Source organism: Lissotriton vulgaris, unplaced genomic scaffold (genome assembly GCF_964263255.1).
Source record: "Lissotriton vulgaris unplaced genomic scaffold, aLisVul1.2 SCAFFOLD_1525, whole genome shotgun sequence".
NCBI classification, from domain to species: domain Eukaryota; kingdom Metazoa; phylum Chordata; class Amphibia; order Caudata; family Salamandridae; genus Lissotriton; species Lissotriton vulgaris.
In genome coordinates this window covers 339,528-483,706 of record NW_028255009.1, presented here as the reverse complement: position 1 = coordinate 483,706, position 144,179 = coordinate 339,528, and the positions used below count along the sequence as shown (strand labels likewise).

The following is a 144,179-nucleotide window of genomic DNA, read 5'->3' as shown; positions in this document are numbered from 1 at the left end:
TATAGATAAGCCATCCCTACAGCAGACCTTACCAGCCCTAATGCAGGGTTCACTATACCTCAGGTGTAGACATAGATGCAGGAGCAGCTTTGCCCCTACAATATCGAAGTCCATTCTTGGAAACTGTAAGTGCACTGGAAAGCCATTTCTAGTACATGGGCAAGACACTCGTCATTACAAGTTTCCTAGCTCCATGATGGCTGCACTGTACCTGCAGATGTTTGGTACAGAACATCAGGTGCGCCCTGAAACCCTACAGACTACTTGTGTGGTTACTGACCATTCCCAGCCAGCCGCCACCACTAGATGTTTACTTGACCTCATGAGGTGAGAGCCTGCGCTCTCAGAGGCTGGGAACAAAGTCTCCTCCGGGCAGAGGTGTTTCACACCTCCCCCAGGGCAGGAACAGCCTTCCAGGGTGGGACGCTTCAAAGGCCATGCCATCTTTGAAATGTAACCCAGGCAGCTCCAACTAGTGTTGGATGCCAACCGTCCTGTCATGACCTCACTGTTGGTGGGAGGACAGGTGGGAAAACTGGAAAGAATAGGAGGTGTGCCCACCTTCTGCTAGCACCTCCCCTAAGAAGTAGCAGGTGAGGTGAAACACATTTTCAGTCCAGCTGTCTTGATTTGGAGGGAAATCGTCATGTAAGGAGCATGCCCATACCCCAGTGGGAGGGGTCATATAGAGGGTGTAGTCAACCTAAGGTAGATGGCCCAATGGCCATTACCTGGCACTACATTTAATGCCCCTAAATTTAGTATTCAAGCAGCATCCCAAAGTCTTGAACTTTGATGGACGAAGGAAGAGTAAGGCAAAAAAGAGCTGTTGACCCCAAGAACAGCGAACCTGCTGTGGACATTTCAGCGCGAAACCTTACCCGCCACTGCAATTTTAACAATGGGTAAAGACTGCCTTATCCTGCCTCCAAAAGACCTCTACAAACCCTAAAGGTTCTCTAGCCATTCTGACTCAACCTCACTCAGACACAATCATTCTTGCTCACTCTGACTCATTCAGTATCACTCTCTCTCTCACACTGACTCACTGTCCCACTCATTCAGACTCACTCAGACTTGACTCACTCAGTCTCACAAAAAGTAACCTTCAGTTACACTCCCTGTCTGTCTCCGTCACTCATTCATTCTCAGTCTTCTTATTACTCACAGTCCTCACTTTGACTCACTCGTTCATTGACAATCTCTTTTACTCACACAAGCTCACATATATACATTCTCGCGGACATACACTCACATATACTACACCTTATTTCAAAGCAGTTTTTACTCACCTTGCTGTCTATGCAGGTCCTGTTTGCTGCTGAACCTTTCAGCTTTGAAAATTGAAACTGAAACCTCAAACCTGCGCAGGCGCAGATTCGAGTTTTCAGTCTCTACTCATTCATCCCACCCTTTCCCAACTCTATGACAAGCTCAGAAAGGTTGAGGTGACTTGCAGATTGATGTGTGGCCTCGGGCACTGCAGGGCTTCAGCCTGCAATGCCCATGTCTAACTTTATCTGTGAAGCTTTACCACATCACAGATTGGGAAACACTGAGGAATGCCAGGGGCCGGAGGCCAGAGCTGGGGGTTTCAACAGCAGCAGATAATCTCTGATGGCTGGTGCAGGCTCTTTATGCATCTGCATGAGACATCAGACATTGTCTCTGTTAGAAGGTGGTTCTGCCCATCTGAGCCGCCCAGATTTTTTGCTTTTTGAACACTTAATTTTTAAGCTTTTACTGAGGGAGACCCTCATAAGCTGGGACTCACCCACAGTTAACTCATGATGACAGAGACTGCATGTGGATTTTACCGGTGTCCCCCTTTTGAGAGAAGGCCACTACGCTACAGCCAGAGTAAGGGGCACCAGACTGGTTACATATAGACACGTGTGTACATGCGTGTGCACATGTGTTGGGGCTTCGCGGGGGAGACTCCTGTCGTGCGCAGCCCAGGAGCAGGTGCAAATAGAATGGTATGGCAGGAATGGTGCAGAGTTGGGTGGTGACATGGAATAGGCTTTATAATGTGGGAAGACACATGGAAGGGAAAGTCAGTGTGTTTTACTGTTTTCACTGCAGGAACACTCCATTACTCTCTATGTAAATGGGGACCACATAGGGTAGTTTCATTTTCCTAAGGCCTACACATTCCAGACATGCCCCAAAGTACACTGTATGATGTGTAAAAAGAGGTATTCTGCTAAGTCCAAAGCCATATCTGTACTGTTTATGGGTCATCCAGAAACGTCATATTCCTCTGACTCAGCTCATAATCAGAGCCTGGCTGGATGTGGCCCTGCCAGGCTGGATTAATGACCTTCCTCCCCAAGCTGTGGCATCAGAGGCCTAGCCCTTCTCTCGAAACATTCCTAAGGGCAAAGGCCTCCTCTCCAGTAGGAAGAGAAGGGGGTGGACATGCAGGTTATCTATCAGCAGCTGTCCCCCGGTGACAGGCACCAGGGCTGCTCTGGGCCCGGGCCCTGAAGGCAGCAAGGGGGAAGGGGCCTTTTCAGAGACCATGTGTCATGAGACCCCTGGACGACGTCATTTTTAAGTATCCCAGAGGCCTGTGCAGGAAGGAGGGAGCAGGGGCCGAGAGGTGATGTGTCGCTGCAGAATCGGACAGAAGGCCTTCCTGCCAGCCACTAAGACAGAGCTCATGATTCTTGGTAATTCTTCATTATTCAGACCAATTGAGATATGGCCGACCATAATGGGATCAGCACCCATTCCCAAACCAAACATAAAGAGTTTGGGTTTCTGGCTGGACTCAGATCTTACTCTTAAATTCCAAGCCAGGAAGGTAGTTGCGGCCTGTTTTGGCATGCTTAAAATGCTACGTAAAGTACTTCCCCTACTTCCTTTTCAAGCTAGGAAAACTGTAGTGCAAGGGCTTACTCTATCTCGCTTGGACTTCAATAATGCACTCTATTTGGGTGCTCCAGAGGCAGTACTTTCCAAGCTTAAAATGATTCAGAACTGTGCAGCAAGAACCCTTATGGGCATGCCATATCGACAGTCAGCCAAGCCAGCCATGAAAGCTTTACATTGGTTGCCCATCCAGGAGTGAGTCCACTTCAAAGCTCTCTGTATTACCCACAGACTGCTTGGGGGGGGAAGGGACCTAAGATCATCTCCCCTTTAGTCAAATTATACCGTCCCAATAGGCCTTTACGTTCAGGTGAACTGCACTTGGCATTTGTCCCAAGGATCAAAAGAGCCAGAAGTGGAGGTCGGCTTTTCTCTTATAATGCCGCCAAACTTTGGAATTCTCTTCCTCTTCAACTGCGGAAAGAAACTTCATATGACCTTTCGTAAGTTGTTGAAAACCTGGCTCTTTCCTAGATAGATCTCAAAAAGCTTCTGTCATTTTTAGCGCTGGGATGCCCATGGGTAGCCATGCGCTCTATAAATGCCACTTCTTCAAAATTCTTCTAAAAGGTCTTCCACAGAAGAGGAGCTCTCTCTGGGGTGCGGTCTTGCTGAGGAAGACTGGTGCTAGAGCCTGGCGCCATGGGCAATTGGAAGGAGGAACTTCCTGACTCTCCCAAGACCCTGGACTGTGCCTTTCAGGGAGTCCAGGGCCAGTGAAGAGAATTCTGGGCCTCTACGCAAGGAGATGAGAGGCCCAGAAAGAGAGCCAGGTGAATGGCTGGCACAGGGAGCTACTGAAGGCAGCTCCCTGCCAAGCCCACTCTCCTGGGGGGCCAGGAGGGTGGTGAAGAGAGCTCAAAGTGGCTAGGGCTGGCCAAGAGGAGCACGAAGAGGTCAGAATGGTGGAAATTGGTTCCCTGGAGATATGCCCCCCAGAAAGTAGATGACCTTTGGCCTCTGAGCTGACTGACGACAGAGCACGTGGGTCTCCGCCACTGGCCTTAGATGTGCCCATGTAGTGGGTCAGGTCCTGGGGCTGCCCCCAGAAGACGAGAAAGTGGTGAAGGTACCCAGGAGTCTACCCTGCCCCCGACAAAGTCCGGGAGCGCCGTCGCACTCCCCGCGAAGACCTCGTAGGGGCTCGTCAGGACCCCCAACTTTGGGCCTCAGTGATGCCAGAAGGAGGGGAGTGCTGCTGCACTCCCCCGTGGTAGGAGGAGGGCGGGGGATTGATGTGTGCCCTCGGGCAGCAGCCTCCATGTATGCTCGCAGGAGCAGGCAGACCAGATTGACGCACTGGCTCCCGCGGCTGCACACAAGGGTGCAGGCCAGAGGGGAGCCGGCAGGAGCAACTGGGGGGGGGAGTCTCCGAGCTGCAATCCATCACCTATGAAGAAAGGGGCGGGACGGGGCCCGCAACGGGGTGCAGAAGTGCCGTGAGGCCTCCAACAATGGCAGCACGGCTCTCCCAGAGCAGCGGGGGAACCACTGCTCTGTTATTCACTGTGCATGAGGAACATGCCCCAAAATTCTCTGCAGGGCCCAGGAAGGCCTGCAGAGAAACCCAGCTTGTTGGTCATGTGGGGTCTTCACAAAATGCATGCAAAGGTGTAGGGGGAGGTGCAGGAGCAATGCAGATTCCCCCAGCACAAAAATGGAACATCCCCACCCTCAGTCTCTGGGGGAGTCAAAGGAGACTACCTCTCAAGGGTTCATCTCTGTTTTAAAACCTACCTCATGCTGAAACTTTTGTTCCAACTATCAGGAGCTGCCGCTTAGGGTTGCAATGAAGTGTGCAGTGTCTAACATGGATTGTCACAGATGTGAAGCCCTAGATGTGGGAAGGTGTACTTGCACAGGTGGTGCATTCACGAATAGCATTTCTTTTCGGGACTGGATGTCACAAGTATAATGTGAAGACATAAACCAAGTGGGTTATGTTGCTAAGCATTCCTGATAGGGTGTCTGGTTGTACATGCGTAATCCTATTATTATAACTGTGATGCCTTTCAGGGGCTTTAATTTTCTTCCATTATCAATGTGACCAGATATGATAACTACTGTCATTCTAAGTGATGCCTACACATGTATTCTTGCTACTGCATTAAGTGATGAACATCCCAGATTGTTAGGCACCATGATTCAGGGTGCATACTGTATGGTCAGTATGAGATGCTCAGTCAGGGTTATGTGTCACTATGGCAGGTGTTCCCATTAAATATGCTTGTTTAGATAATGGAGTAGGTCGCCACTGGTATGGTTCAAGTGGGCAGGGTCCTCACTCTAGGTTATGGTCAACCTACGGCATCTGGGGGCAAGATGATGTGCATACATTGGAGTGGTGGTACTAGACCCCATGTTATGCAATGCCACAAAGTAATTCCAACAGCTCGTGTATATTTGTAAATTATTGCATGGTATTGAGTAGTGCGAGTGTTTAATAAATGTTCTCTTCCTTTTATAAAGCATAGTACAGACTGAACAATCAATTATTGAGTGTTAGTTCTGAGTACTGGTAAATGGTGATTACTAGCCCATGCCACCTCCCTTGAGTAAGCCTTACACTGCTCTGCAAGACTACTCTCTGAGAGTCAAGCACTACAATGGGGTGTTTGGTTCCCCGTGAAGGACAAATGTAGAAATGTTATTTGTGCAGACCTCACAGATACTGCCTCATTTTCCAACAGTCTCTAACAGAGATGCCTTAAGCTGCTGCTAGACAGCATTTTCTTTTTATACCAAAGTGAATAAAAGATTATTATTCACTCCTGGTATAACAAAGGGGGGGGGCATAGCCCTGGAGCCCTAAAGGCACCCCTGCTGGGTGCATATACATAATAGAGAACACTCTGGAAAGTAGAGCACACTCATCAAGGGTCCTCCAGTGTTATCTTTCTTCAGGAGCAACTTAGTAGAAACAAAGCGTCCACTGGCATGGTAAGAGGATGGAAGTTCTGTGACACCACAGTAGTGCCTGGCAGCAGTCTGAGAGGTACTCATACACCCAGTGTGCCTCCTAAGAATAAACACCAGATGCTCCGGAGGCCAGGAAATTATGGAAAGGTTAGAGAGGGCTAGTAAACAGCTTTGCAGGGAGAGTGTAGGCAACAGGTATGTCTCAGCCCTTCGGTCCGCAGTGAAAAGCAATTAACCCCTATCCTGAGGTAGGAGTCATGGTGGCCACACAGACAGAATGCTGCGCTGACAGTCCGAAGAGGAGTGCATACTATCAAAGCACTCACATTCATGCCGATATTTTAGAAGAGGAAAGTGGGAGGTTTTTCCAAAAATAATCAGGTGAATGTTTTTCTCCCATTGACTTCTAATGAGGCCTGAATCAGCACTATTGTCATGTGTGAGATTTGCACATGTGCTGCAGCAGGATCAGATATCAGAAATGTAAATATACTTTTTTTTCTGTACCTGTCAGGAGCACAGAGAAAGCGCTGTGAAAGGCAGAGAGAACGTGTCCGACTCACACAAGAGTAGTCCCTGTTGGCAGAATTCCCAAGTCCTGGCTTTTTGGGCTACCGAGGTAGGGCTGGCTGAAGGAGTCGCACATGACATGACACTGCTTGTCTGCTTTTTCCAAAGGCAGGCAGAGGGGACATTATAGTACTTTATTAATAGCTTGCTCGAGTACAGTTGACATTTTTTCTGTGCCCAAGACCAAAATGGTTATAGATAGGGACAAACGGAAGCCCAAATGTCCATGTTTGTTCAAGCTCCTAATCCGTACTGACACATACATGCCAACAGACTTGGAGACTCCCGATTCTGAAGACACAAATGGCATTAATTTAGGGGTCTCTATTTTGAAATTGACCGTGCTTCATTAGAAGTCATGGGGAAATAAACCTTTGCTCGATTTTTGTTTTCAAAATCTCCCTCTTTGCTGTTCTAAGATGTTTGCGTGTGTGTAGCATGCCCATATTTTTACTCTCCCCATTTGTCAGAAGTACTGCGTGGTTGGCAAACACTCACCAAGTATTCGAGGACCACTCTACAGTAGTAAACCCTCATCTCTTCTATTATTTGCAGGGTATTTCTTTTGTGCATCTTATCAGTCTCTGGAGCCAGCACAGACAGGTCCTTCTTCTGATGTGAGCAGCACTCACCCGTTGCAGGAACTGCAACAGGTATAGTATATTCATTTCTCATGACATGGGAGTGCCTCTGGGCTCCTGCCCACTTGCTCTTGATGGACTATAGATTGTTAACTTGTTTAATACAGTAGACACCCGCAGAGCATCTAGGTCAGAGGTGCGGCCAATAGGAGCAAAACATTCCAATTTCTAGTATTTGTTTGGCATTTCACATTGTGCATGAAGCAGAGAGACCATGAAGTTTGTGAATGTAGGGGCATATTTACAATAAAGTGGTGAAGCATATTGTTAAGCCAAAAGGCTAACGACACGTCTCATCACTTTTAAATGCAGAGATGTGCCATATTTAGTCGAATATGGGGCAGCCCTGCGTTTCCACATGCACTGGCACCAACTTTCGCTACCTAGCGCAAACGCAGGCACCCTTACACCATAGTGCAAGGGTGCCCGTGTTGAGGGGGAGATTGTTTATGTGCAGGATGGGGGACCTGCACATAAACAATATTTGAATGCCATTATGTAACTTGTATGCAGTGGCGGCTCCCTCATTAGGGTGTTGGGGCGTTGCCCCCAACCCGTGAATTTAATGTAAATAATTGTAGTCAAATGTTTTTGTTTTGTCCGCAGGGCATTCATTTTTTAAAATCAGCTGTGGGCTGGGTTGCTTGCATCGTGATGAGAGGGTGCGGCTTGAAGGTAATTGACATGCAATCAGGAATACAGGCTCACTTCATCAACACACGTACACTTTGAGGAGCGCAAACCAGGTTGGCCGACTGCTTATCCGTGGCCAACCCGACATGCTCATTAGACTGGCCTGTCATTATTTTTACATAGTAAGTGGGGGTGGATCCCAGCCGCAGGCCCCTGCACTCGGAATGAGCGCTGGGTTCACCTGCTCGATTCTATCCTGGTCTGCTCTCAGCAAAAGGGCAGTGTCTGGATTGGCCAGGACTCGCAGTTAGGCCCGGTCCTCCTGAACATGAAGAAGGGTGGGGTGGGGAGATTAGGTCCATGGAGTATAGGGCCAATCACTGCACAGCTCAAATATGGAGCCATGCAGTGATCGGCCATTCTGTCACCTGCTGTTCCCTCCCTTTCTCTCTGCATGCAGCATCACTAACGGCTCTGCAGGAGAAGGAGAGGTGGAGAAGTCGTAGTGGTTCCAGGCAAGTGTCTTCCTGGCAAGAAGACAGCTCTCCGAGATGGCGTGAGACTCCCACCATGGTGTAGAAAATGTAGGAGGACATTTATAAGATATACTTTTCTGAAGCTGTTTGTGAATTTTTTTAACTAAAGATGAAAATTTGTTTTGCATTTATAAGTATTATGTTACTATTGTAGAGATGAAGAAGCCCGATTTTCTAAAAGCTTGCGCAGGTGTTATTTAGAGTTCTTGGACTCCAATCTTGGTCTAACATGCTGTCATTGATAATATCTTCAGGCTTTGCTGCCTGCAACTAACACACATGGGTCATTTTGATTAGACAAACTGTGCGTGGCATAATGTTTTTTTTTTTGGGGGGGCAGTGCAGTCCTTTTTGTGGGGATGCAATGTGTTTATTGTGTGACATCACATCCCTGAAGTTTAATTGTTCGTGTTTTTTTTTTTTTTTAAAAAGGGCATTGAAAGATCTCCCCTGCTGTTTTATGAATTATAATTACTTACTGCGTCACATTTATAATTACTTACTGCGTCTGCTCTTAGGTCTCGTCTTTCAGACCTTTCCTGACATCACGCGCATCACTTTGGATTCTTGCTGTTTTTAAACCTGCACTGTTCGATATTTTTAATTTGCGTCATCGTAATTGCGCAGCTGTATTCCGCCGCTGTTTAAACCTAAGCGCTGCTACTGCTGTCACCTGGGGATTAGACAGGCTTACCTGCATCTAAATTGTGCCCCCACAAGCCGCGTTTGCGAGACTGAGTTAGGGGTCCCTGGTCCTGGTGATTCGTCCGCCATCTTGGGTAGGTAGTGACGCTCTGAGACATTCTCAGGCGCCATATTGGTTGGGTTAGAGGCTCGAGCAGCCGGAAGTTCGCTCGGCGTAATACTATAACTAAGATGTGTAAGCAGACGCGCAGCGGATGCGTGCAGCGGAGGTGCCGTAGATGCGCCGGAGGTGCGCCAGAGGTAAGCCCGTTTGCGCCCGTTCGCGTCCCGGGCGCCTCTGGCGCTCCTGCCCCCACATACCCCCGCCCTGCTTCCACTGAGGACTCAGAGCCCGAGTCCATCCTCACCCCGCGTAAGACATTGACTTGCGGCTTGTTGAATGCTCGCTCTTTGGTAAAGCACCACGCTGAGACCGCCTTATTAATTGAATCGTCACAGCTAGACATACTATTCGTGACTGAAACGTGGGCCACGAAGGACTGTGACATGGAATTAGGCTGGGCGTGCCCGCCAGGCTATCTGATAAGACACACCCCCCGCATTTCAGGCAGGGGTGGTGGGGTAGGTTACATTTTCAGAGACTCTATATCCTTGACCGAATTGGTGACTACGAAGGTAACAGGGTTTGAGCTTATGGGTTTCTCCATCGCTGCTCAGGGAGGTACATTAGTAGCAGGTCTTTTATGCTACCGACCGCCCTCTCTGCCTACGACAGCCCTTCAATCTCTGATTGATTTGATTTACGACCTCTCGAACTCGCATACCAATTTTCTAGTACTGGGTGATTTCAACCTCTGGCCATCTGGCCCGCATGATTTGGCCTTCCGAGAACTGTGTCAAGCATGTAGCAACGTCCAGCTTGCTCAACTGGTTCAGGTACCCACCCATGATAAGGGACATATACTAGACTTGGTATTTGCAGATAAGAACTTGGTTGTGGTAGAGAAGGTTGAGGCCCAGGGTTGGACCGATCATTCTATGATCGTCCTGTCCCTCCTTATGCCTGCCCCATGGAGACCTAATAAATCGACCAGCAGGAAGCTGAATCGGCAATGGAGTCGCCTCCTTAGGGAACCGACTCGACCCACACTCCTACCGGGCATCTTTCAGATGGAGGAGAATGTGGATAAGAGCTACGCCTCTCTTTGCCAGCATATTGTATCATCTCTCGATGACCTGGCCCCTTTACGCAAGGTAAGAGACAGGCCCAGGGGCCTAAACGCCTGGTTCAGCGAAGAATTAGGACACTCCAAACTCCGCTGTAAACAGGCGGAGCGCACTTGGAGGAGAGGATATAGGGAGCAGGATAAGGCAGTTTATAAAGCAGCCTTGCACGAATACAAGGCCCAGTTAAGAGCCGCAAAAGCCAAGTTCTTGGAAGATACTCTGGCGAAGGCCTCTAACAAATCTCAGACCCTGTTCAGACTGGTCAAGACTTTGTCCGACCCACCTTGCATGGCGTCTACTATCCCGGCCTCACAGGCACTATGTGACTCGCTGGCCCTTGCATTTGAGGAGAAAATCAGGACTATCCTGACTGGACTGAAAAATTCCGAACAATCTGTAATAACCGCAGTCTCTCCTTTAAACCCGTCTGGCAACATGGACTCCAATTGGGCACCTAACAAGGAAGGGATGCCTCAGCTGTCCAGCTTCCCCGTCCCCTCGTTAGAGGAATTTGTTATTCTGGCAAGCAGTGTATCGTCAGGATCACCGCTGGATCCCATGCCTCACAAGATCTGGAAGGCCTTTCAAGATGAGCTTTTCCCTCCGCTGCATTCCATCTGCTGTCAATCGTTGACCACAGCGTCAGTTCCAGATAGCTGGAAGTTGGCCATTGTAACACCTTTGTTGAAAAAGGCTTCTCTGGACCCTCTCTGTGCGGCCAATTACAGGCCAATCTCGCTATTACCATTTGCGATTAAAGTCCTTGAAAGATGGGTCACAAGAGCCTTATCCAACTTCCTAGAAACAAATCTGTGTCTGGATGCTGTACAATATGGCTTTAGGCCAGCGCACGGCACCGAGACAGCCTTGGTCACCGTGCTGGACGATCTGCGAACGCGAGTCGACAGGGGCAAGTCTGCATTTTTGGTGCTACTTGACATGTCGGCCGCGTTCGACACGGTGGACCATGAAGTTTTACTTGGCCGTCTTCGGAGCGCGGGAGTATGTGACCTGGCCCTAGACTGGCTTACGTCCTACTTGGACAACCGACAACAAGCCGTGGCACTACCACCTTTCCGATCAGCCACTAGGCGGGTGAAACAGGGAGTCCCTCAAGGATCGGCAATTAGCCCGATCCTATTTAATATATACCTCCGTCCCTTGATAGCACTGATAAAGTCATTCGGCATATCTGTTGTCAACTATGCCGATGACACTCAGTTGATTTTTTCATTTGAGGGCTCAGAGACTATCTCAAGGGATGTCTTTCACCGTTGTATGGCAGCCACAGCGGCATGGCTGCGAGCCAATGCGTTGCAATTCAACGGATCAAAAACGGAGGTACTCCATTGCTCCTTGGACCGAACTCCCCGTACACTACCGGCTGATTTCTGGCCAGTGTCCATCCCGGGGTCGGTGGAGGCGGCAGAGTCAGCTCGCAACCTGGGAGTTCTATTCGAACCCAACTTGCAGCTTGATGCCTCCGTAAACAAAACGGTAGCAACATGCATGGGTCTGCTCCGTGCTTTACGGAAAATCCTGCCATTTCTTCCACGGGGCTCCAGAGCTGAGGTAGTGCGTAGTTCCATTCTCAGTAGGATCGACTACTGTAACGCACTACTTTTGGGTGCCCCGAAGATTCTGATCCTAAAGCTCCAAAGGATACAGAATATGGCCGCCAAACTGGCCTTGTCTCGACCACGGTCCGCCTCTTCATCGGTAGCTCTGGCCGATCTACATTGGCTTCCAGTCCAGCAGAGAATTGCGTTTAAGGCTCTCTGCCTTGTTTTTAGGGCCCTGCATGGACTGGGACCAATACCTCTTCAGACCCTCTTCCTCTGGTATCAGGCAGCCAGACCTCTAAGATCATCTTCGGCGTTCTTGGTAAAAGTCCCTAAAATTAACAGAACGAGAATGGGTGGTCGCGCTTTTAGTTTTGCGGCTGCCACGATGTGGAACACCCTCCCCCTGGCATTAAGGAGCTGCCCTGATCTGCTCACTTTCAAAAAGAGCCTCAAAACTTATCTGTTCCCCAGAGTAATGTAGCTGTCTTAATAGATGCACGGTTCGGTCTCAGCGCCAGGATACCCTTGGGGGTGACAGTTGCGCTTAATAAGCAATAAATACATACATACATACAGTCCACGACGAGTTACAAACTGGCGGTTAAGCTGGGCGGGCCTTGCTGCACACTGCCATCTCACAAAGTAATCAGACGGTAAACTCAAGCTCAGAGCGGGCCTCAGCTACTTGCCTTTGCAAAGTTAAGCAGCATCATAGTAAAAACACAATTGTGGTATTTCAAATACCAAGAATAAGGATGTTTTAATTTTCCTCTACTGCACTCACTTCACTGTGTGTTTTGTCTGTGTTTGTCCCAAAAAGTAAGTAAGGATCGGGAGTCGGATGGATCTGTAACAATAAGCGCAGTGAAATAGCGTTTCACAACTAGTATGTCACTATGTGTTGTGTGTAAGTCTTGCATCATGTGACCCTGTGATCAGGCCTGTCACAATAAATCACAGGTGAACTTAAACTCAGAGCGGGCCTCCGAGACCTCGCCTTTGTAAAGTCCATCCTTGTACACAATCAAATATCACAGGTCACAAAATTTGTGTTTTCTTCGCATAGTTATACTATTACTACTGGACTGCAGTGCCCCGAGTGTTCTTTCCGTGTGTTGGTCCTGGCCGAACGGCAGAGGTTTAAAATTATTATGTATCGGTATTCTGATTGGGTGTCTCATAGCAACCCGTTTGTGATGTGCTGCCTGTGTACGTGGTGTTGAATTATCTGACCCAGAGGTCAGACCTGCCCCTAAATGAGAAGCCACAGTCACAGGGGAGGCAAGCAATGCAATCATAAGAGCAGTGCATGTAGAGCTACTGCAGCATGGCACTTGTTTAAAAAAATCTGCAATGTTGTGCACACTACCACCTCACAAAGGATATCCATCTTTTTGTTTAACCTTGTACACTACCACTAAACTGCCTTGCAGTGCGCAATGTGTTGTTTCTGTTTTATTACGGTCGAAAGGCAGCAGAGTGAGATGTTTAAGGATCGGGATTCAGATTGGTGTGCTTAACTACAATAAATAGTATTTAGTAACTAGCGTGTGGTGTTCTACCTGCGTGTAGTGTTGTTGAATTATGCGACTCTCAGCTCAGGCCTGCCCCTGAAAGAAAAGCCATAAGCACAGCAGGCAAGGCAAGCAATAAAGGCAATACTAAGCAGCTCATGGAGCGCTGCCTGTGCACGTATTAAAAAATCAGCAATGTTGTTGATATTGTGGCAATGTATGTAGATTGTCTATGTGATGTGGCATTAAAGGAAAGGTGCCTGGGCTAATTCCTTCACCAAAGTAGTTTAAAGGTCTGTGTTTCAGTCTTAACAAATAAATTAAGTCTGAATAAAACTACCTAAAGCAGACACTTAGGTCCAAATTCAAGCAATAAATACAAACCATTTGTTAGCACATAAATACCTGGCCTGGTAACTGATCAAAGGACATATGGATGGGCTGTAGTCTGCACTGTGTAAACACTGAGAAAGGAAATCCATTATATGAAATGACTCTCTTTATTGGTGTCATCATAACTAAAGTTTGTTATAAAGAGAAGGAAGGCTTCTACCATTCAGTTTAATACATACATAATTACATGATAACATTTTGCTCGAACCATAATGAACATTTTAATTTTGCAATGCCCATGTGTTTGCTTGTTATTACATAATCATTATTGTAGGAACATTTTCAGCTTTAAGTGCCAACCAGATGCAGTGCAGAGAGTGACAACCCTGTGTCCAGGTAGGATAATGCCAGACGTTGCTTTCTGCATTGTACAATTTGAATTTATAAACTACACTAACCGTTGAACAATTTTAATTCACTAATATATGGAGTATCTTTATGTATTTTAATATTTTAAGTTTCATTTTCACAAGTGCTTTGTAAAAGTTCTTGGTTTCTCAAATTTGCTTGGAAATGCATCCATTTGTCCTCTTTAAAAATTCCTACAGGACGAACCCCCCAAACCCATTTTATGACAGTCTGTCAAGCTCACTCACTTGCCAGTGGCATTGAAGCCAAAGTTCCACGCTTCACCACTTTCAAATGTCACCAGCCGCCACTGCTTGTATGTGTGCTACTTAATGCGGCACACACAAGTTATAAAAATTCATTTTTTTTCAAAATGATTGTTTATGTGCAGGAAGGGCTACCTTCCTGCACATAAAGAATCATAGGCAATTTGCTGTTCCTATGTGTGCTGCACAAGGCAGCAAACATGGAAAATGCAAAAATGGGAAGAAATAAAGCATTTCATCTTGTTTCGCCTGTTTAAGACCAGGTTTTATCTGGTCTTAATTTTGGAGCTGCCTTCGATTTATGCCACCCTTGTAAATAGGGTGCAGCATCAAAATCAATGGGTGTTACAGTGGGCATTCCACCGAAACACCCATTGCCCTCCCCCTCCCCTTTCACGCTAAATACAGCGTGAAAAGGTACCTTCTTTACAAGGCAGCATTAAGCTACATTAAGTGGCTTAACGCTGCCTTGTAAATAAGGCGAGGCCACTATCGCCATCACAACATCACTGAAAGTGATGCTGTAGTGGCGATAGGTGCCTGTAAATATGCCCCGTAGTTTGGTGTGCATGCAAATCCTGCATTGCCAATCCCTGGTGAGTTGCACTAATACTGATAAAACAAGGACAATGGAGGTACCAATGTGTGAGGGGGACTGGCCTCAAGGGTTCTGTGACCTCAGTGACAGAGTCACTGTTGCTCTAAGGCATGGGTACTCACAAACCTTCTCTCGGGGGCCAAATTTACATTGTGGTTTGTGTCCGAGGGCCGCACCGGTGGGGGCGGGGTCAGTGGGGGAGGGGGCGGGGCTAGAGCAACAACAAAAAAACTGTGGCCATGAGGTTGAACACAGGTCCCTTCAGCGGACGCCTTCGTCCACTGAGCCACCAGACCCGGCATACACACATCTCTCTCTCTGTGTCTTCCTCCCTCCATCCCTCTCTCTATCTCTGTCACACTCCCTCTATCTCTCTCTCTCTGTCTCCCTCCCTCCATCTCTCTCCCTGTCTCCATCTGTCTCACCCACTCTGACTCTCTCTCCCTCACTCTGACTGTCTCACTCCCTCTCTCTCTGTCTCCCTCTCTTCTTCCCTCTCTCCTCCCCTCTCCCCAACTACCCTTCCTCCTCTCCCTCCCTCACTCCCCTTCCTCCTCTCACTCCCCTTTCCACTCTCCCTCTCTCCCCTTCCCACTCTCCCTCCCTCACTCCCCTTCCCTCACTCCCTCCGTCACTCCCCTTCCCACTCTCCCTCTCTCCCCTTCCCTCCCTCCCCTTCCCTCTCTCCCTCACTCCCCTTCCCTCTCTTCCTCCCTCACTCCCCTTCCCTCATTTCCGCCTCCCTCCCTCTGCCTCCCTCCCTCACTCCCCTTTCCTTACTCCCTCACTCACTCCCCTTCCCTCACTCCCCTTCCCCCACTCCCCTTCCTCCACTCCCTTACTCCCTCACTTCTGCTTCCCTCCCCCGCCTCCCTCCCTCGGTCGAACTCCGCCCTCTGTCTTTCTCCCTTTCTCTGTCTCCATTTCTCTGTCTCCCTCCCTCTCCCTCTCCCTCTGTCTCTGTCTCCCTCCCTCTACCTCCCTTGACGTAAAGAGTTTCACTAACTTTAGAATGCTCTTGCCCCATGAACTCCTATTCAATAGGACTAATTCTCAGCAGTGGCTAATCTTGATTCATTTCACTATTTGGAAGTAGCATCTCTTACGTGCCCTCACTCCAGACAGAGTGCCACCAGCCTTGTGAACCCTGAGGTGTTCCGAGACCCTTGCCACACTATGATGCATTATATTCTAATGCTAAAATCATTGCAGGTCTCTCCAAAAGCAACAAAGACAAATGCTCTTCTTGGGCATTTCCAAGCAGGATGAAGAAGCGCATGACCCCCACCACCATATCGGAAAGTGCCCTTGACTCGATACTGAAGGAATTAGATGCATTACATTTAAAAAAGTGAAACTGTGGTAAAATGTCACCTTTTGTAGACTGCTAACATGACTGTCTGCCAGGGCTGAGACAGCTTCCCGCTTCCAGCCGCACCCGAACACTTCACACGTCTTTAGAAAGACCATTTGCATGTTAGTGGAGCTTTGTTGATTTCACCTCTTCTAAGGCCCCTGCAGCTCCGCTCTGTGGGCACTGGGTGATTAATTCCAGTGCTAGGCAGAGCGGAGCTTCAGGGGCCTTAGAAAAGGTGAAATTCACAAAGCTCCACTAACATGCAAATGGTCTTTCTAAAGACGTGTGAAGTGCTCGGGTGCGGCTGTGTGTGTGTGAGAGACTCTGCTGCTCTGACTATCGCTGGAATGTATCACCCGGCCCCCACAGAGCAGCAGAGTCTCTCTGAGTGTCGCTGCTGCACCCGGCAGTGTTTGCAGACATTCTCTATAAATGTGGTCTTTAAATACGGGTACGATTTCTGCGAGGTCCGCGGGCCGCCAGGGCAGGCTTGCCGGGCCGCCACCGGCCCGCGGGCCGTACTATGAGTACCCCTGCTCTAAGGTATGCTGCTTCGGCCTGTCCGCAAGACTGGAGGTGAACTTCAGTATGGGTTTTGGTGGACAGGCCTTCAAGGTTAACCCACACTTGCAACCACTAGGTTAACCCTGCTGGTGCTAAGACACCAGGGCTTCTATGGTCTAGCAGGGCCTTCTAAAGTCTAGCACGGGAATCTGCTCCCTCAGGAGTGTGTTCTGGTGGACTGGTTATGAAGGTCGAGCCTGGTTCCTAAATTCTAAAGTTGGCAGCTCTGGCCATGGTGCCATATCCTCTCCCCACTGAAAACCATACTTCCCCACAGAAAAACTCACACTGCCTTCAGCTACAATCCAATTGTGCCCCGCTATAACCACCTGGATGCGGCTCAATTCAAATTACGCACTAGACAAGAGCAATATGCTGCCGGAAAAAGAACGTACCACCATCCTGGAAAAAGCAAATAGATAGCGAATGCAAGAATAAGTAAAGAATGTGAAAAGTAAAGAATATGGTTACCTTTACCCTTTTACACTCATTATTCAGAAATCAATTATTGTTTTGGCCTGGAAGGGACACGTTTCAATGTCCTTTGTTTAGATCATTAAAAAACGTAAGCAGTATGGTTTCAAAAGACCACTTCTCTGAACACAGAGCCACGGTACACATTTTACTAACTAAAATAAGGACAACAGCTGATTAGGATCACATTTTACGTTTTTTACTCCACAGGCCATTAAAAAAGTGTCTGCCAGGATACCACTACCAGACCGCAAATATAGTTCTCGGGCATCCTGTCAATACATGTTTTATTAGCTTTGGTGCCAAAGCATCTACTTTTATTTTCTTTAGAGGGTCTTAAAACGGCTTCCAAATTGCTGATTCATTTGAATAGGTGCACACTAAAGGACTTTGCTAGCCTCTAAACACTAGCGTGCTTTTTGAGATCATTTGTGGTCTACATTTGTCCAGCTAGTCGCAAAGGCCTGGTTAGCTGGACTAGTGAGCATTTTTTGGAAGAACTGCTTGCCCTCGTTGCACTTGAGCACCAGAGCGCTAACCGCTAATCACTTTTTTTTGCAACTTTCACCCTTATCAGTGTTTTTTCTTGAAGACTCTCCGCTCCCTGACTGATTACACTACTTACCTCCCTTTTGCAGAATCCACTCACTAGTACACATTAGGCAAGGCCTATCTGCTTAGGCCATTGTACGGAGAAAGTGCCATGGCCAGCAGAGAGCGTGACAAAAATGTGCACTGGCCTCCAGGAAGAGAAGGCCACTGGCACTGGTAGGGGATACTTTGAGTCACACAAACTGTGCCTGACCAGGGAAGCCCACAGAGGATTCTGGGTTTTCTCTGCAGCAATCAGGAGGCGGGAGACTAGCCTTGACATCGGTGGTCTCCCGCATATATAGGGAAGGATGGAAGGATCCGGATTCAGCGGGCAGACTGTGTTTAGCCAGGAGCAAATTGCGCATCACCATGTAATGGAGCGCTGATCTGATGACGAGGCGTCTATCTCTGTCACTTCCAGCATTTAAAGGCACGCCACTTTGAGGGCCTTATAAGAGGTGTGATAACAGCCTGCAGGGCTAGGAGCTGAATGTTGCAATGCAGCCTCGCACAGTCAGCACTTTCCAGGGCGGCAGTAAAGATCCTTAGGTAGCGTGAACCTTCCCCGTACATGGGCCGGCTGACCAACAGGGGCTCATAAGGGGAGAGCGGAGCCCTCTGGGCACGCAGAGTAGAATCTCAGTGCTCTCACAGCTGGTGCACCCGGGCTCTTGGCCCCAGACACCGTCATCACCGCAGCCTCACTCCTCCAAAAATATGCATCTCTGGGGGTGGCAACAGTGGCTCTCGCTATGAAGCAGCAGCGACACTTGACTAGATCTGGGGGGGGGGGGGGGGGTCTGGGTGGGGGCTGATGGACACCTGAGAGCGCTGCAACCCCTGCTGCAATACAGCGCTGCCGTGAGAAGTGCAGTGTTCATGACAGTTTATAGGACATGCGTCCTTTCAAAGGGAAAGCGAAAGGCACACCACCAGGATGACGGGCCCAAAGAGGCTTCTAACACGGAGCAAGCCCGCCAAGGCCCGTCTCACTCCTCCGGCCGCTGATGGCAACAGTCATCAAGGCTCCGCACCGAGTGGCGATAATGGGCACGGATGCTTCCAGGCTTTCCCTGCTGTTCATAAATGGGAGCGGAGCTCGTGGTATGGTGTGGGAACAGGGGCCACAGCGACCGGGGCCTTCAAACAGGAACCGCCTCACCCCACGCCGGAACAGTACCTTCCCTGAGCCAAAAAGCTTCCTCAGAGGATACGGCTGTGATTGGCTGTCTGTGTCACGTGCTTTTCAGTATGTGTTATACACACAATTCACCGTATCCAATTCATTCACATCCTTATCCAGTTCATTCAGCATTCTATGCAACACAATGTGATTCATATTCGATTTCAGTGATGCACATATTAATTTCAAGAACAGTGTTATTTGTTTCACTGTTATTTATATCAATTTCAAGAGTTCTTATATGTAAACCATTCTGTAATGTTAATTGTTTTATTTAGTTTCAAATTAGCTTTTGTGTTATTTCAACTCTATTCAAAACAGTACACTTGCCTACAACAAATGACAGCACCATAACACATGGGACAGCATATATTTTAATAGATTAACATTCCAGCAATATCCTCTTTTCGCAGATCTTTTTCACACATCAGGATGGCACCTCTAAAGCCTAGTGGCATTCATCAAAGCTGAAATAGAACCGAGATAGCATATTCAGATACTATTACATTAGGAGCTTTTGTCCTGGAATCAGTGTGTATACACATTCCCATAATGCCTCCATCCCTCCCCCATTTTACTCCTTGGGGACTCCACATCCTAGCTGCCATCGCTCCAGGAGGCACGCACCTGTATCTGCGGCTAGGGGTAGGAACCTATTTAGCGCTTAAAGCAATCCCCAAACTCCCGCTGCACGGGCAGTGGACGGGTATGTTCTACACCCATCAGAGCCCGGAGGAGGCTTGGACCACACTCTGACATTGTGATCCTGGGGTGAGTGCTCTCTGATATTGTACTGGAGAGCTGAATAGTGTGAATCTGTTAAGATGTTTGGGTATAGCTCTAACCTGGTTGCTATTCTTTGGATACTGCCTCTGGTGATCTTGAGGTTTTGATAACGCCAAATTACAATGGGAAAACGCACACCTCAGGAGGTTGACACAAAAGCACCTTCTCCCTCTAAGAATACCAGCATCGATAAAATGTTGCAGAGGACTATGGGGATAATTTCCACAGAAATATCCCTGACTAAGAGGACATTGTCTCTGGGAATCCAAAATGATGCAAGCTTGGACGGCTCCTTATCATACAGCCCAACTGGTACAAATAGTACAGTGGACCATTTGGGGTTGGTTAACAACCAAGGAGGCACATCCGGCCCCTAATCCAACTGGGGCATGCCTGAAAGTTACATCTCGACCTTCTTGAGCCACCAAACGACCTAAACAGCAGCACACTTCTCAGTTCCCTCTAAACCTTGCTAGCTCATATGCTAACTCGAACATTATTGACCCTTATAATTCCAGCCTAGAGGGGACCATGCTTACCCCTTCTTTCGCTGTGGACCCCATGGAGTCCTGTTTTGGAAAAATTAAAAAATATCTGCATAAAGAACTTTCCTCATTGACAGTGCACATCAAAATGGGTCTCAATTGCGTTTGATCCCAACAAAAGCAAGTTGTATGTTCAATACCAGTAGCAGAGAATGGTGCCCAGATTATGATCTCCAACTGCCAACTCAAACTGTTTAAGGACTCTAGCACTAGCCACACAGCCACACAGCCACACAGCCACTTTACCTAGAGATGCTGTAATTAGCCATGGTAAAGGGACTGAAGTTGTGGGTATTTTAGACATATCAAAAGTGTTAGGAGTTATTAAGGCCTCATTGACCTTTAGGGGAGAGGGAGTGGTCTCATGGCTAGACTGCCAACCTTGGAGCTGGGAAACCAAGGTTGGAGCCTCGGGGTTAACTCCACATCCTGTGATTCTGGGCAAATCACTTAATTTCACCATGCCTACCAAAAACATAAAAGTGTCCTGTGTATGTAACTGGTGCTTATGTAAAGCGCTCCAAAACCTTTGGGTCGAGTTTGCGCCCCGGAAGTGCTGCTCCGGAAAGAACGCCAACTAAGCAGGAGGAGGGGTCTGTGTATGACTGTACGAAGCTTTACAGTCATCAATATGAGAAAAATCAAAAAATACAACTCACGCTGCCTGGATACTGAGCTTCACTCGCCGCAAACTGGATACACACCCAAAGTTAGTGCTTCAGAGATGTTTTATTTCCCGTATGCCAAGACGCGTTATGCAGCACACAGCCGCTTGCTCACTCGACAATTTTGTGATGCCCAGAGATTGTTTTTAAAGTGACAGTGCATACTAAAACAGGTTACCACGTGTTCGGCTCAATAATAGAGCTAAAATACATACTTGTCGAACTATGAAGTACTGTAAACGTATAACTGTATAATACATTTCCGCAGTTTGAAACATCTTGTTAAATTATGAGTAATAATCACACTGTAAGTGTAATAGTAAAGTTTACATTTTCATCATATTTTATATACAGTCCCCTGATAAGATGCCTTGCCATTAGATAAATACTCCGATGTAACTCACGTGGACAAAAGATCCATTGTGCAAATAAAGTGCAATACTGTGCAAGTGCAAAATTAATTAAAAAACATTTTTTTGAAAGAAGATTCCTCTGCTTCTACATAACATCATATATATATATATATATATATATATATATATATATATATATATATATATATATATATATATATATATATATATGTATATGTATATATATATATATATATATATGTATATATATATATATATATATATATATATATATATATATATATATATATATATATATATATATATATATATATATATATATATATATATATATATATATATATATATATATATATATATATAGCTAGCTCCTGGGCCTTTGCTGTACAACACATATATATTTAAGATCTATACATATGTGTGTGCCGCCGGGCATCGCCAAATGACACCTTGGGCCCTTTTTCCTGCTGAAACTGCAGCTGTACCTTCACCTACCACCGCCCAACAGCCCTACCCACCGCACAACCGACAAATACCGGACCCCATGCCTCAGCTGTATTCTGCTCAGCACACGCTCCCAACACAAAAACGCAGTGGAGATCTGGGACATACTCTACTCTATCGACCACAACATCACCTTCCTCATGGAAACCTGGATGAACTCCACCTCTGCCCCTGATATCACCATCACCATCCCGGATGGCTACAAGATCGTTCACAAGGACAGCATCAACAAACTGAGTGGAGGCATCCCCATTGTACACAAAAGTACCCTCCGCCTCAATACCCACTCGGACGACTACTTAACCAACATGGAGCACCTCCACTTGCAGGTCCAGACCAACCCGAATACCACCCTCTGGAGCACCCTCATCTACAGACCCCCCCCGGGCCCGTCCACGGTTCGGCGACTCCATCATCAACTTCATCGCGCCACACGCTCTGGCCTCCACAGAATACATCCTCCTCAGTGACTTCAACTTTCACCTGGGCAACCTCAATGACAAGAACCCATCATCCCTGCTGGAGAACCTCTCCACTGTCGGACTCAAACAATGGGTCTCTTCCCCCAACCCACTGAGCAGGACACATGCTCAACCCCATCTTCTCCACAAGGAACAACAGCACCTTCAGCCACACCTCTGAGCTCCTTTGGATCGACCACCCCTGCGTCCAAACCCATCATACACCACTGCAGCCAACGCTACCCTTGCAGAAGTTGGAACAAGGTCACTGAAGAACAGCTCACCAATTCCCTCAGCAAAACCCCACCTCCAACATCTGCAGACATTAATACCTCAGCATGCAACCACCATTGATGGATCTCTAACTGCGACAACACACTGGCTTCCTTAATAAAAAAAAACAGGCAAGCGACATTCCAAAAAAGCCAACTGGTTTTCTCCCGTCCTTCATGAGTCCAGACGCCACAGTAGATGACTCGAGAAGAGATGGAGGAGCAACAAGACCCCAGAGGACCACTCAACCATCAAAAACCGCTGTCATCGCACACCACCACCTTATTAGAACAAAGAAAGCGGCCCTACAAGAAAGGATCAACACCAACGTACTCAATAGCAAATAACTTTTCGCCAAACCCAGCACAGAGACAGGAGACAACCCACCCTCCCAAGACCTCTGCAACAACCGCAGCACCTTCTTCCACTACAAGATGAAGGAGATATATGACAGCTTCAATACCCAAGACCCTCTCCCCCCCCCCCAGCAACCACCGCACATAATGACACCAGACCCCAGCAGACCCTGCTCAGTTGGACTCTCCTCATTGCTGAAAATACCCTTAAGACCATGAAGAGCGTTCTTTCTGGTGCCTCCCCAGCCCGAACCACATCTTCAACAGAGCCACCACCTCCATTGCTCCAAACTCTGCTGCACCATCAACTGCTCCATCAACTCCACCACGTTCCTGAAAGACTGGAACCACTCAGAGATCAACCCCTTGCTGAGGAAACCCTCTGCCGACCCGTAGGACCTCAAGAACTTCAGACCCATCTCTCTGCTCCATTTCTCAGCCAATGTCATCAAGAAGGCAATCAACGTCCAACTTTCTGAGTTCATTGAAGCGAACCACATCCTGGACCTTTCCCAATACTGCTCCTGAAGCAACCACAGCACGAGGCCGCCCTACTTGCAGCCACAGATGACGTCTTCACCCTCCTTGACCGAGGTGAAACTGCAGCCCTCATCCTCCTGCACTTCTCTGCTTCCTTCAACACCAGCTCCCACCACACCCTATGCACAAGACTCCACAAAGCTGACATCCGCGACAAAGCCCTAGAATGGATCCGTTCCTTCCTCATTGGCCAAACACAGAAAATCAGACTACCACAGTTGCACTCTGAACCCACAGAGACCACAGAGCTCCTCCCAGAGCCCCACTCTCCCTGAGCCCCACTCTCTTCAACATCTACATGGACCCACTCACAGCCTCCATCAGGAAACACATTCAACATCTCCGCCTATGCCAATGACACCCAGCTGATCCTCTCCCTCACCAACAAAAACACTCTACCTGGGACAACTCCTGGTGGCCCACAGACCTTGGATCCCCCCCATGTCTACAGACCTTGGATCCCCCCACGCCCACAAACCTTGGATTCCCCCCCCCACACCCACAGACGACGCATGAAACCTCTGCATCATTCTGGACTCTAGATCAACGTAGTCTCATCATCCTGCTTCCACATGCTACATTTGCTCCGAAAGATCTTCAAGTGGATCCCCACCGAGTCCAGAAAGATGGTCACTCACACACTCATCAGCAGCAGACTCAACTATGGCAACACACTCTACGCCGGCATCAATTAGAAACTCCTCTGCAGAACATTCAGAATGCCTCTGCCAGACTTACCCTCAATATCCCCCGCCACGGCCACATCACTGGCCACCTGAGACCTCCACTGGCTCCCAGTCAAAGAAAGAATCTGCTTCAAGGTCCTCCTACAAAGTCCTACAAGACTTGGGACCTGCGTACCTCAACCATCGCCTTGCATCACACTCACCCACCAGATTCCTCCGCTCTGCCCAACTGGCCCTGGCCACATTTCCGCAAGATCATGGCCGGAGGACGATCCTTCTACTACCTCACAGCAAAGACCTGGAACACCCTGCATTTCCACCTCAGATAATCATTATCACTGCCTCAATTCAGAAAGGACCTCAAGACTTCGGTCTTCGACTGAACCACAGTGCCTTCTACGGATCAGCAGTCCCCCCTACCAGCGCCTTGAGACCCTTACGGGTGAGTAGTCGCGCTGTACAAGTCACATGATTGATTGAGTGACTCATGTGTCAAGGGTTGCTTTTATTCAATTCAAAGCTGTGATACAGTGCCTGGAATGGTACAACACTTTGGTTATTTTATTTCTTGGCATGGATGGCACTAGCTAATCCTGTGTTTAAAGATTTTGCTGTAAAAATGACAAAAGACTTAGGGCCTGATTACAAATTTGGCAGTCCAATGGACTGCCAAACCCATGTGGCAGTGCGGCTACAGGCAGTCTTACCGACATATTATGAGTTTGATGGTCGGACCGCCGTAGGACCGCTGTTACCACAAGGTTACAAGATCCCTGTCAGTCTTGCAGCGTCTGAGGCCCGCAATATGCTGGTGGTGCCGCTGTGGCACCACCAAGCATATTACGAGATTCCTGACATTTACAGTTTTCATGGCAGTAAGCCCACTATGAAAAGTGTGGTGGTGAGGAAACTAAGGGGGCCCTACGTGGCCCTCTGTTGCCTCTGGGCCAAGAGACACATGCAGGGGGGCACATGGTTTGCTCCCCTGTCTGTATGCACCCCGTGTTCCAGCACGGCATGGACTTCACGGTCCATGCCATGCAGGAAAATGCTGTGGCGGTTGCATGCTGCCTCCTTTCTAAGGCTCACCGCCATGGGCCGGCTAACCTCCGCAGGACTGCCTGACATGTATTTCAATCAGAATATGGCGGGCAGCTAGACTACGGGTTTGGTGGTCTTGGAGTATGGCGCTGGAGTGGCAGCCCACTCCAAGACCGCCAAACTTGCAATGAGGCTCTTAGTCACTTTATAGCTTGGAGTGGATGGAACTGTACAAATCCTATACTTAAAAACTTTGCTATAAAAATTGACATTTGAGGTGAGCAGATTTGAGGGTGTTGTAGAGTGCACCATAGAAAGGAACTGCACTCCATGTAAACTTGGGAACTACCCAGAGTTCCCTACTTCCTCTTTTGCATAATTTAGACATCCTGAAACGATAAAGATATATACATATGTGTGCACGCCCAAGTATACGGATTTATATATGTGTGTGTTTTCTTTTTATTTTGTACATGAAAAACCATTTTTTATTCCTTCCCTCCCTTTACATCTAACCCATTCCTAAACCCTGAAATCACCATTACCTCCCTTTATCTCTACCCACCTCTAAAACCAAAATGTATTCTTACCTCCCTTTACCTCAAACCACCTTTAAACCCTAAAATCATCCTTACCTCCCTTTATCTCTACGCACACATAAAAAATTATGTAATTTACAAAAATACTTACCTGTGTGATAAGTACGGTGTGACAAATGTAGAAATACTTACCTGCATTGCAAATAGATGCATGTAATGGATGCATGATAAAGAATGGTTCCTTGTTTTATATTCTGTTAAATGTATGTTATTAATTGTAGTTGATTCAGTGTAGTCCTCATCATATCATTTCAGGCTATGTAATATTCATTTCAATATGTAAAATTAATTTTAAAGCAAATCAACATAAGTTCATTGCAAGCCATGTTCATTTGGACAGGGGTCATATTCATTTAAACATGGCTTGTGTTAATTTCAATATGTGGTTATTCATTTCAAAGCATGTTACATTCATCTCAAATAGTTTCATATTCATTTTAATAAATGTCATATTCCTTTTGATGTGGACATATTCATTTTAACACGTGCTAAATTCATTTCAAAGTGGTTCATATTAATCTTAACATGTGTCATAGTCCTTTCAATGAATGTCTTATTTATTTCAATGGATGTCAGATTCACCTTAACACTTGTCATAATCATTTTAACATGGCCCACATCCATTTTAACATAGGTCATATTCATTTCAATACATGAAATATCCATTTTGATGTATACCATATTCATTTCAAAGCATAACATATTCATTTTGAGAAGTTTAATTTTATTTTCGCTGTTGGTCATATTCATTTTAAGACATTTTAAATCAATTTCAATGGGGCTCATAGTCATTTTAATGCATGTCCTATTCATCTTCGCATATATCATATTGCTTTCAATGGATGTCTCATTCAAAATAACACATCTTATATTAATTTTAACATGAATTATGTCCATTTCAAAACGTATCATAATCATGTCCATGTGTATCAAATCACTTTCAAAGCAAGCTGTATTCATTTTTATTTTACTCGTATTCATTTTAAAACATGGCAAATTCATTTCCATAGACCTCATATTCATTTCAACTCATTTCATATTCATTTTAACATGTGTTATATTTTTTTCAATCAATGTTATATTATTTCAATAGATGTTATATTGATATTACCACTTGTCATATAAATGTCAAGATGCAACTTATCCATTTTAACATATATCATATTCATTTGAATATGTAGCATAATAATTTCAATGCATGTCATATTAATTTTGACAAAGGTCATGAGAATTTCAGCTTTGTTCATACTCATTTTAAGGCATGTTAAATTCAGTTCAATGGGGCTTATATTCATTTCAATACAAGCCATATTCATTTGAAATCATCTCCTATTCATTTCTGTATATCTCATATTCATTGCAATGTAGGTAATATCCATTTCAACTTAATTTATATTTCTTGCAACATGTGTTACATTCATTTCAGTGTATATTATAATTTCAATATGCCTTATATTCTTTTCAGAATATAATATATTCATTTCAGTAACTTATATTCATTTCAATCTGTCATTTTCATTTTATTGTTTGTCATATTCCTCTTGGCATATGTTAGTCATTTCAAGGAATGTCCCATTCTTTTTGATGCATATTGTATTTGTTTCACTGATTGCTATATTGTTTATAGTGAGGGCCATATTCATTAAAGTATCATTGTTGTATATTTCAGTATGTCTCATATTCAATTCAGAGTGTGTGTTATCCATATTAATCACTAAGTAGTATATTCACTCTGCCAGGTTTCATATTTACCTTGACATATATTATATTTGTTCTGGTGTGTGTCATAATCATTTTGCATCACGGTATGCATTTCAGAAGGTGTCGTTTATGGGGATCTGTAATTTTGACGTGAACGGCTTCCCATATTCACCAGCACCTGGGAATCGAAGGCCAGAAAAAGAAAACAAAATGTGCAAAGGCAGAGTTTGCCTTTGCAGGCAGGTTTGCCGTGATACATTTACCATAAACTAAAATCCTAAGCCTTAGTGTCATTAATACAATGTCACCAAACCCTTGCACTTGAAACGATGAGGGTTTTATAAGCTGTTCTGTGCAGCACCAATTATGACTTTAAAGCAGCACTGGGGCGCTAGACTGAGGGTGATATCTTTAAGTCAGGACAAAGGCCATCCATTGACATCTGCTACGTGATGCGACCTCAGGCTCTCACAGAGACTATTGCCAGGGCCACTGGAATTATGTGACTGAGCCACTACGGGGCGATTTTCACATGATTATAGATTTGCCTCACAGTGGAAACCTTTTTGTAAAACTGGACTAATCAACCCTCAGTTGCTTACTGCTGTGTTTGGATGCTAAACTAGTAGTGAGTTGCAAGTAATGCCCACAGAGTGTTAGCACGTTTAAAAATGATGAACCAATAAACTAATTCTATTAAAAAATGCGCTGCATTGTGTCACATAATTTGCCTTTTACTTGCCACGTAATTTACTCAACCCTGCCACATAATTTGGCTCTCTCCTGCCGCATAATCCCAGTGGCCCGAACTATAGCTCTGGTCTCACAACAGGCATGCCCACAGGTGTTCCAATATCCCACATTTAGCAACTTGAAGGTCAGAGGATAACTTCATATTAGTTTAGCATCATTTATTGTCTACTTGTCCTTTGGAAAAAACAGTCATTAAAACCTGCCCCTGCGAGAAATCTTGCTGTCTGGGCGTTGGAAGATTTGAATCACCCACCCCTGATTTACCTCGAGTCACCAACAACATTCCCCAAGGCAGCCCCCTAGAAACGCTACCCCTTCCACTTCACACAGCCCTGATTGCAATGCTCATTGTAACCTTGTGTGGTGAGATTAAACAGAATAGTGTTTTTAACTTAGTAGAAAATGTAACAGTTCAAATCCAGACAGACACTTTACCACCCTTTTTTCTTTTACTTTACACAAATCTTAATAGTTGGAATAGCCACGAATACAAAATGCTGTATTTTACTTTAGTAACAGCACTTAAGGTGCTGCAGCATCCCTCCCTCGCTCCCAAATACATGTAAGCTGAATTGGCCATAAATCATTTTTAAAACTCTGCTTTGACACTGCACTGTTTCATTCTATTTTGAAGAACAACACAGCCAGAATGCACTTTGGCCACATGTGCTGTGAGTTCATTAATTTTCTTAAGTGTAAGACACATTTGTGTGTTTTTTAATTCAATTCGTTTTTTTTAAAGACAAATGCCAATATACGGGTTTAGTGAGATTTTTCTTTCATTTTTCATTTGAAAGGTTACAGGTTGATTGTTACAAAATGTATTGATTCATTAAACGTTTTAAGTGGTAAAATGACAGAATGAAAAACTAGTACTGAAATCTAGCAGAGTGTATTTGGCTGTTTCAAGAGTTTTGTGCATGTGTAATGTGTGTAGTGCATTTTGTACAGTTAAGTTTATTAACCTTCAAATGTCGCGTATACATGAAAACAAAACAGGATGGTATCAACATTCAAATGATTTTGGTCCATTGTCTCTTCATCTATGCACCCTGTCAAACATAGACCTCTTTATAGTCTGTTGTCAATTGTATTCTGTGCTGGTTGGGGTTTGACAGCTACATCATTGTGTATTACCTTCATGTTAGGGAGAAAAAGGCCCTGTTGTATGTTGGGAACATTATTTTAAGTGCTAAGGGGTGCCAATTGGGGTAAAATTTGTTCGGATTATTCCCATTTACAATGCACTTGTGAGGGTAAATCCCTTTCTAGAGACTTGTCCCTCCTCCATCTCTCCTTTTACTCCACCCAAGCCTCATCTTACTACTTTGATCTCCCTAATAACCCTTTCTAGATTCTTCCCTCCTCTATCCCTCCCTCCACCCATCCCAAACCTTGTTTTACTACTATGATCTCCTAAATAACACTTTCTAGGTGCTTCCCTTTTCTATTCCTCCATTATACCATTCAATGAAACTAACAGACTCATATGTCCATCGCTCAAATTAGCATACATTATTATAGGACTGAATGATGTGCCAACATCATTACAAGTTATGCATATACCAGGCAGGGGCATATTGTGCCTCTAGCAGAGTAAATATATTCTTTGTGATAGATGCCTTCATAGTGGGCTTGTACCTCTGAGCTCTGTAATGTCATGTATGCTTTGGCTAAAAAATGAACATATATCAGTGGCAAATTCCCCAAATTCTCAAAGCAAAAGAATTGAGAAGTGTCTAAGGAGTGGTACTGTCTTTTAGTAAAAGATTGGTCCGGGGCAGTTTAGTGTCAACCCTGGGGAGGCACAAAATACATCAGAAGATGATAGTCATATCCGCATTACTTTAGAGTCAGGTCTCTAAAGGTCAGAAAAAATTCATTATCTTTGGTTCCAAAAGTCATGACATCCATTTTCTTTTGATGTTTTGCCTTGATTTTATTAAGATATCCTTTCCAAGGAGCTCGAGACCAGCACGTTTAAAGTCAACCATCAAGTTACTAAGGTAGGAATTCAAATCGAGTATTACATGTGTCTTTCAGCCGAGCCAGTTGAGGATGTGGGTGGAGCCAGTGAAGAAAGTGGGTGGAGCCAAGAGAAGTGGGTGTGGCTTCCCACAAAAATGTGAGCACCTGCACTTCATATTTTACAAATTAAGCACTGGTCCCTGCTGACACTAAAGTAGGCATGGGCGGAAAATCCGTTCCGCTCGCGGATTTTGCGGATTTTCGGGAAATCCGCAATCCGCGAGATTTGCGAATTTCCTGCAAAATCCGCAAATCCGCGAGCAGCGGATTTTGCTCGCACTGCTCGCACTGTTCGCGTGAGTTCGCGCCCCGCGAATAAGTGCGAAATTGCAGAAATACGTTCTAAGCAAAACTGAAAGTAACTACTTACCAGGTTCAAAAGTTCAGGCACATCATTAGTAGCCATTTCCTGTAGTGCTTCCTGAGGGGCCCCTCCAGAGTTCAGTTGCCAGTTGAAACTATTATGTGACCCTGCTCTGAACCTCAGAATAGTTACACATATGCCACAAAGGTCATGAATTACAGCTAAGGGAGACAAGCAGGAGCCAGGCTGGAAGTTAAAATCCATTAATCAGCCCCTAATTCATTATTGTCAGTTGGGGCAGGGCAGGTGTTGTAACTAATTTTGCAACAATGAAAGCACTTAGCAAGTGCAAAAGATCACTAATCAGGGCGCACTAAGGAAGCAGGTGCCAGCTAAAAAAATATTCTGTGACACATTAATCAGCCCCAAATTAATTCAGGTCACTTGAGGCAGGGAAGGTGTGCTTTGCTTTGCCGAAAATAATGTACACTGGACAACCAGAGGGTGTGGTGATGAAACAGAGGGTGGCATGGGTGGGCCAGAGGGTGGCATGAGTAGTCAGAGAGTGGCAGTGGTGACAGAGAGTGGCAGTGATGAAGAAGAGTGTCCCAAACAGGTTGGACACGTAGAAACAACAAGTTCGCAAAACTTGCGACCCAACAGGTAAGTTCGCAAATTGCGAAATTGTAAAAACCCTCGCGAACTGGCAGAAACACGGGCGAACACAAAAAAAAAAAAAAATCCGCAAATTCGCGGGAATTCGCGGATTTTGCGGATTGCGAGTTCGCAAATCCGCAAATTCGCGGATTGCCAATCCGCAAAATCCGCTCATGCTTAGTCTCGAACACCTCCACTCCCAACCGCACCCTTGCAGGGGGTAGTCTATAAAGCAACTGGACTCAAGACAGGAACCCAGTCCCCAGTCTCATACGATGCAGAACTTCCCATTAATATGTCCAGGATAGGGTTTGATAGCCTCCTCTATGTCCATTGCCACCAGTGCTGCCCCAAAGGCGGACGCCTGGGTCTCATGCATTACATGTGACAGTTGCCACAGATTTTCATGAGAACCTCTCCCCGGTGCAAAACCCCACTGATCTTCCCACACTAAGTGTCCTATAATCTGCCCCAGCTGGAGAGCTAAGACCTAAGACCTTTGCAAGCAATTTTACGTCTACATTTAGCATAGAGAGTGATCTGTATGATCCTGGGTCTATAGGATCTCTGCCCGGCTGAGTATAACCGCTGAGTATAACTGCTTCTCTCATGTGTGGAGGTAGTTCGCCAAGCTTGTGTGCTTCTAAGGTGTCCAGCAGTTCTGAGCACAAGGTGTCAGAGTGGGCCTGATCATACTCAACCGGGAGTCTGTCGGGCCCAGGCATCTCCCCCTCACCACAGCACGGCGCGCCTCCTTTAGTTCCTCCAAAGTTATGGCCTCTCTTAGTCCCACCGACTGCGCCAACGTCAGTCGGGGGAAAGTCACCCGGTCTAGGAACGCTTCCTCTCCCAGACACCGTGCCGGCGCCAGTGCAGTATAGATCCCAGTGATGTGGTCAGATATGGGTTGTGTAATAGCTATCTGACATATAACCAGTGTACCATCTGGAGTTCGTAGCGCAAATATATTTGGTAGAGGGAGTTCTCTCTTACGTAACCACACCAGCATGCATCCCGACTTATCTCCCTCTCTGTGGAGACGTAGCCAGTAATCTTTTCAGATGTGGCAGTCAAGCCTATCTCTGATATTTGCCTCCACTCTGGTTGCCTCCGTCAATGTTGTCTCATCTTTCTCCTGTCCCTACATCTGTCGCAGCATATTAGTAAGCTGTGCTTTCTTTTCTCCCAGTTCCCGTTCCGGCTTCCTCTTGATACCGTATGCCTTATCAACACTTGCCCTTCTGATAACTACTTTCAATGTCTCTCATTCTACTCTGCGGGATCCTGCAGTGTGCCAGTTCGTATTGAAAAAACCCTGGAGTGTGTCCTGCATGTCAATGCATATTTCGGGTCTCTTATAGACTCAGGCCTGAACCTTCACAAAGGGATACTGGGTCGTCAACCTCTCACCCTGCAGTCCAGGATTAAAGGGGCACAGTCTGAGAAAAAACGCACCTGATAGGATGCTTTCACAACGTTGAGGACCCCCTAATGAGCAAGAAGAAAACGGTCCAATCTGCTGTGGGTACTAGGGGTAGGAGCATAACCAAATAACTCCTGCTCTGCAGGGTGAAGCTCCTGCCACACATCTACAAACTGAAGCCGACCCATAAGCTCCAGCGGTGTAGCCACCATGCGAGGAGAGTCCACAGAGGTGTAACAGGGGCTAAATTAGGTAAGTACCAACAGCTCTCTTTGTGGTAGCGTGGGCGAGCAGTTAGACTTATTCAGAGGGTGTGTTAAGCATTTATGGTATTCACTCAATCAAGACTAATGGCACATACTCAGAAACAGAATCCAGACTAATTAGGTAAGTATAAAAAAAATGGTATACTTATGTTTTATTTTTAGAACCAAGCAGGACTTGGTATAGGTAAGTAAAATATACTCTCAAACGCAAGACTTTTTCAAGGGACCGCAGTTGTGGTTGGATTTGTAATCGTTACAGGTTTGTATATGCTTTAGAAACAGTTTAAAATTCCTAGAAATTACTTTTGATTACTCTTGGATTCCTGTTTAGTTACTTTTTTTGTTTTAATTCTCTTTATCAAAATTTCCAGTTACACAAAGTACTACATTTAACAGCACTTATAATGTCAGCAGGCAACCTTCTCTCATTGCCCTGTACTACAATCTTATGATTATTCACCACACATGTGCTGCTTTTGTGTCGCAGCTGAGCCAGTCCTTTTGATGTTCCACTGCAGATAGTAGTATTCAATCGCCGGATACATTCTGTGATCAGGAGATTAAAACCGAGAGAACACAAAGGAACGTGCCATTACATTCAACCGAGAGGGAGAGAAAGTCAGCGGGGAAGAGTGCAGGAGGGGTAAGTCATTCAAGTTCGACAAGTCAGGGGATCAAGAGTCAGTCTCAATGGCATACATTTTGGGTGTGTCCTGTGATATTCCTAATCTTCTGGGATCTGGGGGTGTAACACCTCGCCTGCTGCGTGTAATCTCATGTACAGCAGCAGCGGGCCTCATACATCTTTAGGTCAGGATTGTGGGGGCATTAGATCCCAGTATGCGGACAACTGTTCCTGGCAAAACGCCGCATACCCAAGCCATGCCTCTTTTTGTGGTGCCCGTGCCCTACCCCATATCATTGCGACTCGTCGCTTAGCGAGGAGCAGCGCAGTAAGTTTCTGCCATCTGCCAAGAGGTCCTTCACGTAACCAAGCAACGCCATCAATGGGGACCTTTCTATGGGGGCGCCCGTAATTTCTTCTATTGCATCTAAGACAGTCGCTCAATAGTGATGAACTTTGGGGCATTCCCATGCCAGATGTTGGAACGTCACGTCAGGCGAGCTACATTGCTGGCAGCGTGATTCATTGATATGGCCTACTTTTGGAGCCAGACTGGCGTCCTGTAGAATCTATGAAAAAATTTGAAGTGGGTGAGGCGCAATCTGTAGTTTGGGGAGAGGGCGTGCGCTTGCGTGCAGCAAAATGTCCATTGGTCTTGCGTGATTGGGATGCCTCTCATTCTTGATGGACCTGTGGTGTTCGCACTGGTGCTGTGTGTTGCATATCTGTGTTTAAGCGCGTGATTAGCTTGCGCAGGGAGGGTTTTTCAGGAACCGCTCCAAAGTTTGGAATTTGTGGGGTGCAGCTGGAAAGGAGTGGAGGTAGGTGCAGCTGGTAGTATGTCATCTGCTTGAGCGGTGTTAGTCCCTGATTTGATGCAATGCTATGAAGGTGCCCTCCAGGAATACCTCTCGCATTTTAGTGAGCTTCATGGATCGCAGTCTAGCGCAGGGACCAGCCTACACCAGAAATTACATCGGTGGATGCTTCATCAGAGGAACCATGGGCCCGATTCACAGAATGAACTTACTACTTTTGGCATTCACAGAATGCACTTACTACTTTTGGTATTCACAGAATGAACTTACTCATTTCGGTATTCACAGAAGTTAGGACTACTAACTTTAGGACTCCTAAATGCCTTCTGTGAATACCGAAAGTCTTAAAATTAGGATTTTTCTCAATTTAGTAGTAGTAAAGTTAGGACTCCTAACTTTAGGACTCCTAAATGCCTTCTGTGAATACCGAAAGTCTTAAAATTAGGATTTTTCTCAATTTAGTAGTAGTAAAGTTAGGACTCCTAGGACTTCATTGGGTCACACGTCCACTGCAGGGGAAACTCCGAGTGGACCTGTGGGGTGACCTCCGTTAGTGAGAAGATTATTGATTTAGCCCAATTAACTATACCTGAGAGTCCGCCAAATTGGAGGAACTCTCTGATTAGGGGTCAAGATTAGTGGCGGGGTACTTGACATACAGCGTGACGTCATCCGCGTACAGCGAGAACAGTAATACCCGGGGGGTAAACCCCAGTCCTCTGTGAGCATGGTACTGTCGCAGCTGGGCCACCAGTAGCTCCATCGCCACCGCGAATTGCAGAGGCGATAGGGGACACCCCTGACGGGTGCCATGGGAGACCGGGAGTGGGGGCGTTATCACTCCATTGACCCTTATTCGCGCCATGGGGGTTGAGTAGAGAAGGGCAATTAATCTAATGAACTTGGGGCTGAGACCTATGTGTCGGAGTAGGGCAAATAAATATGCCCATTCAAGTGAATCAAATGCCTTAATGGCATCAAGAAAAATTGCAGCTGCTTGCAGTTGTGGGTCCACCTCATGCATCATGGCACAGAGCGTTCTGAGTTTATGAGCCGTGGTCATGCCAGGGACAAAGCCACATTGATCCAGGCGCAACACCATAGGCAGCAGTGGAAAGAGACGCGCCGCGATCAACTTGGCTAGGATCTTATTACCACGTTGATCATTGAAAGTGGCCTATGAGCCGCATCAGGGAGGGTCCTTGTTGGGTTTTAGAATTGTGATAAGAGCTTCTTGGAATGACGAGGGGAGCACTTCCTGTTCTACCGATTCCTCATACATGTTTATTAAATGTGGGGCGAGGAGGCTTGCATATTTTTTATAGAATGCTGCTGATAAGCCATCTAGGCCAGGAATTTTTTCACCAGGGAGGGCCCGGATATTTCTGATAACTTCCTCCTCTGTGAAGGGTTCCTCCAGGTAGGCCATATGGGCCGCCTCCAGCCACACATGCTCCAGTGTATACAAAAATTCTTCCAATTCAGGTGGAGTTGTTTCTAGTTGGGCCCGGTAGAGGGATGCATAGAAGGAGAACATTTCAGCCTGAACAGTTGATTGGCCTACTGCCAACTCATCGTCTGTGGTGCCTAGCTCTGGTATGTAATCGCTGGCCCAGGGCTTGCGAAGTAACCCCGCCAGTGTCCTCCTGGCACGTACTCCCTCCCCATGTTGATGGGCTCTAGTTTCTTTTCCAAGGAAGTGAGTTTCCCTGATGTCTGCTTCCTGAAATTCATATAGTTTGCCGCGGATTGTACCCAACGATTTGCTACTTTTGCTGATAAAGAACTCCTGCTCTAATGCCTGTATTTTCTAATCTTTTTAGGTCCCCCCGCACTGACCAAAGGTCGCCCACCTGTTAGGCGATACATTTGACCCGTATGACGGTTTTAAAAACTTCCCCTAGGGTTGAGGGGGAGTCTACGGGAGTTGAGCGGAAGTATTCGGATATAGCCTGTCTAATGGCTTCACAAAATACTTGGTCTTGGAGCACTCCCGTTGGTAGCCTCTAGGCGAAAGCTCTGGTGGAGTAGTATGGGAGGTCCAGTGTCAACATTACTGGGGAGTGGTCGGAGAGGGTCCGGGGCAGGTGCTGCACCTCCGTGACCCACGTCACTGTATCCCGGGAGAACAACCAATAGTCTATTTGTGACCAAGAAAGTCTGGCAGACCTCACAGATGTACCCCACAACTCTTCGGGGTGTCTTTGACTCCACACGTCTATCAGGTCACCCTCTGAGATTATGGCTTGCAGCTGAGTTGCCGCATGGGGGTGGGGACGGCGGGAGTCACCTGCCCGGTCTTTTTGGGCATCGAGTATTACATTGTAGTCCCCACCCCGCAGATTATAGCACCGGGGCCAAGAGTGTTTGCCACTCTCCAGACCTCCGTAAAGAAATCAGGATCATCAGTATTGGGGCTGTATATTGAGATTCTGATCGGGTATCCTCCTGGCTCGCCTGCTATCATGGCATATTTACCCAACTTATCGGTAATTGTTACGCGCTTGCACCAGTGCAGACCTTTCTAATGAGGATGGCTACGCCACAAGCGTAGTTGGAGTAGCATGCTGTGTGTTTTTCCCCCACCCATCCAATTCGCAGCCGCCCACATGTGCACTCAGGGAGGTGCAATTCCTGCAGGAGGCAGATGTCTGTCTTATGGCGGTCCCGTTGTGTGGCTACTATTCTGGTCTTCTGTGCATCGTTTAGACCGCATCATACACTCCATGTGATACACTTTACCCTGGTCAGGTTACCTTATTTGCCAGAACACCTATATGCGCGCATTGAGGCGACAGTAGAGGGATAAAGTAGGAAGAGAAGGGAAGGGAATGGCACATCAAACAATTGCATTCGAAGAACATCCCCAAAAGGGACCACCCCCCACCCACTCCAGCCCCCCAATCAGGCTGAGCAAGATACCCAATTAATCCCTGTCCCCGACATAAGTGCGTCTTCATGTTTTGCAAGGGGAACATCCCCGGAGAGAGGGACGACTAGGACCCCAACGTGTCCGCCCATAGGGCAGCGCAGCCAGGCACATTTTCGGAGGTAAGTTCCCAGGCTAGTTGTATAACAAATGAGTGAGAACATCAGCTGCCAAAATCACTTATTACTGGGAAAGGATACATGTTAGGAGAAATGCAGTCTCTTGGAGCCCGATCTGCCCATTTTGCAGAATCTTTTCCGGTAATCGCTACTAGTAAGTAAAATATCTTTATTCGATTGTTTACATATAACAATCATAAAAGTACATTTCATAGACATTTAACACACAATAAAATTATAAGAAGAGTGTTACCACATGGATACGAACACAAGCGGGATTACAAAGTTATAGTTAAAAGAGATAAAAATACAATTTGAGTTAAAAAGATATTCCTATCAGTAGCAAAATTAATTAACCTTCCATACTTTTTCTATATTTAAGTGCTAGTTTTAAAAAGCTGCATACAAACATGGTACATTCACTGTTTAGCATTTGAAGGTAGTAAAGTGCTGGTCTGATTTGTGCAAAATACAGCTGTTTTAGTAGAGGTTTTAAAAACAGATTACGAGGAACTATGTAATACGAGCAGAAAAATAAAAAGTGTGCCAGATCTTACGGAGACTTATTGTCGCAGCCGCAAGCTGGCAACACTTGTCCTCTATGTGCCCCACTTGGTACAGCTAACAATAGATGAATCATATCGAATCGAAACCTTGTCAACAAAAAGCGTTCATATCCCGACAAAGGCCAAGCTAGGTAGGGTTCCATATGTAGACACGTTTTTGTGAGAGCGTGCAATCTCACACTGTTTTTCTTATACTCGCTCTCCTCCCTCGCCAAGTACCTGGATGACATAAAGGTGTTCTTCACATAAATTACATCAGTTTTAGTTATTTTCTCAGGGGCTAGAAAAAGGTCCAGCCGACCTAGTTCAAGGAGACATCTTCTAATTTATTTTATCCACGGGATCTTATACCTCCCTTCCCACTCTAGTGCCTCTTGCAAGATATTTCTGGTGAGGGGTATATCTGTGTTTAGCCAGCTATTTAGCCAGCACAACAGGGGATTTACAGCTATCCTATCACTTAGATAGGGCATACCAAGTTCCTCGTGGACAGAGAAGTTTGCCGTACCCCTAGGGAGCCTTAAAACTTGCTTTAAAAAGTTATTTTCAGTGACCTCAAGGGCATCTAAGGGTTCAGATCCCCATATTTCACTCCCATAGCACGCAACAGCAGTGCTTTTGGCTTGGTATAGCTTCAAAACAGCAGCCACCGGGCTGTTACCCATTTTCTTTGCAAAGTCCATTATTGCTGCGTTAGCGCGCACTACCTCACCCTTTTTCTTTTGTATTGCAGGTGCCCATGTTAATTTATGGTCGAAAAGGACACCAAGATACGAAAAAGTCTTGGTTGTCGGTATTTTTTCGCCATTTACAAAGTGGGGGTATATTTTTTTGGGACGTAAACCTGTCATCATTGCAAAGGATTTCGAATTATTGATGCTCAGGCCTCGGGAATTCATAAATGCAAAAAATGAGTCTAACAAGGTTTGAAGACCAATCGCCGTTCTGGAGATTAGGACGGCGTTGTCCGCATATAGCAGGACGGGCACGCCCTTCCTTCCTATATATGGATAGTCTGTACCAGTTTTTAATAAATGCTCCTCCAGTTCATTGATGTAAAGGTTAAAAAGAAACGGGGCTAAAATGCACCCCTGTCTAACACCCCGATTTATCCTAAAATCCCTGGTTACTTTCATATCTTGGGTATAACGGACGTTTGCTCTTGTGTCCGAGTGGAGATCGGCTAGAAAGTTAATAAGGTTTTGCTCCACTCCCATTTTTTGCAGGACCTCCCAAAGCCTGCCTCTACTACGGTCACCCTTCTTGAATACAGGCACTATGGTCGAGGACCCCCAGGACTTTGGGCAGCCAATTGAGATTCCGGCATTTATTACTGCAGTAAGGACTGGGGCCCATAGATGGATATTTGATTTAAATAAATCGGGAGGAAGGCCGTCAGGACCAGGTGCTTTGTTGCTGGTTAAACCCTCAATCCCCTTTTCTACCTCCCCCGCTGTAAAGCACAACAATTCATCATCAGAAGTTTTAAAAACAAAATCCGCTTGTGGATCGTCACTTTTAAAAATTGTATAATAATGTGATATCCACTCTTCCTCGGGTATGTTGGTCCCAAGCGTAGGATTGCTAGGGTCATCAAACAGAGGCTTGTTTATGATGTTCCAAAACTTAGAACTGTTACCCAGGATTGCGGGGTCACACAAAGATTCCCAAATGCCTGCTTTCACTTCTTTTTTCCGAGCTGCCAGGGCTGTCTTATATTTGGTTCTCAGTGTCTTTATAAGGACAGGATCTCTTGGGATAGCCTTTAGTGCTTTTTTTAGATTTCGTCCGGCCTTAGAGCATGCTTGGTCGAACCATCTTGGTTGGTGTTCATAATGACCCCTCGCAGGTATAGTTAGCAATTGACCAACTCTATCGACCACAACGGAAAAGGCGATTAAGGTCGCTTCAGGCAAGGTGGTGGGAGAGACACAAAGGCCTAGTTCTTAACCACAGCTGATATTAATTGAGCTGTACAAAGTGTCACTGTTAACCTTTGACCATTTCAGACGTCGATTTCCGTTTATTGGTTTTAGAGAGCCGCAATCATTCCGGGGCTTCCGGTGTTCAAAGATGCCTCCTCCAATTTGAATAGAGATAGGGTTATGGTCACTGAAGATACTTGTTTGGATTTCAAAATCAGTGACTAAATCGACAAGATCTCTAGAAAGAAGAATGTGATCTATGTAAGAACCGTTTCCAGAGCCTTTGTACGTGGGGACATCAAAGATGTGAGAATCCTCCGACATGGACATTGCAACAGTTAAGTTCCTGTCATCAGTTAGGTTGTTGACGTGGGTGCCACGCATCGAATGGTCAAAATGGAAACCAGACCTGTTGTTACATCCTAAGAGGCCAATAGGTGTCATTACAGGATTGCCACATGGATGCGCATTGAAGTCTCCAGCAATGAGGGTGCTTCGAGGCAGACTTGCTGCTTTAACTTTTAGGAAGTTGTGTAGATGGAGGATGTTACACTCCCTGTTTGGAAGTACAGCATTATAAAAATGAATGAGGGTGAGTGCCCTTTTACCACTCCTAAGCACCAGGGCTTGGATATGTCTGTTATTGGATTCTCTGTTTGAAATCTGGCAGATAAGTGCGAGGTTGATGTAAATTGCCAAACCCCCCTTTGATCTTCCACTGTTCGACGGGGCTGCTGGTTGGAAAAAACTTTGGAAGCCCTCAATATGTACATTTACGTCTTCCAGCCATGTTTCTTGAAAACACAGAATGGTGTAGTTTTTTATATATGCCACCCATGTTGGGTCCTTTACCTTGGCGGCCAGACCAGCTACATTCCAGGATAAAAGTTTTATAATGCGTGGTAATGTATGGCCTAGACCTGCTACCTGGGCCTTGTTTGTGGGTGGAGATATCACTTGATCCCCTCGAACAGTCATTGTATCAGCTTGCGTTTCATTGATGGTGAGTAAAGGGTTTGCGTCACTGGGGACTGTGCAATAGACTTGAATGGAAGAATGTGAGGGACTGAGCCCATTTAGAGTCAGCATGCTCTCTAATTGGTTTACTGGTGGAACTACCTTAGATGTTTCACCTGACTCTTGGATAGAGATGTGTGTACACTCTAATGTGGTGCTCACTATTTTATGGGAAAATACTTCCCTATTTGGGGACTCAGGAGGGGTAGAAGGGGGGGACAGGAGTACGATTTGTCAATCAATCTCATCCAGATAGTCTGGAGCATAGAGAGCGTCAAATCTGTTTGAAATAGGAACCCCGTATTGCATATTTAGATGATGTGGGTATGAGTAGTACTGCTGTTGTGGGCGAGATAAGAACTCCCTTCTCTCTTGTTGTCTTATGGGATAGTTATTTAGCCTGCTCGGCCGTAGGGGTTCCTGCCTATAGTTTGTGAAGTCCATTAAGGTGGACGGGCCATAAGGCCATGAGGTTTCCCTGGGTTGGTAATGAGCCGTTGGCTCAAGCATCCCCCCCTGACCATAGGTTGACTGTAATTGTGTTATATTTTGGCTAGGGTTATTAGAAGGGTAAAAATAACTCAAGTCCATAGTGCGAATCAGGCTATTTGTCACACCGCTTTTCCAACTGCTAATAAAACTAGCTGCACGACTGTCACCAAAGGTTACCACGATACAATCACCCTCAGTCGATTAAAATCTGGTTCCCACCCAGTCTACCCTTCTCACATGGGAGATGTGACCATTTATATGCTGGGGAATCGGTCTATGGGTTCTCAGCCAATGGCTCATCTTATTTTTTAATTCCACTTGAGATTCTGTCCTCTCACCCGCTAATTTGGGTACACCAATCATAACGATGGTATATAGACTGGATTCAGGTGGAAGATTTATGTGAAGTGGTCTTTTAGCTACCATCGGTTTTAACATTTTATCTCCTGTTTGGTTTGTAGGTATACTCAGGTTTGATGTTTTAATTTGACTCGATGGTTCTATGTGGGTTGGTGCTAGTTTGACCGGGGAGCTCTCGGCGGCCCATTCACATTCCTCAATTTCAATGTCGGGTAAAATTTGGGCATTACTAAAGGTTGCAGCCGCTATGTGAGGTGGATTGACTTTTACGTCTAAGTTTATTACAGGTTTGGTGGGAGAGTTTTTTTCCTGGCGAGTTGGCAAATTTTGTTTGTTGGCAGTATTATGTGTGGCTTTCTTTGCCCATGCATTTTTGTTGCTAGTTGAAACAAGGGAACTACTAGCTGATACAAAAGTGGAAGTTGATTTAGGTGCGTTCAATATTTTGAGCAAGGTGGAAGATGCATCATTTTGGGCCCTTTCAAATTTCCCTAATGCCTTCTCGATGTTAATAACTCTCTCACTAATAGGCAACAAGAGAGACTTGACTAGGGTTTCTAGTTCACCCAGAAGTAATTTATTATTTATCAATGTGTGATCTGTCTGATCTGTGTGGTGTATAGACGTGTTTGTAAGGGCTGTCTGCTTTTTACTCAAAAGCGGACCTGGATCTTGACTGGTTGTAGATGGACATGAGTTTACTATTTTGGGGGCAGGATTAGCCAGTCTAAAAGTAGACCAAATGTCCTTAGCTGAGTAATGTTGTTTGGCCTTAAGGCGAGACATTTTTTTGACTAAAGATGTTTTTTTACTTCGTGTTCCACAACACCTAGTTGTATTTTTTTATCACTTAACTTATTCCAGGGGCAGATTTTGTTGTTATAGATGTTAAACCTCCCGCAGGTGAGGCCCCTGGTTCTAGATGGGCTATGGGCGACAGACATGTGTTGGTACCGTTTTCACTAAGCAGCATAAGACTGTTGTCCCTGCTGTTGCCTATGGAGGGTATAGACAGGGCTATTGGTGTGTTATCTCTGGTTTGGGGACTAGGAAGCCCCGTAAACGACAACATTAAAATGGACTCTTGAGAATTCATTGTATTGTCCTTAGTGTTGACGTTTTCAGTAGTATGTAAAGAGAGGTCCGGGAAACACAGGTCTGGAGTTAATGAAAGGCGTCTTTCTGTGTCCTGGATGGCATCTGCCACTACACTGATCGTTTTCTGTAGCATTAGATCAATAGCAGTTATTGTGGGAAGAGGGGTATTGGAGACACTTTTTATTCTTGTTTCAGATCTCGTGGCCACAGGGGTCTTTCTAGTTTTAGACATCTTAACTTGATTTTCTTAAGTCTGACAATAATAAGTTACCCCTTGAGTAAATACTAGGTTGGTAAAAGTACAAAAGATCACCTTAGTTTGTTTACACGGCACAAAGTATCAAGGGGGTGGCCCGTCCCGTCCTCCTTGGTCCCCTGAGGGCCACAGAGGGCCCGCCCTTTGCCCAGGCTTAGCCCAGCGCAGCCCCGCGCGCTCCCGCGACGCGGGAGGTGAGTGCCGTTTTATAGCGCCTCCTGGCGCGCTCCGCCTCAACGCTACTTCCGGTCGCGGAGGCCGCTGGGATTTGTGGTTTTTCTCTGTGTCTCCCCCACACTGCGGCAGCACTGTTGGAGTGAGGCTGCGGCGGGGGGATGACAGGCAGCAGTGGAGCAGCGTCGTAGGCAGCAGTCCCGGTGTCACAGGAATCCCTCAGGCAAATAAGGCATCCGTTAACAGTGTGCAGGCAGAAAATAGTTATACAAGCACCCGCTCCTCAGCAGGTGAGTGCCGTTTTATAGCGCCTCCTGGCGCTCTCCGCCTCAACGCGACTTCCGGTCGCGGAGGCCGCTGGGAGTTGTGGTTTTTTTCTGTGTCTCCCCCACACTGCGGCAGCGCTGTTGGAGTGAGGCTGCGGCGGGGGGATGACAGGCAGCAGTGGAGCAGCGTCGTAGGCAGCAGTGCCGGTGTCACAGGAATCCCTCAGGCAAATAAGGCAGCCATTAACAGTGTGCAGGCAGAAAATAGTTATACAAGCACCCGCTCCTCAGCAGGTGAGTGCCGTTTTATAGCGCCTCCTGGCGCTCTCCGCCTCAACGCGACTTCCAGTTGCGGAGGCCGCTGGGAGTTGTGGTTTTTCTCTGTGTCTCCCCCACACTGCGGCAGCGCTGTTGGAGTGAGGCTGCGGCGGGGGGATGACAGGCAGCAGTGGAGCAGCGTCGTAGGCAGCAGTCCCGGTGTCACAGGAATCCCTCAGGCAAATAAGGCATCCGTTAACAGTGTGCAGGCAGAAAATAGTTATAATCGCTACTAGTTCAGCCATACTGTGTATGTGTAATCATTATTGCTGGTGCGATTGTCATCTTCTGTATCTTTCCTGGGCCAGTCAGTCTTCTTGTTAAGACGCAGGTCCTTAACGAAGTGCGCTGCAATCTTCGGGTCCATGAAGTAGGTGGTCCTGCTAGCGTGAAATACTCAAAGTTTTGCCGGGTATGGAATATTTGACTTCTAACTGTTGCAGGGAGCATTTGATAGATAGAAAGTCTCTTCTGGTTGCTTGTACTGCCAAGGTGAAGTCCGGGTAGAAGGAGGTCTCTATCCCGATTGTTCAGGAGGCGTGCAATTATAGGCCTTGACGGTGCACAGAGGAAGGGGGAGAGCCAAGGGAGCGATGGGCGTGCACTACAATGCACACAGGTGAGAGCGACTCGCTGAAGAGGGTTTGCAACATTTCTTCGACATAGTCTTCTACTCGTGACATGGCAGTAGACTCTGGCACCCCTACAATGCGAAGGTTATTTTGGCTCGACCTGGCTTCCAAGTTTTTGTTTTTGTTTCGAATCACCTCAAGGACTTTCTCCATTCTGAGGAGTTTTTTACGAGTGTTCACGCTTTCGTCTTCTAGCACGGAAGTGCGCTGTTCCACATGTTCCAGGCGCTCCACATATTCCGTCACCTTTTCCTTTAGGCGATCCAACCTATCTGATGGAGAGTCAATTTTGTTATCGATGGCTGTGAGGGACTGTTTCAAGTCTCTGAACATCTCCCGTATATCCGGTTCAGGAGAGGTGTCGCCAGTTGAGTCTGCTTTCAAATGGCAGTCCTCCACAGTTGGAGGACCCCCGAGTGGGTCTCCTCTGCTCGAAGACCAGCTTTTGTAGCTTAGTGACCGTTTTCTCCATTTCCTTCCAGGGGTGATGTGCGCATTCCCTAGGTCGTGCGTGTTTCGCAGTGGCGGCGGTGTCCGCAGTTGCGCGTTTCTTGGTGCGCAAGTGGCAACACCCCCGTGCCTGATTACCTTTTGTGCGGCTGATCAACTGTCTATTGGGTGAAATGCGTCTGTTGTAGGTACTTGCTAGGCCTTTCTCGCTTCAGGACATGCGGTCACCGAGCAGCCCCCACTCTGCAGCACCCCAGGTGTGTGATCCTCAACTGTCCCACACATCATGGTGTTGTTACACACATGAGGTGCGTGGGTGACTCCGATTTTCAGGGTTCATCTCTAAGGTACCCTCTGACTGCATTTTGTATTAAATCCAACACTTGCATCCTTGTGGGTTTAATGTGCTGAGAAGTTTGCTACCAAACTTCCCAGGTTTTAGTAAAGCCATTATGGAGCTGTGGAGTTTGCAATAATAAACTCCCAGACTATATAGTCTTTATGGCTTTACGACACTTACAATGTAGAGATACAGGGCTCATGCCACTGTACCCTCACTTTGGGGCTAGTGCACCCTGCTAGAGAGGTGACTTACCTATGTTGTTTCTTCACTTTTCTCTGCACCAAGCCTGCAATGGCAGCTTGTGGGTGTTAAGGCACAGGGCCTCTGAGAGGTGCACAAGAGGTGGTGCAGCCCTTAGAGGACTTCCTTGATCACAGTGCCCTTGGTACCCTTAGTACCTTTTACAAGGGGCTTACCTGTGGCCAGAGATGTGCCAATTTTAGGTACAAAGGTACAGTTTTGTGAAAGAACATGGGCCCTGGAAACTTGATTGGCAGGGACCCATTGCACATCAGGTCAGGTTGCATCAGATGCCAGGCAAAAAGTGGGGCGTGACCATGCAAAAAGGAGCACTTTCCTTAAGGGCTAGACAGGATGTACCAGAGTCAGGCTGTTTCCACCTACCACAGTAGATAGGGTTCTAATAACGACGAGGGCGACAACAGTGTACCGATCTCCAACCGGGGGCTTAATCGTGGAAGGGGCATCCCTTGTAATATACAATGTCCCTCACCCTACTAAGCACCATTCCAGCTTACAGTGGATTGCAAGGTCGCCTTGCACTCCTACCCTCTTTCCTCATCTTCTTTTACCATTCTCCTTTAATGTGAGGGGAGGCAGTTGGTGAACTCCATGGCACTGTGGCTCATGTAATCAATCTCATCAACTGCTGCAGATCAGTCGGGCCCCATCTTGACTCCAAACCTCCACCAGATTGCAAGTGGGTGAAGGTGGACCCCAACACACCGTCCGCATCCAGTTCTTGAATGTCAAGGGGCAGGGGGAAAGTAGGCTGATCCCACTCTTCAGGGAGCAATGTCGGTCACTCTGTCCCCATGCAGGAGGTGCCAATCCAAGACAGCTTGTCTCACAAACTCCAGCAATGTCTCCCCGGTGTGCAGGCCTCATCTCTATTCGTGGGCCCCAGAAGCCGCACCTCACTGCCACACCATCCAGCTGTCTCTTTCACCACGCAGGCACCCAGTGGAAGCCCATGGATCTGCAGGGGGTCCGCGGGACACTCAGTAGCTGCACCCTGCATCACCAGGTAGAGGTCTGCCTGCCTCAGCGTCGCCGGGCCAGGTGGGAGGCATAAGGCGTAGAGACCGCAAAACCTTTATTCGCAGCCATTCCCCGGAGCGGCCACAAGCTCCAGAAGCTCAGCACTGGCTACTGAGGAACATCTCCTCCAGCGCCGCACAGTGGACCGGCATCTGCGGCTCCAGGATCAGTTGCTCCAGCAGTAGTGCCCAATGCAGGCCCCCTCAGGCCCACCACGGCACCTGGGCACCAACCCATAGCAACAAGCGGTTGTGGGGGGGATCTCTTCCTCACCAAACCCGCCTTCTCCTCCATGGTCCAGTGTGCCCGAAAGCACTCGGGACAGCACTCTGCCCCTCCATGAGGCCGACAGTGATTGGAGGCGGCTCGCCCATACTCTTCAGCTTCCGCAAGGCATACAGCACTTTGCCACCGCCAGGGGTGACAGCATATACTTGTACCTGTATTTTTGGGGGCATGGGGGTGGTAGGGTAATGTCTGATTAGGTTTTTGGGGCCAGAGAGAGCATTTAGTGCTGCCGCTCTGCCATCTTGTAGGCCAACCCCACCCCATTCACACATATTTAAATGGTAATTAGTGACTGGGAGAAGTTAGCCTGCAGGAACTTCAAGTATAAAAGGTAGCTATCTAAAAGCTACTCTTCCTTAATATTTATTACAAATCCAACTTCACCATAGTATTGGATTTATAATACGTATTAAAATAGATGTTTAATTACTTTTCTAGCCATTCCTGAGATTCAGTATTAATAAAGATTTTAATCTTTACTTTGATTTTCTGTGGGTTAGCCAGACTTCCTAAAGTGAAGTGAAAATAGCTTTTAGGTGCTAGTCACTTTAAGGACATGTTAAAATTACATTCCTACATGTTCTACTTTTAAATACCATGCACCCTTGCTTGTGGACTACAAGACCTTTATAGGGTTCATATTTGATATATCACTTTTTACACAGCTACAGTCAGGCTACAGATGGTAGGCATGAAGCCATGTTTGCCATGCCACAGAAGTGAATGGCACAATAGGTGCTGCAGTCCACAATTGGAATTTAACTTCCAGGGCTGGGTCCACCTTGTACCATATACCAAGGACTTCTAGGTAAATTAAATATACCAATTAGGAATAGTTGGACCTTGTCCTCTCTGCAGTGTCACCCCAAAAAATGTTGTCTACTTACTGCAATTTTTTTCTGAAATTCGGGTTTCTTGGTCTTAGGATTCTGTGGACTTTACCACTGCTAACCAGTACTAAAGTGCTTGTGCTCACTTCGCTATACATGGTTTGATTTATAAATACCTAATTGTCATATTTAATTTACTTTTACGTCCCTTGTAGATTGGTATACCATATGCCCATGGCCTGAAAATTAAATGCAACTAGTGGGCCAGCAGCACTCATTTTGCCACCCACTTCAGTAGCACTTTAAAACATGTCCCAGGCCATGTCGGCTTGGCATTTAAATCACCTTGCCAAGCCTTAAACTCCCCTTTTATTACATACTAGCAGCCCGCCCCGACGTTGTCCGGGGCAGAAGGGGCTAGGGGCCGCACCGCTGCAGGAGACGTGCAGCAGAGCGGCCATCAGCGGGAGCAGCAGAGCGTACATACCAGCTCCCACGCCGCCGCTCCTCCCCGCATGTCAGGTGTGTGTCCCTTGCTCCTTCCTGCACTCCCACCAGCATCGCCGCTCCTCCCCGCGCTGGGCACTCCAATGTTGTGTGTCGGTCCCGCGCCACCGCTCCTCCCCGCATGTCGTGTTTTGTTCCCTTGCTCCTTCCTGCACACCGGTCCGGACAGCGAACGTCGCGTTGACGTGACGTCACACCCACACGCCATTGCGCCTCTCGCAAGCGTTGTGACGACGCCGAACGCCGCGCGCAATCACTGTATCCATACGCCCATACGGACTACTTTTCCCTTAACGTCCCCCCCCCCAATGTATATGGTGTGGTTTTCTATAGCCTATGTCCATCTCCTGGACCTCCCCTTTCCAACGCTGTATTGGGTGTTGCGATTGGTGGTGTTCTTTTCGAGTTTACCTGGCTCAAAGGACACAGTTCTCTCTTTATAATAGCAGTATAGATAAGTCCCCCCACCTAAGGTAGACCCTAGGTAACCTATAGTGCAGGGTGCTATGTAATTAAAAGGGTGGACATGTACTTTTAAGTTTGCATATCCTGGTAGTGAAAAACTCCTAAATTTGTTTTTCAATACTGTGAGGCCTACCCCTCCCATAGGTTAACATTGGAATTTCCTTATTACATTTAATACGCTGTAATTTCTACTTGGAAGCAGGTGGACATGTCATGTTTTGTACATATGATACAATATTGTGATGATAAAAACTCTTCAATGAAAAAGATCAGATTTTTCATTGTAATCTTAAAAACGCCACTTTTAGAAAGTTGACAATTTCCTGCCCTTAGCCCTTTGTGCTTGCAGTCTGTTTTGGGACCACAGCCCCTTGACAAAAAAGTTATTACAGTCATTCTGGATAAAAAAATCAGTTCCATAAACGGATTCAATGATCAAAGTTTTCAATTTTATTGCTACAATTCGAACAAAAATTTGAATGACCCCAGCCGGAATAATTGAAAAAAATAATGATCACTTACACCTGATAAGCCTGTGCTTTGCCTTCACACAAAGAGCCTAACAACCCTGTCTTGTCACAGCTGCAATCTTGGAGACAGGGCAAGGGAGTCAGGAAATTCCATGCACTTCATAGAACCTTTCAAAAGGCTTCTCCCACCTTCCAAAAGAAAGGCACCAGTGTAAAAAAATAGGACCTTCAATCCCACTTTTCAGTTTGCTTCTGGACCTGTGGATACTCTTCCGGTCAGAATGACTGCTGTGCTGCTACATGGACAGCCATTCTGCTGGACTGCTGCTCCAAAGGAATTGCATCCCTGATGTGCTGACCTGCTGCCTGCGTTAGAAGGATTGGACCTGCATCTCTTGAACCCAGAGTGACTCCAAGGGCTATTTGGCTGGCCTCCTGATCGGAAGCCAAAGTGACAACAGGATTCCAACAACCTTGCATCTTCACCTGGACTCTGCCATGCCAACTGGTGCCACCCCAGTCCTGGACGCATGGAAATTGGCTTTAGGTGCTCTGCTAGCCTCTGTGGATCCAGTGGAACCAACACACCTACTCAGCTGTGCGTCGCAAACCAGAGTGAAACCGATACATCGCAGCTGCTGCGTGGATTGGATCCTTCACCACTCACATCTCAGCTCTTTGAAACTGACACGTCGCCCCGCCTGCATGCCGCATCCTCGACGCTGGACTTGGCATCACAAGCCCTATTGAGGAGATCCCCTATGAGGACGCAGGCCCTCGCATCACAGCCTCGCTGTACCTCGGAACTGACTCATCGCTTCTTTGATGCAGATCCTCGCAATGCTCTGCGGTCCAGGGTTTAAGATACTTTGTTCAGCGGGTCTAACTGGGCCCCTCTAGCTAGCCCAGGGTTCATTGCGGTCGGCCACAACCAGATATCCACAACTGATGTTGTATGCCTTTTGGTGCTCTTTTCTCTAAAAAATCCAAAATTCGACATCACTAGTTCTACTAATTGGATTTTGTCGTTTTGGTGTCAAATCATTTATTAGAACTAACTTTATTTTTCTAAGTTGATTTGGGATTTTTCTTGTTTTGTGTTTTCACTGTATTATATATGGTGTTTGGAAAGACAGGTGTTGAAGCCAATGATTTTACCCCTCTCACTTTTCAAATGTGGCAGGGGGCCTTCTTCCCTAAGGCAAGCAAGAAGGGCATGATATGTATTCTCCCCTGCCTGGCACGGCTGGTAATGGAATATATTTGAGATAAACAAGAAGAACTAGCTACTACTACAATGCACGTGTAGTGTCTGCAAAGAAAAAACAATTGTTTTTTTATGAAGGCCCTCCCCCACCATCCTATTTGGTGGCATGCTTCATCATCGGCCCCACCCGAGGTACTGAGTGTACCTCAGGTGTGCTGCGACGCCTGACTACAGCGGAGCGGGTTTTGGTACGTGAGTGTGGGTGCTGGTGCGTGGAGCTCCTGACCGGACCATAGGTTTAAGGCGGTACCGAAGACATTGCCAATGCGCACAGGTCTCGGACCCCTGGCAGAGACCCTTGGAACTTTGTCTCCCGCAGTTAGGAGTACAAACAGAGAGGAATCGCCTCTCACAATTACAGCACCTTAGCGTGTGCTACACATACAGGGTACTGACAGCACATTAGACCCCAGTACCACCCATCATATAGTGGTATTTCCAATAAAAGAAGAACCAACCTTAACTAAAGAGGCGTGTCGTCACTTCTGTAGTTATTCTGAAAGTTAACTTATGGGTTACTGACCATTTCCATATGTCTTTAGAGAATCATGAACGGGGGAATACTGAAGTTCTTTTCTGAAAAAGGCGGTGACTAGTGAAAACAGGAATCTGCTGTTAGCGTATTTTAAGACAAACTGTCCTTGAAGTGTGGGTTAGTATTGTGAACTTAATGTACGAAACATTATGCTAACTTTGAAAAGCCAAGCAACCTGTATTAAGTACAAAACCGTCCTTCCTAAATTTAATGTGAGTTAGCTGTTGACAAAACCATGCAAATAGCATATGCCTTCGCTTACTTAAGTTCAGGATCTTTGATTATTTACTTTGAAAACACGCATTGGCAATGCCAATAGGTTTCGGTTTTAAATGGCAGAGCTATTGGCTTCAGCAGTGCTTGTTGCCATCAGCATAAAATATAGAAAAATTACTTTCTATACTTTGAAGATGGCTGCCACATTGCATCATGCAACTCGGTGTTGCGTCATCACGTTGGGGACCATCTTGAAAGTATAGAAAACAGTGTTTTCTATACTTTTTAGAAGGCTGCAGCGTTCATCATCACGTTGTGTGATGCAACATATGCCCATCTTGACAATATAAAAACAATGTTTTCTACACTTTTCCGATGACCTCCATATTGCGTCTCAGCTTTCTAATATGCAACATGGTGGGTAACTTGAAAGTATAGAAAAACTTTTCTATACTTTCAGAATGGCGGGTCACTGATACTGCCTTTACCAGCGCTTGGTGACCGCACATATCATTGGTAAAGCAAATAGCTGTGGCCAATATAGTACATGAGAGGGACGGAAGTGGATGGTGACAAGACTGGGGTGCTAAGGGCAGAGTTGAGGGGGGAGTAACAAAGGCTCTGGGGAAGAATATTTAAACGAAAAACGATCCCAAACCGATTTGGAAGGCGGCGGGGAAGCAACATACAAGGGAAAGTGCGGATGGGGAGGAAAGCAACACAAGAGCGAGAGGGGAGTAAAGGCGAAAGTGCCACATGTGGGGCTGAGCAAGAATGCTGGCACGCCCATGGAATATAAAAAGGAAATAATGTTCAAGATTGCAGGCAACATCAGCAGTGGAAGGATGTAACCAATCAGAACAATGTCAGCCAGAAATGTTCCTTGGTGGAACAAACACATATTAATTAGGGAGGAAATCCATCGAAGAGGAAACAACCGGGACTGACAACGATGCTATCCAATCGTGAGCCAGGGCCTTACTGAAAGGGCACTCAATATATATCTATTAGAAAAAAAGGCCTGGCCAATAAACAGGTGAAGCTTTTTGTCGCTGAGACCTAAAAAGTAGTATGTCTCCAAAATGGAAACTTCCCTAGTGTAGTGTAGTTCCTATTTTCCCAATAGGCTCTGCGCATTGGAATAACATAAACAGCAGTGTAGACGTAGGACTGAGGTCATCTAGGTCTCTACTGACTATGTTAAACTTAATTTAGGTTTGCGCCAGCTAGCTCAGAGGTCACTGGAAACTTTCTTGAATGAATAGGGAGGGATTAGCTTCCCTGGCTCAGACCAGAAGGGATTCAGTTTCCGACAACCGCATAAACATGACAACTTTGCTCCCTCAGAATAAGAGGGTATCTCTAGAGTCGTGTGAAAACAATAGACAGCTATTTCACTCAGTCAGTAGTGCATACTTAGTTTCACCAGAGTGCAGAGGAATAGAGAGACGTGCGTTTTCAATAAAAAGGTGTTATTTATTGAGCAGTCTTCTTCCTCATGCAAGAGAAATGAATTGCCACAATTGCAATACTTAAAGTAAAGTAAAGTGCGTACAGTAAAAGTAGTATTATGAAATAATACTGTAAAAGCATTAATATGGTTTCTAAGCCATATGATACTTTAAAATGGATAAAATATATACATACATAAATACATTGACTAACGTACTCAACTGGTGCTTCTAACTAAGCCTACCCCGGTGTACCTGACCTAAGCCTAACACGTGGGAGGGGATGAGTAAGTAGCAGTTTAAGTTAAGTTGGTTAAGATAGATTTGCCAAGAATCTGCATCAAGAATTCTCTCAAGAGTTTAATCAGCTCCGTACCTTGGTAATAGAATGTGGGAGGTCTGGTATCTCTTTCCTCAGGACTCGATATTCCAGCAACCCGCGAGGGTAGGCTGGAAACACCGGAGCTGGATTTTCTCGGCTGGAGAAAAAGACAGCGTCTCTCAGTGCGTCAAACGGGAGGGGCGGCTTACGTGGGCTTCTCGCTTCAGCTGGGCTCTCGGGGAAGTAGATGGCCTCTCTGCTCCAAACTACCGTGTGTTTGCTTAAGGCAACTGTTGGTATTTTATACCTGGAAGGTGCCGGGTTTGACGTAAGGTTGGACATAAGACGTCACTAAGAACTAACAGCTCTTTCTGGACTTCAGGAGTTCTTGTTCAAATCAAAACAAAAGCAGGGGGGATTTCCCGGGCTGCTGGAGGCTTGGTTTGTTTAAAGAACGCGTTGTGCTTTCTAGGAGTCAATGGGTTTAACCGTGCTGTGCTTTGGACTGCATGGGCTATTACTGAATATGGATCTGATTCTTATGCCTTTATCAGGATATTATTGATTATAACCTCACAAGGGCATAAATCAGGAATATTGAATTAGAGTCCTAGATATAAACACGACACTAGAACCCATTGAAAATATGGAGGTGTCTAGAGGATTTTCTTAGCCTGAATGCGCATCTAGTCCAACCTTTATTTGTGGCAGCTGCACTTTGAGTGGGAATGGGATTATGAATTTCCCACTATTTCATTTCTAATTTAGCAGGTTTTGCCAGCATAACCCATGACCATCCATTTGAATCTCCATTGGCGACACCCATAGTCCCCTAACTTCTTCAACATCATAATTTTGTAAAATACAGTTATAAAGTGGATTTCTGCATCTGAAATTTCAATCTGCATCTATAAATGTCTACAGTTCATGTGTCCCTGAATCAGGATCTAGGCATTTACGCACAGAGGTGACACCATTTGATGACCTATTAGACACACAATGGCACAAAAAAGTGTGAATCAGGCGTAAACTTTTCTTAAATATTTTGAATGAAACCCTCTATAGACCTATGGATCCACTCTTCTACTGTTGTGTTTTTCCAGCATTGGAGCCCGCATGTGGCGTTGGGAGGACGGCCAGCTGCTGTTCAATGTGGACAATATGGCCACTACTATGCTCAGCTAAACAACATCCAGAAGAGGCCATTTGAGCAGCCACAGATTCCTCAGGGGATTCAAAGAGCCGGCGAGTATTATGGGCAGAGAGAACAAGTGCAACCACAGTGGTAAGTGTAATTTGTCATCCATTTATCTTGGGCAGTCAGTGTTCCAGAAAGATCTCTGGGTGCTTAATAGTAGCAAGTTATACCATATCCCTAATCATTTGATAAAACAGTTAGAAGCATAAGTAAAAAGCCCAAGTTAAAAGGTGTTGGCTATCATAAAATGTTGTTTTCATTTGAAAGCGTACCTTTAAATAGTAGAGGTTGAGTTACCCATTACTGCAATGGTGGTAAACTGAGTTAATGCCGAGCCCCCATTCCATAAAATAATTTGGTCAGACCATCAAATGATGTATTTGAGAGGCCTGACATACAATGAAATAGCAGAAAGTAAAATAGATTGTTGGGAATTTTCTGCAGAAATGTAGGTACTTCAGAATTCTTTTTAAATGTAGGCTTCATGTAAAATACTGCAAGCGAGTCAAACTTTTCAAGTGACATTGGAGGCAAGGGCATCTTAAAAGTCCAGTAACGTTGTTCTGTGTTGCTTTTTTCCCTTCACCACATGTGTGAAATACAAAATAAGTTGTGAGCGAGCCATGGAATCAAGCTACTTGAGTGTGAGGAGCATTTATTGTCCAAGAAAGGTTCACAAAAATCCATGTTAAATGGCTTCCATTTATTTTCTCACATTCATATATTTAATATTCCGACATTACAACAAAATCTAGGGATTCCTTTAAAGGTTCTTCTTAACAGATATACTGGCCAAATTCTATTGATTTTTAAATACTCTTGTGACATGGCTGAGGTGATCCTTTCTGTCACAGCTACACAGCCTTCAGGACATTCCTTTACCAAACCCTGGTGACAATTGGTGGGGATGTAAATTGGTAATGGCAGCATGAAAACTGCACCCAGTAATTTTTGGGTGGTCCAAAATATCAAGATATAGGCTCAAAGAGGACTTACTTTTGTCTATAGAACTTATACGAAAGAAAAGATTTTCAACATAAAAATAAACTATATAACTCAAACATCTTGTTTGGTAAACACAAAAACGAGTTTCCAAATCAAATGTAACACAGTAATAGTTGCACATTGAGATTATTAGTGGATCATAAATAGTCTTCATTTTTCTTTTGCTTTTTTTTATTGCATTCAATTGAAAATTATTGCATCAACCCCATATGTTTTGTGTGTATTCAGGCAAGCTCTTGATTGAAGAAAGGTTGTTCTATGTTTCAGCACCAATCTATTCCCCATAACCATGATGCAATTGAGGAAGCTGCTTCTGATCTCCAACATCTAATGATGTCTCATTTCGCGATCATTAGTGTGAGGAAAATCCCAGGACGTCTAGTGTACACTGTGAACAATCGGGATGGATCAGTAATCAAGCAGGAAAAATCAAGAATTTAACAATATCTATATAAAATATATACCTTTAATGAGTATTTGTTTAAAAACAACATATAGTGTGTGACCACGAGGTCAAACCATAAAATAAGAGTAAAAAATGAATCAATTACATACAGTTCTAATAATCAAACAACATAAAATTCATAATCAGTACATGAAAATTATACACAAAGATGCATGTAGTACATCAAATATTAAAAAGAGAGCATAAGAACTCGACGCGCGTTTCGGCAGTGAGACATAGAATAAATCCTGAAAATACATATATAAAAGAAAAATGTCTATTAAAATACAGTCCATATATCAACACATCAAAACAAGACCTTCCTTACTATCACACTAACCCTCCATTTCAATTTGTTCAATCAGTGGCAATGATTGGCAGAAAGATCTCTGTCGATTGTACAGTACCTGACTAACTATAACTGTTCATAGATTGATCCTTCATACCTGGTCTCAACCTATTATCCTAGAGAGACATAGCTGGTAACCTCTTTTTTGACCGCTATACATTAGCTATATTTCAAACGTTTACACTGTATCACCCCATTGGTGGAGGTTATAAATCTGAAGTAGATTGATTCATCATATATTATTATTATTTACATAATGCAGACACATTGTGTCCACGATAGGAACTAATACGGAACCTCTGTCCAAATTTATTGACTCATACCTACGCCCTCATGTGCCTAAAAATCACCTCTTATATTAGAGATACAGGCTCAATGATATCAAAAATAGAAAATCTACCATTCGATCCCAACAAAAATCTGTTGGTGACGATGGACATAGAGGCGCTGTACAGCAATATTCCGCAGCAGGAAGCAATATCAGCAACCAGTTGGTTCATCGACACCTATAACATCTTATGTCCTAAAGACTTCCTACTCGACTTGTTACAGATTGTCCTCTCAGAGAATATTGTTGAGTTTGGAAACTCCTTATTTCGCCAAGTCAAAGGAGTCAGTATGGGGGCATCTGTGGCTCCCTCCATTGCCAATATCTATATGGCAGCTTTTGAAACTAGATTCATCTACAATGAGGTTGCCCCTTTTTATGAATCTATTTCCCATTTGGTCCAGATATATAGACGACATCTTCTTTATCTGGACCAATGGGAAAGATTTGCTTCTTGAATTTCTTGAGTGGATCAATCTGACAGATGTGAATCTCAAATTCACTGCTCAATATAGTGAAACCCAGGTCGAATTTTTAGATATTATCATTAAGAATCAAAACAATAAACTTATTGTTGATTTGTTCATAAAATCGACAGCGAGAAACACCTTATTGCATTTCAAAAGTTTTCATCCGCGGTGCCAAAGGGAGAGTATTCCCTTCTCCCAATTTCTCCGAGTTAGGAGGAACTGTTCCAATCTATCAGACTTCGATATCCAAGCCCAAACAATGAGACAGAAATTTCTCAACAGGGGGTACCCACACAGATTGATACGAGACTCATATAAACGTGCGAGATTCTACGATCGTGACCACCTCCTAAAAACTAAGACACCCGCAGCCAATGACCAACTGGTATGTATAACAAAACATTCCACTCTTGACAAGACAGTCAGACATATTGTCAATTCAAATTGGCATATCCTCAACTCCAATCCCACCAGTATTAAACTAGAGAAGCCTATCTTTGCCCATAGGAGAAACAAAAACCTTAAGGATCTCATAGTACATTCTCGTTTTACAACTACGAATACCCAATCAGAATTTCTACAGAGATCAATCAATAACAATTTCCCGGTTAGAGGCACTGTCAAATGCTCATCTTGTAAATCCTGCAGTAACATCATTGAAGGTGAGTTTTTTGAACATAATGGCTGTCAGACATCTGCCCAAGACATGTGGAATTGTAAGACTATGAACTGTATTTATTTCATTTTGTGCCCATGCCAACTTGGCTATGTAGGTGAAACCTCAAGGTCGGTCCAAACCAGGCTCACAGAACATAGGTCGGCTATCCGTACAAACAAACAACTAGCCCCCCTAGTGAAACATTTCAATGAAAATCACCATGCTCCAGATGACTTTAAATGGCGCATTTTAGAGAAAATCAGACTCCCAAACAATAAAGGTGGTGATCTAGTAAGAAAGAAAAGGGAGGTGTTCTGGATTTTCTCCCTGGGAACGTTCAAGAAGGGCCTCAATGCCGAGATTCTCTGGGAGAACGCCATTCTTTAGTATCCGTAAGTAACCGAGTTTGAGTCATCCCTAGATCTTTCAGTTTCGATAGGGTTCGGTGGCAATATTGCCAAGTGAACACGAGCTAACCAAACCTATTGGGAAGGCTATGTCTCTCCGACAATGGATTTCATTAATACCTATATGTTCTGTACATATCGATCACATGTAATGATTCTTAGAACCTTGAACACTTTGAATATTGGTAATTCGGGGGGGTTTTTCAGAATTATTATAAATATGTATAAGATTTAGAACATTATACTTCATACACCATTCATAGGTGAAGCAGACATGTTCCTTCAACTAATATATAGGCATATGAAAATACCTCCCTTAAATGAGCCCCATTCTTGAATTCTCCATCATCATTTAAGGATAACACATATACTCTACATGATATCTCTCGTGTAGGACACCCCCTATCTTTATTATATAGATACATGTTTGAAATACATGTATATGCATCTATAATACCGCTATTTTTCTTAAAGATGAATAGATCTAAAATATATAAAGAACATTCCAAATAACGTTGTATAGGGCTTTAGAATACCAGGTTCTATATTAATTATATATCCATTTAAAATGGATACGCTATCATCGTGAAAACGATTTTAAAATCTTAAGTAATCAAACAAACCCGAGAGTGTTCAGGCGCCATTTTGGATTGGGACGTGTTAAGTACGACTATTTCCATAGTAGTCCCTCGTTTAGATCTATGAAGATCAGTAACAACGTTGGGATTTTCGCGCCAAGAATTACGTTTAAATTGGACCCTAATTATCCTGCAGCTATCTTCAATTTCCGTGGAGGTCGGGTCACCACAACACGAGCGTCGGAGCAGCACCACCCTGCTGTCCGCCCCCTGTCTATTTTCCTAAGGTAAGAAATCCGTCGCGCTGGGTACTCTAAAATCTCTTCCATTTAGCTAGAATACGGATCCAAATGTAAACGTTACTGACTCCCAACCGTTACTCTTTTTACAGAGACGGCTGATCTATTTTCTGTGTGGAGGTCGGTTCCCCATAAAACGAGCGTCGGAACAGCACCACCCTGCTGCCCGCGTATTGTGTATATATTTAAGGTAAGAACCCAGGGCACTCCGAGATCACTATCACCCTAGTTTCATCACGAACTGAGATGCAAACTTTACTGATCCTCAACCGTGACTCTTTTTACAGAGACGGCTGATCTACTTTGCACGTGGAAATCGGAACCACACAACACGAGTGTCGGAACAGCACCACCCTGCTGTCCGTCTATTGTTTATTTATTAAAGGTAAGAATCTAGGCGTCCCAGGCACTTTAAATATTCTCCTGAAATTATGCCCTAACATGGATTGTGGTTGAAACTGAGATTGACCGGCATTTATGATTCTATCCACAGAAACTACTTTTATCTTTCCTCGAATCTACTAATACCGAGCAAGACTCACCGGATCACAACTCTGGTGCATTGTATAAATATCCAAGGTAAAATAGACGCTTAGTAGTTTTCGATGTTACACAAGTTCCACTAATAGAGAAAGTACTTAATATTTATGCCGACTACAGTAACTATCAAGTTCCTGTAGTAATGTTAATAATAGAGGTTTTTTACACACACTTCTATTTCTTTGCCCTACCAGCATTATTGTGACCATCGCCTGTATAAGTGATCACATCTGCGCTACGTACATAACCTACTCCATCGAAAATATCAAGGTATATATATATAACGCACTCGTACATAACTGTGGAACTGTATTAGGGTCCCATTAATACGCACTATTTACTGTGGATTTAGAAGTAATTATAACTCTGAATGGTTATCGTCTGAGATTCCCCTCTTCCTCATTTTTTTTTAATATTGCTCGCCTCTAATTCTCTACCAGTTATATGACTGTACTTGGAAACTGTATTAAGCCATATCTGGTCTAGACTCCATCTACCCAAGTATCGGTTGCCATTTACTAATGTGGAGATCATGTAATTATATATCCTCAAAAGTCTATATGAATAGTTAGCAACCTATTATGCCATCAACTAAAGGCTGTCGCATTTCAAATATTCCCTTTTTCCTATCCCCTCCTTGTCCCCGATATATCCCATTCTTTGTTATTATAGGACTATCCACATGTCTTGCGCAGTATGTTTGACCCATTCAGTCGCATTCTTTAATAACCTCATCTTAGGTCTGTTCCTGTTTAAGTTATGTCCTCTCTTATATTATCAGGTGTTTTCCTTTGAAATTAATCTTATCCCATCCTAACTACAGAGGTTGTCACCTTCCATCATTGTTACTGCATGGATAGAGCGTCCAATGTTTGTAAGTAATCTCTCATGTACTGTAAACATATTTTCGTGTCTGCATTATGTAAATAATAATAATATATGATGAATCAATCTACTTCAGATTTATAACCTCCACCAATGGGGTGATACAGTGTAAACGTTTGAAATATAGCTAATGTATAGCGGTCAAAAAAGAGGTTACCAGCTATGTCTCTCTAGGATAATAGGTTGAGACCAGGTATGAAGGATCAATCTATGAACAGTTATAGTTAGTCAGGTACTGTACAATCGACAGAGATCTTTCTGCCAATCATTGCCACTGATTGAACAAATTGAAATGGAGGGTTAGTGTGATAGTAAGGAAGGTCTTGTTTTGATGTGTTGATATATGGACTGTATTTTAATAGACATTTTTCTTTTATATATGTATTTTCAGGATTTATTCTATGTCTCCTGAAGAAGGCGGTTCACTGCCGAAACGCGCGTCGAGTTCTTATGCTCTCTTTTTAATATTTGATGTACTACATGCATCTTTGTGTATAATTTTCATGTACTGATTATGAATTTTATGTTGTTTGATTATTAGAACTGTATGTAATTGATTCATTTTTTACACTTATTTTATGGTTTGACCTCGTGGTCACACACTATATGTTGTTTTTAAACAAATACTCATTAAAGGTATATATTTTATATAGATTTGTTAAATTCTTGATTTTTCCTGCTTGATTACTGATCCATCCCGATTGTTCACAGTGTACACTAGACGTCCTGGGATTTTCCTCACACTAGTTGTTACCCTGCCCTAGGAGTCTATATACTACCCAGGGGGTCCTTGCTGTCTTCACTCATTTCGCGATCATTACACCCACACCTAGTAGGGTCAGCCCTCCCCTTGGGACTCCAACCTCATCCATAATTCCCAACTGAATTATTTTGGGAGAGAAGGCGAATGGGCGCCCCAACACCAGTGATATTGTGATGTGTGCTAGTAATGCGTAATTTCAGGGTATTGCCCTATGCTATGAAGGAAATCACCTTCAACTATAGGGCATCTTGTAAAAGTTTGGGGACTGAGACAAGACCCTCTTAATAACTACTTTGTTAGTAAGGTATGTCTTTTTTTTGTTTTTTTTTGGTCCTCATCTCACCTTTCAAGCCTCTGCGGGTCTTATGAAGCCGCCTTCTCAGTCTGACGCCCCCACGGCTTACCGCACTCGCTTGGGTCATCCGACCTGCCTCTTCTTTTTGTAAGAGGCCCTGGTGTAATCATAAGACCAAGGATGTTTACAGTAATCTTAGAGTCTTACCCCAGCCCATGAGAGGGTGCCATATATTCGTTGCCTTGTCCTTCACTCCATCATACTCTAACCGTGACATGGTGAATGCAGCTTTGAGCCAGTATTCCCTTTGGGGGGGTAGGGGGTCCTTCCACCTCTTGCACACCTCCCTTCTAGCCAGCAATATCAAATACAGTAATAAACCCCTATCTTTCTGAGAGAGGGTCTGGCTAAGGCGTCCATTATCTCCGAAAAACACCAAAGACATGTTGATTTCTATAAGGATTTTGAAAATGTCTCGTATGATATCTCCCTCCTCAGCCCAAAATTTTACAAGTGCTGGACATTCATAGAAAATGTGTATGTCATCTGCAAGAGGTGTCGCACACCTAGGGCATTTAGGGGCGGGGTGTGGGGCGAACTTTGCAATTTTTCCGGGGGTATAGTAAAGTCTATTAATAACGAAGAAATGTGTTTTTTTTAAACAAGCAGGCTTGACATATCTGTACATAATCTTTAGAGATGGTTCATATAGGGAGTCTGTTTGCGGCCCAAGTGGGGTATCTATCCAAACTCCAGAGAAGGGGGGTACCGCTTGGTCTTCAACATCCAGCAAGCTGTTATACCTTATAGATATTTCTTTATTGAGTGGACGGTTAGCGCTCAACAGGTCTTCAATATCTCTGTTCCTGCCGGTCTCCCCCTTTTCTGCTTCATACCATGATGTTAACTGCATGTATTTAAATCTTGAGAGTCCTTGCCCGATCTTTACCTTTAGGTACTCCCATGGATGAATCCCCCCGGAATCCAGCAGTTCAGACCAGTTTGTAATACCTGCCCTTCTTATCGGCAACGCCAAACTGTCCTTCAGACAGTCCTGTGTACCTGGTGCATCCCATACTGGGGCATTCTCAGAATGGTACCCAATGCCCCAGCTGCGCCTGAGCCTATACCATAGCTCCAGGGCTGCCCTCAAAACCTTCAACCGCACCCTTTCGAAAAACCTTGGTGACCCAAACTTGTACAAAAAGGCTTTTTTTATTGCATTCAATTGAAAATTATTGCATCAAGCCCATATTTTTTGAGTGTATTCAGGCAAGCTCTTGATTGAAAAAAAGTTGTTCTATGTTTCAGCACCAATCTATTCCCCATAACCATGATGCAATTGAGGAAGCTGCTTCTGATCTCCAACATCTAACGATGTCTCATTTCGCGATCATTACACCCACACCTAGTAGGGTCAGCCCTCCCCTTGGGACTCCAACCTCATCCATAATTCCCAACTGAATTATTTTGGGAGAGAAGGCGAATGGCCGCCCCAACACCAGTGATATTGTGATGTGTGCTAGTAATGCGTAATTTCAGGGTATTGCCCTATGCTATGAAGGAAATCACCTTCAACTATAGGGCATCTTGTACAAGTTTGGGGACTGAGACAAGACCCTCTTAATAAGTACTTTGTTAGTAAGGTATGTCCTGTGTAAATATTTGCTTGTACCAGGCTCAGTCTGGCTGATATTACAAACTCTTGGGGTGCATCACAGCATCTCTACAATCAGCCTCATCCACACGCCCAGGTCTTTCTCACATCATGTTCTGTAATCAGGCAGGACAGATGGGGAATTAGAAATGAGAGAGCAATATGCTTTCAAAATGCCACTCCTGTATATAAATGTATCTCAAAAGGGCTGCCTTCTTGTTGCATTAGCATCTGTGATCAATGGGCTTCCAAAGCGTGTCTCAATTGCAAATATGTGAACAATTGTGATGCATGAAGTTCATATTCACCCTCTCATGTGTCGAAGTATTTAGTGTGATCTCCCTCTAATATATCTCTCAAGATATTTCCCAGTCCGGTCCCATGACTTAAACCCTTGCAGTCGTACTGCATGTGTCAAGTATGTTCCATTCCAGAGTCGTGTTTGTTTGGTAAATCTACCCTCATAGCTCATCCATTGGAGACCTTTAAGCTCCATTGAACAGGAATCTTGGTTCTTAGAGGAAGTGACCCTGGAATTTGGCACCCGTGTAAGAGTTTCATCATGTCTGTTTCTTCTAGTAGATCTCGTTCTGCCTGAAGTGCAGGCTCACGTTCGTCACTAAACAACCACTCGTAATTGGTGAGCCCAGTATTGAAGGCGCATTTCTGCCATGCCCAAATCCCTTTCAAACATTGAGTGAGTACATTCATTTAATACAATCCAAGAAGGGTTTATTTGCCCAAAGAAAACCAATTGTGTTTGTACAAAATCTCTTCTGTATCTATTAAGGGTAATTTTGAAAAATATAAGGACCCTGAGATTAGAACCATTTTCTATAGGGCGCCCCTGCTTAGTACAGTAATGGGAAGTGTATTTCAATTCAATGTGTCTGGTTGTGTCTCTTCCCACAGGGGTGATATTTAATGCCCAGCATTGCAGGGGGCCGCATGCAAAGACTCACCACACCATCGGGCAGCCGTGAGGGAAACAGCAGTGATTTTGGCAGATAGGGAGCGCCGGGAGACTCCCTGAACTCTGACCCTGTTGCTTCCACGTCATCGGGCAGCCGTGAGGGGAACGGCACTACATCCCCCAGAAGCCTCGGGGGCGGCGGCGCACCTGTGACGGGTGCAGAGCGCCAGGAGGCGCTACTTAACATCTCGCGCCCTCTCGCCCCGCGAGTCGCGCCCGTGGGAACGCCCGGGGCTAAGCCCGGGCAAAGGGCGGGCCGTCTGTGGCCGTCAGGGGCAGGAAGAGGCAGGGCCAGAGACCCTGTGCAAATTATCCGGTGACCCTCATCTCCCCGGTAAAGTGACTGGAAGTGCTTAAGGACTAATTGTAACTGCTGCGCCATTAACATTGGGTGTTGAGTCCATTGGCTTAGTTTGCGAATAGGTTAGCTCTCATTAAAGTATACTTGTATTCATGCCGGGGTCAAAGAAGGACAAGGCTATTGTGGGGGCTGGCTCCATTGACAACTTTTTAGTAAAAATGGTAAATAAGATCAATAATGATAGAAGGGCTTCCCTGGGTAGAAGTAATCTTTCAGATCAGGAGGGTCCTTCCCCACCCCCGGAGGTTCTTTCAGTGACTGACATTGTCACCGATATCGGACCCGAGGTAGTCAACGCAGTGGAAGCACTGATTCACTGGGCTCCAGATATAGAAGTCCTTGACAAGTCTCTCTCGGATTCGGAGGAGGAGGTGGTACCTGCCCACACACACACTAGACCCGTTAGAACTTGCAGGAAGCAGCAAAGCAAAAGGGGGGGAAGGCACACTTATAAAAGAAGGGTAGATACCCATCTGCCAGACAACCACACCTCCCCTGAGTCAACTGCGACCTTGGAGGGTAAGAACGAGGCAAATATAATCCTGAGCCCAGATCAGTTTGGCTTGTTAATTCGTACCTTAGAAGCCAAATTCGAATCAAAACTAGCGGAATCTCTCCAACCTCTAGTGTGCAAGCTGGATAATGTTACCGCAGAGGTAAAAAGACTAGGAGGATTGTTAGCGAAACAGTTAGCCAACATAGATAAGGTTAACACCCCACCCCCCTCTACTAGAATAGACCCCCCTGAGAGTGGTGGGAAGAAGGTAGCCAAGGTGGATTAAAAAACGCATGCCTCACAACAGTCTACCAGAGTTGACCTAGAATCCCCCGGTCCTTCTGTTCCACCCCCACTCCCACCAGTTAGGTCAGTAGTACACCCAAAGCCAGGGCCTGTTACCAATCCGATTGCCGCCCCAAGTAGGAGAAGCAATTTTATGAATCTCCCCCCGGATTGTGCCCCCTATGTAATTGTATTGGCAAACGTCCCGCCTCAAAACTCGCTTTCGGTTGAGTCACCTGAGTAGTCACATGATTCCCTCAAAAATAAAGTTGTATCTTGGTTGAGCTCAAATTGTGGTTTTCCCACAAAATATGCAAAAGAAATTATCACAACGAGGAGGGCAAATTGGATTGGTCCCACACGCAAAACCAGTAGCGGTGATTGCGTGATAGTAAATTTTAAATATCCTCAACATGTGGCCACAGTCCTGCTAAGGGCAGCCTCGATGACTAACGATGACAACAGCATCTGTGTGCGTCCTTTGGGATATTTTTATAATCATCTTACAGGAGCCCCCACCCCTAGCCTAGGATTGAGTCCCTTTACACCGTTTGGGTCTCGCTCCAATTGTCTAAGTCAGGGACTAGGTAGGGAGAACTTCTTTAGATTTGGACCTCACATCGCAACACATAACAGGTTTGACGCACTCTCAGGACTTGAGATGTGCGATTGACGGGGGGCCGGAGAGGGTATGGTTGATGAAGCTATAGTGGACCCTGCCCCTATGGCTCCTGTACCTTCTTCTGCTAACTATGGATATAAACCGGTAATGGGTACCCCTGACAAGGGGGATAAGGTCAGGCTGTTAAGTTGGAATATTGCCGGTCTACGGTCCAAGAGAGGAGACCCCAACTGGATAAACTTTGTAAAGCTATATGACATTGTCACCATGCAGGAGACTTGGGATATGGAATGCGATTTTTGGTTAGATGGCTTTACTTCATTTTTTGTACCTGCTTTGCCCTCTCCAGCTGGAAGGAATAGAGGGGGGCTTTTGATGTTGGTCTCGGTGAATGTAAAGGGTAAAATTATAAAGGTTGATTGCGCCACACATAATTTCCTTGTTATAGAGGTATCCTTGGTTGATGGCAGCAAAATACTCTTCGTAAACTGTTATAACTCACCACATGGCTACCCTGCTAATGAGCATTTAGTGTGGCTAACAGATTTTTTAAGTGCCTATAAGGAAAAGCAAACCACTTATTGTCATTTTATTTTGTTGGGTGATTTTAATGTACGTTTGTGTTCAAATTGTGACCTAATCGATCCAGATGGCCCTGACAGTATTCCCCCCCCGCATTTTGAACATAGCCAGAAGGGGGAGGTTCTTGAAAACCTACTAGCTAGTAATGATCTGTATGAGGCAGAGTTTTATGATAAAAGTTCACGTGTAGCTACATATACTGGAAGGGACTGTGAATCGATAATTGATTACATTTTTCTATCGTTAGGTCTTCTTAAATATGTGATTTTATATAATGCTTTACCCATGCCATCGAGTGATCACAACCCCGTGGGGATGGAGTTAGCTAATGGTTTCTCTCTACTAAATTCTTCTGTTACTCCACAGGCTGTATTACCAGTTAAAGCTAAAGATCAGGGGAGGAGGATAAAATAGGGACAGGTAGTTCCAGATGATTTTTTCCTTAACATAACGTCAATGGCTGCAGAAGATTTAAATATTTGTGTCAATCCTCTCTCTAAGGGTGAGGAGGTTTTAACTTCCTTTGAAGGTATCTGTCGGTTAGTGGCCATGAATTTAACAGCTAAAGGCCAGGGAGATAAAAATAGACCGGTAATGGGCTGGTTTGATAATAACTGCAGTAAAGCCCATAACCTCCTTAAAAAAGCACTTAACGCTCGTCCGAGGGATAAAGTCTTAGTGGTGCAGCTCAGAAAGGATTATTCCAGGGCAATCCAAGCACGTAAAAATTAATTAAAGTGTGAAGCTTGGGCCGAGCTCATGGACAAGGCTACCTTAAAAAATAGTGCCAAGTTTTGGTCAATTATTAATACCCCATTGTTCTCTTGTGACCAAAATGCGGTGTTGGAACTTAACATCCCTGAGGAAGACTGGCTTAGCCATTTTGAAAAAATCTACGGTAGTAACATGGAGCAGGAATCTTTTGAGGTCCCTGCGTCCGAACTCCCCTTGGCGCCAGTTAGATTTGATACAGTTGAAGTCATTAAAGCAATCGAGAGTACCGCGGGTCGAAAGGCCCCGGGCCCTGATGGGGTTCCCTCTGATATGTTTAAGGCAAACTCTTTGTACTGGGCTGATATTTTAACTAAAGTTTTTAATGCCTCAGCCATTGTGGGATTTCTTAAATCTTGGTCCAGAGCTATTATAATCCCCGTGTTTAAAAAAGGCCAGCGGGGAGACCCAAGATGCTATCATTGTTGGACTCCTCTATTAAAATCTTAGGGAAGGTTGTCCTGGCTAGAATAACATCTTGGGCAAATGGGAATAATATTCTGACAGATGTTCAATACGGCTTTAGAGCGGGGAGGAGCACGGAGGACCAATGCCTCAATCTTCACCTCATAATATCCAAGTACACAAGGGCAAAAAGGGGATCCATATTCCAAGGCTTCATGGACCTATCCACAGCCTTTGATCTAGTTAATAGATCAAGGCTGTGGACTATGCTTTTGAAAATGGGCCTTGACTGCTCATTGGTGCCTTTCCTGGCGGAGTTGCATAAAGATCTGTATGCCGCCATAAGGATGACAACAGAGGGGAAATGCACAGCGAGTTTTAGGTCCTACAGAGGGGTGCGCCAAGGCTGTATTTTGGCCCCCATGTTATTCACGTTATACGTGAATTTATTGGAGGCTAACATAACAGCTGTCACTCAGGATATTCCGTGCATGGGGGGTACGCCAATTCCGGTGCTCCTCTATGCCGATGACGTGGTGCTGATAGCCAGGACCCCGATTGCCCTGCAAAAGCTGCTTGATTCCTTTGGAACTTTTATGTCCAGTCTAGATTTGGTGATTAACAGTGGCAAATCCCATACAATGTCAGTGGGTTGCTCTAAAAGTAAAGATAAAACCTTTTTCTGTGGCAGTGAGGTTATCTCTAGCGTAAAGGTCTTCACCTACTTGGGTGTAGTATTTGATCAAAGGGGTACTTGGATACCACAGCTAACATCCAAAGCGAATGCGGTGAGAAGTTCTTCCTCCGCAGTTTTGGGGTTCGCTAAAAGACTAGGGGGGAAACCCACAGAGGCGATCCTGGCTATTTACAAAGCCAAGACAGTCTCCATTGCAAGATATGGGGCTGCAATTTGGGGGTTTGTAAAACCTGACCGCATCCAAACGGAGGAAAACAAATTCTTGCGGTCATTGCTTGGCCTACCTCAGTCAACAGCGACATACTCCCTACACCTTGAGCTAGGACTGGGATACATCACAGACATGTTAAAACTAGCACCCATCCTGTTATGGATTAAGCTCTGGCTAAATCCGAACCTTAGTCTTAATCATAAGATCATAAAAGATTGTCTCAAACTAGATCACATGAGGGATATTCAGTGGTTGTCCTATGTAGAGACCTTGGCTGTGAAACTAGGACGCCCTGAGATTTTTGCTAGACCAGAATCCCTGTGTAAAGCAGATCTAGTGTGGGTGAAGATTAACTTCACTAGGCTCTGTGTTGCCGAGCGTGAAGCGGATGAGCTAGGTAAACCCTCAGTGAGGGCACATGTAATGGTAACCACATCTCCTGAGTTGGCTCCTTATTTGTCAGTGGTGACAAACTTTTTCCATAGATGGTTACTGACAAAAATTCAGTTTCAATCAAATCCATATGGTTCTTTGGGATGTGAAAGGTTGGTGTAGGCTTGAGGATTCTACTCCATGTAAATGTGATGACCAGTCCGCCCAGGACACTGCGCACTTTTTGTTTTTTTGCCCCTGGTATTCCGAACCCCGGAATCGGTTTGTAAAACCAATGCTGAAAGAGATGAGATTTTCTCAGTATAAGCCCGCATTGCTATTTCTGCAAATGATGGAAACCCCCGTAATTATGTACTGTATCGCCAGTTTTCTGGCTGCATCTGTAAGAATCAGGAGATCAAGATTGGACTCTTAACGCTGAAAGCTAACTATTCTGTATCATGTATTTAAATAATGGATTGTTGGGCTCGAATGGAAATGGAATTGTGTAATTGTCTTTTTATAACGGGTTTTAATTGCCATTATGACTGAAATTGTCTTAATTGACTTTTAAACATGTTTTAAATAGTTTTATAAATATCTAGTATACTTTTATGATTTTAATTAATCGAATAAAGTGGTTTTGACTTGACTTGACTTGACTTGCAGGGGTCCGAAACGAAGTGTATTCCAAGGTATTTGAAGTTAGATGTTCGGACAGCAAATTAAGTACACCACTCATAAGTTGTGTGGTACCTGGGTGGATTTTAAGAAACGCACGCTGAAAACAAAATTGCACAGATGTTTCTAGGAGACATACCAGGCTATCCATATTCACTACTGGAGCAGCGCAATTTTAGTTCCATCCTTACTCGTCACAAAAGCGCAATATATACGTACAGATTGCAGCATATACTCTGTGTCTAACTTTATTGATAATAAGTATTCAAATGTACTACTGAAATGCTTTCCCTGGAGAACACTAGTGATTCTTAAACATGTGTTTGTTAACGTTTGACCTAACCGTGAAGAAGTGTAATTCTTCTACATATTTGCACTTATGTCTCAAGTTATGTTGCATTTATTTAAATGTGCTTTTCCGGTGTAACCATGACTCAATTTCCTAAGTTACATTTTTACTGTTGCACTTATTTTGAAGTAAAACATGCATATATAATCATGTATTCAAAGTTCACATTTAGTGCTTAACTAAACCTACTTGACGAGGCCTACATTTCGAAATGTATTTTTCTGTTTGCCTTTACGTTCTCTACTCTGCCAATGCGGTTTCAAGGCTCTGTTAGTTAGAGAAAAGTGTATTATGTATCAGTGATAGGGGGGTCTGAGAGAGAAAATATTGGCAGAGATGTGGAGAGCTAAATTGGCTTAGGACGCCTCCTATTCATCATGTATCCGGAACGGTGTGATACTCAAGGTCGTTGTGAGTGTCCAGGTTTCATTGAATGGGAAAATCTGGATTTGTTGCCATCACAGGGTAAAGTTCACCACCATTGGTCCCTGGATGGATGGTGTGAGGACCGGGTGGCTGAGTATGCATCTGTGTGTTTTAATTAACATATACACATATATGTTAGTCTTTAGAGCAGATCCTTTGGACCTTGGGAGTTACAGACCTCTCTGCTTGCCCTATGCTTGCGAGTGTAAGGCTATATGCTAAACACTGGATTCCCTTTAGAGGATTTCTTCTGAAACCCACACTTTGCTTCCACCTTCCTGCATTTCTAAATTCCCAGCTGAACTTTTCTTATGGACCCTTTTGTGGTTAGATATAAGGCTTAGGCTTCTTCTTTAGAAATATTCATGTTTAGCAGAGTTTATCAGAGGAACACCGAATTGCATTCTTTCTGTATCTGGATTATTCTGACTGCAGTCTTTATTGGCCTTCTGTTGTCAAGCCAGAATCCGTTTTGGCGCTTTAACCCCTTGCGTGCTGATGACAGAATGGTTCCGTCATCAGCATCGGTTGAGCTGTGCTGATGACGGAACCGTTCCGTCATGACTCCGCCCGCGCAAGGCGGAGTCAGCACAGGCGGAAAATACGCCCGCACGCAAGGGGTTAATATACTTGTTGTAAAGCTCCACGTTCATAATATTTACTCTGCCTATTTACTGGATTGATTATTTGGGTGTAATGAACTCACTTAACCATAGCCAACGATTCCTGCTCCTTATTGTGTGGCCAAATGGGCTACACAAATTTTAAATTGTTTTATTGCATGCTAATCTCTTTGCCTCGTTGTCAACCATAACTGGCTATTGCATGGAAATGTGAACCGCGTTCTAATGCGCCATCACCTTACTCAGAAATGCTATCTGATTATGGTTTTTGATTATATTCTGCCTCTTACCATTTTAGCTCTTCTTTTTTCATTATGCTGGTTAGATTCCACACCTAGAAATGAGATGGTAAGCTAAAAGAAACTCATTGCCTGGGGCCATATAACTGAATGTTTTAAGCATTTCTGCTATGTGTGTAACAAATAACATTTTAAGGCAAATAATACAGGAGCGTGGGATGGCAAAAAAGGACCTGAAGAAGGAGCTCGGAGCAAGGTCTAGCATTTTGTGGAGCTACCACGGTTAGCTTCATGTTCAGTGAGGACAGCAAGAAATGTCGACTGAATGACCTTCAGGCTGCTTTGGGCAGATTGGCTAGGTATTAGATTATAGATTCTGTGTGATGCACAATTTAGAGCACAGTCTCTAGGTCCTATTCCACTAAATATACTAATGAGAGTTATGTAAACCTCCAACCTCCACCATATCTAATAAACTGCTTAAATAAAGGCACTCAGAATACATATCTTAGGCTCACATTAATGTTAACACCTTATTGAAGGTCAGTCCTGGATGGCATCTTTATAAAGGGACCTGCCAGCTCTGTGACAGTAGGAGTGAAAGCCTACCACACATTTTGTGTTTATGCCGCGTGCCTGGTGCACATACCCTCAGCTCAACTTTTGAAGTCCTCTTGAACAATCTTTTACCCAAGCTATTGTTTAGGGTTATCATGTATTTTGATTATGCAATACAGCTACCAAAAAAGGTAGAGACCTCTTCCACTATATAATGAATGTTTTCTGCCCGAAACCTATCAATGTGAATGACTATGTGTGTGCATTTATTGTGGTTTATTATTTTAAATGTTGCCTTTCTAACACTTATTGTACAATGTTGTCATTTATTTATTCATGTATTATCTGCTAGTAAATAGCTGTGCTATCATACATTTTCACATGAACTTTAAATCGTAAGTGAATTATTATTTTGTAATGATTTGTATTAATAATTCCATAAAAGATTATGGCAAAGTGTGAAGCAAGCTGTTTTCACATTTGTTGCTTTTTTACGTGATATTAGGTATCGAAAATACAGGAAAGTTGATACTAGGTATCATGCTGTGTCAGTTTGTTCAATGTTCTTCCTTACATAAGCATAACTCATAGCACAAAAAAGTATGCACTATTTATTTTAGTTAAAAATAGTAATGGACAAAGAAATCTCTATTAGACATATAAAATGCAGAATATATATTGTATGTTCATTTCCTCTAGTTGTTCACATATTTGCATATCTCTATGTAGCATGTCATGGGGCACAATGTATTTGCTTCATTCTACCACAGTTTATGTACCAGCGCATAGTTTCTTTAATATGGCTTCAGGACTGGAAGTGGTATACATGACTAGTCCCTGCCACAGTTTTAGGCTGACTGGTGTCTTAAATATGTGAAAAGCCAAAGCAGCAGTATATAACTTCATTAGAACGTGGTAAATGGTTGTTTGTGACTGTAACTGGAAGGGTGTATGCTGATTTTGCCTTTAAATGTAGCAACATTTGATAAAATTCCTAAAGTAAACACCAAAACATGACAAAATAACACAATACAGATCAACATTACACAAATAAAACACAACAGAGCACAATATAATAAGACAGTCAAAATAGAATGCAACACAGCATGCAAAGTGAATGACACCAAGGCAGTGCATGAATGTAGTACAAAAACATTACCACCACAATAAATATGCACAAATGTTCTTGTCAAGTAGTACCACATCCCGAAATCTTATTCATAATACATTGGTAAAAAGTGTTTACACTAAGCATTGTTTTATTTACTACCAAGGACATGAGTTAGAGCCTTCCAAAAATGTGTTGTGATCCGACCCCACGAGTCCTATTCTGAAACAAAACTGAATCCAAAATGTTGGTAGAGATTATTGCAGCCATTGGGTGATGACTGGTGAGGGTGAACTGGACAACGCTGGGTGAAGAAATGTACAAGCCTGGTGGCAATTACAGAGAAATCAGCAAAGTTCTTTTTAGTAGTACTAATTGGAAGGCATGATTCTATAGAGGCTAAACTGTAAATGATATTGATTATATGGCTAATTCTGCAGCCCCAATGCCGGTTGGCTGCCACTTTGAAATAAAATGGTTTATTACAAACATATTAAAATATTCTCCATACAGGTGTGCAGATTATCTCCAGAGACGGTGGGAAGCGCACCAGTATAAAATGAAAGTTGAAAAGCAGCTGGTAAGTAAACACTGAATGGCAGAGAAATGGTGAGCCCAACATGCTATTCGATTCCAGGGCCTGAAGAGATTAATTATGTAAATTGGTCAGTGTATTGATCTATTGTTTTCAAATTTGTACTCTGCCATTGTGTATTTAACACTTTCTAAGAGCTGCTCCCGTAATAGAAAAGTGGTCCCTCTGGCTATGTATTTTGTGCACACTGAACTATCAAAAATGGTGTTGTTTCCAGCAGAGATGCTTCCTGGACTGTGAGAGTGTTACTCCAGTCGAGTTGGAAAACACTCTCTTTTTGATACTTACACATGTCCAGTTTTATGTTGTGTAAGCCAACCATGATTTTCCTTCCATACAACCACTGACCTACATTCAGGACTAAGCAAGTAAGGGGTGAGTAGAGGTAATGTAGTCATACATATAACCACCCTTTTGATGCTCTTCTGCACCTTAAAAATATCTAGGCTCTTGTCATTCTTCTGTCCACCCAACTGCCTCTCCATTTCCATTTGTTCTAATCAGTTTATTGTCATTTTGGTTATGCATTTCTCATGTCCCCAACTTCCTCTCCATACCCCTATCTACGAGGAAATATTTGCAAGCCTGACCTGTCTTACTGCCACCCACCATGTGCCTCTCTTTGGTTCATTCCCTCCACACTCACCCACAAACAATGATACATACCCACCTATCATACCGTTCCCCTCCTTCTACGTTCTCCTTTTCTCCTTCCTGAAGCAGAGAGTGAATCTGATACAGCAGAACGGTGAGCGCCACTGCACACCACACCAGCTCTACCACAATGACAGAGCAGCTACCCGGCTACCCGGCGTTAGCTCCTTTCCCCTGCTACTCTTGGATCTCTCATTCCCAGCAGCAACAGGGGAAGAGAGAATTGGAGATAGTGCAGCAGCACCCCACCTCACCTCTCCCCTAACCTTTGAAAATCCACAGGATGAATGGTAACCTTACAGCAGGCAGCGAGCATCTGCCTTCCCTCCCGTTCCTTCAGTCTTTGGTGACCTGAGCACACATGAGGATAGATGACAGTACAGCCCCTGCCCCTGGTCCATATCCCCAGAGTGAGTTGACTTCTTAGTCTGTTGTGACTGCAGCAAGCCTTAACCCACTCAGGTCTAAGACGATATGGGGTTAGGGATGGCATCCCTATGACACGATGGCATTTGAGAAGCAACTTGATTGTCAACTGCAGTGATGTCACCTTGATTAAGTCTCAACATTAAGTGAAAACCCAAGATGAAATACCAAAACATTTCTATGCATTTTTGGGCAAGGTGTAGTGAGTTGATATTGTCTTGTATCAAAACGTGCCTTGTACCAGTGACCTTTTATCCCTAATAAAAGATCCTATCGTAAGTCAGAAAGATCTTACCGTCTCGCCAAATGCCTGTTGCAGCCAATTCCCAAATCACAAAGACGGAGTATGAAATGCGCGTCCACAAATTTTTCCTATTCGAACTGCCTTATATAAATAGTTTGAGATCACAGTTGTGTCAATATAAATCATTGAACTACAGCTGCACATGCAAATCTTTGAACAAATGATTGAACAGATATCAACACCGGGCGTGGTGCGGCATCCAAGTCACAAAGAGGCAGTTGTCCCTTTTGGACAGCTTCAATCTTATAAATGGTGGCAGGCGGACTCGGGGGTATATGACAGTGGCGTATCAAACCATTGCATCAATCAATCAATCAATCCATCAATCAATCAGTATTTGTAGAGCATGGATATCACTAGCGAGGGTATCCAGGCACTGACCTGCTGGACTTAGTTGAAGAGCGAGGTCTTGAGTCTCTAACTGAAATCTGACAGCAAGGGTGGGGTGGACAACATACAGGTGGCATTAAGATTAATAAAAAAAAGTCACTTACCTTGCAGACTTGCCACACGACGTCCTTCTTGCTCAGGTGTCTTCGCTCCTGGAAGCTCCGGACCAGGAAACTTTACTCTCCAATCCTTGCACGTCTCTCAGCATGAGAGAAGCATCAGGATTGGAGGGAGCGGCCTCTTGCAGCCCTCCTAAGAGCACTGGAGGCCTGCATTTTCTCTAACCTAGCTTTCTATGACAGCTAGGTTAGAGAAGTTTAAAATGCGCATGTCTTTCCTCCACGACGCAAGACGGTTAGACAAAGAGGCATGCACACTTTAAACATAAGTGCAGCGCTCCCTGCTGCCACTTGGCAGCACTGGCCCCGCCCTGTTCTGACACTGGTTTCAGGACGGGTTGCTTCAAAATAAAATGGTAATAAATAAACTTTATTACCATTTTATTTTTGAGCTGCCATGGGGCATTTGTTTTTAGGAGCAAGGGACGCTCCTCTGCTCTCATGGAGGAGCTGCTCCTGATAAATACACAAATTGTGGGCTTTAGGTTGGTGAAAAGTCCCAATGAAAACGGGACTCGCAGGTAAGTGCTTCAGGGTTTATTGAACGAGATACATCAATGTGACCGGCAGAGATAACAACCAGCCAGCTACTGCCAGGACCACCCCCAATATTCTCATTACATCTGAGCAATGGATGGCAGGGTGGCTCACGCGCCCACATTCTAGACACAGAACCCAACACAAAAATAGTGATGTAAGGAGCGTCTAGTCCACAAAAAATCACCAATCAAATATTGAAGTCCGTGTCAGATTTTTTCTTTTTAATTTCTTTTTTCATCAAAAGTTATTTCTTTACAGTTCGAAGCAAGAAAATTTCAAAATCCAAATTCCAACATAAATGTTCATCAATCCAATGCAATGATTATTTCATCCAGATCAATAGTTTAACACAAAAAGAACAGCCTTAGTTCAAGAACAGCCTACACGTTTTGTCCTCCTTAGGACATCATCAGGGCTGTAAAGTAAAGAACAAAAAAATCCCAATCCAGTTCTTAGCATATCAGCAAATAACTATTTATCATTCCATGAGAACAATATTATAATAATAATATTAAACCATTTTTGGATACCCATAATCATCCTGCCCACATAACATTCTATACTGAAATCGTGTAATACATTATCCACCCACTATGTCAACATATCCCCCATGCTCATCCAAATCACATGATATTCAAACAATACACCCTTCGATCCAAAATGAAGATACCTCATCAAACTATACAGCTTATAAATGCTGGTATTGCATCCTTCTTCACTTTGCACAATAATGTATTCTTCACCCTAATCAAGTACAACTAATCCAATTCCAACCCAAGTAATACCTTATCAATATTATCCTTCTGTTTTATTGCTTTTCAAAACCGGAACCCCTATATAGTAAAAGAGCTGCCCTGTTACCAATAACAATTATGCGAACGATGATGTGGTTCAAATAACCTCATATCTATCCTACAGTTATAAACTGGAATTCATCCCTAATCAATATTCCTTTGTTCCAATCATTCCGATCCCATACTTTAGTTCAAGAACAGCCCAAGTCCTAATTCCAATTAGTCAAACACAAATAATCATAATTCTCACAATTTAAATCCTAATTATTCATACTCCTGGCTCCGTGATTAAGTGTCCTGAACTCTTATTCCAACATAAGTCTGCCATAATATAACATAATAAGAAGAACACTCGCATCAGAATACTGTTTCTAAGATAGTAACAGTGTTCACCTGTGAAATATATTCAAACCCCTTTATCTAATTCTCACCTCAGTCTCCAAAATGTCCACTTCCTAAGTTGAAGCGTCGCTGACAGCAGATCCTGATAAATCTGCTGTAAACTCAAACCCGCGCCATTCCTTCTTTTTAAACACTCCAACCACCAATCCCGTTTGCGCGTTTCCATTCCCTATTAACAACACAACTTTTTCCAATGCGGTCCGCTATGGCAGCGTTCAATCAGGATTTCTCTTGTCCTGAAATACCAATATTGTCCATTCATACACTCTATTTTTCAAACACCTGGTTCCCATTCTGGTCCTCTACCTTCTTTCAGCTCCTCACTGTTCTTTCCTACCGGAAACACTTCTTTGTCCAATCATAATTCACCACCACATTATTTACAATTCGGGTGAAAACAGGCATCCCATGAGAGCCTTTTCCTAACAATCAGCTTCTTGCCGATCCACATATTAAATACCATCTAACAACTCAAAGCTATACGGTCTCGATCCTTATATAATGATTCAGGAACCTGTGTATATATTATGTTCCTAATGACCCGTTACTCTTTAAAACTTTTCAATATTACCAACGATCACTGCCAATTATCACGACTCGTTCAGAACCGAATATTGCACTTTTTTTATTAACATAAAGTCCCCACAACCTTCAAACTTAGTCTTTAAAATGGCCCAATTTAAGCTAAACGTATATACATTATTGCTATTAATACAATCTGTAATCTATCTTAGACCCGAATATATGACTACCCTGCCTACATCAGGGAAAAACTGTATCTACATTCCGACTCTCAAAGGTTCCTAGCCCCACCAGTCACACCCTGTCAATTTATGTTATATGTGTGTAAAATATCAATATAATCAATTTCTGGTGATACCACTCAAAAACGTATATCACTTCTAAACGGTTCCGATGCTGAGTACTACGTAAACATGTTAATTTCCAATTGAAGCATGTCAATTATTCCCTAATTATTACCCAAAGTGCACCTCTCTTCTCTCCAACATCAACTACAGTCCCCATATGTTATACAATCATCCAACCACTTTACTTGTATGATTTACATTAAATCAAAAAAAATACCCCAGAATACTCATTAGATCATCATAAGGATATCACTCCATTCATAAAGCATCATTACCATATATCCGTCAATATATGTACTAATGATTTCACTATAGAAAATAATGAGGCTCCGTGTCACTGTTCAAACCTTTAGTCACAGTCCTACACCTACTTATCCATCTGGCTTCCTGCTGCCTGATACTCAGTTCCCAATCCCCCTCTCTTTTTCTAGGAATAATCCTTTGGATACCATGGAACATTATGTTATCCTGCATGCTATGTTTTTCTCTAATATGCTGATGTAATGGTTATCTACCATCATGATTGGTAATAGCACGCTTATGTTCTTGTATTCTCAATTTGAACATGCGTTTAGTGCTACCAATGTACACTTTTTTACATTCACATACAATAGCATAAATTACCCCAATACTGTTACAATTGATAAACTCCTTGATAACATATCTTCGATTGGTGTTATATGAAACATCCTTTGTTCTATTAATTCCTAAACCACAAAGGCTACATGTTCCACAGACATAGAATCCATTTGGAGGCTTAGGTAGCCAATTGGAGTCACCTGTTTTTATGGGCTCTATATAGTTCCCGGTAACCATTTCCTTAATTGTCGGACTTCTTTTAAAAATCACCCCTGGTTTGTCACTTATCAAATTCATCAAACCTGGTACACCGTTCAACAATTTCCAATTACCCAAAGCTTTAAAGATGTTATCCTTCTGTGCACAATATTTAGTTACAAATGCCAGTCGTGCTTTGGAGGAGTCTTTACGATTTTGTTCCAGGGTAGATTGTCTCCTAACATTCATTACTCTCTCCCTGGCTTTTATTAAATCTTTGTTCCTATAGCCCCTCTGTTGAAGCCTTAATTGAAATTGATCTAATTCAGTCGTAAAATCATCATCCTTACTGCAGTTCCTGCTTATTCTGATCATTTCCCCAAAGGGGATTCCTCTAATGACTGACACCGGATGGGCACTATCTGCTCTTAGTATGGAATTAGTAGCAGTACTTTTTCTATATAGTTTACTCTTAATCATGTCCCCATCCACGAGCAATTCTACGCCCAAAAAATCTATTCTTTTGGCATTCTGATTCATAATGAAAGCATCATTAAAATCATTAATGTTCACGTAATCAAAATATTCCATCAGTTCAATTTGAGTACCCTTCCATATCATTAAAATGTCGTCAATGAAACAAACCCAAAATAAGATATGATCTGTCCATTTGGATGCTCCTCGGCTCCAGTCATGCTGCCTCTGAAACCAACCCATAAATAGGTTCCATCAGATCGCCTGATCTGATGGAACCATTCATCTTCGTAAAGAAAAAATGTATTAGTTAAAATCAACATACTCATTTCCACTAACATTTTTGAATGGTCCCTAACACTCGCACTATGGCTTCCCAAAAAATGATTCAAAGCCTGTATTCCTTTCTCATTGTCTATGCATGTATACAATCCTACTACATCTAGTGTAACTAGAATCAGCCCTTCCTCCCATTTACCATCTTGCAACTTATTCAAGACGTCCATAGTATCCCTTATGTAGTATGGTAAATTAACTACTAAAGGTTTTAAGAAAGAATCTACAAATTCCGACAAATGTTCCGTTACATAGACTATTGGTCTCCCTGGAGGGTTCGTTCTAGATTTATGCACTTTAGGCAAGATGTAGATCAAAGGATATGTAGGATTGGCCACATTTAGGTACTTGTATTCTGCTTCATCAAGTAAACCTTCTTCATTCCATGTAAATAATTTCTCAGTAATCCGTCTAGACGCCTCTCTTATAGGATTCCCTTGAATCTTCACATAGCATGTAGTATCATCTAATTGCCGTTGTCGGCTTCTCGAATCACTATCCCGTCATCAGATATCAAATCCCTTAATGCCACTCGCTCTTCTCGTGTCAAATTGATATTCCACCCTTTACGTCCTCGATCCTCTAATTTATGAAATTTTTCCAAGGTTTTTTCAACATACAAATCAATTGCAGCACACTGTATACCCTGAGGTGTGAATTTACATTTTGGTCTTAAACCACTTGAACAACTATAATCAGTTGAGATATTCAGCATAGTGGCTACATAATCCACTCCCAAACCCTCACCCTCAGTTATTGACATCAGCAAGTGAACATCTTGTAGTTCAAGAATTAGTCATCTCAGAACACCTAAAAATAGATCTCACATTCATTGGTTAGGTCTCGGCATCGAGACCTATTGTTATGGAGTTCGCTCTGAAGGGACCTAGAGCTGTGAACACGCCGACCAGGGTCCGTGAACGCGCACACACACAGGCAGGCATGGCCGTGCACACACAGACACACACAGAAACAGACACACGCACGCACACACACACCCCATCCCTCTCTGCCCACTCCCTCTCTGCCGCCCCCCCTCTACCCACACTCACCGGGCTCTTTCCCTCTGCAGTTGGTCAGTCATGGCAGCAGGCAAACTCGTGTCTTCTCCGGCGATCCTTCAGCTGATGTGCACGCCCACGCTGCGTCACGTGCGCGCCCACCACGCTGTTTTCACGTTTGTTGATCCTCAGCTTGTTATATACTTTGGCTATGGACAATTAGACCACCGTTTTGCTCCGTCAATCATGTTTTCTTGGGCTGCGGTGTCTACAAGGCAAGGGGGCAGTGCACTGCACATGGATTTATCCTCGTCACGCCAATCGGTATTGTTTAATTTTATTTCTTTCGATCAGCATGTTTTTTTGTAATCTCTGGGAGAGCCGACGCATTGGACTTGAACCCCATTCCACAGTGTCAAAGTCTGGACACGGAGTGAAAGAACGTGGCTGTGCAAGCTACCACTGGACCCACTATACTCAGTTACCATGAGGTGGCGATATCTGCCACTCACTTTCCTCACTGCACCTTTGTGTTAGCCACGATGATCATAATCATTTCTATCCACTTTCATAATAGGCTTGTATTTTCAAAGATATCCTCTAATACTGAAAAAAAATTAGGGCAATACATATCTATACAGCAGAGTACGTAAACACAAAATGTCATGACATTTTGCACACTGTTGCAGGTCCGCTGTAGTCAAGGAGATTGTCTTCTGAGAAGTGTTTACATCCTCAAAATGACTTTCCAGTGTAGAGGACCATTGGTGCACCTGCTTATCTGGCAATATGCATAAGGATTACTACCTATCTCACTAATATTTTATCTTCGTAAATAGTTTGTTCACAGTACATTGTAAATTGTTTTCACATCATGGGAGCTCTAAAAATTGAATTCTGTTCATCGCTTCTAAATGAGGCGCTTTTTGGCATTCTTCGACAATGCTTTCAAACTAATTTCTGCTACTGCGGTAGATGGATGGCACTCCGGAGAATATTGTGTTGATCGGTATAGCTCTATAAGCCGTGCGCGCCCCTGGTGACCCTCCCGCCCGACCCCAGGTCTTCCCAGTAGAACGGCGCTCACTTCATCCCTCTGTGAGGCAGAAGGTGAGTGTGAGTGCAGAGTGCGCAGAGTGCGAAGTAGTGAGTGCAGAGTGAGTGTGCAGAGTGAGTGTGCAGAGTGAGTGTGCAGAGTGCAGAGTAGTGAGTGCAGAGTAGTGAGTGCAGAGTAGTGAGTGCAGAGTAGTGAGTGCAGAGTAGTGAGTGTGCAGAGTAGTGAGTGTGCAGAGTAGTGAGTGTGCAGAGTAGTGAGTGTGCAGAGTAGTGAGTGTGTAGAGTAGTGAGTGCAGGGTAGTGAGTGCAGGGTAGTGAGTGCAGAGTAGTGAGTGCAGAGTAGTGAGTGTGCAGAGTAGTGAGTGTGCAGAGTAGTGAGTGTGTAGAGTAGTGAGTGTGTAGAGTAGTGAGTGTGTAGAGTAGTGAGTGTGTAGAGTAGTGAGTGCAGGGTAGTGAGTGCAGAGTAGTGAGTGCAGAGTAGTGAGTGCAGAGTAGTGAGTGCAGAGTAGTGAGTGCAGAGTAGTGAGTGCAGAGTAGTGAGTGCAGAGTAGTGAGCGCAGAGTAGTGAGTGCAGAGTGCAGAGTAGTGAGTGCAGAGTGCAGAGTAGTGAGTGCAGAGTAGTGAGTGCAGAGTAGTGAGTGCAGAGTAGTGAGTGCAGAGTAGTGAGTGCAGAGTGCAGAGTAGTGAGTGCAGAGTGCAGAGTAGTGAGTGCAGAGTGCAGAGTAGTGAGTGCAGAGTAGTGAGTGCAGAGAGTGCAGAGTAGTGAGTGCAGAGTGCAGAGTAGTGAGTGCAGAGTGCAAAGTAGTGAGTGCAGAGTGCAAAGTAGTGAGTGCAGAGTGCAGAGTAGTGAGTGCAGAGTAGTGAGTGCAGAGTAGTGAGTGCAGAGTAGTGAGTGCAGAGTAGTGAGTGCAGAGTGCAGAGTAGTGAGTGCAGAGTAGTGAGTGCAGAGTAGTGAGTGCAGAGTGCAGAGTAGTGAGTGCAGAGTGCAGAGTAGTGAGTGCAGAGTAGTGAGTGCAGAGTAGTGAGTGCAGAGTAGTGAGTGCAGAGTAGTGAGTGCAGAGTAGTGAGTGCAGAGTAGTGAGTGCAGAGTGCAGAGTAGTGAGTGCAGAGTGCAGAGTAGTGAGTGCAGAGTAGTGAGTGCAGAGTGCAGAGTAGTGAGTGCAGAGTGCAGAGTAGTGAGTGCAGAGTGCAGAGTAGTGAGTGCAAAGTAGTGAGTGCAGAGTGCAAAGTAGTGAGTGCAGAGTGCAGAGTAGTGAGTGCAGAGTGCAGAGTAGTGAGTGCAGAGTAGTGAGTGCAGAGTAGTGAGTGCAGAGTGCAGAGTAGTGAGTGCAGAGTAGTGAGTGCAGAGTAGTGAGTGCAGAGTGCAGAGTAGTGAGTGCAGAGTGCAGAGTAGTGAGTGCAGAGTGCAGAGTAGTGAGTGCAGAGTGCAGAGTAGTGAGTGCAGAGTGCAGAGTAGTGAGTGCAGAGTGCAGAGTAGTGAGTGCAGAGTAGTGAGTGCAGAGTGCAGAGTAGTGAGTGCAGAGTGCAGAGTAGTGAGTGCAGAGTGCAGAGTAGTGAGTGCAGAGTGCAGAGTAGTGAGTGCAGAGTGCAGAGTAGTGAGTGCAGAGTGCAGAGTAGTGAGTGCAGAGTGCAGAGTAGTGAGTGCAGAGTAGTGAGTGCAGAGTGCAGAGTAGTGAGTGCAGAGTGCAGAGTAGTGAGTGCAGAGTGCAGAATAGTGAGTGCAGAGTGCAGAATAGTGAGTGCAGAATAGTGAGTGCAGAATAGTGAGTGCCTAGTAGTGAGTGCAGAGTAGTGAGTGCAGAGTAGTGAGTGCAGAGTAGTGAGTGCAGAGTAGTGAGTGCAGAGTAGTGAGTGCAGAGTAGTGAGTGCAGAGTAGTGAGTGCAGAGTAGTGAGTGCAGAGTAGTGAGTGCAGAGTAGTGAGTGCAGAGTAGTGAGTGCAGAGTGCAGAGTAGTGAGTGCAGAGTGCAGAGTAGTGAGTGCAGAGTGCAGAGTAGTGAGTGCAGAGTGCAGAGTAGTGAGTGCAGAGTGCAGAGTAGTGAGTGCAGAGTAGTGAGTGCCTAGTAGTGAGTGCCTAGTAGTGAGTGCCTAGTAGTGAGTGCCTAGTAGTGAGTGCAGAGTAGTGAGTGCAGAGTAGTGAGTGCAGAGTAGTGAGTGCAGAGTAGTGAGTGCAGAGTAGTGAGTGCAGAGTAGTGAGTGCAGAGTAGTGAGTGCAGAGTAGTGAGTGCAGAATAGTGAGTGCCTAGTAGTGAGTGCCTAGTAGTGAGTGCCTAGTAGTGAGTGCAGAGTAGTGAGTGCAGAGTAGTGAGTGCAGAGTAGTGAGTGCAGAGTAGTGAGTGCAGAGTAGTGAGTGCAGAGTAGTGAGTGCAGAGTAGTGAGTGCAGAGTAGTGAGTGCAGAGTGCAGAGTAGTGAGTGCAGAGTGCAGAGTAGTGAGTGCAGAGTGCAGAGTAGTGAGTGCAGAGTGCAGAGTAGTGAGTGCAGAGTGCAGAGTAGTGAGTGCAGAGTGCAGAGTAGTGAGTGCAGAGTAGTGAGTGCAGAGTAGTGAGTGCAGAGTAGTGAGTGCAGAGTGCAGAGTAGTGAGTGCAGAGTAGTGAGTGCAGAGTGCAGAGTAGTGAGTGCAGAATAGTGAGTGCAGAATAGTGAGTGCCTAGTAGTGAGTGCCTAGTAGTGAGTGCCTAGTAGTGAGTGCCTAGTAGTGAGTGCCTAGTAGTGAGTGCAGAGTGCAGAGTAGTGAGTGCAGAGTGCAGAGTAGTGAGTGCAGAGTAGTGAGTGCAGAGTGCAGAGTAGTGAGTGCAGAGTTGTGAGTGCAGAGTGCAGAGTAGTGAGTGCAGAGTAGTGAGTGCAGAGTGCAGAGTAGTGAGTGCAGAGTAGTGAGTGCAGAGTAGTGAGTGCAGAGTAGTGAGTGCAGAGTGCAGAATAGTGAGTGCAGAATAGTGAGTGCAGAGTGCAGAATAGTGAGTGCAGAATAGTGAGTGCAGAATAGTGAGTGCCTAGTAGTGAGTGCCTAGTAGTGAGTGCCTAGTAGTGAGTGCCTAGTAGTGAGTGCAGAGTGCAGAGTAGTGAGTGCAGAGTAGTGAGTGCAGAGTGCAGAGTAGTGAGTGCAGAGTAGTGAGTGCAGAGTAGTGAGTGCAGAGTAGTGAGTGCAGAGTGCAGAATAGTGAGTGCAGAATAGTGAGTGCCTAGTAGTGAGTGCCTAGTAGTGAGTGCCTAGTAGTGAGTGCAGAGTAGTGAGTGCAGAGTAGTGAGTGCAGAGTAGTGAGTGCAGAGTAGTGAGTGCAGAGTAGTGAGTGCAGAGCAGTGAGTGCAGAGTAGTGAGTGCAGAGTAGTGAGTGCAGAGTAGTGAGTGCAGAGTAGTGAGTGCAGAGTAGTGAGTGCAGAGTAGTGAGTGCAGAGTAGTGAGTGCAGAGTAGTGAGTGCAGAGTGCAGAGTAGTGAGTAGTGAGTGCAGAGTGCAGAGTAGTGAGTGCAGAGTGCAGAGTAGTGAGTGCAGAGTAGGTAGTGCAGAGTAGTGAGTGCAGAGTGCAGAGTAGTGAGTGCAGAGTAGAGAGTGCAGAGTGCAGAGTAGAGAGTGCAGAGTAGTGAGTGCAGAGTGCAGAGTAGTGAGTGCAGAGTAGTGAGTGCAGAGTGCAGAGTAGTGAGTGCAGAGTAGTGAGTGCAGAGTAGTGAGTGCAGAGTAGTGAGTGCAGAGTAGTGAGTGCAGAGTAGTGAGTGCAGAGTGCAGAGTGCAGAGTAGTGAGTGCAGAGTGCAGAGTAGTGAGTGCAGAGTAGTGAGTGCAGAGTAGTGAGTGCAGAGTAGTGAGTGCAGAGTAGTGAGTGCAGAGTAGTGAGTGCAGAGTGCAAATTTGGGCCCACAGGAAAAACAAGAACAAAGGGTTTCTGAGGGTGGCTTGCTTTTGGAGTATTACTAGTAGGGAAATGGATGTTTATCTACAGAAATGGATGCAGAGTAGTGAGTGCAGAGTGCAGAGTGCAGAGTAGTGAGTGCAGAGTGCAGAGTAGTGAGTGCAGAGTGCAGAGTAGTGAGTGCAGAGTAGTGAGTGCAGAGTAGTGAGTGCAGAGTGCAGAGTAGTGAGTGCAGAGTAGTGAGTGCAGAGTAGTGAGTGCAGAGAGTGCAGAGTAGTGAGTGCAGAGTGCAAAGTAGTGAGTGCAAAGTAGTGAGTGCAGAGTAGTGAGTGCAGAGTAGTGAGTGCAGAGTAGTGAGTGCAGAGTAGTGAGTGCAGAGTAGTGAGTGCAGAGTGCAGAGTAGTGAGTGCAGAGTGCAGAGTAGTGAGTGCAGAGTGCAGAGTAGCGAGTGCAGAGTGCAGAGTAGTGAGTGCAGAGTGCAGAGTAGTGAGTGCAGAGTAGTGAGTGCAGAGTAGTGAGTGCAGAGTAGTGAGTGCAGAGTAGTGAGTGCAGAGAGTGCAGAGTAGTGAGTGCAGGGTGCAGAGTAGTGAGTGCAGAGTGCAGAGTAGTGAGTGCAGAGTGCAGAGTAGTGAGTGCAGAGTGCAGAGTAGTGAGTGCAGAGTGCAGAGTAGTGAGTGCAGAGTGCAGAGTAGTGAGTGCAGAGTAGTGAGTGCAGAGTAGTGAGTGCAGAGTAGTGAGTGCAGAGTAGTGAGTGCAGAGTGCAGAGTAGTGAGTGCAGAGTGCAAAGTAGTGAGTGCAGAGTGCAAAGTAGTGAGTGCAGAGTGCAGAGTAGTGAGTGCAGAGTAGTGAGTGCAGAGTAGTGAGTGCAGAGTAGTGAGTGCAGAGTAGTGAGTGCAGAGTGCAGAGTAGTGAGTGCAGAGTGCAGAGTAGTGAGTGCAGAGTGCAGAGTAGTGAGTGCAGAGTGCAGAGTAGTGAGTGCAGAGTAGTGAGTGCAGAGTAGTGAGTGCAGAGTAGTGAGTGCAGAGTAGTGAGTGCAGAGTAGTGAGTGCAGAGTAGTGAGTGCAGAGTAGTGAGTGCAGAGTGCAAAGTAGTGAGTGCAGAGTGCAAAGTAGTGAGTGCAGAGTGCAAAGTAGTGAGTGCAGAGTGCAAAGTACTGAGTGCAGAGTAGTGAGTGCAGAGTGCAGAGTAGTGAGTGTAGAGTGCAGAGTAGTGAGTGTAGAGTGCAGAGTAGTGAGTGTAGAGTGCAGAGTAGTGAGTGCAGAGTGCAGAACAGTGAGTGCAGAGTAGTGAGTGCAGAGTAGTGAGTGCAGAGTAGTGAGTGCAGAGTAGTGAGTGCATAGTGCAGAGTAGTGAGTGCATAGTGCAGAGTAGTGAGTGCAGAGTGCAAAGTAGTGAGTGCAGAGTGCAAAGTAGTGAGTGCAGAGTGCAGAGTAGTGAGTGCAGAGTAGTGAGTGCAGAGTAGTGAGTGCAGAGTAGTGAGTGCAGAGTAGTGAGTGCAGAGTAGTGAGTGCAGAGTAGTGAGTGCAGAGTGCAGAGTAGTGAGTGCAGAATAGTGAGTGCAGAGTGCAGAGTAGTGAGTGCAGAGTAGTGAGTGCAGAGTAGTGAGTGCAGAGTAGTGAGTGCAGAGTATTGAGTGCAGAGTGCAGAGTAGTGAGTGCAGAGTGCAGAGTAGTGAGTGCAGAGTGCAGAGTAGTGAGTGCAGAGTAGTGAGTGCAGAGTAGTGAGTGCAGAGTAGTGAGTGCAGAGTAGTGAGTGCAGAGTAGTGAGTGCAGAGTAGTGAGTGCAGAGTGCAGAGTGGTGAGTGCAGAGTGCAGAGTGCAGAGTAGTGAGTGCAGAGTGCAGAGTAGTGAGTGCAGAGTGCAGAGTAGTGAGTGCAGAGTGCAGAGTAGTGAGTGCAGAGTGCAGAGTAGTGAGTGCAGAGTGCAGAGTAGTGAGTGCAGAGTGCAGAGTAGTGAGTGCAGAGTAGTGAGTGCAGAGTAGTGAGTGCAGAGTAGTGAGTGCAGAGTAGTGAGTGCAGAGTAGTGAGTGCAGAGTAGTGAGTGCAGAGTAGTGAGTGCAGAGTAGTGAGTGCAGAGTGCAGAGTAGTGAGTGCAGAGTGCAGAGTAGTGAGTGCAGAGTGCAGAGTAGTGAGTGCAGAGTGCAGAGTAGTGAGTGCAAAGTAGTGAGTGCTGTTAGACGGACCGGGAGGGTCGGCCGAGATTACGGGGAGAGGTCTCCAGGGAGAGCCGTCTCCAACGACTGTACAGATAAGTAACTTCCCCCCCCACAGACGGACACCACACAAGATTGAAGGTTAACGAGACTTTATATGCACTTCTTAGGTTACGTTGATATAATACAAGGAGGTCTGGACTCAGGGGTCCCCTCGGTTCTGATCTCTGGTTGAGGAAAAGGGTAGCGGGACAGTCTTAGTTACCAAGGAGTTAAATAGCTCTCAATCCTCGAGCTCGGCGTGGTTGCTGATCGGGCCGTGGAGGAGCCAAGCAGGTCCCGAGATGGATGAAGGATGGTCGACGGGCCGTGGAGAAGCCAAGCAGGTCCCGATGAAGATGATGGTTACAACGGTCCGCGGCCTCGCCAGCAGATCCGGACGACGGTGAAGAATGAAGGTTACGACGGCTGTGGCAGCGCCAACAGGCAGGACGATGGTGCACAGGACAGAGCTACGGCAGCGCCAGTAGTCCGTCCAGGATGAGTTCCTCTTACGTCTCTCGACTCCAAGATACAACTGCCTTCCTGTTCTGGAGCTGCCCCAGTTATAGGGCTGGCGTGCTTTGATGTCCGGACCCTCGCACTTGGAGGTCGGGAGGTCCGGGATGAGGGAGTCCAGACACCCAGCAGGGGGGTGGAGCCAGCGCCCGGGGAGGCGATGGGCGAGCGGCACTGGCCGGGGGAGAACCATCGACACCTCTTTCTCCCATTGACTGGCCAAGTAGCTCGCTCACCTCCTGGGTGGAGGGTGGTGCCGGAATGTCTGAGGCCGGGCTAGGCCCAGGGTTGAGGTCGATCGGGGGCCAGGCGGCCTCGTGGCGAAGTGTCCAAGATGGCGGCCCGGGCTGGGCGCGTGGGTCGGTCGTGGATCGGACCCACGAGGTTATCATGCTCGGGGGCAGGTGTCCCTGAGGGGACGTAGGACGTGCAATGGTGGTGTGTGGTGCTTGTATGACTGGCTCGGGCTTGGTCGAGCCGGGGGAGAGCGGCCCGTCACGTGGCCTGTCCAACATGCGTCCCCCCCAGCTGAAGGCGGGGAGAGTTACCCATCCTCTTGGGGACTCTCTTCGTCGAGGCGGAAAAACCGGGACAGGCCATCCGCGTTGGCGTGGTCAGACCCAGGCCGGTGTTCAACGGTAAAGTCCATACCTTGCAAGGAGATGGACCAGCGTAGCAGTTTTGGGTTTTCCCCCCGCATATGCATCAACCACTGCAGGGGTCGGTGGTCAGTCTGCACCCGGAAGTGGGTGCCAAAAAGGTAGGGTCGGAGCTTCTTGAGGGCCCATACCACAGCGAAGGCTTCCCTCTCTATGGTGCTCCAGCGTTGCTCCCGTGGTAGGAGTCTCCGGCTGATGAAGGCCACCGGTTGATCAAGGCCTTCGGTGTTCACCTGGGACAGGACCGCCCCAATGCCCTGGTCGGAGGCGTCCGTCTGGACGATGAACTCCCGGCTGTAGTCTGGGGCCTGGAGTACAGGAGCGGAACACATGGCGGCCTTTAGCTGTTCGAAGGCCGCTTGACACTCTGGGGTCCAGTTCACCTTCTTGGGCTGATTTTTCGACGTGAGTTCGGTGAGAGGCCCCACGATGGTACCATAGTCTTTCACGAACCTTCGGTAGTAGCCCGTGAGGCCCAGGAAGGCTCGCACCTCAGTTTGAGTGTTAGGGGGTTGCCAGTTCTGGATGGCGGCAATTTTCAGTTGGAGAGGGGCCACTAGACCGCTTCCCACTTGGTGTCCGAGGTAGGTCACTGACCCTTGTCCAATTTGACATTTGCTGGCCTTGATCGTGAGGCCAGCTCGCTGAAGGGCTTGCAACACTGCTTGGAGGTGGTGGAGGTGCTCGGTCCAGTGGTGGCTGTACACCGCGATGTCGTCCAGGTAGGCGGCGCTGAACTCTTCGAGCCCCGCCAGGACCTGATTGACGAGCCGTTGGAAAGTCGCTGGGGCATTTTTCATGCCGAAGGGCATGACCGTGAAGTGATAGTGGCCATCGGGGGTGGAGAAGGCAGAACGTTCTTGTGCTCGGGGTGTGAGGCCGATCTGCCAATAGCCTGCCGTTAGATCAAAGATGCTGAGGTAGCGGGCAGCGCCCATTCGGTCGACCAGTTCATCTGCCCGGGGGATGGGGTGTGCGTCCGTTCTGGTGACTTCATTCAGGCCCCGGTAGTCGACACAGAACCGGAGTTCGGGTGTGGTTCCGGGGGCGGCTGCTTTGGGGACCAGTACGACCGGGCTGGCCCATGGACTGTCGGAGGGCTCGATGACCCCGAGCGTGAGCATCTTAGTTACTTCCGCCTGGATGCAGGCCCGTACCCGATCAGGTACGCGGTAGGCCCGGTGGCGGATAGGAGGGCTGTCTCCGGTGTCCACATCGTGCACACACCAGGAAGTGACACCTGGGGTGAGGGAGAACAGGCTGGCAAATCGTGATAGGAGGGCTTGGCACTCTTGGCGTTGTTCCTGGGTGAGGGTCTCCGAGAGTCGGACCCCATCCACGGAGCCGTCTTGCTCCTGGGTCCGCAAGAGGTCAGGGAGAGGCTCGGAGTCGTCCTCAACCCCGTTGTCTGTGGCCATCAAGAGGCTGAGTTCTGTTCGTGCAAAGTGGGGTTTCAGTCTGTTGGTGTGGAGGACTCGGAGCGGATTCCGGGCGGACTCCATATCGATCAGATAGGTGGCGGGTCCCTTGCGCTCGATTACCTTGAAGGGTCCCGTCCATTTGTCTTGGAGAGCGCACGGTTCTGTGGGGGACATTACCCAGACCTGTTGCCCCGGCTCGAATTCAATAGATGAGGCGTTCTGGTCATACCATCTCTTCATGTCCTCTTGACTGGCCTCTAGGTTGGCTTTCGCTAGGTCTCTGAACCGCTGGGACTGGTTGCGGAGGGTGAGGAGGTACCGGAAGACATCTGGAGGACTCTTGGCCGGAGGCAACTCCCAGCCTTCTTTGATCAGGCTGAGTGGCCCCCGTACTGGGTGCCCATAGAGCAGCTCGAATGGGCTGAAGCCTAGGGACTTCTGTGGGACCTCCCGGTAGGCGAAGAGGAGGCACGGCAGCAGCACGTCCCACTGGCGACGGAGGGGTTCTTCCAATCCCCCGATCATCCCTTTTAGTGTGCGATTGAACCGCTCAACAAGTCCGTTTCCTTGGGGGTGATAGGGGGTCGTGAAGCGGTAGGTGACCCCACACTGTTGCCAGAGGGACTTCATGTATTTGGAAATAAAGTTCGTGCCTCTGTCACTGACGACTTCTCGGGGGAACCCCACACGGGAGAAGATCCCCATCAGGGCCCTGCCGACCACTGGGGCTGTGACGGTCCGGAGAGGAATAGCCTCAGGGTAGCGGGTGGCGTGGTCCACTAGTACTAGGATGAAGCGATGGCCTTGTCTTGTACGTGGGTCTAGGGGTCCCACAATGTCTATTCCGACCCTCTCAAATGGGGTCGTGACTACGGGAAAGGGTTGCAGGGGGGCCTTTAATTTGCGGCCGCTCTTCCCACTGGCTTGGCACGTGGGGCAAGATCGGCAATGCTGGTGCACATCGTTTCTCATTTTTGGCCAGAAGAAGTGGGTCACTAGGCGGCTGTAGGTTTTATCTTGTCCCAGGTGCCCTGCCAGGGGGACATCGTGGGCCAGATTTAACAGGAAGTCTCTAAAGCGGAGTGGCACCACTAGTACTCGGTTGGCCCCCAGCTCGGCGATTCGTTGCTCGCTGTACAGTAGGTCATTGTCCCAGTAGACCCAATGAGTTCCGGAGGTATCCCCTGCGCTTTGGGCGAGCGCTTGTTGTCGGAGTCCCTCAAGGGAGGGACAGGTCTTCTGCTCCTGACGAAATTGTTCTTGTGTGGGCCCCCCTTCTTGAGCCCACTGGTCGAGATTAGCAAGGTCGGAAGGTTGAGCAGGTTCGAGGGGGATGCCCTGGTCGGGGGTCTCGGCGGGGGCGACCGGAGGCGGAGGCGCCGGCCATTCTGGTTCTTCCGGGTGATGGTTGGCACGGGCGGCCATAGACCGGGTGGTGACGCACGCCCAGTCTGGGACGCCCAACATCCCCAAGTGTTCTTTTCGCTCCACGGCTGCCCACGGGGAGCTTTCCAGGTCATTTCCGAGGAGGCAGTCCACGGGGGCGTCGTCTCGGACCGTTACTTTCAACATGCCGGAGACCCCTCCCCACTCAAAGGGGACGCAGGCCATCCGACACAGACTCTCCGAGTTGTCGGCTGATCGTACAGGGCAGAGAATGTTCGGTAGATATTGCTCTGGGGTCACCAGATGACAGCGGACGGCTGTCACACTGGCCCCGGTGTCTCGAAGGGCTTCGGCCCGTTGTCCATTGATGCTCACCCATTGGCCGTACTTTCGGGTGTTAGCGGGTAGGGGGACCCGCGGGACCATGTCTCTTCCCCCTAAGCACGCGAGAGTCATGGCGGCTGGCTCCCACCCTTGATACTCTTGCTCGTCTGTTTCTTGTTCCTCGGAGATCTGTTCTTCCCCTAGTGCCGCGGCGGCCACCTGGCGGGGTCTTGGGCTCTGATACTGCGGGCAGCTTGGGTCATTTGCATAGTGGCCGACTCGTTGGCATCGGTGACATGTAACATTGGTCCTGTATCCCGGTCGCGCCGGGGTGCTGCCCCGGTTGGCCGGGGGGGTGGTGCTGGTAGTGGGGGCGGCCGGAGTGTTGTCTCTTCCTCGTCCTTGGCCCCCTCCTCCTCCTCTGGATCGGTGGTGACCATTGTTGTTCCTGTTCTGCTCGTAGGACCCATTCCGGCCCACTCGGGTGATCTCCCACCGGTCAGCTTCGGCTGCGAGCTGCCGGGGATCGGTTAACTTGCTGTCGAGGAGGTGTTGGCGTAGTTCAATGAAGCAGTTGTTGGACAGATGCTCCCATACCATCAGATTGAACAACTGCTCGTAGGTCGTGACGTTGTTCCCTCTGATCCAGCCTTCGAAGGCTCGGCTAAAGTACGTTACATAGTCCACCCAAGTTGTACCTGGAATGCGTGTGCAGTCTCGGAACCTCTGACGGTACATCTCGGGCGTGAGGCCATAGCGAGTGAGGAGGGCCGCTTTCATATGGTCGTAGGAGGTCATCTGGTGGTCTGGGAGCTGTAACAGAGTATCGCGGCCCTCATTGAGGAATTTGCCCCATAGGCCGGCTCCCCAGTCGGCTCTATCGATCCGGTGCGCAGTCATCGCGATTTCATATGCTTTAAACCATTGCTGGATGTCGTCTTCTCGAAAATATTCTCGGACCACATCCTTGGGGATGTGCACTTTTTTGTCCGTGGTCCCGGGGGTGGACGGTCTGTCGGGCACCCCTAATTCTTTATTCTGTTTGCGCAGGTTGATCTCGGCTAGGTTCCGCTCGTGCTCGTACGTTAGTCTTTTTTCCTCGAGCTCCCTTTGCCTCTGTTTCTCCTCTCTTTCTTCTCGGAGGCGAAGGTGCTCTAAGTTTATTTTTTGCTCGGCCAATTTGAGTTCTATGTCCATCTTGAGTCGGGCCATTTCAAGTTCGTGTAGTCGGGCTTTTTCTCTTTCTTGGATCTCGTCTTGCGAGAGACCCGTTCTTTGCTCTTCAGGGGCCGTGTTGGTCTTTTTCGCGGTGCTTTGCTCCGGGGCTTCGACATCCCCGGTCTCTGCCCAAGATTCTAGGGCATGCTTAAAATCGTCCTTGGTACTTAGTCCGGTGGTAGCGATACCTAGTTCGATGCAGAACTGCTTTAGTTCACGATGGCTGTATTCCTCTAGCTTTTCCATTTGAAACTTCTCAGTTGATCCGCTCTCTTTAGTCGACATTGTTGTTCGTTGTGGGGTGAGCTACTCTCTGTACGTTATGCGGTGATTCGGATCCCGCCGCTGCCACCAATGTTAGACGGACCGGGAGGGTCGGCCGAGATTACGGGGAGAGGTCTCCAGGGAGAGCCGTCTCCAACGACTGTACAGATAAGTAACTTCCCCCCCCACAGACGGACACCACACAAGATTGAAGGTTAACGAGACTTTATATGCACTTCTTAGGTTACGTTGATATAATACAAGGAGGTCTGGACTCAGGGGTCCCCTCGGTTCTGATCTCTGGTTGAGGAAAAGGGTAGCGGGACAGTCTTAGTTACCAAGGAGTTAAATAGCTCTCAATCCTCGAGCTCGGCGTGGTTGCTGATCGGGCCGTGGAGGAGCCAAGCAGGTCCCGAGATGGATGAAGGATGGTCGACGGGCCGTGGAGAAGCCAAGCAGGTCCCGATGAAGATGATGGTTACAACGGTCCGCGGCCTCGCCAGCAGATCCGGACGACGGTGAAGAATGAAGGTTACGACGGCTGTGGCAGCGCCAACAGGCAGGACGATGGTGCACAGGACAGAGCTACGGCAGCGCCAGTAGTCCGTCCAGGATGAGTTCCTCTTACGTCTCTCGACTCCAAGATACAACTGCCTTCCTGTTCTGGAGCTGCCCCAGTTATAGGGCTGGCGTGCTTTGATGTCCGGACCCTCGCACTTGGAGGTCGGGAGGTCCGGGATGAGGGAGTCCAGACACCCAGCAGGGGGGTGGAGCCAGCGCCCGGGGAGGCGATGGGCGAGCGGCACTGGCCGGGGGAGAACCATCGACACCTCTTTCTCCCATTGACTGGCCAAGTAGCTCGCTCACCTCCTGGGTGGAGGGTGGTGCCGGAATGTCTGAGGCCGGGCTAGGCCCAGGGTTGAGGTCGATCGGGGGCCAGGCGGCCTCGTGGCGAAGTGTCCAAGATGGCGGCCCGGGCTGGGCGCGTGGGTCGGTCGTGGATCGGACCCACGAGGTTATCATGCTCGGGGGCAGGTGTCCCTGAGGGGACGTAGGACGTGCAATGGTGGTGTGTGGTGCTTGTATGACTGGCTCGGGCTTGGTCGAGCCGGGGGAGAGCGGCCCGTCACGTGGCCTGTCCAACAAGTGCAAAGTGAAGAGTAGTGAGTAGTGAGTGCAGAGTAGTGAGTGCAAAGTAGTGAGTGCAAAGTGAAGAGTAGTGAGTAGTGAGTGCAGAGTAGTGAGTGCAAAGTAGTGAGTGCAAAGTGAAGAGTAGTGAGTAGTGAGTGCAGAGTAGTGAGTGCAAAGTAGTGAGTGCAGAGTGCAGAGTAGTGAGTGCAGAGTGCAGAGTAGTGAGTGCAGAGTGCAGAGTAGTGAGTGCAGAGTGCAGAGTAGTGAGTGCAGAGTGCAGAGTAGTGAGTGCAGAGTAGTGAGTGCAGAGTAGTGAGTGCAGAGTAGTGAGTGCAGAGTAGTGAGTGCAGAGTAGTGAGTGCAGAGTAGTGAGTGCAAAGTAGTGAGTGCAAAGTAGTGAGTGCAAAGTGAAGAGTAGTGAGTGCAGAGTAGTGAGTGCAGAGTAGTGAGTGCAGAGTAGTGAGTGCAGAGTAGTGAGTGCAGAGTAGTGAGTGCAGAGTAGTGAGTGCAGAGTAGTGAGTGCAAAGTAGTGAGTGCAAAGTAGTGAGTGCAAAGTGAAGAGTAGTGAGTGCAGAGTAGTGAGTGCAAAGTAGTGAGTGCAAAGTAGTGAGTGCAAAGTGAAGAGTAGTGAGTGCAGAGTAGTGAGTGCAAAGTGAAGAGTAGTGAGTAGTGAGTGCAGAGTAGTGAGTGCAAAGTAGTGAGTGCAAAGTGAAGAGTAGTGAGTGAAGAGTAGTGAGTGCAAAGTAGTGAGTGCAGAGTAGTGAGTGCAGAGTAGTGAGTGCAGAGTGCAGAGTAGTGAGTGCAGAATGCAGAGTTGTGAGCGCAGAGTTGTGAGCGCAGAGTTGTGAGCGCAGAGTTGTGAGCGCAGAGTTGTGAGCGCAGAGTTGTGAGCGCAGAGTTGTGAGCGCAGAGTTGTGAGCGCAGAATGCAGAGTTGCGAGCGCAGAGTTGTGAGCGCAGAATGCAGAGTTGCGAGCACAGAGTTGTGAGCTCAGAATGCAGAGTTGCGAGCGCAGAGTTGTGAGCGCAGAATGCAGAGTTGCGAGCGCAGAGTTGTGAGCGCAGAATGCAGAGTTGCGAGCGCAGAGTTGTGAGCTCAGAATGCAGAGTTGCGAGCGCAGAGTTGTGAGCGCAGAATGCAGAGTTGCGAGCGCAGAGTTGTGAGCTCAGAATGCAGAGTTGCGAGCGCAGAGTTGTGAGCTCAGAATGCAGAGTTGCGAGCGCAGAGTTGTGAGCGCAGAATGCAGAGTTGCGAGCGCAGAGTTGTGAGCGCAGAATGCAGAGTTGCGAGCGCAGAGTTGTGAGCGCAGAATGCAGAGTTGCGAGCGCAGAGTTGTGAGCGCAGAATGCAGAGTTGCGAGCGCAGAGTTGTGAGCGCAGAATGCAGAGTTGCGAGCGCAGAGTTGTGAGCGCAGAATGCAGAGTTGCGAGCGCAGAGGAGTGAGCGCAGAATGCAGAGTTGTGAGCGCAGAGGAGTGAGCGCAGAGTTGTGAGCGCAGAGTTGTGAGCGCAGAGTTGTGAGCGCAGAGTTGTGAGCGCAGAGTTGTGAGCGCAGAGTTGTGAGCGCAGAGTTGTGAGCGCAGAGTTGTGAGCGCAGAGTTGTGAGCGCAGAGTTGTGAGCGCAGAGTTGTGAGCGCAGAATGCAGAGTTGCGAGCGCAGAGTTGTGAGCGCAGAATGCAGAGTTGCGAGCGCAGAGGAGTGAGCGCAGAATGCAGAGTTGCGAGCGCAGAGGAGTGAGCGCAGAATGCAGAGTGAGTGTGCAGAGCAGTAAGTGCAGGTGCAGAGCGGTGTGTGCTGTTGAGTGCAGAGCGCTGTGTGCTGTTGAGTGCAGAGCGCTGTGTATTGGCAATGTAAATGACAATGTCATTTGTTTATGATTTAAAGAAAAAAAAAGAAATGTCATGAGCAATGCCAATAGCTCTTCCTTTAATGATGCCGAGACCATTGCATTGTAAATGCTTGTTTTTCCATTGTGGCAAAAAACCTTTTTAATTTCATTTTTGTTGAAAATTTAAACAAATCTATTTCCAAATCTGTATAATTACACACATTTTTTGGGCAAAATGACAATCCTTTTTTCAAAACAAGGAATTCATTGTCTTTCAATACTCTATCCGAAAGATTTATGACCTCCAGAGTCTCAACCCCACCATTGCTCAAATGTATAACACAAATCGGGCTATCTATTTTCTGACCTTGTCCGGACTTCTTTCCCTATTCTGATACTTCCTATGTTTCCGCCCCCTTCTTGTGCTGCAGATCCTTTTTTCCTTCCCCTTTTGAATCTCAAAATTTCCTCGGCAAAAGAAGAGCTTTTGGATGGTATACCTCCTCCTGCTTCCAATGGGGGTGGCTCATCAGTAGATGAGATGCTGGAGCTGCTATAATTAACTGAAATTAGTTCGCCCTGCACCCCAGTTATCACTGTTTTTTTTTGTTTGGCCACCTCATCATATCCTTTGGCAAATGTGAAGACTCTTCTTTGGTTATAATCCCTTTCGTATCGTCTGATTTTACTGAGTTTTTTATCCTTAATCTGTAGTTGATGTCTACTGATAACTTCTTTTAAAATGCCATCATTTTTGTCAGTTAATTCAGTCAAATTAATTTCCTTAATTTCCTTTTCAAATTCCACAATCTGTATTTTAAGTTTCTCGACTTTTCTATCTGCATTTTTAATTAATATATGCATCATAGTGAATGAAGAAGCATATACATTTTCTTCCTGCTCTTTCAGAAGATCCTCATCGAGGTCATCGAAAGTGGAGACAATCAATATCCTGAGTCCTCTTGGTATTCTCTTTAAATCAATGTAATTTTTAAGGGTCACTCCATCCCACCATTTTGATAATTCTAATTTCTTAGGCTTTTTTAATTTAAGAAATGTTTCCTTTAAGCTGCTAGTGGGTGGATCCTTTCTTACACTAGCACTAGTATTTTTACTCTGTTGGAATAGTTCCGCCGCCAATTTCTCCCGGTCATCCTCCATGATTAATCAAAGTATTAAAAACATTCCACTTCTCCCATGCTATACTCTCCTAAAACAATCAATAACTAAACGACGGTGAGGGTAATACTTAGTATGCACTGGTGAGATATTTCTATAATAGTCCAATAAAGTCCTTATTAGTTTGGGCGCTCTACTTCCTATGGCCCACCGTTGAAACATGTACAGAACCCAACACATCTTTCCTTTTATAGTAAACAACAACAAAAAAATTCAAATTGATAAACAAGAAAATTATATTACCATGCCCAATGTGTTGTCGTCTATTAAGTACGCAGAAGAACATATTGCAAAGAAAGCAAAATTACATTCCCATTGAAATGACACATTGCCTCTTAAATTGCCTCAGACACTGACATAATCTTGAAATGAGAAGGTGTCTTCCTCACTCTCACAGACCTTCCTGAGTTTATATTCTAGACCTGTGAGTTTCCAGAGGCACAATTAAACTGTTCATTCCCTTGACTGCATTTTGCTATTTGCTTGGACAATTTTTCCTTATTCTACCTTTTGCCATCACTTAGCTTCACCACATTTTCCTTGACTACCTCAATCTCCAGTGGCTGGGAGAACTTGGAATGACCCTTCGCCACAATACCTGGTAGTTTTACTCTCACCCAATACCCTTTGTTAGAAAGAGATTGACGTCTTCCTTTTGTAGAATCTGCCTTGGCATACTTTCTCTGAGCCTTCTTTCAGTTCTCCTTGACACGCTCAAGTTTAACATGTAACACTTTGAAATCATTCATCCAATGTCTGACCTTTTTGTTAGCAGCTACCCTATATTCAACAGAACAAAAGGTGAAACATTGGTGGTAGCAAATGGAGTAGTGCGCAATGCCCACAACAAATCCATGAGCTCCTTCTCCCATTTCAAACCAATAGCCACTGAAAATTGAAAGTTTTCCTTGATGATCCTGTTGTAGCATTTTACTAAACCATTACTATGGGGATGATAAAGAGAAGTAGTAATATGCTTTATTCCCCAATGATACATAAATCTTTGAAATTCCTTGTATGTAAATTGCACCCTTGCCCGTGACCAATTCAACTGGGGCACCCTCCCTAAAAAACAAGGATTATAAAAAGGCCAGCACCTCCCTCGTGTTAGCTGATTTCATGAACTGGACCTCTGGCCAACTTGTGCCATTATCCACCAGCACCAACCCATATATACTACGTTCATTCAGAACATACATGGGCCCAATGATATCCAACCCTAACTCAAACCATGGTTTATCTGGAACAGGAATTGCTTCAACCGGACTGGAAAAAGTCACTTTAGTCTTGTCACATGCCACACACTCCCTGACAAAATGCTCTACACTCCGATCCATTCCCGGCCACCAGAACAACTCCCAGATCCTCCTCTTCATGTCTAGGACCCTTGGTAGTAAACAGATTCAACAAAGACTTTTGGTCAATGCGAATGATAAACTCCAAACCCCACAAATAGTTCCTGAAATGACCCATTCCCCACCAGGAGGCGAAAGCTTCTCTCTCGATAACTGGGTATGTCGGCTCCACTTCTGTCGATGCCCTAGATGCGAACGATACAACTACCTCCCAGCCTTCCCTTTTCTGCAACAGCACAGCACCCACACCATGCTGACTGGCATCAGTTCCCACAGTTGATGGTTCCTTGGCAACAAAAGGTTGAAGGGCAATGGCATTCCCAAGTTCACATTTGACATCTTGAAATTCCCTTTCATGCTCTATGGACCAAACAAACTGCTGATTCTTTTTCAACAACCCTCTCATGTACTGTGTTTTCCCACTGCAGTTCGGAATGAACCTTGCATAAAACTCCAACATTCTAAAGAAGGAGCGCAACTTGTTCTGTGGGACGGAAACTCCTTGATAGCCCTAACAAGATCCTCCTTTGGTTCCACACCTCGAGCAGACAACTTGTAACCTAAAATAGGCTACAGCGTCCACAGCAAACCTACATTTCTCTATCTTAAGCGTAACCCCCATCTGTCAAAATGGACAAAACTTCTCATCATGGGACTCAATGTTTTTCCCATACACTAAAATATTATCCTGAAAACACCTCACATCCGGAACCCCCACAAACATCACTTCAATGACCCTCTGAAATACTGCAGAAGCTGATGCCAACCCAAAAGGTATTCTCTTAAACTTGTACGCACCAGAAGAAGAAATAAATGACGTCAGATGGCGGCTCTCCTTGTGCAAGGTGACTTGATGATAAGCGGACTACATGTCCAAAGTCGAAACAATTTTGCCACCCTTAAACGATCTTAACATTTCAGTGATATTGGGCAAGTGACATCTTTGCACCGAAATCCTCTCATTCAGGTCCGTTAAGTCAATACCTTCCTGGCCAAAACCACCTGGGCTAACCATTCGGAGCTTTTTATAGGTTCATTTATACCCTGTTGGCATAAGTATTCAACTTCCTGCTCCAACTCCCTCCTCATCGCAAGAGGTATCTGTCTGGGTTTTTGGACTACTGGCTGGTCCCCATCCTTCAAAATTAAGCGGTGACAGAATCCTTTGATCCTCCCCAATTTTTCACTGAATACTTCAGGAAAAGCTGTTTCCAACTTCCACCCTGAACTGCCCACACAGATTTATATTCTTCCTTAAGCAATATTTGCTCAGGATTTTTTGACCGAGATACATCAATGCGACCGGCAGAGATCAACAACCCAGCAACTGCCAGGTACACCCCCAACATTCTCATTCCACCTGAGCAATGGTTGCCAGGGTGGCTCACGCACCCACATTCTAATTACAAAATCCAACAGTCAGCCCTCTTCAGCCATTGCTCGTATAACGGTATTGCACATTTTGTATCAGCTCAAAGGAGTACTGTGCAGCTATACACATTGAAATAGTGCTTATACATTGTTGAAAAAAGAAGCTTGTCTATCACCTGTCATATTGAGAGGCTCCTTGCTTCAGCAGCCGAAGGACCTTCTGCAAGAGATGCTGCAGAATGGAGTGAGTGGCCTTCTGTTCACACTCCAACTATTGCATGGTTCTGAGTTTGCCAGGCATCTGGTAGCCAACTATCCCACCTGCTGACTTTAGAGACATTTGTATCATTGACAGCAAGTATTGCTTACTTTCTGCTGCTTATCCTTGTCGCTAAAAGTTGTGTTGGAGTTGGAGGGTAGGGGTTTCACATAGTGTGAAGCCCCCTGGTAGGAAGTGAGTTATTTTGTCATGTTAGGCCCACAGGTTACCATCACATCCTATTTGGGATCCATTCTCAACATCCTGTAATTCTGAGCAAATCACTTAATCTCCCTGTGCCTAACAAAAAGGAATGTGTCTTTCTATAACGAAACTGGTGCTCATGTAAAGCGCTCTTATACTTGATGTCTCGGGTCTAGTTCGCGCTATATAAAACTCTAGCTGTAATCAAGCCACAAGCTACATCACACAGAGATACCAGCTTTCCATTCATCATCACATTATCACAACATCCACTCTCCACATTTTACAGCATGCTCCTTTCCAGCAATGCATACACAGACACTTCATGTCAGTACACCATACACTTACCTTACATACAGAACAAACCAAACATGCCATGGGATTACAGACATCTAATAATGATCTGAGGTCCTGCACTCTTTCTGATGACTTCAGAATAACATGAAGTAACAACCTGTGGCACTGTCTCTGTGTGCAACTGGCAGCAATATGGAGAAAAGAGCAGATAAAAAATCATTATTTAAGGAAAATTGGGCAGTGGTGTCTTTCTTGAGTATGTGACATATAGGTATAAAATGGATTTTGTTGCATTAGCAAATGTGTCATTTTTGTTGGTGTGTTCAAATTGAATGTTGCAGTATAACTGAGTGATGGTGCGAATATGGCTATTTACTGGTGATTAGTGAATGATGGTAGAAATCTCAATGTTCTCTAATGAATACTGAGATATGGTGCAAATCTGAACAATTGTTTGGCTTAATGAGTGATGGTGAAAACCTGACCCGCTACTCCATATCTCTGAATGTAAGCCTGAAAAGAGGTCAACATCAATGATTCATGGTCAAAATCTGAACATGCACCCATAACTACTAAGTGATTGGGCAAAGGAACACATCTAAACATGCAAAGAGAATGTTAGTAATGGTACAAATATGAGTATGTATTAAAGATTATTGAGTGATGGGAAAAATCTAAACAACAATATTAGTCACAGTTCCTTGACATATGGTGGGCATACTTGGCACATTGATACCCACTGCACTGTACTGCTTGCATTAAAGCAACAGGCATAATTCTTAACATATTATAGGCACTCTTGGGACAGCATCATTTTCATAATTCTTTACATATATATATTGTGGATTTTTTTTGCATGACTGTACACAGCCCCTGTGTAAAATTTGCACTGCAATGATATTGATAATTTTCTGTATTTTTATAACACTATAGCTGCTGCTCTTAAAAGCCTCAAACGGTAAGAATGGTTTAATGTGCCTTTTCTCACTCACTAATCCATTCAAGCACTCACAAATTCATCAAGCCAAAATTTAAGTGCATTTACATATTCCACCATCAATGAATTCACTCACCTTATACAGAATGATGCATTCATTCTCTTATTTATCCTTCAATGCATTTCCATATTCATGCAAACGCTGGCTCATTATCAAATTCTCCCACTCACCCACACAATCACATTTGAAATATCCAGGCCTTTTGGCTTCATAGTGGTTATTTACTTTTTCAGTACATTATTACCATGAAATTGCACTCTGGTCATGATAGGTATTAGTGCAAAAATGGGCACAAAACCATGTTGCTGTAACGCTTGCAGTGCAGCTTAGGTCTAAATGATCCCAGTAGTGCCACTGTGTTTCTTCATGGTTTATTTTTTGGGTGATATAGGGAAAGATGACTGAAGAGATAAATGAGCAAGGAAGATAGATGCATCTAAAAATATAAATGTTCTCCTTGCAAATACCATTTCTTACAAACAAATTTCTTTCACATGTACAGGGACTTCGTCCATCCACTGCTGATCATCACAATAACCACTTCCCCCAGCAAGAAATGAAGCAAGAGCAGCCAATGGATCAACAACAGCAACCAATCATGAAGAATGGAGATAAGGAACAGGTGAAATAAACACAAACAGAATTCTGCCTTCATTAATAATACTTCTCGAAATTGTTGTGAAATTCTTGTTATTTTTAAATGTGGGAGAGGACCTCCGTTTCTTTCATGGTCTTATGTTTCTTATAGAAGACCACCAAATAACAATATATCTGTGTGACCGTTTCAAAGTAAAGGTTGTAAATGAAAGTTTCTGAGAGCTTGATCGTAATACCATGAAAAATTGTGATTTGAGGAATTGAATGTCGGTATATCTTTGTCTTCAAGGAACTTTCTCAGCGTATCTGGCAGTCATTCGGTATTTTGTGGTGTAGAAAAGTGTTTTAATGATAAAAAAAGGATAGCATGTAGATCTTCATATCATTCTCCAGATCACTTTTCCAGATAACTCCATTTGCATTACCTTTCAAACTGTGTAAATTGATATATATATATATATATATATATATATATATATGTAAGCTCCAGGATGTGTCCATCAGTTTGGTTAGCACTCGACCAACAGCAGCAGAGAGTCGGACTCTCTTTAAGGTACAGGCGGTTGCCGCTTGAATCACTCCGTGCAGGTGTGCCTGACGCGTTTCGAAAGCTCCTCAGCTTTCTCTTCAGAGGCTTTCACGGAGATTCGCGCTCCCAATTTCAACAATGCACGCCCTCCAATGGGAAGATGATGTTGGCTGAGCATTGTGGGAGCGGTAGTTCTTAAAGATGCAGATATGGACTCAGGCAGGGGGGTCCGTCTTGAATCCCTGCTGTTACCCCACATATTCGAAGAGGTGTCTTCTCCTCGTGTGGTCCCCTTTCTTTCGGGGAGGTGCACAACCCCGCGGCAGGACGGCCGCGTAAATATGTAAGCTCCAGGATGTGTCCATCAGTTTGGTTAGCACTCGACCAACAGCAGCAGAGAGTCGGACTCTCTTTAAGGTACAGGCGGTTGCCGCTTGAATCACTCCGTGCAGGTGTGCCTGACGCGTTTCGAAAGCTCCTCAGCTTTCTCTTCAGAGGCTTTCACGGAGATTCGCGCTCCCAATTTCAACAATGCACGCCCTCCAGTGGGAAGATGATGTTGGCTGAGCATTGTGGGAGCGGTAGTTCTTAAAGATGCAGATATGGACTCAGGCAGGGGGGTCCGTCTTGAATCCCTGCTGTTACCCCACATATTCGAAGAGGTGTCTTCTCCTCGTGTGGTCCCCTTTCTTTCGGGGAGGTGCACAACCCCGCGGCAGGACGGCCGCGTAAATATGTAAGCTCCAGGATGTGTCCATCAGTTTGGTTAGCACTCGACCAACAGCAGCAGAGAGTCGGACTCTCTTTAAGGTACAGGCGGTTGCCGCTTGAATCACTCCGTGCAGGTGTGCCTGACGCGTTTCGAAAGCTCCTCAGCTTTCTCTTCAGAGGCTTTCACGGAGATTCGCGCTCCCAATTTCAACAATGCACGCCCTCCAATGGGAAGATGATGTTGGCTGAGCATTGTGGGAGCGGTAGTTCTTAAAGATGCAGATATGGACTCAGGCAGGGGGGTCCGTCTTGAATCCCTGCTGTTACCCCACATATTCGAAGAGGTGTCTTCTCCTCGTGTGGTCCCCTTTCTTTCGGGGAGGTGCACAACCCCGCGGCAGGACGGCCGCGTAAATATGTAAGCTCCAGGATGTGTCCATCAGTTTGGTTAGCACTCGACCAACAGCAGCAGAGAGTCGGACTCTCTTTAAGGTACAGGCGGTTGCCGCTTGAATCACTCCGTGCAGGTGTGCCTGACGCGTTTCGAAAGCTCCTCAGCTTTCTCTTCAGAGGCTTTCACGGAGATTCGCGCTCCCAATTTCAACAATGCACGCCCTCCAATGGGAAGATGATGTTGGCTGAGCATTGTGGGAGCGGTAGTTCTTAAAGATGCAGATATGGACTCAGGCAGGGGGGTCCGTCTTGAATCCCTGCTGTTACCCCACATATTCGAAGAGGTGTCTTCTCCTCGTGTGGTCCCCTTTCTTTCGGGGAGGTGCACAACCCCGCGGCAGGACGGCCGCGTAAATATGTAAGCTCCAGGATGTGTCCATCAGTTTGGTTAGCACTCGACCAACAGCAGCAGAGAGTCGGACTCTCTTTAAGGTACAGGCGGTTGCCGCTTGAATCACTCCGTGCAGGTGTGCCTGACGCGTTTCGAAAGCTCCTCAGCTTTCTCTTCAGAGGCTTTCACGGAGATTCGCGCTCCCAATTTCAACAATGCACGCCCTCCAATGGGAAGATGATGTTGGCTGAGCATTGTGGGAGCGGTAGTTCTTAAAGATGCAGATATGGACTCAGGCAGGGGGGTCCGTCTTGAATCCCTGCTGTTACCCCACATATTCGAAGAGGTGTCTTCTCCTCGTGTGATCCCCTTTCTTTCGGGGAGGTGCACAACCCCGCGGCAGGACGGCCGCGTAAATATGTAAGCTCCAGGATGTGTCCATCAGTTTGGTTAGCACTCGACCAACAGCAGCAGAGAGTCGGACTCTCTTTAAGGTACAGGCGGTTGCCGCTTGAATCACTCCGTGCAGGTGTGCCTGACGCGTTTCGAAAGCTCCTCAGCTTTCTCTTCAGAGGCTTTCACGGAGATTCGCGCTCCCAATTTCAACAATGCACGCCCTCCAATGGGAAGATGATGTTGGCTGAGCATTGTGGGAGCGGTAGTTCTTAAAGATGCAGATATGGACTCAGGCAGGGGGGTCCGTCTTGAATCCCTGCTGTTACCCCACATATTCGAAGAGGTGTCTTCTCCTCGTGTGGTCCCCTTTCTTTCGGGGAGGTGCACAACCCCGCGGCAGGACGGCCGCGTAAATATGTAAGCTCCAGGATGTGTCCATCAGTTTGGTTAGCACTCGACCAACAGCAGCAGAGAGTCGGACTCTCTTTAAGGTACAGGCGGTTGCCGCTTGAATCACTCCGTGCAGGTGTGCCTGACGCGTTTCGAAAGCTCCTCAGCTTTCTCTTCAGAGGCTTTCACGGAGATTCGCGCTCCCAATTTCAACAATGCACGCCCTCCAATGGGAAGATGATGTTGGCTGAGCATTGTGGGAGCGGTAGTTCTTAAAGATGCAGATATGGACTCAGGCAGGGGGGTCCGTCTTGAATCCCTGCTGTTACCCCACATATTCGAAGAGGTGTCTTCTCCTCGTGTGGTCCCCTTTCTTTCGGGGAGGTGCACAACCCCGCGGCAGGACGGCCGCGTAAATATGTAAGCTCCAGGATGTGTCCATCAGTTTGGTTAGCACTCGACCAACAGCAGCAGAGAGTCGGACTCTCTTTAAGGTACAGGCGGTTGCCGCTTGAATCACTCCGTGCAGGTGTGCCTGACGCGTTTCGAAAGCTCCTCAGCTTTCTCTTCAGAGGCTTTCACGGAGATTCGCGCTCCCAATTTCAACAATGCACGCCCTCCAATGGGAAGATGATGTTGGCTGAGCATTGTGGGAGCGGTGCTGTGCACCTCCCCGAAAGAAAGGGGACCACACGAGGAGAAGACACCTCTTCGAATATGTGGGGTAACAGCAGGGATTCAAGGCGGACCCCCCTGCCTGAGTCCATATCTGCATCTTTAAGAACTACCGCTCCCACAATGCTCAGCCAACATCATCTTCCCATTGGAGGGCGTGCATTGTTGAAATTGGGAGCGCGAATCTCCGTGAAAGCCTCTGAAGAGAAAGCTGAGGAGCTTTCGAAACGCGTCAGGCACACCTGCACGGAGTGATTCAAGCGGCAACCGCCTGTACCTTAAAGAGAGTCCGACTCTCTGCTGCTGTTGGTCGAGTGCTAACCAAACTGATGGACACATCCTGGAGCTTACATATTTACGCGGCCGTCCTGCCGCGGGGTTGTGCACCTCCCCGAAAGAAAGGGGACCACACGAGGAGAAGACACCTCTTCGAATATGTGGGGTAACAGCAGGGATTCAAGACGGACCCCCCTGCCTGAGTCCATATCTGCATCTTTAAGAACTACCGCTCCCACAATGCTCAGCCAACATCATCTTCCCATTGGAGGGCGTGCATTGTTGAAATTGGGAGCGCGAATCTCCGTGAAAGCCTCTGAAGAGAAAGCTGAGGAGCTTTCGAAACGCGTCAGGCACACCTGCACGGAGTGATTCAAGCGGCAACCGCCTGTACCTTAAAGAGAGTCCGACTCTCTGCTGCTGTTGGTCGAGTGCTAACCAAACTGATGGACACATCCTGGAGCTTACATATTTACGCGGCCGTCCTGCCGCGGGGTTGTGCACCTCCCCGAAAGAAAGGGGACCACACAAGGAGAAGACACCTCTTCGAATATGTGGGGTAACAGCAGGGATTCAAGACGGACCCCCCTGCCTGAGTCCATATCTGCATCTTTAAGAACTACCGCTCCCACAATGCTCAGCCAACATCATCTTCCCATTGGAGGGCGTGCATTGTTGAAATTGGGAGCGCGAATCTCCGTGAAAGCCTCTGAAGAGAAAGCTGAGGAGCTTTCAAAACGCGTCAGGCACACCTGCACGGAGTGATTCAAGCGGCAACCGCCTGTACCTTAAAGAGAGTCCGACTCTCTGCTGCTGTTGGTCGAGTGCTAACCAAACTGATGGACACATCCTGGAGCTTACATATTTACGCGGCCGTCCTGCCGCGGGGTTGTGCACCTCCCCGAAAGAAAGGGGACCACACGAGGAGAAGACACCTCTTCGAATATGTGGGGTAACAGCAGGGATTCAAGACGGACCCCCCTGCCTGAGTCCATATCTGCATCTTTAAGAACTACCGCTCCCACAATGCTCAGCCAACATCATCTTCCCATTGGAGGGCGTGCATTGTTGAAATTGGGAGCGCGAATCTCCGTGAAAGCCTCTGAAGAGAAAGCTGAGGAGCTTTCGAAACGCGTCAGGCACACCTGCACGGAGTGATTCAAGCGGCAACCGCCTGTACCTTAAAGAGAGTCCGACTCTCTGCTGCTGTTGGTCGAGTGCTAACCAAACTGATGGACACATCCTGGAGCTTACATATTTACGCGGCCGTCCTGCCGCGGGGTTGTGCACCTCCCCGAAAGAAAGGGGACCACACGAGGAGAAGACACCTCTTCGAATATGTGGGGTAACAGCAGGGATTCAAGACGGACCCCCCTGCCTGAGTCCATATCTGCATCTTTAAGAACTACCGCTCCCACAATGCTCAGCCAACATCATCTTCCCATTGGAGGGCGTGCATTGTTGAAATTGGGAGCGCGAATCTCCGTGAAAGCCTCTGAAGAGAAAGCTGAGGAGCTTTCGAAACGCGTCAGGCACACCTGCACGGAGTGATTCAAGCGGCAACCGCCTGTACCTTAAAGAGAGTCCGACTCTCTGCTGCTGTTGGTCGAGTGCTAACCAAACTGATGGACACATCCTGGAGCTTACATATTTACGCGGCCGTCCTGCCGCGGGGTTGTGCACCTCCCCGAAAGAAAGGGGACCACACGAGGAGAAGACACCTCTTCGAATATGTGGGGTAACAGCAGGGATTCAAGACGGACCCCCCTGCCTGAGTCCATATCTGCATCTTTAAGAACTACCGCTCCCACAATGCTCAGCCAACATCATCTTCCCATTGGAGGGCGTGCATTGTTGAAATTGGGAGCGCGAATCTCCGTGAAAGCCTCTGAAGAGAAAGCTGAGGAGCTTTCGAAACGCGTCAGGCACACCTGCACGGAGTGATTCAAGCGGCAACCGCCTGTACCTTAAAGAGAGTCCGACTCTCTGCTGCTGTTGGTCGAGTGCTAACCAAACTGATGGACACATCCTGGAGCTTACATATTTACGCGGCCGTCCTGCCGCGGGGTTGTGCACCTCCCCGAAAGAAAGGGGACCACACGAGGAGAAGACACCTCTTCGAATATGTGGGGTAACAGCAGGGATTCAAGACGGACCCCCCTGCCTGAGTCCATATCTGCATCTTTAAGAACTACCGCTCCCACAATGCTCAGCCAACATCATCTTCCCATTGGAGGGCGTGCATTGTTGAAATTGGGAGCACGAATCTCCGTGAAAGCCTCTGAAGAGAAAGCTGAGGAGCTTTCGAAACGCGTCAGGCACACCTGCACGGAGTGATTCAAGCGGCAACCGCCTGTACCTTAAAGAGAGTCCGACTCTCTGCTGCTGTTGGTCGAGTGCTAACCAAACTGATGGACACATCCTGGAGCTTACATATTTACGCGGCCGTCCTGCCGCGGGGTTGTGCACCTCCCCGAAAGAAAGGGGACCACACGAGGAGAAGACACCTCTTCGAATATGTGGGGTAACAGCAGGGATTCAAGACGGACCCCCCTGCCTGAGTCCATATCTGCATCTTTAAGAACTACCGCTCCCACAATGCTCAGCCAACATCATCTTCCCATTGGAGGGCGTGCATTGTTGAAATTGGGAGCGTGAATCTCCGTGAAAGCCTCTGAAGAGAAAGCTGAGGAGCTTTTGAAACGCGTCAGGCACACCTGCACGGAGTGATTCAAGCGGCAACCGCCTGTACCTTAAAGAGAGTCCGACTCTCTGCTGCTGTTGGTCGAGTGCTAACCAAACTGATGGACACATCCTGGAGCTTACATATTTACGCGGCCGTCCTGCCGCGGGGTTGTGCACCTCCCCGAAAGAAAGGGGACCACACGAGGAGAAGACACCTCTTCGAATATGTGGGGTAACAGCAGGGATTCAAGACGGACCCCCCTGCCTGAGTCCATATCTGCATCTTTAAGAACTACCGCTCCCACAATGCTCAGCCAACATCATCTTCCCATTGGAGGGCGTGCATTGTTGAAATTGGGAGCGCGAATCTCCGTGAAAGCCTCTGAAGAGAAAGCTGAGGAGCTTTCGAAACGCGTCAGGCACACCTGCACGGAGTGATTCAAGCGGCAACCGCCTGTACCTTAAAGAGAGTCCGACTCTCTGCTGCTGTTGGTCGAGTGCTAACCAAACTGATGGACACATCCTGGAGCTTACATATTTACGCGGCCGTCCTGCCGCGGGGTTGTGCACCTCCCCGAAAGAAAGGGGACCACACGAGGAGAAGACACCTCTTCGAATATGTGGGGTAACAGCAGGGATTCAAGACGGACCCCCCTGCCTGAGTCCATATCTGCATCTTTAAGAACTACCGCTCCCACAATGCTCAGCCAACATCATCTTCCCATTGGAGGGCGTGCATTGTTGAAATTGGGAGCGCGAATCTCCGTGAAAGCCTCTGAAGAGAAAGCTGAGGAGCTTTTGAAACGCGTCAGGCACACCTGCACGGAGTGATTCAAGCGGCAACCGCCTGTACCTTAAAGAGAGTCCGACTCTCTGCTGCTGTTGGTCGAGTGCTAACCAAACTGATGGACACATCCTGGAGCTTACATATTTACGCGGCCGTCCTGCCGCGGGGTTGTGCACCTCCCCGAAAGAAAGGGGACCACACGAGGAGAAGACACCTCTTCGAATATGTGGGGTAACAGCAGGGATTCAAGACGGACCCCCCTGCCTGAGTCCATATCTGCATCTTTAAGAACTACCGCTCCCACAATGCTCAGCCAACATCATCTTCCCATTGGAGGGCGTGCATTGTTGAAATTGGGAGCGCGAATCTCCGTGAAAGCCTCTGAAGAGAAAGCTGAGGAGCTTTCGAAACGCGTCAGGCACACCTGCACGGAGTGATTCAAGCGGCAACCGCCTGTACCTTAAAGAGAGTCCGACTCTCTGCTGCTGTTGGTCGAGTGCTAACCAAACTGATGGACACATCCTGGAGCTTACATATTTACGCGGCCGTCCTGCCGCGGGGTTGTGCACCTCCCCGAAAGAAAGGGGACCACACGAGGAGAAGACACCTCTTCGAATATGTGGGGTAACAGCAGGGATTCAAGACGGACCCCCCGCCTGAGTCCATATCTGCATCTTTAAGAACTACTGCTCCCACAATGCTCAGCCAACATCATCTTCCCATTGGAGGGCGTGCATTGTTGAAATTGGGAGCGCGAATCTCCGTGAAAGCCTCTGAAGAGAAAGCTGAGGAGCTTTCGAAACGCGTCAGGCACACCTGCACGGAGTGATTCAAGCGGCAACCGCCTGTACCAAACTGATGGACACATCCTGGAGCTTACATATATATATATATATATATATATATATATATATATATATATATATATATATATATATATATATATATATATATATATATATATATATATATATATATATATATATATATATATATATATATATATATGTCTCCTAAGAGGTTAATTAGGGATTGATGTAATATTCCTTCCGGGTATGGGTATTCTCCCAATTGCTACTATCAGTCATTATCCAGCATCATTCTGCCATTACTTAGGAAGTTGACTACGGTAGCAGGGAAATGTTCAGAATCGTATTATGCAAAAAAGAGCTTGGGGCCGATATACAAAGCCATTTTGTGGTTGCAAAGTCTCAGATTTCCAAAAATCATAGGGTTTGAGACAGCAAAATAAAAAAGTCTAATTATTATCCACTAAACCTATTTTGCGATTCGGTAATAGGTTCCTGAATCACAAAATGGATTTAGAAACTCATAACGAATGTGACCAATCTTTATGTAATCTGAAACTTATTTTGTGAACTGACATATGTACTAGTAGGTTCGTATACGAAATAAGGATTTTGATATAGTCACAATCTGACTTACCTAATTAATATTTATTAGGTAGGTCGCAAATTCCAATTGTAACATTCACAAAACTTGGATGTCTGTGACTTTTAATGGTATTCTGATGGCAAACCATTTATACATATGACACTGATTCCCAGTTAGGAAGAAAGGTACTCTCACACCATGCAAATTCAAAACTGCAAATCAGTAATCATCAGCAAACCTGTTTTGGGGATCGGTAAAAGTTTACCTACTCCTGCAACGGGTTTACTACATAAGAAGTACCTCTTTTGCAGATGCAAACACTCCTATTTTGCAAAAATGGTTAGCACACCTGTCACAAAGTCACTGTTTGTGAAAGAAAACATTATAACTTGTGAGAGAGTCCTGTTTGAGTATTGTGATTGGTTGCCAATTTTAATGGGAAGAGCATGATAGAAAAATATGGTGCAGTATAATTACAAGATGGTTGCAAAATACAAATTCAAGGTGTTCCAAATGAGCTTTCAGAACCCTAAAAAATGTTTAGTACTCTTCAGACGGCATAGGACTTAGATTGCACAGGGTGGCTGTAGAGGATAAAGTGCTAACTGGATTGAATTGTAAACCCAATTAATAACTTGGAAGCCTTTCTCAATAGTAGTGCAGGCCAATCAGTGACAAAGAAGCTTATGCCTATTAGGCTTATGCATATTCCCCTGCAAGAGTACAGTCTGAGTTCAGTACCCGAGACCTCAGCCTGCTATTTTTTATTGTGAATATGTCGTTACCATGCTTGCCTTTCCAATGAAAATGTAAATAATTCCTAGGTAAGTGTATAAATATATATGCAACATTAATTGTGGGTAAAGGTTACAGTGCCCGGTGCTTAACTCTCAGGACACTAGTACCTACCAGTGTGCTAAGTATAATACATAAAAAACACAATACTGAGATAAGTAACAGTTTCAGACTAAAGAATTTCTTGTGATGAATTCTTTATTCATTCACATCATTAATTTCTTATGGAGCCAACACATGTTTTGCGCACACTGTGCTTCTTCAGGGTTTATGCGAACACCTTATTCTCTTTGTGTGATTTCCCTATGTGTAGTTTGTTCCCCAAGTTGCTTAATATAAGGTCTTCAATCTCTATATTGTTACTTGTTTTACATGTGCATAGATTAATAATGTATCTTCCTGTGCGTACCCCCAATTCTGTAATTTTATGATTATCTCGACAATGTATGGCGGTAGGGTACATAGCATCACAATTCTTAATTGCCCGTTAATGTTCCATTCATCTGACTTTCAATTTCCCCACTGTAGAGCCTATATACATCCTACCACATATACATGTAATTGCATATTTGCAAACTACAGGTGTTGTAATTTATAAAGGAAGCAATATAATACTGTACTCGCTCATTACTGTCTGTAAATGTTCTTGTTTAGTCTGTTACATACTCACAACAGACGCATCTACTGCATGTGTGTGAGCCTTTAGGAAGCATGTTAAGCTATATGTGTTCCGCTCCCACACCTTTTTTGCTATCTTCATAGAGCGCAGTATCACTCAGACTTAGAAGTGTTCTCAGAGTGGGCGCTTTCCTATATACCACCACCGGTTTTGATGGTAAAATCTCTTTTATATCTGGATCAAGCCTTACTATGTCCCAGTGCTTCTTTAAAGTCTTATCGACTCTCTTATTGCCCTCGCTATATGTTTCTTTCTTAAGTTGTTCTGTACTCGCTATTATGCTTTATTGATGATTTCCAAATCATAGCCTCGTCTTCTGAATCTTTCTGAGGTGCCTCCTGCTACTCCTTAGATTCACTACAATTATGTTTTGCACACACAAATTCCCCAAATGGGATATTATCTATCTCCTTTTTCAAATGTCCTGAATCTGTGTGAAGAATCGGATAAACCGATGTGGACAATCTGAGACAATTGGGGAAAAGAAAAACTACATTTAACAGCAAATGGTGCACATGCTCTTTTACCTTCAGGGAACAAAGTAAAATGATGACCCAGAAGCAGTATCAACACCACTCGCATAAACCATGTCAACAATTTTAACATCTTATGCGCTTTTTGAAAATACAGTATGCATTTATTGTGCTGAGTGATACTTTCTTTGTTGTTATGATAATTGTCACCTGTCTTTACTAAGAATAGACGTAGAATGTAAAATCTTAAAATATCCCAAGATTGTTAACATAATTTTAAAGTTTGCTAAGTGAAAGATATCCTACATGGGAGTACATTGTGTTACACGTCGTGCGGACAAGACAGAGGTGATTACAGTCACAGAGCAGCACGGCACATGACCCCTGTTGGCTGGCCATCACACTTGGTGACATCCCTACTCTGATTCCCAATTTTTAAAAATACCTCTGTGTTAAATTTGACTTGGACCTCATTATGAGGTCTCTGGTCAATTCAGTGACATCACCCCTTTTCTATTATGTTAATAAACTGCAGCGTAATTTGATTTTAATTATTGTAAAAACTGCTTGACCCAAAGTACTGCTGAGCAGCCTCCAAGTGACTCAAAAGTGGCAGCAGAATGACTTCGGGAGACTTTAGGTTCAGCCATGGCATTCCACTGTTACGTCTACTCCCCTTGATGCCTTATGAGGCTCGGATATTCATGAAAGTATTGTGCCCGGCATACAGGTGTCTACGTGATCTGGCTCAGTTGTTTCAAAGTTACATTAGAAAATACTGTTCAGCACATAAATTACGCTTTCCAGACCTTGATCTGCTGGAGCATCATTTTCGTTGACTGTAATTTGGGGGTGTTCTTTTTGGTCCTTGTACTATCACTCAGGAGCACACTGCCTCTTAAATGTGAAAAGAATGTAAGCACTTCTATCGTTTCCCAAAGCAACTTCAAAATTGCTGTTCACTAAATAATAATCAAAGTAGCAGAATACCAGAGCATGTTTGCCTCTCATAGTGTTAAGAACTCCTCTGGGTGTACACGCGCTGTAAAGAAATCTCGATTTGCGATAATAAATTATAACGTGTAGAATGCATCTGTAAATTATGTCTGCTGCACTGTTTTTTGAGAAACAGGAATGTGTATCATTTTTTTACTACATTTTGTTTCATTATCTTACAGGAATACCTGAGAAAATTAAATCAAATTCGCCAGCAGTATCACAACGAAGTGAAAGAAAATAAAATGAAAGCGGGTGCGCCAAAGGTTAGTGTTGATGTGCCCATCCAGGTGAGTTACTTTCTGTTTGATATGTACATGCCACGTTCTTTCAAGTGACCTCATGTTTTGTCAATTGACAGACTTGGGAAATATAGCTGTATCTCACCTTGAATAACATAAAGACAGATAATCTTACTTTTGGTTCTTTTGCTTTACACCTGTGTGGAAGAAGGGGTACACAAACCTGCAATACAAGGTTAAACAAACCCGTACTATGGACAAACACAGCCTGGTACATAATTGCTGGCTGTGTCAATAGTGTGGCTGCAAACTGACACTATTTTAGTTTCAGTATTCTGCATTAAGGTGTCCATGCCTGTTGTGTTATTGTTCACTTGTCTTGCTACATAATTGACAATATCACCAGACTTCTTCTCCTAGATTTTCCTCTTGTGCTATGTTTTTTATTACGTGTACTCTACACATTTTATTTTTTCCCCCTAAAGTTTTGTGACTTTCAGTCATGAGTTTTGCACATTCACTAACCCTTTGGCAGCTATGAATGCCAAAACTCGCTCTGGGATCTGAGGCATATTGTATACCATGAGTATTTTCCTTCTCTTTAAATAACTTTACCCAATAAACAAGTATAGTAAGTGTTTCCAAGAGTACATGTCAAATAACGTTCAGTTAATTGGTCACTCTGGCGTCGAGTCACAAAAACATTTATGAATATGGGAAGCAGTACTACAGAAATAGTCTTTTAGATACCCTTAGATGCCTTTGTGAATCTACCCTGAGGCATCCAACCCCTATTAGTCAAAGTGCAATTTCTACTTGTGCCAACTGTGTCTGAATATTTAAAATGGATTCCCATTTAGATGTCTGGAGGAATAATTCACAAAGGCATGTATGAGTAGTAAAAGAGGGCTACAGTCATGGGAAAGGGACTGAAAAGTTAAATTCACCGCTAGAAGTCATTTAAAATGTTGGTGATCTTAATTGTATAGTGATATTATTTCCATAGTTTGATATAGTTTGGGTGAAACACACTTCGCTTTTACAGTCTGGGAAAGGAGAGCGTGTCATTGCACTTCCTTAGAACAATACATGAGCAATCTGTACTATCATCTGTCAAATATTCAATCGACAGAGGATGACATGAAACAGATATTTTCTTATATGGCAATGAGAGATAGTTTCAAAGAACTAAAAATGCACCTGCAATGAATTGACAAAAGTGTGGAAGAATATGCTAAAGAATACTGCATGGGTACTCTTTTATGTACTCTTACATCCTAATGTGAATCAGTTCCATTATTTTCAGTGTACATCACAGCATATTCCTGGCGTTCACATCATTTCAACACACATTTATCCATTCTACTGGTCCCTTTCAGCTGCAGGGTTTTGCTCTTCTTGCTTCTATTGTCTTTAATGAATTGTGTAGGGCTGGTGAACCTATTTTTATCTTTCAATATTTAGTTACATTAGAAATTAGGGTAAATAATCTGAAGTAAATTAATCCCTCCAACTGACTGTTCCTTATATATGTCATTTTCTAGGCTGACCTCCACATTATTCACATTCAACACCAATGTTATTGCTAAGTTAAGTTAAATCATCTATTACAACAATACAGTACGTCATCAACATTTAAAAATATAGCCAGATATATTGGGCCCTAACAACAGAAGTAAAGGACAAAAAATATTGGGACTCAAAAGTGCATTGACAATTGAATGACAATATATCATCTAACAATGCACAGTTTCAAAAGTACATTAGCAACACAATCTAAAGAAAGTGATATTCAACCAACCTCAACTGTTATTAAAGGTCTCTCTAGATACCTGACTATCTTTTGTCTTAGTGCTTACTTCAAACACACATTGACAAAGCTGATAGGGCTGCATTGCTTCTCACCTCTTGCTTTTGCCAAATTGAGTGCGAAATGCAAAATCAAGTTACATAATGATAGGTATTCATAGGTAGTGCAGCTGTAATACAGCAGTAGTGTCAACATTGGCCTAATTACTTTAAAATTATCACTCATCACATTTATCATTTACATGGTTGGGTACAATGTGTCCGCCCCCTCCCTGCACCACAGTGCAAATGTGCCCCCTAGCACGTTGTAAGTTGGGGGATTAAGGGCCATATGTATAAAAAAAGAATCTTGCGATTCTCAAATTGCGATTTTTAGCGACTCGCAATTAGAGAATCGCAAAATGCAATGTATGTAGGATTTGCAAAAATGTTGTGAATCCTACATATTCCTTATTTAAGAATCGCAAATTGAGATTCGCAAATAAAGAATACCTTCCCATTCATTCCTATGGGCTAGGAGACCCATAGGAATGGATGGGAAGACATTTTCAATTTGTGATTACCAATTAGAGAATCCCAAATTGAGAATGCAATGGCAAGGTTGCAAAGGTGCCAAAAGGACACCTTTTTGCACCCCTGAAATATGCATGTGTGCGCAGTTTGCGCACATACATGCCCTAAGAGCATGTATGTGCGACATATGGCAGTTTAAAAAAATCAAAAAAGTGCTTTATTTAAGAAAATCGCAAATGATGGTAATTTGCAATTCCTTAAGGCCAAATAGCAAATTACTGGTGCTTCCAGAATTAAATTTAAATTACATTTAATTCCGTAATTGCATTTGCAAAATAGAGAATCGCTAATTTTGCAATTCTCTATTTTGCAATGGCCTTTTGGGATGAAACATCCCAAAAGGCTTTTTCCAATTCGCAAACGGGCCGATTCTGAGAATCTGCCCGTTTGCAAACGGGAAAAAGGCTTGATACATATGGTCCCATAACTATACAAATAGCACCAAGGAATGGTCCCAAAACTGACTAGTTTTCATCTGAAACACAGTCCAGTCATTTGCTGCCACAAAAGTCCTGGCTGTATAGGTATCCAATGAATAAATGTCCAGGACTAGACCCTTCTGTGCACCGGAAGTAACCAATTTTGCAGGCAAAAACACATTGAGCGCCAATCTATACATCAGTGCTTAATTTGTAAAATATGAAGTGCAGGTGCTCACATTTTTGTGGGAAGCCACACCCACTTCTCTTGGCTCCACCCACTTTCTTCACTGGCTCCACCCACATCCTCAACTGGCTCGGCTGAAAGCCACATGTAATACTCGATTTGAATTCCTACCTTAGTAACTTGATGGTTGACTTTAAACGTGCTGGTCTCGAGCTCCTTGGAAAGGATATCTTAATAAAATCAAGGCAAAACATCAAAAGAAAATGGATGTCATGACTTTTGGAACCAAAGATAATGAATTTTTTCTGACCTTTAGAGACCTGACTCTAAAGTAATGCGGATATGACTATCATCTTCTGTTGTATTTTGTGCCTCCCCAGGGTTGACACTAAACTGCCCCGGACCAATCTTTTACTAAAAGACAGTACCACTCCTTAGACACTTCTCAATTCTTTTGCTTTGAGAATTTGGGGAATTCGCCACTGATATATGTTCATTTTTTAGCCAAAGCATACATGACATTACAGAGCTCAGAGGTACAAGCCCACTATGAAGGCATCTATCACAAAGAATATATTTACTCTGCTAGAGGCACAATATGCCCCTGCCTGGTATATGCATAACTTGTAATGATGTTGGCACATCATTCAGTCCTATAATAATGTATGCTAATTTGAGCGATGGACATATGAGTCTGTTAGTTTCATTGAATGGTATAATGGAGGAATAGAAAAGGGAAGCACCTAGAAAGTGTTATTCAGGAGATCATAGTAGTAAAACAAGGTTTGGGATGGGTGGAGGGAGGGATAGAGGAGGGAAGAATCTAGAAAGGGTTATTAGGGAGATCAAAGTAGTAAGATGAGGCTTGGGTGGAGTAAAAGGAGAGATGGAGGAGGGACAAGTCTCTAGAAAGGGATTTACCCTCACAAGTGCATTGTAAATGGGAATAATCCGAACAAATTTTACCCCAATTGGCACCCCTTAGCACTTAAAATAATGTTCCCAACATACAACAGGGCCTTTTTCTCCCTAACATGAAGGTAATACACAATGATGTAGCTGTCAAACCCCAACCAGCACAGAATACAATTGACAACAGACTATAAAGAGGTCTATGTTTGACAGGGTGCATAGATGAAGAGACAATGGACCAAAATCATTTGAATGTTGATACCATCCTGTTTTGTTTTCATGTATACGCGACATTTGAAGGTTAATAAACTTAACTGTACAAAATGCACTACACACATTACACATGCACAAAACTCTTGAAACAGCCAAATACACTCTGCTAGATTTCAGTACTAGTTTTTCATTCTGTCATTTTACCACTTAAAACGTTTAATGAATCAATACATTTTGTAACAATCAACCTGTAACCTTTCAAATGAAAAATGAAAGAAAAATCTCACTAAACCCGTATATTGGCATTTGTCTTTAAAAAAAACGAATTGAATTAAAAAAACACACAAATGTGTCTTACACTTAAGAAAATTAATGAACTCACAGCACATGTGCCCAAAGTGCATTCTGGCTGTGTTGTTCTTCAAAATAGAATGAAACAGTGCAGTGTCAAAGCAGAGTTTTAAAAATGATTTATGGCCAATTCAGCTTACATGTATTTGGGAGCGAGGGAGGGATGCTGCAGCACCTTAAGTGCTGTTACTAAAGTAAAATACAGCATTTTGTATTCGTGGCTATTCCAACTATTAAGATTTGTGTAAAGTAAAAGAAAAAAGGGTGGTAAAGTGTCTGTCTGGATTTGAACTGTTACATTTTCTACTAAGTTAAAAACACTATTCTGTTTAATCTCACCACACAAGGTTACAATGAGCATTGCAATCAGGGCTGTGTGAAGTGGAAGGGGTAGCGTTTCTAGGGGGCTGCCTTGGGGAATGTTGTTGGTGACTCGAGGTAAATCAGGGGTGGGTGATTCAAATCTTCCAACGCCCAGACAGCAAGATTTCTCGCAGGGGCAGGTTTTAATGACTGTTTTTTCCAAAGGACAAGTAGACAATAAATGATGCTAAACTAATATGAAGTTATCCTCTGACCTTCAAGTTGCTAAATGTGGGATATTGGAACACCTGTGGGCATGCCTGTTGTGAGACCAGAGCTATAGTTCGGGCCACTGAGATTATGCGGCAGGAGAGAGCCAAATTATGTGGCAGGGTTGAGTAAATTACGTGGCAAGTAAAAGGCAAATTATGTGACACAATGCAGCGCATTTTTTAATAGAATTAGTTTATTGGTTCATCATTTTTAAACGTGCTAACACTCTGTGGGCATTACTTGCAACTCACTACTAGTTTAGCATCCAAACACAGCAGTAAGCAACTGAGGGTTGATTAGTCCAGTTTTACAAAAAGGTTTCCACTGTGAGGCAAATCTATAATCATGTGAAAATCGCCCCGTAGTGGCTCAGTCACATAATTCCAGTGGCCCTGGCAATAGTCTCTGTGAGAGCCTGAGGTCGCATCACGTAGCAGACGTCAATGGATGGCCTTTGTCCTGACTTAAAGATATCACCCTCAGTCTAGCGCCCCAGTGCTGCTTTAAAGTCATAATTGGTGCTGCACAGAACAGCTTATAAAACCCTCATCGTTTCAAGTGCAAGGGTTTGGTGACATTGTATTAATGACACTAAGGCTTAGGATTTTAGTTTATGGTAAATGTATCACGGCAAACCTGCCTGCGAAGGCAAACTCTGCCTTTGCACATTTTGTTTTCTTTTTCTGGCCTCCGATTCCCAGGTGCTGGTGAAGGAATAAATCAAAGCGATAGGGGGAGAAAAGTGCGTAGTGCAGGCAGTGGTTTAGGAATTAGGGGCTCATGAAAAGGAAAGTGATGGGGTTGGGCCTGTAGGCTGCATGAGAGTCCCACAGAAAACGTAATGTGCTTAAATGTATACCTGGATGAAACATCATTAATGGCCGAGAATAGCGGTGCAGAGGCACCGGATGAAACAGATGGTAAGCAACTTGAGAATGAAGGGCCTAAGAATTGCATGACAAGAGGAATCAAGGTGCTTCATTCACTGCAAGCCTCGGATGTGAAGGAAGGGGAGAGGAGCGGAGCGACCTCGGTTGAGCACGAGAAGCCCAAGGGTGGAGCAAAAGAAAGGGCAGGAGGATCAGAAGGGTGAAAAATAACTTGGAGGTTTAGCCCGCATGCACAGTGTTTAAGAGGTCAAATTAGAGTTCGTAAAATCCATGTGCACACACTCGGCACTGGGATTTTCGGAGTATTAACTCCATAAAGCTAAGCGTCCAATGTAATACAAGCGGTAAAGGATCACTGCCTGCATCATGCCTCTCTTTTTAAAACAATCGGTACCTGGGGTGAGCAGAGCCATTCGTAACTCATTTCTCCTGGCTGGAGTCTGACTCGACTGCCCGGGCGGGTTCAATGATCATAAACAAGCTCCTCTGCATCCTGGAAGAAATTGTCATGTGTGCGTGGCTGGAGTGATCTCGGGCTGGAATTTCAGTGTCTGTTGAGCAACTCTCTGGACCTTCATTACCCATTAGGGAGCTGCTGAAGGCCTACGTGACAAATAACATGCACGAAGAGTCCAGCCTTCTTCCGCTCCTCAAGGGGCTCTCTATCTTGCTCGAAGGGAGGGGGGAAGGGGCTCTCTAACTTGCTCGAAGGGAGGGGGGGAAGGGGCTCTCTAACTTGCTCGAAGGGAGGGGGAAGATTAACAGCGGAAATAAAGACAGCTCATGGAGAGCCCGTTTTTAGGTTTCGCCTGGGGAACGGAGTGTAAGCTCCACCCCCAGAGAAATCTCTTGTTTTCAGTTAGGGGGACTTGAATACTTCCCTCTGTTCCATTGGCTAGCTCCATAAATGGAGGCTAGCCATTGGAACAGAGATCTGTCCGTCAAGGCCGGACCAGATTCGGGGGCGTTCCCGAGATTTTTTCCATGGGCGTTCCCTCTGTGTAGTCATGCGGCGGTGGGCGGTTTTTTTTTTGTCGTCCGTGTTTGCTTTTGTCATTTCGAGGCCGACCTCAGCCGGAAGAAGTCTTCCTCTGGTAAGTGCTTGCTGCGTGCGTCTCATGTCGTCTATGCCGTTCGCCCCCCGCCCCAGTTGTTGGAGTTGGCTGCAAGATTCGAGTTCCACAAGGCAATCAGGTAAGGAGTTTGTTTATAAATGTGTTTTCATTTTGTAAGTTTCCGTATTTTGTCCGCCGTTCCCGCCCCTCCCCCCTCCCGCTTCCGTGTCTTTCCCGCCCCCCCTCCCGCTTCCGTGTCTTTCCCGCCCCCTCGCCCCGCTTCCGTGTCTTTCCCGCCTCCCCCCCCCCCTTCCGTGTCTTTCCCGCCAGCCAGCACTGCGCCCGATACGGGCAGCGAGGCTGCACCGATGTGGGCGGGCCAAAATCGCGGTCAGGGGTTTGGCATACAAAGCTCCGTAGGAGATGCTGCCCGGCTTCCACTGTTGCACCACTTTCAGGGTTGGTGATGCTTTTGCAGGGGCTAGCCGGCAGAGGAACAACTGTGGACGGGAGCCTGAGGCGAGCTGGGCGGTTTCCACCGGTGAGCAGTCAACAGCCCAGGCAAGGCGCACTCACACGCTCTCTTGTCTCTCTGATCAATCAGCTCTCTGTCCAGCCACAGGAAGAGGCGTCGGGCTGGGTCGGTCGCTCCCTAGATCATTTCACTGGGATTGAGCTCTGCTCCCAAGACCCCTCTAGTGCGGGATCTCCCATCATGAGTTCCGCTGGGCACGTCTCGGTGTAGTTTCTGTGTCTGTCGCAGGCAACGGTCAGGCCGAACACAGCTCCTGGGCACCGCACCTTGGTTGCTGGGTGCCCACTATCTTTGTCCATCCGTCCAGGTCGATGGATGGATACAAAAAAATATGCTCCGATGTCTGGTGCGCACCACACAGTCCTGCAGTTGTGGGTTCAGAGGCTGTACAAACTGAGAGGGAACGTTTCTTTTGGTAGCGCCAAATCTGCTGTGAATGTGGCAGATGGTGAAGGCGTTGCGCTGCCACACACCACACTTTCACCGGGTCCTGGTGTTTTCTTGTGTGAATTCTGGTTGGGCCGCTCCGACCCTCCATGGCCCATACATGCTTTGCTTTCATATATGAGGCGAGATTTCGACGAGGAGAAACACTGAAAGCACTGTTTCCAAATCTGCAATAGTTCCTGGTAGTTAAACTGCGTTCCAAAGCCAGCACGTTGAAAACGTTAGTTGGTGTGTTGTCGTGTTCCGGGCACTGGTGTCTGCGTTGTTTGTGTCGGTATATTTTACCTTATGTTTTTCATTGTGGTGTGTTATTATGACCATATACATTTTTGGGGTAAGGCCGCTCGTATTTTGGTGTCACTTTGTAAGTTTACGTATTTTGTCCGCCGTTCCCGCCCCCCCCTGTCCGTGTGCCCATTCCCGCCCCCCTCCCCGTGTGCCCGTTCCCGCCCCCCCTCCCCTTTCACTCTCCGTTGTCTTTCTTGAAAACACAGGTCGGAGCGGTGCACGGGTGTCCCGGAGCTGCGCCTCTCCCATGCCATGGAGTTGGAGGGGCAATGGTGGAAGGGGCAGCTGGCTGCGGACATCCACCAGGCGCTGCGCTACAAGGTGAGTTCATGCATGAGTCAACCAGAGTGCATTGTGTGTTTTAGTATTCATTCTGGGATGACTGTGCTTCAGTGAATGTATTTGCACTTATGAAAGGTTGTGGTAGTATAGGAGATGGTGCATTGTTATGTAATTATACAACTTTTGAGTAGTGCAGCATTTGCACAACTAATGATTTCTTGGCGTTCTTGGCGCTGTAGGATTCTGTGGCCTGGTGCCTCTGTATTTTATTTCCTGGTGCCAGCATGTTTCCTTGCTCTGGGGCAGTGTCAGTGTATTCACTGGCCCAACTCATTACTGGCGCTTTTTGTGAGCCCAAGACTGTGTGCTTATTCCTTGAGCTGGTGTTTACGTATTTCCTGACCTACCCAGCTTGTAACAGGGTCTCGTTGTGTGCCCTTTTCCTCCGTTTTTTGTCTCTCTCTGTCCCCGAAACGGACACCCACGTTCCTGTTGTCAGTGTGTTCTCTGTCATAGTCTAAATCTTTTCCTTATCCTGCCAGTGACCTGGTGACACTATGCAGGGTCCGTTAGGGGAGGGGGGGAAGGGGAGGCCAGTCTGGTCTTGCATCCTCCTACCAACAGCCACTCGAGTGTTGAGCACTGTTTGGATGTCTGCTTCCTTCTGTCCCGTCCCTATTTCATTATTAGTGCATTGCGTGTTATAGAGTTGGTTCTTTTCCATTCTGTTGTGGTGTGTTCCCTGGCCCACAGTTGATGCATGTCTTGCTTGGAAAGGGATATCATGTCCCCTAGTTGAAGTATTGGTGTTCTCTGCTCCATTGTCTTGTTGCTCTAGTGTTTTTGCCTCAAATCAAAATCCTCCGCTTCTATTCAGTATTATCTGTTGTGTTCTCACTGATTTGTCAGGTCCTTGCTCATTCTCTGACGCAAAGTATGTGCCTCCTGTTCTATGATGGGTGTACCCCGGGACCTTTTGCTTTCTGTGTGTCTGTGTATTGCCTGTACAGAAATCCATGTGCTTCTTCTCCCAGTGTAGGCATATCCCCTCTTCTATGTGCCATTGTCCATTTGTTCCCTGATCACGTGTAAGTGTATCCCTGTGTCCGGTCCCAATGTTAACTGCATGCCTGTTATCCTAGTCTCCATGTTAGTGTACCCCTGATCCTGGTATCAGTATATCATTGCCCCTCTGTTGCTGTACTGGCAACTCTAAACAGTGTCAGTGTCCAATGTTAGGTCTCTTGTCACTTTATTAGTATATTATTGCCCCAGTGATGCTTTATTGACAAATCTTGTGTGTGTCTATGTCCAGTGTTGTGTCTCCCTACTCCGGTGTATGCGTTTCCTTGTCCTAATTCAGAATATTTTAGTGTAATTGTATTTCACTTGTTTTCCTCGTTGTAAATTTCCCATCATGAATGATCCCTGTTCTGTTGTCATTGTAGACAATGCCTCAGTGTCTTTACTGTGTTCTCTTTCCTATTGTAAGCATTATTTGTTTGAGTGTTATTGATTGCTTGTCTTTCTCAGTGTATTCCTTCAACCAAATCATGCCTGCCTGCTCCAGCAACATTTCGCTCCACTAATGCTCTTTTTACTGTCCCATTATTGGTGTTTGTGGCTATCCTAGTTATTATGAAATATTGCAGCTTTTTCAACTCTTTGACGTGAATAAGGCGTTGTTTATATAGCTATTTGTTTCTGTTGAAACAATGAAGTTTGTGTGTGTCTACCTCCTATCCCAGTGTGCTTTGCACTTTGCCTCATTGTGGCCAAACTGTCTGCCCGGTGTAAATTTCATGGTCACTCTACCACTTACAATTACTGTATCTGATATCCATGTTTGTTCAGAAAAGTGAAGTGTTGATTATGTTTTCCCCTCCTTTAACCACCCAACCCGTTCGCCCCTTGCAGTGTAGCTCGTTCAGCTGTTTGCTGAAGGTGTTACTGCCTGGTTGTGAGTGTCCTGCTTGAGGACATAAGGGCGGTTGAAACATTCAAGCAAAGAAAGTAGTAGGCAAAATCCACCAATTCTCACTGCTGGATCTGTGTGTGCTGGCACTGCAATTTTCCTGCAGCTCTGTAAATAAATAAAAAAAACAGTGGCAGACGGATGCAGTCTTGTGAAATTGTCCCAAGATTAGCATCTGCTAACATCAAATTAACAAAAAGTAGCCAGCCCTACCAGTGCATCAGTCATGCTTGATTGAGGAGAAAGTTGCCAGCTGGCAAGGCAGGGAGCAGAGAAAGACCAGCAAAACAACACAACTCAGGCGGTAGATATATGGAAAAGCGGTACATGAGTGTTGATTCGTCGGGGAAACATGTGTCAAGTGTTAACCATTATATGTGAATAGGGGTCCAGTAGTCACTGAAGTGACTAGCGACTAGAGCCTCGGGTAGATGTACTCACAAGTCGGTTCACAAACTCTCACTGAAGGGAGTCCATATTGCTGCTGCTGCTCAGGGGTCCTCCCACACCAGTCAAAGTAATGAGGTGTGGAGCTCCTCTGCAATCTTCTCTTGCTTGGTGCCTCTGGTTGAATGAGATTTCCACTTCTGACATGCCAGGGGGCTCAGTGATGTTGCAGCTGTCTGACAGTGTAATTCGTTCTAAAGGCAGGTTACTTACGTGGTGAAGGCACTTTGATATGCCAGCTCTGGGAGTGCAGAAACGGCCTCATTCTGTCAGAAGATCGAAATGCAAAGATAGTCTCTTGAGGAGATCAGTAGAAGGTTTCAGCGAGGTGTGTATAGATGTTTGGGTACAGGTTCTGCATTGTCTTTTGTTTCAGGGTATTGTGATTATGTTCAGGTGTTGGGTGACCTGTAGATGAGTTGTCCCATGGAAAGTGTAACATGCTAGTGAACTGTGTGAGATGAACCGTTGAAGACTAAAAGAACAGTATATTGCTCTGGACTAGGAACTCCTTATAAAATCATGACTTGTGTTCTCCATTACAGTAGAGTGGCAGATCCCAGCTCTGGCCTTATGGAAGAATGGTGATTGTCCAAGTGTACATCTACGACGGGGGATAAGTACAGGGTCTTCTGAAGAGACCACCTCCAGCCGCTCGTCACTCGCAACAAAGAGTGAACCCGGCTTCTGGTATTTCTGAGCTGGTGCCTTTCTCAGCTCTGGGGTGTTTAAGCAGTGCAAGAGTCTGCCCATCGTAGAACAGACTTCATTCAGTCTGGGTGAACTTTGTCTCAGTTTAAACCATTCATCCTGTTCCTTAGGACAGAGGCACCCTGTTAATAACTGGAAGAATCCTTGTCTATTACACCTGGCAGTTCAACAGCAAGGTTCACATATCTTCAGTGTTTTTAGCCTGGTGGTCTGTCAACTGCTAGGAATATGAGAGATTGTTTCATAAAGTTGCAGAGTTTAAATCAATCACTTCTGCGTTCATACCCCTGAAACTGTACTAGTAGGTACTGTGGCGCTTTAAAATACTTTTGCTTTTTTTCAAAGATCTGTGGAGCCTCATCCGCTCCTTGTTTGCTTGTGGCTGGCTTTTACGTCCTCGGCCAAGAAGTGCCTGCCTTTTCTTTTTCTAGCAGCAACGTGTTCACAGAGACTTTTTGCTGCTTGGTATCTCGAGAGAGAGGGAGAGCAGCCACCTCTCCCTTTTCACAGTGAAGGCCTTCTCTTGTCAAATACTGCCATTGCGAGCACCATTTCTCTGTCATAGAATTGTATCACCACCTCTTCAGGTGTTTGCAAAATGCCAAAACCATATAATGTTCACAAGAGCAAACATGCTATTCATCTTTCAAGTAGTTCTGTAAAGTGGCACTACTCACACTACTGGACGTTCACACATGCCCACAATCCTAGTGAGCCACCAGCTTGCAATGGTCCACCTCATAAACGTGCCAGTTATCCCGGAACAACCCATAGTGCTGTGATATCAGACCGTGCCACTCCACGCACCATGCAAATGTCAAATAATAATAATAGTAAAAAAAACTCCATCCGGAGAACTGGTATCCTGTCAGTCTCATTCACCTGTTCTCCGATTCAAAATGGCAAGTTTTTTTTTTTAGGCTGGTAAGATGCACATACCCCATCCCTGCTCCCTTCTATGCGCTTGGCCACCTCCCTTGTGGACTTGGACTCTCCTAAGAACGATCTTGCTTCGTTCTTAGATTCTGATCGACACAAAGCTGCCTGGAACCACTGCCTGCGTGGAACCACTGCTGCTGTATTTTACATGTAAGTGGTGTCTCAGCCAGCATGGGTAATCAAACACTCTGCACTCTTTCTCTTATTAATCTAACTTTGACGGGTTCCAAAAATACACTGATCCATTCATCATCTTTGACAGGTGCCTGGTAAGGCCACATTTAATATAATGGCCCTGAGAGCTCAACATTTCAGGCTCATTTTACTGCAGTTAAAAGGCGGGTGCTCCTTAGCAGTGTAGCTCTTGTCTTGATTTTCGGGTGAAATTTCCTTAATCGGAAATTCAGGAATGTGTTCTTTGATTTAGGAGTGGAAGGGGTTTTCTACTTTCTTCCATTCGCAGTGTTGGCAGTGTTTAACATTACTCACCTGTGATGAGCCTGGAAGAGGTAGTGACCTCACAGACGAGTGCTTTCAGGCCTGTTGTGTTTCACACACTGACTTTTAGAAAGCGAATCAAACTTTTCTTTTGATTTTTAGGTTACTCCTAATGCTGTAGTCATTGTGTCTCTACATAGGTTTGATAATGACATCCTCTCAGCCGAGTAAAAAGATACAGGAAGATATTGAGAGCAATAAATTGAAATACAATATGTACATATAGAGCTACAATTAAAAGGCGGAATCTTGATTCTTATTCAAGGAGACTTTACACTAGGTAAGACCTGGCAAAGTGTGTCCATGTAATATAGCCCTGAGTGTCGAAGGCAAATGCTGAAATGTAAAAATAACAATTTCAGCAATAACTCTAAAACCCTCAGGGCAGTCTCCTAATGGAAGGGTAACACCATAACCGGAAATTATCACAATCCATGCTTTCGGGATTTTCAGGTAAAATATTGCTGCATCAGGAGTGCCTTAAAAACTTAAGTGTGAGGGCTGTGACAGCTGTGAGGGCTGTGACAGCTGTGAGGGATGTGAGAGCTGTGTGGGCTGTGAGAGCTGTGTGGGCTGTGAGAGCTGTGTGGGCTGTGAGAGCTGTGTGGGCTGTGAGAGTTGTGTGGGCTGTGAGAGTTGTGTGGGCTGTGAGAGTTGTGTGGGCTGTGAGAGTTGTGTGGGCTGTGAGAGTTGTGTGGGCCGTGAGTTGTGTGGGCCGTGAGTTGTGTGGGCTGTGAGAGTTGTGTGGGCTGTGAGAGTTGTGTGGGCTGTGAGAGTTGTGTGGGCTGTGAGAGTTGTGTGGGCTGTGAGAGTTGTGTGGGCTGTGAGAGTTGTGTGGGCTGTGAGGGCTGTGTGGGCTGTGTGGGCTGTGAGAGCTGTGTGGGCTGTGAGGGCTGTGTGGGCTGAGAGAGCTGTTGGCAATGCAAATAACAATGCCATTTATTTATAAGTAAAAAAAAAAAGAAATGTCATGAGCAATGCCAATAACTCTAACTTTTCCAAAGGCGAAACCATTGCATTGTAAATGCTTGTTTTTATTAGTGAAAGCATGAAAGTTGAAATACAGCCGCCAGCCAGCCAGGAGTCAGGGCATGCCTTGATGAATGGGTGACAGTGAGAAGCTGAGCAGCACAGACGACGTGGGAAAAGTTAAGCCGTCTCACTCTGTGTCTGTATTTTTGAAAAATTATCTTCACCAACACTGCCTCCTGAAAGACATGTATAGCCCCGGCCCTGACAATAAAGTACCGGTGCTGAGCACCGGAAAGCACCGGCACAAATTAAGCCCTGGTAGTCTTCACATTACTCTGCCGACGCAGCTCAGAGCGTTTCAGTCGCGTTGTTCCTGCCCGCAGTGTTGTGCAGTGCCAGTGCCTCGCCTCGTGGGACCCTCTTCCCAGGGAAATCGGTAAGTAAGGGCTTGTAGTGTAAAGCTAATTATGACCAAGGGCCGTGACAAATCTCACTCCATTTAGTATTGTGCCTTGCTATGGTTGATACTTGTACTATGGGCATGAGTTTATGATATGACACGTAATCAGTTACAATCGTATGAAATAAATGTTTGCATGTACTTATGTCTTATAGCACAACGTTCATGAATTAACCTGTGTGCCACAAATAGGGGAGGTGGTTTACTCTGTTTTTTCTTCTTGGGCAAAGGTGCAGTTTGATCAGTGTTCAACAGGATGCATATATGTCATGTGCCTGTCCAGAAGAAGCACTGTTGGAGTGTCTTACGATGAACCATGAACATAAAATCGCCATTATTAAACAACTATTTACTAGACTGCACACCAGCTGCAAGTAATTAGCTTACATGATTTTTTCATAAGCACATTTTAGCAGTTCCATTTACTAATAAATAAAATATCTTGCCTGCAATCAATTGATTTTGGTGACATCACAGAAATGGGACTAGGACCCAGGACTGCAGGTTCCAAGGTCAAAATTAAGACCTTTTGTTTCAATGCTAATAAAAAGATGTTTCTCAAATTTTGGTCCCCCAAGCCAAATTAATCTCTTACCTATTTTGCAACTTCCCTAACCCTCACTAGAAAAAAGGTGCCTTTCAACATTTACAAAATTGATTTTTGTGATGAAGAAGCTAAAATTTAAACACTTTCACAAAACGATCTTCTTGCTCGCACGTGGCAGGTTTAAAGTATGAACTGATGTATTGTGGACTGTAAGTATATTTCTAACTTTCGTCTCTGCAAAGAAACTTACATGAAGAGATATGATATACTCTTTCCTATTGTCTGCTACGTCTGCTTTCGTCTTCCTCATTGTATCGTTTCTCACTTAACAAGTTTTTATCAAACAAATGTTATCTTTTTATTTTGTTAGAAATATGATTATAATACCTTGATTGCATCCCAATTAAATTAAGGAAGACAACAGGAAGTACTCCCGAGGTTGGGCTTACATCTCCCCCACCCGGCTACCAGTGAAAAAATGGTGGGGAGCCACGGCCAACTGCCAATTAGGTCAAGGGAGCCACGGGTCAAAAAAGTTTGGGAACCACTGGTATAGATGGATCAATGGGCACCACGTGCACTGAGTGACTCAGTGCATTAATAGAGGGCCCGATAGGTGTAAGGATGGATGGATGGTAGAGGGGCGAGTGAGTGAACGGGTAAATGAAGGAGTGAGTGCAACGACGATAATGTGGTGGGGAATGGAAGGCTCCGGTAGCTGTCATTCCTTAAATGGGTTACAGGGCTCTGGTGGGAGTGCCGTGCCAGCACTTGTTAAATGATTCCATGCCCCGTGACAGTCTGTTTCAAATCATGCCCTGTCATTTAACAAAGCAGTGCATTCTGGGAGATATTCCCATTGAACTGGACAAACACACAGAAATAAAACAAGAGATCCCAGAAAAGCCCAGGACTGGAGAAGTTATTTCTGGTCACATAGAGTCACACTTATTCTTCCTGCCCCTGCTCTGCTGTGTCCATTAAGGCAGCCGGAAATGACACACAGCTTGCTCTGGCTCTAATTTGTCATGGCTGCCCTTGTGAGAGAGGCCGGGAATGGCCTGGCATCTTAATCCTCCAAAAAACCAGGTAACAAGTGCCAAACTGTTCCTCGCAATATACTCTATGGGTTAAAGGGTGTCTTCAGTCTTTGCATATAGCCTAGAACCGCCAGATGATCAGCAGGATTGTTGTACGGCAGGTGGGAGATTGGCATCTCACTCCTACCTATATAGCCTTCTAGCCAGGCTCGACTGGCGCTGAGCATTGATGAAACCAATGAGACAGCATCCGAGCTGCATGTTACCTGGATGAGGTAAGTGTGCAGGAACGAGGTCTGGGGTGGGTGTTGGAAATTTGCTCTCTCTTCAGCGTCACCCGGATTTATTGGCCTTATTACTGAACCCTATTCTTGCTGGCTATGCAACTCTGCGCACTTTACCCCTGCTAACCAGTGGTAACATGCTTGTGCTTCTCTTTTCAACATGGCAACATTCATATACTCCTGATTGGCATTTTTAACATAGCTATAAGTCCCTAGCATATAGTACCCAAAGTGTACCCAGGGCCTGTAAGTTGAATGTCACCAGTGCGCTGCGGCACTCATTGTGTCAACCACTGCAGTGATGGAGTAAAGCATGTTTCCATAGCTACCACTGTAGCCTGGCTGTGCAGTTTTAACCTGACAATTCAACCTTTCAAAATAAACCCCTTTGACAGGCCCAAACCTTCCTTTTAAATATGAATACGTCACCCTTAATGTAGGCCCTTTTGTCCATTGGGCAGGATGCCAGCTGTTTAAAAGCAGGATATGTAGAAGTTTAATATTCTGCATGTTCTTCCAGTGAAAAAACATAAAAGCTATTTTCACTGTAGCGAGGCTGGCTGCTTCCATAGGGAAGTGCTGGATTACATTAAAACACCTTATAATGCTAATTTCAAGTTTGTAACAACTAGCAAAATAATTCAAGGACTCTTTTTAATAGTTAAACAAACTACAATTTAATGGTAAAGTCACATTTTTGTCCAACTGTTACCGGAAAGACACGTTGGAAAAGTTACTGTTTACCTGCCTAAGGCCTCGGTGATGCACTTCAAAGGGGCCTCCCTTGTCACAAGGAGATGTATCTCGCGCCTGGGCCTGCCACTCCACTTGTCCTTCTAGTTGCAAGGGGGCACCAACCCCAGAGGGAAGAGGCGCTCCCCCAGACCTGGTTTAGAGGCTGTGAGCATCCCCTTTGAGATTAGAATGTGAAATTCTGCTTGAATGTCACATCCTGCTTGACAGGTCTGCTGGAGTTTTACATATAACATTTGGGGTGCACTTCAAAGGAGGACAAGAGAATGATAAAACACTTTATGTGTACCCACTGTCTGGATGCCAAAAGCTCAGCTTTGATTTTATCAGAATTTTGTCTCTGCGTTTGTTGGGGGTGCAGGGGCTGTTCAGAACTGGATTGTAATGATAGATGTGTGAGGGCACAAGGATTACCCTAGTATACTCCACACTTAACCCCAGCCCACAGAATCCAGGTTTAGTGTGGCTGAAGACTTTACCCATTTTGAAAATGTTCACATTTGTAGGGTTAGCTCTGGGAACCTGTCTCCTATTGTTTAGGGCACCCTCAGGGGTCATTCCCGCCCTCTAGGTCATGCCAGTAATACATGTGGCATCGATTGGCACACACTTCAGGACAGTCCCGGACGAGGGGAAGATCAAAAGAGAACTAAATCTGCTGTCTGAGAAGAGCGTAGAAGACTGGAACCTTCCCTTCCTCTAGTACCCTCATTAGCGAAGTGGACACGAAGAGTCAAAATGCTGACCTCTTGTTCAATCTACAGGGACACAACAAGCTCCAAGTGGCTTATCTTCAACTGACCAGCTGATCAGTAGCAACTAGACCTGGGCTTGACTCCACCTGCCACCCTATGAGTCTCTAAGTCAGTGGTTCCCAAACTTTTTAGAACCACAACACACTTTTTTGAACAACAAACTTTCGTGACTCACCTACCTTTAGTGGACTTCAGACAGACTGATTTTTTTTAATGTGCCTAAAGCATTGTTTAGTACCACATTATCATTTACAGATGGCACATTTTCCCATTGAAATGGCCTCTAACTTTGCACAGACATACTGTTTAGTGATAAAACTTTATAGCGCACAAGTGATAATGTGTGGAATGTGTACTGTGATTGTCTTGTTTGTCTATACTTTTATGATCCACAGCAATCAAAACAAAGTTCTATGATGATAATGTGTGTGGAAATCTGGTTTCTGGTATTATTTATCATTTGTGCATCGCAATGTCTTGATTTGTTTTGATCCTATTAAAATCGTAGTTTCCAGCACACTGCAGAATTACAAAGTAATGTGCTTAATTATGGCTTTTCCTAACAGCTGAATGTATACAGTCCATTTACAGGTATTTATGTTTTGGTGTGTGGTGCAAAAAAAAAAACCAATATCACACTTTGCTGTGCTCCAGCAAGATTGACACATAATTCTCTTTAAAAACTCCTCCGACTTTTCAGTCAGAGAAAGAAAAATACACACGAATTCCATGTTAAAAGAATCAGCAGCAATTTGTCGGAATACATAGCCTGAGATTTGATCTTTGTGTTTGAAGCACAGCAAATGCGACATGATAAACACAGCATTTAAAGGCATCTTTATTTATTGCATGGACTTTCCCAACCCACCAAAAATCGGTAGGTCCCGAGCCACAGTTTGGGAAATGGTGCTCTAAGTGTCTCCCTTGGGGTCCTGGTGGGCTTTAGAAGTGTTCTCCTGTGGTGGATTGGGACTAAAGTCAGAAGATAAAATGTTTGACCAGGACAAACTTTGTTAGTGTGTCTGACCCGCACTCAATCGTGGTCAGTGTCAAATTGCACCTAGGACCCGTTCTACGGTGACCATTAACTATTATTGTCACTTTGGGCTCAGTCGCGGCAGGCAAGACTCGGGAGTGGTGGGGCAGGAGGGTTGCGTGCATGGGGGGGTTAATTTAAAATTGAAAACTTACCTTCACCGGCAGCCTACATGGAGAAAATGGAGTGCACATGGCTGGTTTGGTCGGCCCAAAGGGCTGACCAAACAGTCAGCGCCACAATAGTGGGTAAGCCACTCCTCCCCTCCCCTAAAGCAGGCCCGCCCACCCGCCAGCCCCCAACCAAACACTCTGCTTTCTCGCAGAGTGAGAAGCAGAAACCTAAAATCCCAACTAAGATCCTCCAATCTAGCCCTCGCCGAAGTTCCACGCATCCACAGATCCACCATGGGAGGAAGATCCTTCTCCTACTTGGCGGCCAAGACCTGGAATTCTCTCCCCACTCACCTCCGCCTTACACAGAACCACATTTCCTTCAGAAAGGAACTTAAAACCTGGCTATTCGATAAATAATGCACCCCCTCCCCCAAGCGCCTTGAGACCCTCTGGGTGAGTAGTGCGCTATACAAATTCCTGAACTTGAACTTGAACTTGAACTTCTCGCACTGTGAGAAAGCAGTGGGATGACGCTCCTCCGCCCACATGGAAGTGCCACCCCTGTTGGGAGTTCTTGGTTCAATTCTTACTTAAAACTTTGAAAATTGATATCTCCTGTTTTCCTTATTGGATGTTTGCCATTTTGTTTATTAAATTGTACTCTGTTTTTCTAATTTGTTTTGGAATTTTGTATTGTTTTGCATTTTGACTTTGATACTGTGTAATATTGCATAAATACTTACACATTGCCCCTTAGTTAAGCCTGTTTGCTTTGTGCTATAGTTACCAGGCGATTGAGCTGGGGTTTAATTAGTGACTTTAGTGGTTCACCCTGACAAGGATTCTCATTATTACTTGAAATGGGTACTCACCTCCCTCAACTAATAATTCAATTTCTTGCAGTGGTGATAATGTAGTTGACAAGTTAAAACGAAATAGATCCAGCTTGGGTGTTGGGTTGTGAGATATTTTCAAAAGCACAGAGTACATATTTGGAAAGTGGATGCCAGCAGAAAGAGTAGGTGTAATCCTCATTGAGGGGTGAATGGGTGGATACCAGCAGCCTCAAGGCAGGTTTGACACTGCAGATTAGTGACCAGTTGCCCTTGTTTCAGTGAAGTAAGGGAGGTCAGAGATGCAGGAGGGACATTATTAGCATCGGGTTCACTTCAATGCAGGGTATAGTGACAGGCTCACCCATGGAGGGGGCAAGTGGAAAGTGAGAGAGTGGAAGTGACAGTGAACCATTGTGGAGGAGCGATACACCCAGATAATTGTCAGTCAGGGAGTTAAATGGTCATCTGTGATGGTAAGGATCAGCTTGAGTGCTCTGAAGTCATTGTTAAGAGGCAACGAGGGACAAAACAGTGGCTGCAATTACTGCCCGGGGTAACGTTAAGGCTTATGGTCCCTTGTTTTGGAGGGGATTAGCGGTGATAACCGGTTGCACTGACTCGAAACAAGCAAGAGCTGGATCCACAGCATGGACAGCCCAGGGACAGGCAGCAGCACAGGGGGGGTTCAAGCGAAGTCATTTACAGGTGGATTTTTACAGCAAGGCTGAAGGGAGGTAGTAACCCCTTTGCTCTGTGCACCTTTGATAAACGTTTTATCTCAATATCTGGAGGGCAGTGAGAAATGAGAGCAGACCTGGAGCGACCAACAACAGGTGACACTCCAGATCACCACCAGGTGACATGTACCGCTCCGTTTAGGGGTCACCCCAAATTAGATATCAAACCCCACGGAGACAGATGGGCACTTCCTACCCCATCCTTTGGGCTCTGCTCATAGGAATGCCAAGGAAGTTAGAAGTAAGACAGGCTTCCAAGAAAGTGCATTGCAGGTTATGGATGAGGAACCATAACCCAGATTCCACCCCCACACACACAACATTTAGAATAACTGCTGACTCCTGCAACAATCCCTCTCCCTCGTCTCTAACAGAGGGGGTCTTATCTAGACTTCATTCTACAGCGGCTCTGTGGGGCTGGTGAGGGCCCCTCTCAAACTGAGAACCCTATGTTGGCAATAGACACACTTTGATGGACACAAAACTATTATTCTAAGCATCATAAGTGCTCTTGTAAGTTGCATTTGGAGCCCAATTATTCCCCAAACTGGCGAGCTCATAAGATTGTTCTGCAAGTAAAGTTTTACTTCTTAGATGCTTTAATATTAATCTGTGCAGACGTATAACGTTCTCTTTAAGAAGGGTAGTTTAGAACTGGAGGCATGTGGCAATATGCACATAAAAAAGAAATTATTCTGCAGAGTCTGAACAAGCAAAACTCATGGTAAATAAACATTATGTTAAAGTCTACTACATATGTTAATCTATACACCGCCAGAATACACCACACCAGGATGTGCAGTTTTCATTGCATAAATATAGTTTTGCATAGTTTGCAATTACTGGTTTGCAAGGTGTTTGCAGATTTTCCTGATTGCCTTTCTTCTGCCTTGAACATAACATCAGCTGGTACCAAGAACTCGTAGGCATCTTGTTTGCTAGTGCATAACTTGCTCAGCTTATTCCTCGAGTACTCTGAAACATTGTCACATGAGTAACTTGCAGTCATTTTTAGGTCTCGCTGAGCCAGCACATGCACTGCTCTGCGAGAAATTTAGTAAACAGGCTTTTAAAAGTGCTACCATAGGCTTTTCCTGGCCTAAATCTTGTGTGCACATGTGTGTGCACACATGCAGCAGCCATGTGGGTTTCTGTCAAGCCTCATTAAGCCTTCCAGACTTCCAGCACGTGAATCCCCTCCCCTACCCCCTCCCTTCTTCCACTCCCTCCTCGTCAGTTTCATTTTCCTTTTCACTTTCAGGGGTGGCCGCATCACTTTTGCTTGTTTTTTAAATTTCCTTTAGTTGCTCCACCACTCGCGGACTTAGGCTTGTTTTCTAAATTCTCTGGCCGAGAGCAAACCCGAGGACAAAGCCGAGCCCCATGGCTGCTGATTGAGCAGGAAAGGCTGGCTCGCGCCGACCGGTTCAAGGCATTTATTCCCACAAGGACAGCAATTCACTGTGAAATATATACTGCCATCAGCACTGTCCCACCTAGCCGCCCCCCACGCAAAGCTGGACAAATGTTCTCACCTTCATTTTTCCGACAGAGGAACTCTATCAGGGTAGACATAGGATTTCAGCTTTTTCCTGTCTGCAGCTACCATTGCTCCCAGCATGCCAATGCGCACAGCTGTCAACCGACCCTACATAGGCCTCGAATGGAACACACTGCCAGTCATTTATGCAACTCCCAAAGCGCGCGGGCAATTGTATGACTGCATATTTAAGAAGAAAGGGCTTGGCGCTCACCTCTTTCTACACCTGTAGTATGCTGTATTTCCATACAGTCGAACCTACGGTAAAAAATGAATATAATTACAGGGAAATATAATGGTAAACGGAATTTTGTGGTGAGGTCTGTGTAATTATGTATCGCTCCTTGGTTTTGGGGCACTGCTGCTTCATTCGTTTATTTCTCATTCCGAGCCCAAGCTCAATCATTCTCTCTTTTAGGGCATGCTTTCTAAAGAATAGCAGCTAACCAAAAATTTCCCCCAAAAAACCGAATGGTATCTGCAGGACGGAGAATACAAAAGGACACTCTGCATTATATAAGCATTCTTATTCTTTTTTGTTCAACAAATATGTCTAGTGGAACGAAACACGATGAAATCGTTGACATAATGAGGATTTTCAATGAAGAAACTTAGAATGAAGAATTGTAGTTCCTTTTATTTAGTTTTGTGATGATGTATAAAGACTGCATGGCACCAACTGATGCCTTCAAGCCACTAGGACACTTCAGCTCAGATGCCCCATCTGAGAGAAGCGTTAGGGAGTCCTCTTTCTCCAGATGAAGTAGAATACTTTTTAATTGAGTAACTGGGCTGGAATTTTCTCCATTCAATTTGAGCAAAACCTTTACACTTTTAGGTACTTCTACGTACACAAAATGCTAGGATCAGTATTACATTCCACAGCCATTAATAGATCATCAGGTTACAACATAAGTATCAATACCACCTCAACTACCTTCCAAAAATTGATTCTGTATCACTGCATTTCAATCATTTACAGTTGTTCAATATTTGCCTATTCCCTCTATAAACAATTAAAAGTCAAAACAAAATGGAGCCTCCGAAACGACAATCGGGTACAACTTTATTGTCGTCTTTTATTTTGCCTTCCAAGCAACATTATAATATTGGAGTTCCTTAAAATATACATTATCCGGGGAGGTGGCCAAACAAAGAGAACTGAAGACACACCGAAGGGCTGCTCTCAGGGACCTAACTTCCACCACAATGCTTTCAAAGAGAAAATTAAGTTATGAAAAACAGCAAACCAATGGTAACATAAACAAGCATTGGCATAGCCAATAGGTCTCGCATTTGGGACCTTATAAGTATTTAGTAATGCAGCACAATATCCTTGGTGCAACAACATTAACTGTTGCATGGCTAAACACGTATAAGGTCCCAAAGGCGAGACCTAGTGGCTATGTTATGGAAAGGCACATGCTGCTTGGCCCTTTCTCATGAGCCCCCTTCAACATATTCGCACCAGTAACTTGCATGGATTTTGTGCACAAGTGCATAATTTGCTTAGAAGTTCACAACCACTGCACATTTTTCATAGTTTTTGTGGAAAATATTTGAATTTCACATGAAAAAAAAGAAAACTATTCTTATAGTCCCAGTCAGCACATATATCACTGGTGGATTGGGGTGAGCCGGTGGGGAGAATATGTCCAGAGAAGGTGCCAAGATCTCTTACATGGACTGTTTGTTGGTAGTGTGGCACTAGTTTGCAGTTTCTCTTATGCTTTCTGTTGGCGTTTAGATTTGGGGTGGAAGATTTTTGCAAAAGAGTAACATTCCAAGTTGTGTGGCTTATGGAGCAGAATTCCTAATTTAGCATTCTTCAGAGCCGCCATCTTGGGTTCTAAGTGTCTGTCCTTCTTTCAAGTATTTTAGCGGACAACAAATTGCTAAGCAGAAACGCAGGTGGTCCTACAATATATGCTAATGAATACACTAGAACCCACAGTGATGCAGCTAGCCATGATGTGAATCAGGGGCACAACTAGACCTGAACTTGGGGGTGGGTGGAGGGGGGGGGGCTACTAGTACTAAAAATGATGGTGGAGCCATTTGTCACACTGGGAACCATTCAGGTTTGGAAGGCCAATAGTTCAGGGTTTAATGTGGCAATGCATGGAAAAGGCATGTGTGCATGCCTGTTCTATCATGCTGTAAGCACATTAAAGCCAGATCGTTTATCTTCAATGCATTCCCCTGACACACCGACCACTGTTGGAGCGCAGAGTGTGAACACCAGACCTGCAAGCATCAGATTTCTGCAAGATGGTTGCTAGCAATCAGGTCCTATGCATGTCTGAGGAAGCAGCTTAGCAAGAATGCCATAGGCCTGGTGCAAGCAGAAGAAATGGCCACTTTTAATGCTGCTGTGGTAGTAAATACAGCAATTGTCAGGGTTCAACGGGCCCGCCGGGCTCTGAGCTCCGGTGCCACTGCACCTGCTGCACCAATGATAGCAACGCCCCCTGTCCGATGCACAGAAAAGAAAAGTGTCTTATCTGATTAAAAGAAGCATGAATTGCATAATGATAAAATGCTTCTAAGGAACAAGAAGATGAGTGTGGGAGGAATCTCCCAATGTGCCCTCAAATGTGCTCCCACATTCACTGAAAAGCAGACTTGAGGTGTGAAGAATAAACTGGAATAAAGAAAATTGTAGGGAGCTTCCATCTGGCTGTCACAACATGAGAGGGGCCCACAAACAGCTCAACAGGAAGGAGTATACACAGAGAATAATAAGCGAATTATCTCTTCACATAGTATAAGCATGCATGTGTTGGTATTTCTATAGCATGAACCTAGCCCAAGAGCAACAGAACGTTGCACATTATGGGAAGTGATGGAAAATTATGCTAGACTGTATTCATCAAGTGGTAGCTTAAATCTTTTTGTTGCACACACTTACAGCAATATCTCCCACATTTACATTTTATGGAACACATTTTTTTTATTGAGTTAATTGGTAGGTGTCTCGACATTTGTACACAGCCATTTGCCTACAGCCACAGGGGCCGGCGGCTAACAAATGAGGCATTAAGTGAGAATAGAACACTATTGCATTAATGCCGACATCCCAGAGGCTGGTAGCGCTCAGAGTTAAGTCCAGCAATTAGATAAAGCCTACTCTGTCAAGGACCTCATAAGTCCAGAAACGAGCACCCACCTAGAAAGAGAACAACAAATAAATAAAGAAAACCACCCACCCAATCGCCTCCCATGAAGAAGGAAAACAAAGGGGAACCCGTACCAAGATATTAGGGGTCGCAGGGCGACCCATGCCCCCCACCATGCCCACCCTCCAGTCCTCCCTCTCACGTACACAGGGCGTCACCTACTCCGCAGTTGATGGTATTAGACGTAACACTTGCAGGAATTTGGGGCAAGTGACCTCACGGAGGTCCTTCGACAGCAACGTTATGAAAGGAGCCCAAAGCTCTGTGTATTTCTCACTCTTCTGATTTTGGACCAGCGAGAGTCGCTCCATGGCAAGGGTCATCCAGAGCCTGTGGAGCCAGGCCATATGATCCGGGACCGTGGGAGTACCCCAGTGGACTAAGATCGCCTGGCGAGCTGCGATTAGTGCCAATGCCATCTGCCTGCCTCGAAATGACCGTAATGGGAAGGTGAGTGGATTCGATAGCCCTAGCAAAGTGTAAGCTGGGAAACGAGGGAATCTCAGTTTCAATTGCCGTGTCAATATCATTAAGTACCTGTTCCCAAAAACGCTCTAGCCTCAGGCAGTGCCAAAGAAGATGTGCGTGAGAGCCTGTCAAGCCACAGCCCCGCCAGCATTTTTCAGTGTGGTTTTTGTCCCATTGGTGGATCCGTGCTGATGTGAGATACCAATAAGATGCTACTTTAAATGTAAATTCAGTCCCTGCAGTGTTGTATGCCGTGTGGCGAGCCCTATAATTAATATTGTCCCACTCTTTGAATTTGAGAGCCCGACCCAGTTCTTCTTCCCACCGGAGTTGGCCGCAAGACGACTACCTGTGTGTGCGCTGAGTGAGGAGAACATAAAGTTCTGCTATGAGGTGCTTATCATCGATCTTGTTCGCTATCCATTTCTCGAAAGGGGTAAGCTTACGAGAGACGTGTGGCAGATAGGCCTTAGTGGTAGCCCAGTGGTGGAGCTGCAAATAATAGAACTCATCAGTGTGGGGAAGATCATAGTCTTGTCGAACCCGATCAAACGGGATGAGGCCCTCAAGATCAAATAAGTGGCCAAAACGCTTACACCCAGCTTTCCTCCATCTCTGAGCAACTGCAGTCTTAACTCCCGGGGGAAAATCTGGGTTGTCTACCATCAGCGTCATCGGGGATGGAAAGGTGGTAAGACCTTTCAAGACTGCCACCTCGTCCCACACCTTCATTGTCGCCGCCGTGACCGGGGAGGAGTATAAGCCCCATGAACGTGACCGGCGGGGAAGCCAGATTTCACGCCAGACATTCATGCCAGCACCTGCCTGGTCCATAAAGGTCCAGTGCTTCTTTGAAAGTGGGTGATTCCACTCCAGCACGTAGTGAAGGTGCGCTGCCTGGAGGTATCTGTGAACTAGAGGCAGATTCATCCCTCTGTCCCCTTTGGGGCGCGATAGCTGCACTACCGAAAGGCGCGCTTTCTTTTTACCCCAAATGAATTTATTCATGGCAAGCTGCAAGGTCTGCAGTGCTTTAGGTGGCGGAACTAACAGGAGGGTCTGAACTAGGTATAGTATGCACTGCAGGATCGTCATTTTCACCACGGCGATGCGCCCAAACCAGGATACACTGTGTTTAGTCCACCCGTCCAGCACTTTGTACGTCTGAGCCACTAAGGTTGAGTAGTTCAGCTCTAGCGTACGTGGGAGTGAGTGGGTTAGAAGAATGCCCAAATAGGGCACAGGGTCACTAGACCAGTGTAGGGGAAGAGTCTGCCTGAGGTCTTCCACCTGTATTTGCGGTAAGGACAAGTTGAGGACCTGGGACTTGCTAAGGCTGAGCTTGAAACCGGAAAGCCGACCAAAGGACTCAAGCTTGTCAACCAGCGTGGGGAGGGAGGTAAGAGGTTGTGCGAGGGAGAGGATGGCATCATCTGCATAGAGGCTTATCTTGTGGATGTCACCTCCGAACTTGAGATGCTGGATTCTCGGTTGATTGCGGATTTTCTGCGCAAGGGGCTCCATATAAAGTGCAAATAAGAGGGGCGAGAGGGGGCACCCCTGCCTCGTACCCCAGGCGATCTCAAAGGGGGAGGAAGCCCATTAACTCTAACAAATGCCCGGGGTCACAGTAGATACACTGCACCCATTGAATAAAGCAGGCCCAAACCTGAAGCCCCGCAAGATGTCGAAGAGATATGTCCAACATACTCAATCGAACGCCTTTTGAGTGTCGACGGAAAAAAGCACATCTCCTACCTGGGAGCGGTGAACACTGTCTATGAGATAGAGAATGCATTTGGTGTTAGGAGGGGAGCTAACTCGTGACAGAATGTTTTATTAAACAGGGCAGGATAACCGTCAGGACCCGGAGATTTGTCAAGCTTCAATCGAGAAATGGCTGAGATAACCTCGTCCAGCCATATTGGGTCTCCTAAGGGGTCTGCCAGCGCCTTTGGGAGATGAGTAAAGTTGTTAGAATCCAAATAGTCTTGAGCGTCAGGGGGGTCAGGTGTATCTCCTCTAAAGAGAGAGTGGTAGAAGCACCGGAATTCCTCAACGATCTGGGAGTCCAGGTGGATCTCCCCGCCTGTAGGCTGCTTGAGGGAGGTAAAAGTCCCCGCCACTGCCCTGGCACGCAATCACTGTGCCAACATTCTCCCACATCTGCCATTACCTAAGTAAAACGAAGGCGAAGTAGGGCATATTCCGCCCTGTCAAGATCTAAGCGTTTAAGAAGCATCCGCTTCTCTAGTGACCGCCACACCCTCGGGGCTCTGGTACCTTTATATATATATTGCCTCCAATTCTGCCACTTCTTTTTCGAGGCCCGAACGGACTTCCTTGCGTCTCCGAGCATCAGTAGATGAATTTGCAATGAATTCCCCACGAATCACTGCTTTGAGGGTTTTCCAAACAACAGACAGGCACTTCTCACCAGTGTCGTTGTGTTGGATGTATTCTAAGATCTCAGCCTGAACCCCATCTACAGTGGCAGGTGAGTGTAAGAGTCCTACGAGCAGCCCCCATCTGGCAGGGATGTGCCCGCCCCTGTCAAGGCGTATAGAAAGAGAGATATGTGCATGGTCGGAGACTGAGTGCATGGCGATAGAGGCATCACTGATTCTGAGGAGAAGCGTCTGCGAGAACAAAAACATATCTATATGCGTATATGTCTTGTGTGCCGCCGAGTAGTGGGTGTAATCGCGCATGTCCGCGTGCTAAAGGCGCCAAACATTGTGAAGGCCGCACTCAGCCAGCCATTGCTTACCCTCTGGAGAGATAGCTTCCACGTGCGTGGAGCACTACCCCGTGCGGTCTCAGTCATTGTCTATGACCAAGTTGAAGTCCCGACTCACCACCAATGCAGAGTCAGGGGAGGCCAAGCCTTCGGTAATATGTCAATGGAGAAAAGGCTCCTGCTGTGTATTGGGTGCATAAATGTTAATTAGAGTGAGAAAAGTGGACCCCCACTGAATACGGAGAGCCAGAACCCTGCCCCTGGACTTATAGAAGGTAGTCAGCACCTTACCATCAAATTTAGCCCCCGGAAGGATTGCTACCCCATTCTTTTTTGCTGCGCCAGATGACCAGAATTGGTGAGGGAAGCAAGCAGATGAGTCTCTTGTAGCATGCAGATGTCGCCATATGCCTGTTGGAGTAGGGAAAGAATCGCAGCGCATTTGGTAGGGTGATTCAGGCCCCGAAAATTGAGGCTCACAAGTTTTAGGTCTCTAGTCATAACCAATGGGGTTAGCACACAAGGCACACCCATAGGGTTGAGGAAACAGAGCGCAAATAGGGGCCAGAGAGCATGTGGGCAGACAAGGCAGGGACGCAAGCGCAGGTCCTGTACGGGAAACCCCTTAAAGAAACCCCTACAAGTGTACATAAAAAGGCAACCCAGAATAACTCAACCCCATGAAGGAACAGTAGACATAAGTCCATCTGCAAAGAAAAACCAAAGGGGTTCAGGCCACTGGTGGCAGACCACTGAACAGAGTACCTGGCGAACCAAGAAAAACAGAAGGGCATTCCATTGGGCAAGGAAAGGTAGTCGACCCAGGAGCCCCTCCTACCTCGCTCCATGACATCCATCCCGTATGCTGAACTGGGGTGCTAAAGGGGAACACGGGCGGTCATGGGGTTGCAAAAGGGAGGAGATCACCGCTTCCCAGTCCTTCGCCATCTCCTCCGGGTCTGGTTTCTCAGAGGCCATCGCTTTCCCAACTGTATGCCATTGTGACAGTCTTCGTGCGACCCGGCCTTTGGGGCTCTCCCTCCGCTCTGCATCCACCGTGTTGTCCAGCTCCAGCAGAGCAAGAGTCTCTGCAAGAGAGCGGATCTGTCCCAATTTCTCTTGGTACTTGAATATGATGCGAAAGGGATGGCCTACATGTTGGGAATTCCATTGTCACAGAGGTAGTAGGTGACCACTCGGAATTCTCTTTGTTTGGCAAGATCCTGGAAGAGGGCCGGGGAGTGCCCCTGGGAACTGGATCGGCTGGGCCGCTCGAGCCCTGCGTAGGATCTACTCCTTAAGCTGGATGTCATGCACACAGACAAGCACATCTGGTGGGGAGGCCTTCCCTCCTCTGGGCAGGCCCACGCGATGCACCCTGTTCATCTGAATTTCTTGCGGGCCGTCGTCTCCTAAGATCTGCCAAAAGAGAGCCAGGACATAGAATCGCGGGTTATCTCCCTCCGCTCACCATGGGATTGCTCGAATGCGGATAT

The 144,179-nt window shown here is 45.8% G+C and overlaps 1 protein-coding gene across 1 annotated transcript; it reads left to right on the top strand.

Moving 5' to 3' along the window:
• Positions 1-45,129: 45,129 nt before the first annotated feature.
• LOC147659350 (serine/threonine-protein kinase Nek5-like) lies at positions 45,130-139,858 on the top strand. The gene is made up of 6 exons (XM_086951822.1): positions 45,130-45,168; positions 53,990-54,171; positions 73,036-73,102; positions 102,206-102,325; positions 114,054-114,161; positions 139,673-139,858. Exons 1-6 carry the CDS (start codon positions 45,130-45,132, stop codon positions 139,856-139,858), a joined length of 702 nt encoding a protein of 233 aa, XP_086807948.1.
• The last annotated feature ends 4,321 nt before the right edge of the window (positions 139,859-144,179 follow it).

Bases quoted from the DNA above. Each gene is read 5' to 3' on its own strand.
- LOC147659350 (XM_086951822.1), top strand. From the start codon at position 45,130: ATGCGGTCACCGAGCAGCCCCCACTCTGCAGCACCCCAG. The intron at 45,169-53,989 runs GTGTGTGATCCT...GTGTTTTTCCAG, and splicing joins CCCACTCTGCAGCACCCCAG to CATTGGAGCCCGCATGTGGC. The intron at 102,326-114,053 runs GTGAAATAAACA...ATTATCTTACAG, and splicing joins AGAATGGAGATAAGGAACAG to GAATACCTGAGAAAATTAAA.